Source organism: Dendrobates tinctorius, unplaced genomic scaffold (genome assembly GCF_039654945.1).
Source record: "Dendrobates tinctorius isolate UK_male_01 unplaced genomic scaffold, ASM3965494v1 ptg000117l, whole genome shotgun sequence".
Classification (NCBI taxonomy): Eukaryota; Metazoa; Chordata; class Amphibia; order Anura; family Dendrobatidae; genus Dendrobates; species Dendrobates tinctorius.
The window spans coordinates 6,617,501-6,729,607 of record NW_027361785.1 but is presented as its reverse complement, the minus strand read 5'-3'; the positions used below and the strand labels follow the sequence as shown (position 1 = coordinate 6,729,607).

Here is a 112,107-nt window from a genome sequence, read left to right as displayed (position 1 = left end):
CAGGGTCACAGGAAGTAGTGTCACTGCTGGTGGAAGCCGGCAGCAGCAGGAGTGGGGCGATGCTGTGTGCTTTTGGTTTGGAGGAAGGGGAAAAGATACGAAGTAACAGTAGTTTATGATTATAATCTACTATGACATTTCGCCTTCAATGACCGCAACAGGTAAATGTCTGAATGGCGATGGCTGTTTACTACAATTATTCCAATCTTAAAGGACTTGTTTGCAATAAATGAAAATGCAAATGACTTTTCTTTGAGTGTGGAATTGAACCTGCCTGTAATTAGTTCTGGATTATAGTTATTTTATTTAAGTAGCTTTTTCAATTCTTTAACCTCTTAAGAATATGGACATTTTTTTCCTTTTGGGCTTTCATTTTTTTTAAATTAGTTCAAGAGCCATAAACTTTTTTTTATGGGTGGAAGAAATTGTAGCTTTGATCAACACCATTAATTTTACCCTACAATGTACTGGAAAACTGAAACAAAAATTACAAGTGAGCTTAAATGGTGAAAACATCGTAACGCCACCATTGTGTTTCAGATTTCATTTGTATTGTGTTCATAACGAGTCAGGGATGGACGATAGTACCTTGGGGTTCCTGTGCAAAAAATGTGTCTGGATCCTTCTCCTTTTATGACAACAAAGCAACAGATTTAAAACTGAAGAAATGTTCTGGCACACCTGTGGGTATACAACAATATGTAAGCGCATATTCACACTGTAGCCTTTACCAGACAAAACTTAGGATGAAATCAATGAGCAATTGGATTCAGGTTCTCTCTGCCTACGTCATACTACTCCCACGTGAGGTAGAAAAAAAATGCTGACAGATTCCCTTTAAGGCCGGGGTCACACTTGCGAATGTGATGCGAGAAACTCACATGAGTCTCTCGCATCAATACCCGGGTCTGCCGCCGGCACTCGGACTGGAGTGTGCGGCTGCAGTGCCGGGTATTGATGTGCGAGTTTCTCGCATCACACTCGCAAGTGTGACCCCAGAGATCATATTTACTGAAAAAGGAAGCAAAATGGGTGTCAGAGCAGCAAAATTGCCCTGCAAACAAATGTCGATAGAAAAATGACTTAAAATAGTATATAATAAAAAAAAAAAAATAGCCAGAAGGTGGAGGTCCAAGTGGAGGAGTTGAGCAGTGCTTTGTGTGTCTCTTTTACTGTACTTGTTAAATATATAAATGAAAAAAAAATGACACAGGGTTGCCCCTATTTTTAATAACCAGCCAAGGGAAACCAAGGGAAAGCAGACAGCTGTGAGATGGTCTTATAATACTGGGAAGGAGCCAATATCCATGGACCTTTCGAGCCTATTATTATCAGCCACCCAGCTGTCTGCTTTGCCTTTGCTGGTTATTAAAAATGGGTGGACCCCAAAAAGCATAAAAGGCACACAAGAAAAAAAAGTTTATTTTAATAGACTCCCCCACACATTCCTTTTTTCACCAATCTATTAATAAAAAAGAATCCCCGTTACTCCGACGCAATCCTCAGTATTCCCACGACAACCAACAATTCTCTGGTGCAACCTATGGAACGTTTCTGAGAATGACGCTCCATAGGTCACTCTCATTCATGTCTAACAGGTGATGACGTCAGTAACGTTTATATCTTAACTTCTCTGTTTTTAAATTTTTCAGGTTCCCATTTTTGGACTACTTTGGATTCGGACGACTACGTCGGATGTTCATGTTTTTAAAATTAAATTGGTGAACGAGGTGTGGGAGAGAGTTTTTAAAAATAAACAATTTTTTCTGTGTATTTTTATTTTTGATTACTGGGTTAGTAATGGAGCCGACTGATAGATACCTCTCCATTACTAACCCCTTGATGCTAGTGGACATTACACAACTGATATCAACCCGAAAAAGTATTATCCCGATTTCCACCACACCAGAGCAACCAGAAAAAGCCAAGGCTAAGTGCCAGAATTGGTGCAACTAATAGATATGACATTACTGGGGTGGTTGAGGGACAGTGCCAATATCCTTGGACCCAAGATAATTTTTTGGGGGTCCCCCCAATAACCAGCAAAGACAAAGCAGATAGCTTGGGGCTAATATTAATAGTCTGGGAAGGTCCACAGATATTGTCCTTTTCCCAGAATAATAAGACCAGCTCACAGCTGTTTGCTTTCCCTTGGCTGGTTAACAAATAGGGTGACCCCATATCATTTTTTTAGGGTACCCCCATTTTAAATAACCAGCAAAGACAAAGTAGACAGCTGTGTGCTGATATTAATAGGCTGGGACGCTCCATGGTTATTGGGAGTTTCCCAGTATAATAAGACTGGCTCATAGCCAATAGAAGCCAATGGGGGGCCCCAAACTTTTGCACTATAAAATTGGGGTAGTTAGGGGTAGGGGGCTGCAAAAGGAAGCAAAATGGGGGTAAAAGCAAGACAATTGCTATGCAAACAAATGTGCATAGGGAAATTATTCAAAATAACAGAGAATAAAAAACAAATAATAATAATCTTGAACCCAGAGGTGGAGGTCCAAGCGGAGGAAGAGGAAAGGACTTAAAAGAAGGTAGAATAAAAAAATAAAAAATAACAAGAATCATTAGGCAGAGGTGCAAGTGAAGGAGGTGGAGGTGGACATGGCAGTGTAGGTGGAAGAGCCAGGGGAGGAGGTATCCAACATGTTTTTTTTATAAGTGAAATTACTTAAAAGAACATAGAAGAAAAATAAAAAATAATCTAGAACCAGAAGACTCCATGTAGAGGAGTAGGTGGAAGAGGTGGACGTGGCTGTGTAGGTAGAAGAGGCAGAGGAGCTAGAGGAGGTAGCCAACACTGTTTTTGCTATTAGTTTTTTTTATTATTTTATTTGGGGAGGCTAGGTGCAGCTGGTATAGTTGTCTAGTCAGCCAAAGGTATGGACAAGTCCTGTGGCATCCACATCTAGTTCTTTTTAAGGAATGCTAGCTTCCACACGTTGGCTGTCGACAGGCAAATGCACTTGTCTGTCATCACACAACCTGTCGTGCTAAACACACACGTTCCTACAATACACTTGCTGCAGGCCAGGACAGCACCTCCAAAGGCATAAAGGGCCAGCTCACGCTGTGTAAAAATTTGGAGACACAGAAGTTAAATGGACACATACTCTTCCACCATGTTGCTGTAATGCTGCCTCCTACTAATATGGATCATATCAGATTGTGGTGGTGGATGTTGGGGCATGCTGAGGAAGGTTTTCTACATTTTGGCCATGCTAAACTTGGTTTCTGAGGCGGTGTCGGTGTCCCAGCTGCATTGGCAACTTCCCATCCTCTGCCTTATTCTTCCATTTAGCCCCCGCTGTCAGGTGGGAATGCCGCTAGTAGTGCCTCTTCCAGCATGTGCTTGTATTCACGCAGGGGAAGAGTCTTGAGGAGATCATTTGCATATTCCCAGTGCCTTCTGGGATAAGTGAAGAGTCTCCGCGAGCTCAACGATCACTGGGTTTTGGCCGTTGCAGCTGAAAAGAGGAAATCGGAAAAACCGCGCGCCGACATTTTGGCTCATCTTTCATCGTTTTTAAGAAATCTCAAGATGGAAGAGGCCAGGAGCCATTTGGTGAGCTGCATTTCTTGCTACATGTTCACAGATTTACCAGTGGAAAAGCCAAACTTCACATGCCACAAATGCAAGCTTGTGTCCCTGTTCGAGGAAAAGTTGCAAAATCTCGAAGAGAGGTTAGCTACGTTGAAGATCATTAAGGAAGGTGAAGAGTTCTTGGACAGAGCAGAATTATCTCTTCATGTTACAGAAAGAGAAGAAATTCGAAGTGCACCTGAAGAAACAGAGGAATGGAGACATGTGACCCAGAGAAGCAGGAGGATCAGGAGGCAGTCAGCACCCATACTGCTCAGAAACCAGTACCAGGCTCTCACGCAGGAAAACGATGAAGAAATACATCAGGATAAGACTTTGCCAACAAACAGCAACTTTGTACGCCTTCAGAGTCCTCCTGGATGGAGAAAGAAAAATGATGTGAAGAAGAAACGGAGAGTGGTGGTCATGGGGGATTCCCTGTTGAGAGGAACAGAGGCCGCTATCTGCAGACCGGATATAACTTCAAGAGAAATGTGCTGTCTTCCAGGTGCAAAAATTAAAGATGTGTCTGACAGGATATCAGGATTCTTCAGACCTACAGATGACTACCCATTCCTGCTACTACATGTGGGGACAAATGACACCGCAAGAAACGACCTGGAAACCATCTGCAGAGACTTTGAAGACTTAGGCAAGAAAGTGAAAGAACTGGGAGCGCAGGTGGTCTTCTCTTCCATCCTCCCAGTGGATGGCCATGGAACAAGGAGGTGGAATAAGATTCTGCAGATGAACAACTGGCTACGTCGATGGTGCCGTCAGCAACGATTTGGATTTCTGGATCACGGAGTGAACTACTTATACGATGGACTACTTGCTAGAGATGGGGTGCACCTTACGAAGACTGGAAAGCATGTATTTGGAAGTCGCCTTGCTACACTTGTAAGGAGAGCTTTAAACTAGAACAACATGGGAAGGGAAGCAAAAGACCAGAAAAAGCCATACACCTGACAAATGCTATTGAGAACTCTGCTATTAGAAGTGGAAAGGAAGAACAAAGACGAAGGAATCTAATTAATAAAAATATTGGAGAAAGAGAAACCAATCACAAACTAAAATGTTTCTATACTAATGCACAAAGCATGGGCAACAAACAAGGAGAATTGGAACTACTAACACAGGAAAAGAAATATGATGTCATTGGAATCACTGAAACTTGGTGGGACAATACACATGATTGGAATACAAGACTAGAAGGATACAACTTATTTGCAAGAAACAGACTTGATAAACGAGGAGGGGGTGTCGCATTGTATGTTAGAAACACGTATATCTGCACAGAGATTGAAGCTTCAGAGACTGGGAGTTCTGTGGAAACTGTTTGGGTAAGAATACAAGGACAGAACAATGGAAAGGACACCATTGTAGGCATTTACTACAGGCCGCCTGTGCAAGCTGAAGATATGGATGAACTCTTTATGCATCAAATGGCCAAGTTCTCCAAAAAATCTGACATAGTTGTCATGGGAGATTTCAACTATCCAGACATTTGTTGGGAATCTCTCTCAGGCAAAACTAACAGGTCAAGGAAATTCTTATCCTCTCTTGCTGACAACTTTATCTTGCAAAAGGTAAGGGAGAAAACAAGGGGAACTGCTACCTTGGATCTAATCCTTATAAACAGGGAGGAAATGGTTGAGGAGGTAAAAGTGGCTGGGACCCTAGGAGGTAGCGACCATGCTATTTTAGAATTTTGGATAACTAGAGGCGGAAGACCTGTAAAGACTCAGACGTCAAGGTTAGATTTCAGAAAGGCAGATTTTAAGGGATTCAGAAAGAGAATTGGAGGGATCCAATGGCTGGATATCCTTAAAGACAAAAATGTCCAGGAAGGATGGGAAATCTTGAAAAATGAAATTATCAAAGCACAATTGTTAACAATTCCGAAAAGAGGGAAGAATAGGAAGCATTTAAGGAAACCAGGATGGATGAACACAGAACTTAAGCACATGCTAAAAAGGAAGAAAAAAATGTTTATAAAATGGAAAGAGGGAGGCATATCTAAAGAAGAATATAATGCTGTCTGCAGAACCTGCAGGGCACAAATCAGATTATCTAAAGCTGAAAATGAATTGAGGCTTGCAAGAGATGTCAAAAGCAATAATAAAGGATTTTGGGGATATGTCAAAAGTAAAAGAAAAGTCAAAGATGCTATAGGATTTTTACAGGATGAAAATGATGAAATGGTAAGACAGGATATTGAGAAGGCTGAACTTTTAAATTCCTATTTTGCATCTGTTTTCTCTCAGAAAGGAAATGTAACATCAACTGTTATTCACTGTCCTATTAAGGGAATAGAAGAATCCAGGATATCTGTAAACAGAAAGATAGTGAGGAAACACTTAGCTAACCTAAATGAAATCAAGTCTCCAGGTCCAGATGAATTACACCCCAGAGTACTGAAGGAGATAGCAGAAGAAATTTTTGAACCCCTCTCCATAATCTTTGAAAATTCTTGGAGAACAGGAGAAGTGCCAGAAGACTGGAGAAGAGCAAATGTTGTTCCTATCTTCAAAAAGGGGAAGAAGGTGGACCCAGGCAACTATAGGCCGGTGAGTCTGACTTCTATACCAGGAAAGATCTTTGAACAAATTATTAAACAACATGTATGTCAATACCTGGATAAGAATGAAGTGATTAAACAGAGTCAGCATGGGTTTGTAACTAATAAGTCATGTCAGACTAACTTAATTTCCTTCTATGACGGTATCACTGATTGGGTGGATCAAGGAAATGCTGTAGATATAGTATATCTTGACTTCAGCAAAGCATTTGACAAAGTCTCTCATACAATCCTTATTGCAAAAATGACTAAGTATGGAATGGACAAGGCAACTGTTAGGTGGATTCATAACTGGCTTAGTGATCGGACCCAAAGAGTGGTCGTAAATGGCTGCACATCCAGTTGGAAGAATGTCTCAAGTGGGGTACCACAGGGCTCTGTCCTGGGCCCTGTATTGTTCAACATCTTTATCAACGATTTAGATGAAGGAATTGAGGGTAAACTGATTAAATTTGCTGATGACACAAAGCTAGGAGGGATAGCTAATACTAGAGAAGAGAGAGAGGATTCAAAAAGATTTAAATAAACTGGAGAAGTGGGCAGCAACTAACAGAATGTTTTTTAACAGGGAGAAATGCAAAGTACTACATCTGGGCAATAAAAATGAAAAAAGCATATATAGAATGGGAGGAATAGGGCTAAGTGACAGCACATGTGAAAAAGACTTGGGTATACTAATAGATCACAGACTGAATATGAGTCAACAGTGTGATGCAGCAGCAAAAAAGGCAAATGCAATTCTAGGATGTATTAACAGAAGCATACAGTCTAGATCACGTGAAGTCATTATTTCCCTCTACTCCTCTTTGGTCAGACCTCATCTGGAATATTGTGTCCAGTTTTGGGCACCACATTTTAAAAAAGACATCAACAAACTGGAGCAAGTTCAGAAAAGAGCGACCAGAATGGTGACCGGTCTGCAAACCCTGTCTTATGAGGAAGGGTTGCAGGATTTTGGAATGTTTAGTTTGCAAAAGAGAAGACTGAGAGGAGACTTAATAGCTGTCTACAAATATCTAAAGGGCTGTCACATTGTAGAAGGATCAACTTTATTCTCATTTGCACAAGGAAAGACTAGAAGCAATGGGATGAAACTGAATGGGAGGAGACACAAATTAGATATTAGAAAAAACTTTTTGACAGTTAGAGTGATCAATGAGTGGAACAGGCTGCCACGAGAAGTGGTGAGTTCTCCTTCAATGGAAGTCTTCAAACAGAGGCTGGACAGACATCTGACTGGGATGATTTAGCGAATCCTGCTTTGAGCAGGGGGTTGGACCAGATGGCCCAGGAGGTCCCTTCCAACTCTACGATTCTATGATTCTGTACAACCTCCTCATCCATCATCTACTTAAGTGTTTTTTTTTTCAAAAAGGTATAGAAGTGTTATAGAAACACTCATGATGGTGTCATCAGCGCTGGCCATATTGGTGGCGTATTTGAAGCAGCGCAACACGGTACACATGTCCCCCATGGAGACCCACTCACTGGTGGTGAAGTGTGTTGAAACTCCACTGTTGCCTGCTGCTGCTCACAGTCTAGTATATGCAGGGTGGAGTTCCACCTTGTTGGCATGTTGCATATGAAGTGGTGAGGGAAAGCAGAAGTGATGCTGCAGCGCTGACAGGCAAGCAGTAGCAGGGTGAGAACGCCGAAAGTACACACGGCCCGCACTTTGAGCAGCTCTAACACGTATGGATAATTTTGAAGGAAGCTCTGCACCACCAAATTCAGCACATTCACCAGGCAAGGAGTGTGCGTCAAACCAGCTGACCCCAGTGCTGCTACGAGATTTCGCCTCTTATCGCAGATCACTAGGTCGGGCTTGAGGTTCACGGGTTCCAACCACTCATCGGTCTGCTGTTTGATCTCCATCAACAGCTCCTGCGCAGTGTGGGATTTGTTCCCCAAAAAGATGAGCTTTGAAACAGGTTGCTTTCGTTTTCCCTCGGCTGTGCTGAAGTTGGTGGTGCAGGTCTTATTAAGGAAACAGGGAAGGAAGCCCAGTAGGGGGAGGAAGCTGCATAGACAGAGAAATGTCCAGCAATCCTTGGTGGTGGTAGGACATGAGCTAGAACACTGTCTGTCTCTGTCCCAGCCACCACATTTACCAAGTGGGCAGTTAGGGCTGTGTAATGTCCCTGGCCGTGTTTATTGGTCCAAGGTGGTTTAGACCTTGTCACTGATGGTGCTGCACAATGCACAAAAGATTTGTTCCGCAACGTGTATGTGCAGGGCAGGGATGGCCCATCTGTAAAATCAATGGCAGCTGGGAAACACAATTTGGGACAGGCATCATTTTTTTTTTTAAACTGTCCATCTCCAAAAGCCAGAATGGCAGCATTTCAAAGGCCAGGAATCTTGAAATGCTGTTATTCTAGACCATGGCTCATGGGTGGGTAGGGGGTATTCCCCTTTCTCTCAATGATTTGGGAAACAGAGAGCTGAACACTTCTATGGGATGGAGTGGAGATGCCAGGTAACACTGCTGGTGGTAGCGGTCACATAATCTCTTTGCGGGGAGGCAAGTGCTCCTGTTGATCGTGAGCAGGAGCAAGAAGCTGAGACCGCAGCAGAAGGTCCAGATCTGTCATGCTTTTTAAGGCGTGTACTCCACTGCACCTTGTGCTTGAAATTCAGATGCCTAGTTAAGCAGGTGGTGCTCAGGATTAGATTTATGCCTTGCTTCAGGCACTGACAGCACAGCATGCAAACCACCTGTGAGCTGGATTGGTTTGCTCATTTCCTCAGCGTGGTGGGCAGTAGCAGTCAACATACTGGCTAGAGGCTGGCAGCTGCGTTCCCTCTTTTGCTGTGCTGCTGGGTCAACCTGACCACCTATTCTTCCTCCAAACGTCTCTAAGATGGCCTTCACTCCATGTAGGGTCTAGGACCTCATCATCCCCAGGATCATCTTCTACTTACTCCTCACCCCTGCCCTCGTAGCCAGTCTGTATATTGCAGAAAGATGTAGCAGTTGGCACCTGTGTCGTCATCTTCTGAGATGTGCTGTGGTGGTCTGCTGTGTACATTAGCCCTCCCTCTTACTCATCCTTCAACATGACAAGAGGTTGGGCATCAGTGCACTCAGTCTCTTCCACTCATTGGGCGGGACCAGGTGGATGGGAAATGGAACCACAGTCAGCGGAGTCATCAAAAACAGATGAGACTTCTGCATGACTTTGGGCTCAGACTGCTTTGTAAGGGACTGAGGTGGAGTAAAAATGGCCATGGTCCTCAGGTGCCAACGCTACTCTTTATGCAGGGGACTGGGTGGAAGATGTTAAGGAACTGGAGGCACTCTCAGCCATCCAATTAACTCCACCTCAACATGTTGGGGCCTCAAAATTCAGCCACTGGTACTTGGGCCTACAAAATGATGCAGAACGTCCTGTCGCCTGCGTGCACCTAAGAAAGGTGTTCCACTTTGACACGTGACAAGCACAGATTGACCACGTCCTGTCCCTGCAGCAGCTACACTATCACCACCACGGCCATGCCCACATCCCCTATTTGATACTCTCATATTTTTCCCCTTAAAAAAAAAATCCCAATAGAGAAAAGACTGCATTAGGGCACTCTGCACCAGGCTGTTAGGGCAGCACGCATAAGACTGTATTACGGAAATGCTGCAACAGGCTGTTATAGCACTCTGCAACAGGCTGGTAAGCCACCAAGCTTTAAAGTCAGAATGGCAACACAATAAATCATCTGGCCTTTATACAGGCCGGGTCACATTGTGAGCTGGCTAATCACAGCCATGCCTATACTTGGCATGGCTGTGATGGAGCTGGAAGTATCCACAACCTTGCCGCTTATTGATTTGCTGCACTGCAGCCTTTTAACAAGATTTGGCTTGTGAACCCAAACAGTAACACAGACTTCCATTTAGAAGTCCATGTTTGGGGTTTGGTTTGGTACGAACCATGAACTTTACCGTTCGGGTTCGTTCATCCCAACTTCCCACCTCTCAGATATTTTGCTTGATACTCCAAAGGTTATCAATTAGTTTGAGGTCAGGGGAAGATGGTGGCCACATTATGAGTTTCTCTCCTTCTATGGCCATAGCAGTCAATGGCTCAGAGGTATTCTTTGCAGCATGAAATGGTGCATTGTTATTCATGAAGATGATTTTCCACGGATGGCATGGTTCTTTTTGTACCATGAAGGAAATTGGTCAGAAACTGTATATACTTTGCCGATATCATTCTCACACCTTCAGAGATTCTAAAGGGACCTGCCAGCTCTCTCCCCATGATTCTGGCTCAAAACAAGACTCATTACCTCACTGCTGACGTTATAGTCTTGTAAGACACGGTGGCCATCCACTACTTCATCCATCCGGACCATCCAGGGTTGCACAGACCTCAGCAATAGCGGTTTTAAACTTAGTCTTCATGCATGTCTGGGTCCAATACAACCGTTTCTGCTTGTAAACACTGTTTAGAGGTAGCCGAATAGTAGGTTTATACACAACTGCAAGCCTCTGGAGGATCCTACACCTTGAGGATTGCAGGACTCCAGGGGCACCAGCAGCTTCAAATACCTGCATGCTGCTTTGCAATGGCATTTTAGCAGTTGTTCTTTTGATCTAGTAAACGTGTCTGGTAGAAACATTCCTCATTATGCCTTTATGTGCATTAACCCATATGTGCTATGTATCAGCCACACATATCTTCGCAGTACATATTTCACATTTAACTTTTGCATTATTTCTTTCTCATACTGCTTGAAACCTGTGGCCTGCTTATGTGGACCAAATTCTTAAATAGTTTTCCTTTAACTGGTCTCACATGACAAACTACGGCAATTATCACAGATGTTTGAGACTGATTCAGTGATCCAAACAGCTCTGAGACACAATACCATCCATGATTTTATTTGAAAAACAAAAAATTTAATCTTTCTGACACTTAAAACCAATTTGCATAATAATTTGGAACCCGGTGTATAATTCAACCCTGCCCAGCTGGCATGGGACCCCCTCCACATCCAGGGCCCTGTGCAGTCAAATCCAAGCCAATGACATAAGTTTTTGTTTAATTTTGAAAAATTACTTTAGTGGATTATATAAAATTCAGAATTTTTTTTCCCCCATCGATGAAGCTTTGTGATGGCTTTTGTGTGTGCTGAGTTGAAGTTTTTATTCACACCATTTTGATGTACTGTACATGCAATGTTTTGATCACTTTTTTATTGCATATTTTGAGGAGGAAGTACCGCAATCACAAAATAACTCTTACAAATAAATGATAACGAATCTGCTTCTTATAATTTTGTTATTTTGAAAAGGCATAGCGAATGGAATAATGTTTTTAATATTTATTTATTTTTTTTTAAGTTTTTACTATACAAGCTGCAATTGTTTCGTCATTTGTTGCAGTACATAATAAAAATCACAGCCTCAGAGTCCAGTTTCTGGTTGAACTTGAAAGAAGTTCTAAAGATAGCAGCTTTCAGTAGCTTCCTGTCTGCCAAGGCAACCCATGGGCACCCAACATGAACGGGCAGGCGCTTGAAAGGATGCCAAAGTAGGACTACACTACTTAAATGCCATTGCCAAAGACTGTCAGCAGAATATAAAGGGGAAATCCCACAATAAAATTAATCTATTCTGTGTAGAACATTTTTGGAAAAAAAAAAAATGAATTTTAAAATATCTTTTTCTATTTCAGACTTCCCTATATAGCCTGATAGCTACACCTAGAACGAATAGTGAGCACTTCCGTGATGGTGACAGCTGGCTTGTGCTGCGAATGCCCCGATCAGACAGCATTGCGCTATATAGCGGTTTCGTTTTGTAGTGCAAAATCAAAGCCAAAGGACAGTGTTTGCCAATCTGTATGGACACAGCACCTCATAGGGAAGACAAAAAATAATCAACCAACACAAAACAGGTTTACTTTTAAGTAACATTTTAAAACCAAGAAAAGACATCACTTCGCTGTACATGACATCAAATATCAATATAGTGGATTAGATTGAATGGAATTTATTTGTTCCATCAAAAGCTTAAAGAGGGAGTTTCAACTTTCACAAATGTGGTGCCCAAACACTTGCAAACATGTAAGGCATAAATAGTAATCACCACCCTCCCTGGATCTCGTGCTGCGTCCTCCACTCCTGCCTATTATTCAGCTGCAATGGTGATGTCCCAACTACAGCAAACATCACCACTGCAGCCAATCATTGAGCTCTGTGTCGGTACTGATATTAGTGGAGTGAGATGCTGGGCTCAATGATTAACTGCAGAGGTGTTGTCCACTACTGATGTGGCGTGACTGCTGCAGCCAATACACAGAAGCTGGAGGAATGGCGAAGAGCCTGAGCAGAACCCAGGAGGGCGGGCGAGTGCTGTGTTACTATTTATGTTTGCATCCTACTTCTAGGCATTGTTTTTATTCTAAGTTATAGTTATTCTTTGTTATTTTACACATTTGTGCTCGATTGACACCATTTTTCTGGAAGTGGAAAATCCTTTAAAGAAACTAAAAACATTTCTAAGTACACAACATTATTGCACAAGTGCAGAAGTTCTCCGGTAAACAGGACAATATACTGCAGTAAATATATTTTCCACAATGTATACAGCAGCACACCGACATTTCACATCACTATGATATACACATTCTTCCAGGAAAAAAAGGAGCTCAACACCCTTCATTTCAGCAATAGTCAATGATCAATGCTGGCTGCAGGTGATACAGCTTTTGTCTTTGCAAAACCCAAGTGGAAGAGGATGGAGTTTAGGTTAATGACGAGGAAGGCGTGATCTGGGTTCGCTGTCCTTTGTAACTCCTGGATCACTTGAGGAATGCTGAAAATTTCAAACAATTTCTTATTACTCCTGAAATTGAAAGAAAAAAAAAATCATTAAATATGTAGATGGCCCATTGGGTAGTGTTCTTTTGGTGTCATTGAGTTTGGGTGATGTAGCAGAAGAAAACATAGCAGGTGAACAGGGCAGATTCAGAGATTAGGATCGGCTTCTTTTGTTACTTGAAAACTATATTTACAAACCACTTTTTATGCTGGAAAAACAGGATTTTTTGGGTTGCTTACCGTAAAATCTGTTTCTCGGAGCCTTCATTGGGGGACACAGAGACCATGGGTGTATGCTGCTGCCACTAGGAGGCTGACACTATGCACAAAAAAAGGTTAGCCCCTCCTCCGCCGTATACACCCCACCGACCGGCAGGAAGTTCCTCAGTTAGTCAGAAAGCAGTAGGAGAAGTACCAGAATAGATTGAGAACAGAACAAACAACTCAACTGTAACAAACCGACAAACATAAGAACAGGAGTTGTAGAACATGGGAGGGTGCTGTGTCCCCCAATGAAGGCTCCGAGAAACAGATTTTACGGTAAGCAACCCAAAAAATCCTGTTTTCTCGTTCGCCTTATTGGGGGACACAGAGACCATGGGACGTCCCAAAGCAGTCCCTGGGGTGGGAAACAAACTTCCATCAGGCCAGTGGACTCGCCACCGCAGCCTGCAGAATCCTTCTACCTAGGCTGGCGTCCGCCGAAGCGTAGGTGTGGACCCTGTAGAATTTCACAAAGGTGTGAACCGATGACCACGTTGCAGCCTTGCAAAGCTGCAGCGCGGAAGCTCTGTGGCGCACCGCCCAGGAGGCACCCACCGCCCGGGTAGAGTGCGCTCTGACCCCTGGAGGGGCCACTCGATGCTTGACCCGGTATGCCTCCAAAATTGCCGATCTGATCCAGCGCGCAATAGTGGCCTTTGAGGCTGGGTGACCTTTCCTCGCCCCGTCAGGAATGATGAACAGAGAGTCTGACTTCCGCAAGGAAGTCGTCCGGGCTAGATAGACTCTCAATGCCCTGACTAGGTCCAGCTTGTTCAAGGACCGCTCCCGAGGGTGAGCTGGGCTCGGGCAGAAGGATGGCAGAACAATGTCCTCATTGAGGTGAAACGAAGATACCACCTTCGGAAGAAAAGAGGGCGGAGGCCGCAGAACTACCTTGTCCTGATGAAGGACCAAAAAAGGAGAGCGGCAAGAAAGTACCGCTAATTCCGACACGCGCCGGATGGAGGTAATGGCCACCAGAAAGGCCACTTTCCAAGAAAGGAGGGAAAGGGAAACGTCCCTGAGAGGTTCAAAAGGAGGACCCTGCAGAACCTGAAGAACCAAATTAAGATCCCAAGGATCCACGGGCGCTTGGTACGGAGGAACCGTGTGAGCCACACCCTGGAGGAAGGTTTTGACCTGGGGCCGGGAGGCCAGCGTTTTCTGAAATAAAATGGACAGTGCCGAAACTTGACCCTTCAAGGAACTGAGAGCAAGCCCCGCATCCAGCCCTGCCTGCAGAAACGCCAGAATAGAAGGGAGCGAAAAAACCAAGGGCGCGATGTCATTGGTCTCACACCAGGAGAAATAGGCTTTCCAAGTACGGTAATAGATCTTCGAAGAAGAAGGCTTTCTGGCGCGGATCATGGTATGAATCACCCGATCAGAGAATCCTGCCCGTCTCAAAACCTCGGTCTCAACAGCCACGCCGTTAAATTGAGCGACCGAGAATTGGGGTGGCAAATCGGGCCTTGAGACAACAGATCTGCCCTGTCGGGAAGCTTCCAGGGAGCGTCCGCGAGAAGGTTGACAATGTCCGCGAACCAAGACCTTCTGGGCCAATTCGGGGCGATGAGGATGACTGGAATCCCCTCTGCTTTGATTTTCTTCAACAACTTGGGAAGAAGAGGCAGAGGAGGGAACAGGTAGGGGAGCTCGAACTGTGACCAAGGGACGGCCAGAGCGTCGGCGCCCACTGCCAGAGGGTCCCGAGACCTGGACACGAATTGTGGGACTTTCCTGTTGAGGCGAGATGCCATGAGGTCTACATCCGGAGTTCCCCACCGACGGCAGAGCAGATGAAACACCTCCGGATGTAGGGACCATTCCCCTGCCGCGAGACCCTCGCGGCTGAGGAAATCGGCGGCCCAGTTGTCCACGCCGGGAATGTGAACCGCGGAAATCGTTGGAACAAAAGGTCTCTGCCCATTGAAGAATTCTGGACACTTCCGCCAGAGCTGAGACACTCCGTGTCCCCCCTTGGCGGTTGATATACGCCACCGCTGTGGCATTGTCTGTCTGAATCCTGACAGGCAGGCCCTTGAGGCGCCTTTCCCAGTGGACGAGAGCTAGATGGATCGCTCGTATCTCTAGGACATTGATCTGCAGAGCTGATTCCTGAGTCGACCATCGACCCTGAACAGTGTGATTGCGGAACACTGCACCCCAGCCGATGAGGCTGGCGTCCGTAGTGACAATCTGCCAGTGAACGGGAAGAAAAGACCACCCCAAGAGAATGAGGGGAGACGTCAACCACCAGTTGAGAGACCGCTTGATCCGGCATGAAAGACGAACCGGACGATCCAGAGATAGAGCCGACCTGTTCCACCTGGACAAAATGGCCTGCTGGAGTGGCCTGGCGTGAAATTGGGCAAAGGGAACTGCCTCTATCGCCGCCACCATCTTCCCCAGGACCCTCATGGCTGTCCTGAGGGATGGAAATCGTGTGATCTGTAATGATCGCACGCCCTGCTGCAGGGAAAGGATCTTGTCTTGTGGGAGAAATACCCTTGACCGACAAGTGTCGAACAGAAGGCCCAGAAACACAAGGCGTTGAGTAGGGACCAGACAGGACTTTTTCCGGTTGACGATCCACCCAAAACTGGACAGGGTGTCTAGAACGATCGCCACACTTAGGCGGGCCTGTTGAAAGGAGGGATATCGTCGAGGTACGGAAAAAGAACGAGACCTCTGATCCTCAACAAGGCCATCAACGCCGCCATAATCTTCGTGAAGACTCTGGGAGCGGTGGCGAGCCCGAAAGGAAGCACGACGAACTGGTAATGTTCGTGGTGAATCGCAAACCGCAGGAACTTCTGATGTCCGGGAAATATGGGCACATGCAGATAGGCATCTTGGATGTCTATGGAACCCATGAATTCCTGCTCCTCCATGGAAGCAATTACCGAGCGTACAGACTCCATCCGGAAGTGGCGAAGGCGAACTCTCTTGTTGAGTAACTTGAGATCCAAAATGGGCCGAACTGCCCCGTCCTTTTTCGGCACCACAAACAGGTTTGAATAAAACCCTGTGAAGCGTTCCGATTCGGGAACGGGCACAATCACCCCGGAACTGAGAAGAGAGGCGATGGCCGAACAGAACCCCGGGACCAAGGCCGGATCCCTCGGCGGACGGGATTGGAAGAAGCGATCCCGTGGAAGAGAAATGAACTCTATTTTGTATCCTGTTGATACAACCTCTCTGACCCAAGCGTCCTCTACTGAGGCGAGCCAGACGTCGCTGAAGAAAAGAAGTCGACCTCCCAATTGGAAGGGACCCCCGGGAGACCGATGGCAGTCATGCGGATGTAGACCGTCCAGATCTAGATCTGGACGGTCTTCCCTAGGAAGAGTGGGACCGCCAGGACGGAGTGGGCCTGAAGGAAACCTTCTTTCTTTCCTGACGTGCCTGTGGCCTTTGCTGGTTGGAAGGGTTTTCCGCCGTATTGAAACGGCGGAAAGTCCGAAAGGAACGAAACTGACGCCTTGGAGGAGGTCTGCGAGGCTTGGAGGGGAGAAGAGAACTCGTACCTCCGGTAGCGTCCTTAATAATCTGATCCAATTGTGATCCGAAGAGACGCACTCCATGAAAAGGTAGATTGGTCAGAGACTTTTTAGAGGACAAGTCCGCCTGCCAGGCCTTGAGCCAAATTGTACGTCGGATTGCCACGATGTTACTTGACGCGTGAACTGCGTAAGATGCGGCATCCAGGGAGGCAGAAAGCAGATAATCCCCCGCATGGGAAATCTGATTGGCGAGATCGGCCAAATGCTCTGGTCGTGCCTTATCCAGAATGCCCTGCCGAAGGTCGTCTGCCCAAGTGGATATGGCCTTTGCTGCCCAAGAAGAAGCAAAGACTGGACATACCGCTGACGATGCCGCTTCGAAGGCAGATTTTGCTAGAGATTCTATGATCCTATCATTAGAATCTTTTAGAGACGCCACACCTGACAGCGGAAGGACCGTATTATTAGAAAGTCTGGACACGGGAGGGTCCACCGAGGGAGAAGCGGCCCAGTTGTCCGTGAGCTCTTTAGCAAACGGGTACAGTACGCCGAGACGCTTTCCTCTTTGAAAGCGTCTGGTCGGATCTACTCTCTCCCTTGTAAAAATCTTTCCAAACTCAGAATGGAAGGGAAACACCCTGGATGGTGTTTCCGCCCGTCTGAACGAAACCTCCTGATCTGAGGATTTCGCAGGGGCGTCAGCGATGTCAAAGGTATGGTGAATCGCAGCAATGAGGTTTTGCACCGTAACCTTCATGTTCGCATCCTGGTCCGAATCCAGCTCTAAGACCCCTTCCGATTCCGAAAGCGCTTCGCCTGACTCGGGAGAGGAGGCCCGAGAGGGAGACTGCTGGGGACTATGGGGTGAGGTAGGACGAGGGGAGGACTCCGCCTGGAGGTCCTGCCTGGGCCTCTTGCGACTGCCGCTGGCTGGCTCAGATGGGACGTCCTGAGACGTGCTGGGTCCCGCCGGAGCTCCCAAGGGCAACTTGTCCAGAACGGCTACTAGGGACTGAGACACCTTGGTGAGGTCTGCCACTGACTGTGATAGAGAGGAGGCCCAGCCCGGCATGGGGGGCTCACTCACCACTGGGGCTATGGATGGCTCCTGAGCGGCGTCGGGCTGGATTGGATTGCTACAGTCCAGGCAGAGGGGAGTGGACTGACCTGAGGGAAGTTTGCGATTGCAAGAAGAGCACGCAAAGTACTTGACTAAGGTGCCAGAGGAGGCAGGGGGACGAGCGCGGTCAGACTTAGAATTAGACATACTGACGGACAGTCACTGAAGCCTTGCCGGAAGGTTGGGGGACAGGAGGCAGAGGAGGGTGTCAGTCTGCAGTATGCAGAGCTACTCACGGTCCGGTGTCCTATCGCAGCTTCCAATAAATGGAGATGCACGGTTCGTCCGGCTTGCAGGGGCACGGCTGAGGGAACAGCGTCCGGCTGACAGGCTGTGAAAATGGCGGCAGCCAGAGAGGAGCCGAGCAGGAAGCGCGCGCTTTCCTGCAGATGCAGAGGAGGGAGGTAGGCGGGGCTAGGCGCCGATGATAAAAATGGTGCCGCCCGCTAAGATGGTAGGTGGGAGGGACGGCGCCGCCTCCGGGACGCTCAACCTGAGGGGAGAAGGCCGTGGGCGGGCTTAGAGCGGGCGGGAGGCCCGCCCGAGGATGGAGGCGGGGGGCGTGGCCGCGACGCCGGACAAGGCCCCAGATGAAGCCGGGGCCTGGATTAGAAGAGGCGGCCGCCTGTCAGCACAGGGCGGCGCGGAGGCGTCGCAGAACCGCCGCGGTGGCCGCTACTGAGGACAGCTAGGGCCCGGCAGAGGGGGGGGAAGAGCTGTCCGATAACCAGCCAGGGCCCAAATAGCTGCAGCGGCCGCCTGGAGACGACGCGGAGGCGTCGCAGCACTGTCACAGCAACCGCTGCCGAAGAATCCATGGAATGGCCTGGCGTGGAATCCGCAGGGGAGAATGGGACTCAGGTCTCATACTTACCCTCCTGATCTGTTTCATCCAGCGTACTGTTTCAAGGAGAGTATCCTGCGCCTCAACCGACCAACCGGCTCTGGTAGGCGAGTGGGTGGGAGACAGGGAGCGAGGACCATCTGGAACGCCACATCCATGTTAGGGGTCTTGGTCCTGCTGTAGACTTATGAGGATACGGGGTGGCAGTACACGCCGTACTCATAGTCTCTTTGTGGGACTACAGATGTGACTATTCACACTGTATCCCTCCGGAAAAACCTGAAAAGAAACGACCCACATCGAGGTAGATATGGGTCTAATCAAAGACCCGTGTCCACCTCCTACTGACACTAAGCTAAACTGGGGAACTTCCTGCCGGTCGGTGGGGTGTATACGGCGGAGGAGGGGCTAACCTTTTTTTGTGCATAGTGTCAGCCTCCTAGTGGCAGCAGCATACACCCATGGTCTCTGTGTCCCCCAATAAGGCGAACGAGAAAAGGGCTTTAAATACTTAACGTCCATCAGACAGGCCCTCTGACAACTTACCTGACTTTGGAGAGCTTCTGCAAAACAATGCTTAGTTTTTCAAGTATTTGCACATCAACTTTGGGATCTTTAAGCAACGCGGCACAAGTGCAAAAAAAAGATTCAGTGCTACAAGACTCTAGGAATGGCTGCAGAAATCCTGCAATATACAAAAGAGATCCTGTACAAGAATGTAAAATTGAAAACAATATTGAGAACAGTGGATACTAACCCATACGCATCAAAAGTGGCGACTTTTAGCCAATGTCCTTTGGAATGTGTTGTGGAACTGACTACAACAAAATGGTGACTGCATGTGCATGCCTTGACAACATTGTTACTAGATACACTCCTGCCATTACCATCACATTGCCTAACCTATAAAGCTTTGTGTACCCCTTAATCTGTGTGGAATTGGGATGCAACTTCCATTATAATTCACTTTTTACAAAGTCCCACTTCATAAATGTGTAGGAATCCCAAACAAGGTAGTAAACTACATCCCTCGATCATGGCGCAACTGAATCTGGTGCAAGGTTACTATATGTTGAATACATGTTAAGAATAGAATGCACAATGACTATTCGAAAAGTTAAAAATATGGTGAGAAACATAATACTCTCTAAAATATAACACCTCTAATCAGAGGTTGGTTAGCTACAAGACATTCGCCAGCACCGACAGAAAATATATTTCATATCCTCATGGAAATATCAAAAATAAAAAGTTACACTATCAGGAGACATTTCAGAAAAAGCTCTCTTATATGTACACTTATTCTAACGCATCAGGTATTCTAGAATATGTACGTAGTTAATTTATGAAGATTTAGGAATAATGCAATGAATACACAGGATTTTCCAGGTAAAGTCGCCAGGTGCGACCAATCAGAAAAGAATGGTTCAAATCCCGCGGCAATTCGCAGGCAGACTGCAACTGTTGCTGATTGGTCGCGCCCGGCCGGGCGCGACCAATCAGGCTAGCGCCGCTGAACTTCGTGCGGCATGAGTTGACCCGCAGCAACCGTCGGGAGATCAGTGGCTAGTTCTGCAGATCTCCCGACGATAGGAGTGGCGTGCTTTGTTTGAATTCCGCGCCAATTCGCAGCCGGACTGCGCCTGTCGCTAATTGGTTGTGCCCGGCCAGGCGCGACCAATCAGCGACGCGGGATTTCCGTTACAAACAGACAGACAGAATTATACGATTATATAGTAGATGGGTACACTACATCACCCCCAAATGAACTAGGGTCGGAAAGTGCTTTGAGGTCCAAGGTGGAGCCGATGTGGTGACACATTCTATTATTTTTGGGTATGTCCAATTATAATGCATCTTTATCTCTTCAATATTGATTTTATTTTTGTGCATTACATTGTACCAAATCTCTAACATCTAACTTGTAGAACTTTATGGTATATGTGTGTATGCATACCTGTTATCGCTCCTTTGTAGTATTCTGCCATCTGGTGGCTTGCCTTTTTACGGTTTTCATATTTTCACTATTTTGTGTCTCTCATAGGCCTTCCCTTGGCTTTCATTGTTTCTTGTTTTTACTATTAACTTTTAAATATTTATTGTGTAGTCATATTTGATATGCATACATTTGTCTGATTTAACTAGCGCACATATGATATTTTAGGCTTTTTCTGCGTGCTTTAATCTATAATGGAATTACTTTTTTAACTATAGGCTTCTTTCCATTTTAGAATTGTAACCTGCATTTTGTCAAAGGATGGAAGGAAAGGATTGTTAATGGTTTCTGCACTTGCCAACAGTTAATGAGACGTATATCCCAGGATATAAAACAAAATTGTGGTTTATTATTCGCGTTCCAAAGCAGAAGTGACTTCTTCATCAGGAAAGGCTGCAAGTATATAGGTATAACCATCCACAACCGCAGAAACCATCCACAAACCTTTCCTCCCATCCTTTGATGTCTTATGGTCAATTGCTGACCCGTGAATCTGCTGCAGCTGAAATTCCGTTTGACATGCTTTTTGAATATGTCTAGAAGGCGAGTGTAATCTGATTTTACCACCTGTCATAGCTCTAGGATAAGACCCTATTTTTGCACTGATCTCTGTGATTAACCTGCATTTTGTAGCAGTTTTTCCCTTTGCAGTTTTCAGTTATAAGTTAGGTGTTTTTTCTGAGCCAGAAGCATGAAACTTCTATATACTGCACAGAGAACAGTTAATTTTACCCCCCATTTGTAACATACCCTCAGAAGCATAAACATCAAAGAAGAAATTACACAGTAGTACTGAGGACTGGAGTAAATCTGGCACTAAAGTGAGATAAAACACTTACTAGAAAAAGTGGCATAAGTGTATGTGCCTATGCCTTTCTGTCACTGCAGTTTCTTCCTCCTTTCTCACTTCTCTCTATAAAATTTTATAGTCAGCAGCCTAAATTTGATCCCTCAGTGAAGTTAACAATCTGCCACTATGAAGACATATTTTAGCAGTGAACTCAAAGTAATCAGTACAATACAGCACCACTGGTGCGTTTCTCTGTCAATCTTAAATTGCTTCCTTCGCCTTTCATCTTTACAGACTTTATCAGTAGCAGTTGTAACTTGACGCCTCAGTGAAGGTAAAATCAGTGTCTAATCACAGGAATTAGCAGTGAATTCAAGATAAGTGTCCAGTAAAGGAGGCAGGGGAGAGAAGGAAAGGAGGCAAGGACAGAATGAAGCATTTTTCTATTTCAAGATTTAATACAAAGTGGTTTTTATTTCCGCTTGCGCTAAAAATTTTGAGATTTTTTTTTTGTGATTAGAGGTGCACTTTAGGCCAAGAAAAGTGGACATAACTGGCCAGCTATTGCTGTCATAACCATATACACACTATATACTAGCAAACGCTTCTCTCTACTCAAGTAAAAAATATTTATTTCATTCATCAAAGTAGACCTTGTAAAATGTGATTCAGATTTTGTCAGATGGTACATCAGGTCATTTTGTAAGCGGAAACATTTGTTGCTTGGGCCACTGAATTGTCCAGATGTGTGAACAGATCAGGAACAAATGTGACTGTAAAACATCAGAGAATGGTGCAGGAAATCTTTTTTGATGACCCATTGAAAATCCTGCCTTAGTGGGAACAATTAATAAAGGTAGAGAAAGGAGATCTCCTCCTACACGCATTACATTTTAGACATTTTCACTGCCCACTGTAAACCAGTCCTCATGAGGCGATCATTATTGGGCCCTTTTACACTCAGAGTCCATACGTTTTCTATATATGCATTGCCATTAATATTCTACTGGCAGCAGATCACACAAATGATGGAAAATAAAGTGGAAAAAAAAAATTCTACCTAAAACTAATGATACGCAATTACAAAAGTCACGATGAGTTAAATCTTCTGTAACCATTAATCTTAAGTTGATAAAAGCTATCAAGTAAGAGAGAAGGTAAAGAGAAAGTTGGCATTTCAGCAGATGTCCGCGCTACACACTTCAAAAGAATCCCATGTTTGTTCTTAAAATAGTCATTTTTTTATACAAAATTAAGATTCAGAATTTATCATAAAACTATTTCCATGGACTTGTGAACCGTTTCATGCTCTTACGTATTGTATCTCCTACTTAACTGTCAAAAGCTGCTCATTACAATAACGATGGAGAAAAATGAAAGGGGCAAGAATTAAATAAAAGCAACTTACTGTCCAAGTTAAGAAGAATAACTGAGGGTAAAGCAATGTTATTCCCACACTTACAAGTAACCGATATAGGCTCCCTGAAATGCTTAACGTCTTCTAGGAAGAATTTATTTCAGTTGTTATTTTCACACATCTATCATTTTAGACCTGGTTCTATTTTCTCATTTAAACCTCTCCTGTTGATTTTCCTCCATTGATGCCTATGATGTGTCGTTGATTTTCCCGGATTGATGCCTATGATGTGTCGTTGATTTTCCCGGATTGATGCCTATGATGTGTCGTTGATTTTCCCGGATTGATGCCTATGATGTGTCTGTAATACCTTGACCAAAGCCCCCTGTTCACACCCGATTGGTGATTTTTACTTACTAGTCTCCATGGAAAGCTGAAGTAAAATATCAAGAACGCTGGAAATAAGTCCCCTGTTTGAGACGTGTAAAAGATCGACAACAATGGGCACTGCCCGGTACTCCAAGAACAGAGTTCTTCCCTCATCACTTTTCAGATCCATGCAAAGCGAATCCAATGCCTGGGCAAGGTAGTCAACTAGAATGAATGGGACAATGTAGATTTAATTGGGAAAAGATAATAGTATATTTTATAGAGAATTGATTGTGTACACAAAATGATTGGCAGAACCAAGGAGAGAAATTGGGAAATTATTTTTCATTGTACAATAACTGTGAACAGATGTAGAATAGGGCCTCTAAATCTTCTCCTACTGGGCCCCAGCAGTAAGAACATGGTAATAGCTGGTCCTCACCAGTAGTCGAATTCCGGAGTCCTATCAAAAAGTTTGGATTGGAGTGAGTCTGAGTGCCAAAGCCCACCATAATCGCTAAAACTAATTAGCAGAAGAGATCAATTGAGAGCTGCTCTCCTCCAACACAGAAGGCGGACTTGATAGAATTTCTACGGCCCCAATTCATTAAGACTTGCACTGTGTATGTTGTGTTGCATTCGGGAAAAAGATGTGCCAAATCCAATAAGAGGCCACTTAATGAATTCAGAACATGTTTTTCGTGGCTTTCGCCTCCATGGGCCTCGCAAGAAATGACATGTCAGGTACTGGAGTAACATTTCCAATGTGAGAAACAACAGACACTTGTAATGAATTTAATGAGCGGATGGAGCCACACCCCATCCTGACTCCTCCCCAGCTCCGCCCATTTCGGTGGAGCAGTTTCTAACTGGCGTGAAAACACCAAAAGCTGCATAAATTTAACACAACTTTGCATTGCACAAAAATTTAGACATGTTTTAAAATGTTTTACGCACTTTTTCCGGTGAATCTCTCGCTATCTGCCTGTCTTCAGCATCAGGAAAAAAAGCGGCCCTCAACTAAGCAATACTACTACTTCCTCAGTGTCAATCTCAGTGCCTTAACCGCCAGCAAACAAAACTGACGTTTCAACGACAAGTCAAAAAAGTTTTGTGAAGGTGAAGTTACACTAAGGAAATACCGACTCAGGTGTAACGAGCCTTACCTTGTGTAACAGTTTTAAGTATGACTAGAGTTGAGATAAATCTCAGTGGAAAATTGTTGCTTTTAAAGAAGGCCACTGATCTAGGCTTATCTTCCATCACACTTTCTTCACCAGGGTGATAAGCTACGCCTTTAAATGTTTCCTCACCAAGGCGCCTAATGGTTGAGGTCAAAGTAGACTATGGTAATGGAAAAAAAGAAAAGAAATTAACTGTAATTGATTTGGGCAATTGTCAAAGAATTCCTATGCACTAACATTAGTCAGTATATACATAAACCAGTACAAAAAGAAAATAATAAATTGGCTCACAACAATAAAAATATAATATAAACTATAATTCCTAACCTGTGTTCGGTTTTCAAGTTGCCTCAATGTCCAATATGAGAACCTCATGAAAGAAAAATGCAGCTTACTATTGACCAATGGCATCCACTGAAACTGCTCAACAAGAGCAGGCAAAACCTAGAAAAGAAAACACGAGACCTTTACCTTGAAGGTGGCACCAAAAATGTACATAAATGAGTTTTCAAAAAGCATTAGGTGATGGCATGTTGCTGTGATGTGCTTTCCCTGAGTGATTAGGTTGGATCCAGCAGCTGGGACCATGACTAATATCTGAAAAAAGGAGCAGCAATTCTAGTGAACCGATGCTACTTCACAGCAACGGGTGGGATCCAGACACATGAATGGAGCTTTGTTGCAGTTCCCTGCACAGTAGTTGGCAAGTCACTGCACATGGAGGTAAATGGGCCTTAGAGTCATTGTTTTAGTGACTGAAGTGAGTCCCTGAAGTCATACCAAATTGAGGTGTTGCAAATGTCATTACACCTGCAAAACTAAAAATACAAACAGATACATAGTAGTTTTGGGCCTCTAAATTGAAAACAATCAATGAAAACAAAATGCCTTGCTAACAATTTCCGCTTTAGTCCTCTATTGTCCTATGACACGAAACATGTTAATGGTAGTTACTAGCTACAGCAACAACATCACTGAAGATGCCTGGTCAGTGATCACTGAGGTATGACATGTGAGGGAGTCCAAAGGGCCATATTCCTTGGACACACCTTACTTTAAAATGAACCCTAGGTATAGACAGCATAAAATAGGAAAATAACTACTAATTAAAACTTCCCTGGAGATGTCAAAAGTGTGGGGGGTCAATATCACTAATTTTAATGCACTAGGATAGTATAGGGAGGTAACATCTATTGTTAGCATTTCTCTGCAGCATGTTCATTATCATCAAAGCTTTTACAACGAAAATTACATCTACAGAATGGGAGGTATAGAACTTGGCAACAGCAGATGTGAAAAAGACGGGTATATTAATAGATCACAGACTGCACGAGTCAACAGTGTAGTGCAGCAGCAAAAAGGAAAACAGTTCTGGCATGTATTAACAGAAGCATAGAGTCTAGACTACGTGAAGTAATTATCCTGGTCTACTCCTCCTTGGTCAGCTCTCATCTGGAATACTGTGTCCAGTTCTGGGTACCACATTTTGAAAAAACGTAGAAAAACTGCAAGTTAAGAGACGAGTGACAAGGATGGTGAGTGGACTGCAAAAAAAAAGGAGATTTTTGTGTACTCACCGTAAAATCTTTCTCTTAGCCTCTAATTGGGGGACACAGAACCATGGGTGTTATGCTGCTGTCCACTAGGAGGCGACACTATGCATAATCTAAAAAAGATTAACTTTGGCTCCTCCTCTGCAGTATACACCGCTGGACAGTGTCAGCCGTCTCCAGTTCTGTGCAAAAGCATTAGGAGGAACGTAACAGAAATAACATAACCATGCCTGTAAGAAGGCTACTATGTACGAGCTCAAAGAACAATATTTGAACGCAACCGTAAACAACGGCCCGTAAGGGCAACAGGGTGGTAGCTGTGTCCCCCCAATTAGAGGCTAAGAGAAAGATTTTACGGTGAGTACACAAAAATCTCCTTTACTCTGTCGCCTCATTGGGGGACACAGAACCATGGGACGTCCCAAAGCAGTCCCTGGGTGGGAAGCAATGGACGAATATTGTGCTAGCAGGTCCCTAAACTTGGGGCACTGCCGCCTGCAGAACCGTCTACCCAAGTTCGCATCCTCTGAGGACTGGGTATGAACACTGTAGTGTTTCGTAAATGTGTGTAGGCTAGTCCATGTGGCCCCGCCTTACACACTTGTGCCGAAGCCTGGTGCCGAATGGCCCAGGAGGCCCCTACCGCCCACGTAGAGTGTGCCGTGATACCGGCCGGAAGAGGAGAATTGTTAAGTCGGTAAGCCTCTTGTATGGTGGACTTGATCCACCTGGCAAGGGTAACTGTTGTGAACTCATTTTCTGGTTTACCTCTGGCTTCTGGTGAGGGTGGTGGAGCTGGCTGTGTTCACAGAGGAGTTGTGAGTTCTCCATCTGGGCTCCCTCTAGTGGTGACAGTAGGTAATGAAGCTGATCTAAATGGCAGAGACCTGCCACCTGAGCAGGACTGTGAGTGGACATCAGGAGTCTGACTAGATTTAAGACAGCCGACTCCCTAATTTTGTGCTGGTGATTTTTTCCTGCCCTGAGGTTCTGGTTTCCAGTTCTGTTCCTGCCTTCTCAAGCTAAGTGTGGTCTGCTATTTTTTCACATGACATTTGGTCTGGTTTACTCAGTTTTTGAGGTCAGCCAGCCCCTGCTGGGGCTGCGCTGAATTTCCATTCTTATGTCTGTTTATGCCAGTTTGCTTTTTGTCCCTGATCAGATTGGCCTCTTTTTGCCATGTCTTCAGAATATACCAGAGTGCTGATATAGTGGGAGAAGTCTAGTGACTTCAGGGTTTTTGTTATCAGAAAGTATTGGACAATTTTTGGCAGGGTTTTGTGCGTGATGGCAGACAGCATCTTTCCTTTCCTGTCCTTCCTAGTTAGTGTGGGCCCCATCGTTTGCTCAGCCTATTTATCTGTGTTTGTGTTTTCATCTTGTCTCACCGACAATACATGTTTGGGGGCTGTATTGCTTTGGGGTCTGCTCTGGGACAGTTTAGATATCCCCTTTTCTTGTTTTAGGCTTATTTAGTTCTCCAGCTGTGACGAGGCATCTAGGATCATCGTAGGTACGCTCAACGGCTACTGCTAGTTGTGTGGATAGGATCAGGGGTCTGCAATCCGCGTAGTTACCAACCTCTCTGGTTTTCTGTGGCTTAGCTTGTTTTTCCTCCTCGGTGACTCATTCATAACAGGTAGCTTTGGAAGCCGGCAGACCCTTGCGAATGCCCTCCGCAAGAAGGAAAATGGAATGAGACTTCCGGAAGGGTTCAGTCCTATAGACGTATATACGCAATGCCCTGACTAGGTCAAGCGTATGCAGAGCCTTCTCCACTCTATGAACCGGAACCGGGCAAAGGGATGGCAGTGAAATTTCTTTATTGAGGTGGAAGGTGGACACAACCTTCGGAACGAAGGATGGTACTGTACAAAGGACCACCTTGTCCTGGTGAAAAGCTAGGAAAGGCCGTCTGCAGGAGAGTGCTGACAATTCAGACACCTTGCGCAGCGAGGTGATTGCCACCAGAAAAAACACTTTCTGAGACAGGATGCGGAGTGGAACTTCCTTAAGGGGTTCGAAAGGTGGTGCCTGTAATGCTGTCAGCACCAGGTTGAGATCCCACGTTCCCAGTGGGCGTCTGTAGGGGGGAAGCAATCGGGAAACCCCCTGGAGAAAAGTCCTTACTTGCGGCTTGTTAGCAATACGCCTTTGGAAAAGCACTGAAAGCGCTGACACCTGGCTCTTAAGTGAGCCTAGGGATAGCCTGGCATCCAGGCCCGATTGAAGAAAACCCAGCACCTTTGACAGGGAATAAGGGAGTGGGACATGTCCACGGGATTCGCACCAGGTAAAGAAAGCTCTCCAGGTACGATAAATTTTGGCGGAGGCTGGCTTTCTTGCTCTGATCATGGTTGTGATGACGTCTGGTGAGAGCCCTGCTTGTGTTAGAACCCAGGTTTCAAGGTCCACGACGTCAAATTGAGAGCCCCTGAGTTCAGATGGTAGAACGGACCTTGTGACAGAAGGTCGTGACGGTTGGGGAGACGCCAGGGGGCGTCTGCTGTAAGTTGCACGACGTCGGCGTACCATGTACGTCTGGGCCAGTCCGGCACGATCAGGATGGTTGGAACTCCCTCTTGTTTGATCTTCCTCACGACTCTGGAGATCAGGGGGATGGGTGGAAAAATGTACAGAAGCTGGAACTGGGTCCAGTCCTGCACCAGGGCATCCGCTCCGATCGACCGCGGGTCGCGTGTCCTGGCCATGAAATTGGAGACCTTGGCATTGAAATGGGATGCCATTAGGTCCACATCCGGGGTACCCCAGCGATGGCAGATCTGGTGAAAAATTTTGGGATGGAGAGACCACTCCCCCGCGTCCATTCCTTGTCTGCTGAGGAAGTCGGCTTCCCAGTTGTCCACACCCAGAATGTGGACCACTGAGAGTACCGACCTCGTCTCTTCCGCCCAGTGGAGGCTATGTGCCACTTCTCTCATCGCCTGGGCACTGCGGGTCCCGCCTTGGTGAATCACATATGCCACCGCCGTGGCATTGTCCGACTGTATCCTTATGTGAGAGGCTGCCAGCAAGCGAGGAAAGGCTCTCAGTGCCAGGAACATGGCCCGAATTTCCAGAATATTGATGGGCAAAGTCATTTCCACTGGTGACCACTTGCCTTGTGTCCTGTGATGTAGGTGCACCGCACCCCAACCTGTCAGGCTTGCATCGGTGGTCAGGACCTTCCAGTGACCTGAGAGAAAAGATTTTCCTCTTGCAAGCTAAGTTGGCTTGAGCCACCAGTGTAGGGACCTCCTGGTTGACGATGTCAACCGGAATTCCCTGTCGAGGGAGAAGGGATTCCTGTCCCAAGACTTGAGGATGGCAAGTTGAAGAGGCCTGAGGTGAGACTGGGCAAATGGTACCGCCTCCATTGCTGCTGCCATCCTGCCGAGTACTGTCATGGCAAACCGGAGGGATCGAGGAGGATTGCGGAGGAGTATGCGAACTCCCAGACAGAGAGCAAGTGTCTTGTCCCTGGGTAGGAGCACCAGACCCCTGGAAGTGTTGAATAGCATCCCCAGGAAGGTCAGGGCCTGACTCGGGGAAGTCGATGACTTTTGTAGGTTGACTAACCAGCCCAGGCGACTCAGAGTGTCGATTGTGATTGAGACACTGTCCTCGCAGTCCTTGAAGGTGGAAGCCTTGAAGAGAAGGTCGTCCAGGTATGGAACAACTACAATGCCTCTGGAGTGTAGAACGTCCATGGTAGCTGCCATGACATTGGTAAACGTTCTTGGAGCCGTGGCAAGCCCGAAAAGGAGAGCCACGAACTGGTAGTGGTCCTGGTTGATCGCGAACCTGAGAAACCATTGATGGGCGGAAGCAATTGGTATGTGCAGGTATGTATCTTGTATATCTATGGAGGCGAGATGATATTCTCCCTGCTCCATGGACGCAATGATGGACCGAAGGGACTCCATGCGAAAATGACAAACCTGTACATATTTGTTGAGCTGTTTTAGGACTAATATGGACCGGACGCTGCCTCCTTTCTTGGGGACTACGAATAGATTGGAGTAGAACCCTCGGAAACGTTCATTCACAGGAACCGGTACTACGACCCCTGCTTGAAGGAGAGAGGAGACCGTTTGGTGGAAGGCACGAGCCTTGTCTGGCGGCTTTGGTGGAACAGAGAGGAAGAACCGGTTCGGTGGACTGGAAGTGAACTCTATCTTGTATCCGGAAGACACTATTTCCCTGACCCACCTGTCTTCTGTAATAGGCAGCCAGACTTGCTGAAAGAGTAGAAGTCGCCCGCCTACTGGTGGTGTGTCTTCCGGAGTTCGCGAGTCATGATGAAGCGAAGTTCTGAGGTTTTCCTCCCTTGGGTTTCGCTTGGCCTGCTTTCGACTGCCAGGTCCTGTCCGGCCTCTGCACTGCCCATGGGTTGTCCCTGCGTGGAGAGCGGTTACGATTTTGTACTGGTCGCGAGACGGACCAGCCCGAAGAATTCCGAAAGGATCGGAATCATGTTTGGTTACGTCGTTTGAACGTGCGTCTAGGTTTCAGCTGAGGGAGAGAGGTACTCTTACCCCCAGTGGCGTTGGATATCATTGCGTCCAACTTTTCACCAAAAAGTCGTCCACTAAGGTACGGGAGATGCGTGAGGGACTTTTTTTGAGGCCGCATCCGCTTTCCTTTCCCACAGCCAGAGGATACGCCGGATCGTGATGGCGTTTGCTGCTATCCCCGCTACACCTCTTGCAGAGTCCAGTGCTGCATGAAGCATGTAATCTGCTACAACTGCTATTTGAACCACTTGGTCCGAAAGCCCGGGATTTGAAGCTTGAAGACCCTCTTGCAATGCTTTGGCCCAGGCCAGAATGGCCTTGGCCGCCCAAACTGAAGCGAACGCGGGGGGCCAGGGAGGCCCCTGTCGCTTCGAAAACTGAACAGGCCATGCGTTCTACCTGCCGGTCTGCTGCGTCCCTGAGGGTTGAGCTATCTGGCAGTGAGAGTAGGGTCTGTGCTGCTAGCCTAGAGACTGGGGGGTCCACTTCGGGTGGGTCTGTCCACCCCTTGGTGTCCTTCTCTGGGAAGGGGTACCTTGCTTCCAAATATTTGCGATTGGCAAATTTCTTCTCAGGGTGCGAGAACTGCTTAGTAATTATCGTCTGAAACTCTGGGTGATTAGGGAAGACCTTAAGGGTGGTTTCAGGACACTTTCAAAGCAAATTTTGTGTTCTGGGGCTTCCGGGGTTGGATCAGAAATTTCCAGCACCCGGTGGATGGAAGAGACTATGTCCTCAAATAGCGCTGTAGTGCTAGGGGGACAAGGTACCGCAGACCTCTCCGTTTCGTTGTCTGAGTCGGAGTCACAGATGCCTTCTGAATCCTGCGTGTCACTAAGGCGTTCCCTGGTGGGCAAAGTGAAGTGGAAGTCTGCTGTGGTCAGAGATCGCTGTGGGAATCTGCGTTGTCTGTCTCTGGTAGGGGACGGTCTAGGTGACCTGGAATCACGGTGTCTCTCCCTGGAGGGAGATGACCGTGTGCTATGGGATGACGCAGATGTCCGCGACCTGTGGGTTCGCTTACGTCTGTGAGTGTCGGAAACGGCATGTTCCCGAGACAAGTTATCCTTTTGCTGGGTAACGTTCATAGCCGAGACATGCCCCTGCAGAGCCTGCAGCAGTGTGGAGGTTAGATTATCTATGGACTGTGTCATAGACTGCGACATCTGAGCAGCCCATTCCGGCGTGGTAGTCAACGCTGAAGAATTAGTAGGGGCTTCCTGGGGTTCTGACCCAGTGTTTTGGATGCAATCCCGGCAATGCGGGTACGTGCTACCACTGGGGAGAGTGGCTTTGTAGGCTGAGCAGAATGCATAAAAAACAGTCCTCCCTGGTTCTCTTTCTCAAGCCCGGCATAGTGCACAGAGGCTGGCTATTAGGGACCCTACAGGGGTGGCTGCGCAGAGGAGCTTATAGGAGAGCCTTATAGGAGATATGGATTCACAGCTGAGTAAAGAGAACCCAGCTATGATCTTATCCCACCAGTGTGCCCCTAGGTCCAGCGCCAACAAATCACAGTCCTGTGCCCCCCAGAGACTGCTGACGCTGCTGTGGGCTTCCTGTCAGAGATGGCTGTGGCAAAGATGGCCACCGGGACGCTGAGGAGAAGAAGGGGGCGGAGAGCTGAAAAGGGCGCGCAGGGCTATGTAAAAACGCGCCCTTTCTGACTCGATCCACCCCTTCTATGACACTATAGAGTGTCATAATCGTCATCCAGGGGGGCGGGCCGGGGAGAAGGCGGCGGCTTCAACTAGGCCGAAGCCGCGGTCTAAATTAGAAGCCTGATGCCCAGGAGGGCTCCAGGCCGGCACGGATGTCCGGGAGGGGGTCGGATCTGAGCCAGACCCCCCTGGATTGAGAGACAGAGTAGCGGTGGAGCCAGCAGCGATAGCGGTGTCCGTATGGGGGGTCCCCCTGAGGCGCTATGGAGCCGGTGTTGCCGCAGAGGCAGGGGCGCAGGGAGCCCTGTCTGTATGTGCCATGTCCGTCTGCACTCTTCCCCGGCTCCAACAGGAGCCCGCAGCGAGGCTGGGGTCCGCGGCTGTTTAAGGCTAGTTTCACATTTGCGCTTCAGGGGGCAGCGACGGCCTGCGCATGGCCGCCGCTAAGCCCCGCCCCCTGCAGAGCCTCCGCTGGTAGCTCCGCCTCCGGGCGCATGACGCTGCATGCGTCATGCATCCACTATCTTTATCACTGAGGACGCAGGCCGTGCGCAGTATGCGTTTGGCGGCGCCTGCGTCCTTTTGACGGTGCGCCGAGAGCAACCAAATTGCAACAGGTTGCGTTTGGCGCTGGTCGGCGCACCGTCAAAAGGATGCAGGCGCCGCAAAAACACATACTGCGCACGGCCTGCGTCCTCAGTGCTAAAGATAGGGGACGCATGACGCGTCATGCGCCCGGAGGCGGAGCTACCGGCGGAGGCGCGGCAGGGCTTAGCAGCGGCCGTGCGCAGGCCGTCGCTGCGCCCTGAAGCGCAAATGTGAAACCGGCCTAAGCTGCAGAATGCTGCCTTATATAGACCGTACCTGTGGTGTCTCAACTTAAAACCCCAGAGGGGGATTAAGGAGGGTGCGTCTGTCACCATCAGGGGTCTTCATCCTCGCCTCGACCTCAACCCAGACCCCAAAGAGGTTGGGGAAGGAGGGGGGATCTCGACTTCAAACCAGTACCCGAGGGACTGGGGAAGGAGCGACATGGGGAATAGCCACCTCAACTTCAACCGGGCACCCTATAACAGGGGCCGAGGAAGGAGCCATGCCGGGGGTCTCGCAGGAGACCCACTTTTCTTCATCTGTAATCCGTCAGGAAAAAAACAGAAAAAAAAAAATCTTTAGGTGTGCCTCCTATGCGACACTAAGCAAAAACTGGTGAAGGCTGACGCCGTCCAGGGGTGTATACTGCAGAGGAGGAGCCAAAGTTAATCTTTTTTAGATTATGCATAGTGTCGCCTCCTAGTGGACAGCAGCATAACACCCATGGTTCTGTGTCCGCCAATGAGGCGACAGAGTAATGTCCTATGTGGAATTGGGTAAAGGATCTGGGAATGTTCAGCTTGCAGAAAAGAAGGCCAAGAGGAGACTTACCCTCTTCACAACCTATAGGTATGTCAAAGGTTGTGTATCCCCTTTGATGTGGGTTCCGACTCTAAGCTCTCATCTTTTCCGGCACATGACAGCTGATCAAATCAGCTGACATGTGCTTCTAACAGTTGCGGGTGGAAACGCAGATGATGATATTTGCTACATATGGCAGGGCTGAAGCCCTGCTATGTGTAGCACAAGTGATCAGAAGATCCTAAGGAGACTATTGAAGCAACTAAAAAGTAGGAAAAAAAAATGTTTTTAAAAATATTTTTTTAAAAATCACCCCCCCTTTTGCCCCATTTAAAATAAAACATTAAAAAAAAAAAAAAAAAAAAAAAAAATTATATATAAATATATATATATACACACGTATGCAGCATTGTTGCATTCAGAAACGTCCAATCTAACAATATGTAAAAATAATTAAGCCGATCGGTAAATGGTGTAACGAGAAAAAAAATAAAAAAAATGACAGAATTACATTTTTGTTGGTTGCCACAACATTATAATAAAGTGCAATAACAGATGATCAAAACATTGTATCTACCCCAAAATTATATCAATAAAAACCATCATCTAGGCGTTCAAAAATTAAGCCCTCACCCAGCCCCAGATCCCGAAAAATGGGGCTGTGCTATGGTTCTAGGAAAATACTGCCGTTGGTTTGCTTTTACAAATTTTGGATTTTTCTTTCACCATTTAAAAAATATATATATATATATACCGTATTTTCGGACTGTAAGACGCACCGGTCCATAAGACGCGCCCCACTTTTCAGAAGGAAAATAGGGAAAAAAATAATAATGTGTCAAATGGGGGTCCGTCTTACAGTCCAAACTCAGCTTACCTGGGAAGGGATCTGGCACAGGTGGAGGAGTGGTCATAGGGGTCATTCAGTGGTCCAGGCTGGTGCGGTGCAGGTGGGCTGTGCTGGGGCTGGTTGGTTGTGCTGGGGCAGGTGGGCTGTGTTGGGGCAGATGGGCTGTGCTGGGGCAGGTGGGCTCTGTGGGGGCAGGGTGGTGGCGGGCTGTGCTCCGATGCAGGGGCAGCGGCTCCGCCGGCATTTCCTCGAAGCCCGGAGGCCCCCGCACATCCGTTGCTGGCTGCTGCCATGTTGCGGTGGCCTCCGGGAACATGGACGCCGGGAAGATGGCCGCCGGTCCGGGGACGGCGCATGCGCAGGTTCAGATCTCGTCCCGAGATCTCGGGGGACGAGATCTCTTTGCCGAGATTTGAATCTCGTCTCCCGAGATCTCGGGATGAGATCTGAACCTGCGCCGTCCCCGGATCGGCAGCCATCTTTCCGGCGTCTATGCTCCCGGAGGCCACCACAACATGGCAGCAGCCAGCAACGGATGTGCGGGGGCCTCCGGGCTTCGAGGAATTGCCGACGGAGCCCCCACGGAGAACAGAGAGCCGCTACCCCTGCACCGGAGCACATCCCGCTGCAACCACCGCACCACAGAGCCCCGTGGCACCCGCACCAGCCATGGACGGATGTAAGTATATTGCGACCATAAGACGCACCCCCACTTTCCCAAAAAATATTTTTGGGAAAAAGTGCGCCTTATTGTCCGAAAAATACGGTACATGTTTGGTAACTGTGAACTCGTAATAACCTGGAGAATTATAATTAAAGGTCAATTTAAGCATTTAGTGAACATGGTAAGAAAAAAAAAAAAAAGTTTTTGAATAGCACTTTTTTTTGCAATATCACCACATTTGGAATTTTTTCCCCCCATTTTCCAGTGCACTATATGATAAAATCAATGGTGTCGTTCAAAAGTACTACTCATCCTGCAAAAAAACAAGGCTATGACTCTGGAAAGAAAGGAAGCCAAAAACGGAAAATCACAAGGTCGTGAAGGGGGTTTAATAGCGGTCTACAAATATCTGAAGGGATGTGACAATAGAGGGATCATCCTAATTTTCATTTGCACAGTGAAAAGAGAGAAGCAATGGAATGAAAACTGAAAGGGAGAATGAAACTGAAAGGGAGAATATACAGGTTGACATTAGAAAAAAAACTTTTTGACAGTGAGGGTGATCAATGAGTGGAACAGGCTGACGAGAGGTGGCAAGTTCTCCATTTTTCTCATAAGCTTATATATTGGACTTGAAAAACGCCAGTAAAACTGCAGGTCACAAAAGTAATGAATAGAAAAAACACCATCATAAATATTAAAATTAGTGATCAGCACAAGTGCTTGTTACTCGAGTTTGCCTAGGGTGCTCGGGTATGCTTTGAGTATCAAAGGTGCTCAAGCGACATGTTTGAGTCCTGCGGCTGCATGTGTAATGACACAGCATTTAATCTTAATTATTTAGACATCTATTTTCAGTAAGCCAGGAGGCATTGACTTATCTTTATGTTGACTCTTTTTATAGGTCGAATTGATATTTGTAAATTGATGAATGATATTTACCTCTTATATCAGCTCCTACAGTTTATCGTACTATGCAAAACAGGGATGCAGGGTCACTGAACAATGAGGTTTGCTGATATGTTCATTACACATTATACCAGGCCATGCAGTTTGTTGACTTGCAAGCATTGAAGGATAAACCATAATCAAACAATGCGAGTTAACCTCATCACTCCTTTCCCTAGACCTATGAATAATGGCTTGAAGGACAACAATTGCGAACTATAAAAAGGGATATGCCTCTGCAACAAGTCATCCACTTATTCAAATGATCCAGAGATCCAAAGTCTCTTTACAAATCTATAGCCATGAACACTCTACAGGACAGCTGCCAGATCATGGCTTCATCACAAGGGACAAAAATTTGACATTCTACAGATGTCAGCTTAGGGGACCACAGCCCCGGCTAAAAGAATACAGATCTGCTCTACTGATCATCACTGAACCCATTGATACGTTTGGGGTAGTCAATATTTGGACCCACCGGTCACCTGGCTCCATGGAGATGTTTGGCGTAGCCAGGTTGTGACCCTCCGGTCACCTGGCCTTGTACCTTAATGAACTATCAGTTTCCTAAGCTTTATGGTTCAATAAAGTATTTGCCACACTATTACCCTCACCCTGTGTTGTCTGAGTAGTATTATTCCCATGGCAAAAAGCAGAGCAGGTGTTCGGTGGGATGATACACACACACCCCCCCCCCCCCCCCCCCCATGTCTCCACAGCATGTTTTACTGCTAGCCACAAAACATGCAGGGATTGTCTGACAAACCCACAGCCGCTAAACATGTGTCTGCAGGGACTCGAACATGTCACTTGAGCACCCAAGGTACTCTGAGCATACCCAAGCACCCTAGGCAAACTCGAGTAATAAGCACTTGAGCTCATCACTAATTATAATATATTTTTACAAGAGAAACTGATGCATGGCTACAACCTAGCTGATGAATGTAAGAGAAATATCTAGTATATACACTTAAAAGGGTATTCCAGAAGTAAAGTAAAACTTATTCATAGAGTAGGTGCTAACTTCTAGATAAGTGGGGATCTGACCACTAAAACTTCCCACTAAATCGCCAGAACAATGCACTTTTGCCCCCTGTAAGAACAGAATGGCAGTTTGCATACCCGACCACTGTTCCATTCATCCTTTATGGGATTCCCCGAGAAAGTTGAGCACTATACTAGAAGATAAATGGAGCAGAGGTAGATCATGCACACTGCCGCTCTATTCTGTTGGGAGGCAAATGTGCCCTATTCTGGCTATCAATGGAAATCTTAGAGTACTGTAACTAGAATACCCCTTTTTAAGCAGGACATACAAATTAGATATACAATGGCCAAACTCGCTGATTTCGATATGATAGCTAGACCATCTAATTTGTGTGATGGCCTTCTGACTCACCTTCCAAAGGCAGATTCTGGTTAAATTCTTACTACCCGATTCTTTTGTTTTAGGAAAGATAAGCCGCTGCCTGAGGAGTGTTACAGCGTCTCATGTCCCCTCTTGCTACTATGTCCGGATGCTCGGCAGAGCAAAATGTGTATGGGGGAATCATAAGATAAAGCTGACAACAGCCTTTGTGACTCGCACCCTATTTGACATGGAGACCCAGCTAAACATCCTCATATGTTGGCAGCGCAAAGCAATTGAAAATTAGCTAACATGAATGTTAGGAACGTGTAAAAGCCTTATAGGGTACAGGACTCCGTTAGACTGCACTTAACTAAAAGGTCTGGAGTAGAACCATGCATTATGTTGTAACACACATACCTTGGCACACTTTTCCTGAAAACAGTTGGTGGGTAATTTATCCATGGATAATGATTTGTCTCGGCCTCCGTTCCCATCAGATTCAGAAAGCCAATCCATGAGAATAGTTACGAGCTTGTACACTTGCGTATTGTTAAGAACCTGTGGGACAGCCGGATTGTTATGGGTTTCATCTGTGTTCTTTGCACATCAAAAGGGTAAATTAGGCAAATTTATAAATCTGATGTACGCATGTTTTCATACAAGGATATGAAGAGTTGAAACTTGTTTAGGTACGCTGATTTAAAGTGAAATCTTGCCAAAAGATTGCACGGCACAAAGCTGGCAAGGAACACGATCCTTTAATTCATCACAATATAAATTCCTGATTAAACTTTCAGAAGTTGGTTATGGAGATGATGGATTATCATACACAAAGTGCCATAACACAAATCAGAAACGGACTTTAGCTAGTCTAACTGCTAAAATTGGACACCTTTGTTTTTTTAATTTTCCTTAAAGCGTAGGTCCAGCACCTAAAATGTCCTTTCATCATAAAAACTAGAATCCCCTACACAACCACATCTAAACTCCTTTCTAAATATCTATCTTTGCACTCTAATCACTTTTGTAGTTACCATAGATTTATTGCACAATACCCTACACTACTTTCTATCTAGCTAATCTCAATGTGAACATCAGCCCAGGACTGGCATGAGCCCTAAAGCAGAAAGAAGTGAACTAACCAATGAATAAAATTCATCAATCTACATATATATATAAAACTGAATGTATGTATGCGTGTATCACCAACCAATCACTAAGCATCTCTCATTTCACCAGAGCAGTTCAAAAGAAGCTGAGCTGTGATTGGTTGCTATGAGCAAGTTTTCCCACTTGACAACAGACACTGACATGGTGGGAGAAATCTAGCATCCCCAGGGAACATAAGCTCCCAGCCATTGTCTGCCCCACAGAAAGGAGCACAGAGCACTTTGGTTTTGACCCCAGGCCTCTCTTAAAGGTATGGAAGTTAGGGCAAATCCACTCTGAGCTCTGGTACTGACCCCAGGCCTTTCTTAAAGGGATCTCCGGTATGGAAGTCAGGGCAAATCCATCCAGCGCTTTGGTTCTGACCCCAGGCCTCTCATAAAGGGATCCCCGGTATGGAAGTCAGGGAAATTGCCTTCAAATGCTCTGGTACTGACCCCATGCTCTCTTAAAGGGATCTCCTGTATGCAAATCCACTCAGCACTCTGGTTCTGATCCCAGGCTCTCTTAAAGGGATCTCCGGTATGGAAGTTAGGGTAAATCCCTCAGCGCTCTGGTTCTCACCCCAGGCCTCTCTTAAAGGAATCCCTGGTATGGAAGTTAGGACCGTTCCACTCAGTGCTCTGGTTCTGACTCCAGGCTGACGGGATGATGTGGGATATTAGGGGTAGTAGTCCGGTGGCTCTGGCTGATCTGGGATATTATGGGGAGTAGTCTGATGACTCTGGCTGACGGGATCATGTGGGATATTAGGGGTAGTAGTCTGGTGGCTTTGACGGGATGATGTGGGATATTATAGTGAATGTGGCTATGCGGAGTGGGCGGGGCTATACACATTATATATACCTCAAGATGAAAGCAGCACACCAAAAGAAATCCTGTCAAAATGCTATTTATTAGCCCATCTGGCTAGTTGCCCATACAGCGACGTTTCGGTCCTGGGAGTTGTGGACCTTTCTCAAGCTTGAGAAAGGTCCACAATTCCCAGGACCGAAACGTCGCTGTATGGGCAACTAGCCAGATGGGCTAATAAAACAGGATTTTTTGGGTTGCTTACCGTAAAATCTGTTTCTCGGAGCCTTCATTGGGGGACACAGAGACCATGGGTGTATGCTGCTGCCACTAGGAGGCTGACACTATGCACAAAAAAAGGTTAGCCCCTCCTCCGCAGTGTACACCTCACCGACCGGCAGGAAGTTCCTCAGTTAGTGAGAAAGCAGTAGGAGAAGTAACAGAATAGATTGAAAGCAGAACAAAAAACTTAACTGTAACAAACCGACAAACATAAGAACAGGAGTTGTAGAACATGGGAGGGTGCTGTGTCCCCCAATGAAGGCTCCGAGAAACAGATTTTACGGTAAGCAACCCAAAAAATCCTGTTTTCTCGTTCGCCTTATTGGGGGACACAGACCATGGGACGTCCCAAAGCAGTCCCTGGGGTGGGAAACAAACTTCCATCAGGCCAGTGGACTCGCCACCGCAGCCTGCAGAATCCTTCTACCTAGGCTGGCGTCCGCCGAAGCGTAGGTGTGGACCCTGTAGAATTTCACAAAGGTGTGAACCGATGACCACGTTGCAGCATTGCAAAGCTGCAGCGTGGAAGCTCTGTGGCGCACCGCCCAGGAGGCACCCACCACCCGAGTAGAGTGCGCTCTGATCCCTGGAGGGGCCACTCGATGCTTGACCCGGTATGCCTCCAAAATTGCCGATCTGATCCAGCGCGCAATAGTGGCCTTTGAGGCTGGGTGATGAACAGAGAGTCTGACTTTCGCAAGGAAGTCGTCCGGGCTAGATAGACTCTCAATGCCCTGACTAGGTCCAGCTTGTCCAAAGACCGCTCCCGAGGGTGAGCTGGGCTCGGGCAGAAGGATGGCAGAACAATGTCCTCATTGAGGTGAAACGAAGATACCACCTTCGGAAGAAAAGAGGGCGGAGGCCGCAGAACTACCTTGTCCTGATGAAGGACCAAAAAAGGAGAGCGGCAAGAAAGTACCGCTAATTCCGACACGCGCCGGATGGAGGTAATGGCCACCAGAAAGGCCACTTTCCAAGAAAGGAGGGAAAGGGAAACGTCCCTGAGAGGTTCAAAAGGAGGACCCTGCAGAACCTGAAGAACCAAATTAAGATCCCAAGGATCCACGGGAGCTCGGTACGGAGGAACCGTGTGAGCCACACCCTGGAGGAAGGTTTTGACCTGGGGCCGGGAGGCCAGCGTTTTCTGAAATAAAATGGACAGTGCCGAAACTTGACCCTTCAAGGAACTGAGAGCAAGCCCCGCATCCAGCCCTGCCTGAAGAAACACCAGAATAGAAGGGAGCGAAAAAACCAAGGGCGCGATGTCATTGGCCTCACACCAGGAGAAATAGGCTTTCCAAGTACGGTAATAGATCTTCGAAGAAGGCGGCTTTCTGGCGCGGATCATGGTATGAATTACCCGATCAGAGAATCCTGCCCGTCTCAAAACCTCGGTCTCAACAGCCACGCCGTTAAATTGAGCGACCGAGAATTGGGGTGGCAAATCGGGCCTTGAGACAGCAGATCTGCCCGTCGGGAAGCTTCCAGGGGGCGTCCGCGAGAAGGTTGACAATGTCTGCGAATCAAGACCTTCTGGGCCAATTCGGGGCGATGAGGATGACTGGAATCCCCCTCTGCTTTGATTTTCTTCAACAACTTGGGAAGAAGAGGCAGAGGAGGGAACAGGTAGGGGAGCATGAACTGTGACCAAGGGACGGCCAGAGCGTCGGCGCCCACTGCCAGAGGGTCCCGAGACCTGGACACGAATTGTGGGACTTTCCTGTTGAGGCGAGATGCCATGAGGTCTACATCCGGGGTTCCCCACCGACGGCAGAGCAGATGAAACACCTCCGGATGTAGGGACCATTACCCTGCCGCGAGACCCTCGCGGCTGAGGAAATCGGCGGCCCAGTTGTCCACGCCGGGAATGTGAACCGCGGAAATCGTTGGAACAAAGGTCTCTGCCCATTGAAGAATTCTGGACACTTCCGCCAGGGCTGAGACACTCTGTGTCCCCCCTTGGTGGTTGATATACGCCACCGCTGTGGCATTGTCTGTCTGAATCCTGACAGGCAGGCCCTTGAGGCGCCTTTCCCAGTGGACGAGAGCTAGATGGATCGCCCGTATCTCTAGGACATTGATCTGCAGAGCTGATTCCTGAGTCGACCATCGACCCTGAACAGTGTGATTGCAGAACACTGCACCCCAGCCGATGAGGCTGGCGTCCGTAGTGACAATCTGCCAGTGAACGGGAAGAAAAGACCGCCCCAAGAGAATGAGGGGAGACGTCAACCACCAGTTGAGAGACCGCCTGATCCGGCAGGAAAGGCGAACCGGACGATCCAGAGACAGAGCCGACCTGTTCCACCTGGACAAAATGGCCTGCTGGAGTGGCCTGGCGTGAAATTGGGCAAAGGGAACTGCCTCTATCGCCGCCACCATCTTCCCCAGGACCCTCATGGCTGTCCTGAGGATGGAAATCGTGTGATCTGTAATGATCGCACGCCCTGCTGCAGGGAAAGGATCTTGTCTTGTGGGAGAAATACCCTTGACCGACAAGTGTCGAACAGAAGGCCCAGAAACACAAGGCATTGAGTAGGGACCAGACAGGACTTTTCCCGGTTGACGATCCACCCAAAACTGGACAGGGTGTCTAGAACGATCGCCACACTTAGGCGGGCCTGTTGAAAGGAGGGGGCCTTGATCAGGATTACGTCGAGGTACGGAAAAAGAACGAGACCTCTGATCCTCAACAAGGCCATCAACGCCGCCATAATCTTCGTGAAGACTCTGGGAGCGGTGGCGAGCCCGAAAGGAAGCGCGACGAACTGGTAATGTTCGTGAAGAATCGCAAACCGCAGGAACTTCTGATGTCCGGGAAATATGGGCACATGTAGATAGGCATCTTGGATGTCTATGGAACCCATGAATTCCTGCTCCTCCATGGAAGCAATTACCGAGCGAACTGACTCCATCCGGAAGTGGCGAAGGCGAACTCTCTTGTTGAGTAACTTGAGATCCAAGATGGGTCGAACTGTCCCGTCCTTTTTCGGCACCACAAACAGGTTTGAATAAAACCCTGTGAAGCGTTCCGATTCGGGAACGGGCACAATCACCCCGGAACTGAGAAGAGAGGCGATGGCCGAACCGAACCCCGGGTCGGATCCCTCGGCGGACGGGATTGTAAGAAACGATCCCGTGGAAGAGAAATGAACTCTATTTTGTATCCTGTTGATACAACCTCTCTGACCCAAGCGTCCTCTACTGAGGCGAGCCAGACGTCGCTGAAGAAGAGAAGTCGACCTCCCAATTGGAAGGGACCCACGGGAGACCGATGGTAGTCATGCGGACGTAGACCGTCCAGATCTAGATCTGGACGGTCTTCCCTGGGAAGAGTGGGACCACCAGGACGGAGTGGGCCTGAAGGAAACCTTCTTTCTTTCCTGACGTGCCTGTGGCCTTTGCTGGTTGGAAGGGTTTTCCGCCGTATTGAAACGGCGGAAAGTCCGACAGGGACGAAACTGACGCCTTGGAGGAGGTCTGCGAGGCTTGGAGGGGAGAAGAGAACTCGTACCTCCGGTAGCGTCCTTAATAATCTGATCCAATTGTAATCCGAAGAGACGCACTCCCTGAAAAGGCAGATTGGTCAGAGACTTTTTAGAGGACAAGTCCGCCTGCCAGGCCTTGAGCCAAATTGTACGTCGGATTGCCACGATGTTACTTGACGCCTGAACTGCGCAAGATGCGGCATCCAAGGAGGCAGAAAGCAGATAATCCCCCGCATGGGAAATCTGATTGGCGAGATCGGCCAAATGCTCTGGTCGTGCCTTATCCAGAATGCCCTGCCGAAGGTCATCTGCCCAAGTGGATATGGCCTTTGCTGCCCAAGAAGAAACAAAGACTGGACATACCGCTGCTGATGCCGCTTCAAAGGCAGATTTTGCTAGAGATTCTATGATCCCATCATTAGAATCTTTTAGCGACGCCACACCTGACAGCGGAAGGACCGTATTATTAGAAAGTCTGGACACGGGAGGGTCCACCGAGGGAGAAGCGGCCCAGTTGTCCGTGAGCTCTTTAGCAAACGGGTACAGCACGCCGAGACGCTTTCCTCTTTGAAAGCGTCTGGTCGGATCTTCTCTCTCCTTTGTAAAAATCTTTCCAAACTCAGAATGGAAGGGAAACACCCTGGATGGTGTTTCCGCCCGTCTGGACGAAACCTCCTGATCTGAGGATTTCGCAGGGGCGTCAGCGATGTCAAAGGTATGGTGAATCGCGGCAATGAGGTTTTGCACCGTAACCTTCATGTTCGCATCCTGGTCCGAATCCAGCTCTAAGACCCCTTCCGATTCCGAAAGCGCTTCGCCTGACTCGGGGGAGGAGGCCCGAGAGGGAGACTGCTGGGGACTATGGGGTGAGGTAGGACGAGGGGAGGACTCCGCCTGGAGGTCCTGCCTGGGCCTCTTGCGACTGCCGCTGGCTGGCTCAGATGGGATGTCCTGAGACGTGCTGGGTCCCGCCGAAGCTCCCAAGGGCAACTTGTCCAGAACGGCTACTAGGGACTGAGACACCTTGATGAGGTCTGCCACTGACTGTGATTGAGAGGAGGCCCAACCCGGCATGGGGGGCTCACTCGCCCCTGGGGTTATGGATGGCTCCTGAGCGGCGTCGGGCTGGACGCAGAGCGGGTACGATCAGACTTAGCGTTGGACATAGTGAAAAGAGAGGCCGTGCCGGCCGGTTGGCGGACAGAAGGCAGAGAAGGGTGTCAGTCTGCAGGTGCAGAGCTACTCACGGTCCGGTGTCCCCAAGGGCGACGCTCTCTGATCTGGCTGCAGGATGAGGCCAGGCCAATCCGGCTGAAAAAAGGCCCAGCGACCGAAATCCGGCAGGGAATGAGGTCTGGCTGGCAGGCTGAGAAGATGGCGACCACCAGGGAAAGGGCGCGCTGCCAGAGGGAGAAGAAGGGCGGAGCTCGCCGCAGAGATCCCCTTAGCACCGCCCGCTGTCCAATAGCAGGCTGGTGTGAGTCAAGGGGGCTGGGAAGGCCTAGGACGGGCGGGAGAGAAGCCCGCTTAGAAGAAAGGGGCAGGGGGCGTGGCCGCGACGCAGCGGTAGGCCCGAGATGAAGCCGGGGCCTAAATTAATAGCGCCGGCCGCCTGTCAGCAGGGGGTCGGCGCGGAAGACGCGTCGCAACACCGGGCCGCAGGGGGGGGGCGCAGAACAAGGCCCGAAAGAACAGGGGCCTTCATGGATGTGGCGACCGTGGGGAGAAGCGGGCGCGCAGGCCCTACCGTGGTCCCCTGGCGACCGCCTTAGGATGAAAACGCCGGGGGACCGCTAGACCGCATACTCACCCAGGCCGGGGGCCACAATAAAGGTACCTGAGAATCCCACGCTGTCTGTCGTCTTTATGGAATCCACGCCTCGTCCAACCGTCAGGCTCTGGTAGGCGAGATGGTGGGAGGCGGGGGGCAAGGACCGTCGGTATAGCTGTCACGCACCTGTGCGAGGCTCCTGGTCCTGCCGCGGAGACCTATGAGGATACGGGGTGGCAGTACACGCCGTACTCATAGTCTCTTTGTGGGAGTACGGATGTGACTGTTCACTCCGTATCCCTCCGAAACCTGTAAAGGAACGACGCACGACGAGGTAGATAGGGGTCTAATAAAAGACCCGTGTCCACCTCCTACTGACACTAAGCTAAACTGAGGAACTTCCTGCCGGTCGGTGGGGTGTACACTGCGGAGGAGGAGCTAACCTTTTTTTGTGCATAGTGTCAGCCTCCTAGTGGCAGCAGCATACACCCATGGTCTCTGTGTCCCCCAATAAGGCGAACGAGAAATAGCATTTTGACAGGATTTCTTTTGGTGTGCTGCTTTCATCTTGAGGACTATTTTTGAGGTTTGGTATATGCCTGGAAGGCTTGCACCCGCATTGTCTGTTTAATTTTAGTGCTGCTTATTCTTTTTCTCATATATACATCAGTGATGTGGGCAGGCTTACAAATCTATAGTGTACACAGGAAGGTGCCAATCAGTGGTGTGGGCGGGCTTACAAATCTATAGTGTACACAGGAAGCTGCCAATCAGTGATGTGGGCTTACAAATATATAGTGTACACAGGAAGGTGCCAGTGATGTGGGCCGGCTTACAAGTCTATAGTGTACACAGGAAGGGGCCAATCAGTGGTGTAGGCGGGCTTACAAATATATAGTGTACACAGGAAGGTGCCAATCAGTGATGTGGGCAGGCTTACATATCTATAGTGTACACAGGAAGCTTCCAATCAGTGATGTGGGCGGGCTTACAAATCTATAGTGTACACAGGAAGGTGCCAGTGATGTGGGCGGGCTTACAAATCTATAGTGTACACAGGAAGGTGCCAATCAGTGATGTGGGCGGGCTTACAAGTCTATAGTGTACACAGGAAGGGGCCAATCAGTGGTGTGGGCGGGCTTACAAATCTATAGTGTACACAGGAAGCTGCCAATCAGTGATGTAGGCTTACAAATATATAGTGTACACAGGAAGGTGCAAATCAGTGATGTGGGCGGGCTTACAAATCTATAGTATACACAGGAAGGTGCCAATGAGTGGTGTGGGCGGGTTATACACAGCTCAGCATTCTGTGAACTGCTATATTTACAACAGAAAAGGGGGAGACAGGGCGCTTCCAATGCGTAGGTCTGTATGGAAAGTAGATGAGTGCACAGCAAGTGTTAGGCTCACCTGATAGGGTTGTGAGAGTCACAACACCTATAATCGCATAAAACAGCTGCAGCAGTCTGCACGAGGTCCACGGACTTGGTACAAAGAGAAGGCTGGTAGTGCAATAAGAGACTGCGCTGCTGTGGTAGAATTCAAGATATCTTTATTGCCAACGCGTTTCCTGAGCCAGTCCCAGCTCACTTCATCAGGGCATTTTTTTTTTTTTTTTTTTGTATATATACCCCTGCAATGATCTTCTGTAACATGCCCTGATGAAGTGAGCTGGGACTGGCTCAGGAAATGCGTTGGCAATAAAGATATCTTGAATTCTTATTGCACTACCAGCCTTCTCTTTATATTTACAGCAGAGAAGGCAAGGATTCTAACAAAACTGCACCAAGCAGTCCAGTAAGTGATATATCATTGGGATCGGGGATGATGCAGAACTGTGTGTGTACTGGGCTGCAGCACAGAACACTGTTCGTTACCCTTTTGCCGAATGCATGATAATAAAGATTTTTATTCAATAATAAAAAAAAAAAAAAAAAAATCACTGAGATCAGACTCTTGGCCACTACATTTGGCTGCTCTCAGATAACATAACAAAACCTGGCTGATTTCCCTTTAAACATCACTAGGAAGAATTACAGATGAATAATAAAACAGTTTTAAGAAGAAATGTTCCATATTTTAAATTAATGGAAAATACAGAAAGACATGTTTGATGTCAGGAAAGAAAATCAAACAGTGATCTATTAATAAAGCTAAGGAGGCTGATGTTGGGTGGGGAAGCCACCTTGGAATGTTTGGGAAGTTTTCTCATGCCCAGAGCACTTAACACCTCATTTGTATATGAAGTAATGCAGCAACAGATATAAAGGTCTCATTGGATTTAGCTCTTATAGACCCACTTGCTCATGTATGCAGTTTGGGATTAGGGAGGTGGTTGATCCTACTTACAGACTCCCATTAACAGCTAGCTTCCTATATTGTTTGAATGATATACCAGAATTCTGCAACATATCAGATCTCATTAAAGGGAACCTGTCAGGTCCCCTGTGCCCTCCAAGTGTGATTAAACACCCTCCCTAATCATCACGGTATAACATAATTCAGTTAATCTGCGCAGGAGCGCCGCTCATTTCAGCAGCGTCACTGAAACCAGGTGTACGCTTCCCGGTTTCAGAGGAGTGAACTGTGCGTGACCAGAAGCCATCTTCTGAACTTCCAGACATGCGCAGTGCGCCTCTGAAGCTGGGTGTACGCTTCCTATCTTCAGAGGCGCGCATTACGCAAGTTTAGAAGATAGCTTCCGGTCATGCACAGTGGGCACCGCTGAAGCAGAGATGCGTACACCTTGCTTCAGAGAGGCAGTGACGCTACCATAATGAGCGGCGCGTCTGCACAGATTTGCATGAGTGGCGATGACCCCGCTAGAGCAAATTATGTTATCACGCCCAGATAGGCGTGATAAAATGGAAAGAGGGCTGACTAGTCTGGGGCAACTAAAGGTAGTCAAAGCCCTCATTAGCATAGGGATAGCGGAGGTTACAAATGCTTTATTAAAGCATTTATTTAACTGAATTATGTTATACAGGGATGATTAGGGAGGGTGTTTAATCACACATAGCGGAATGCTGCTGTCTTGGAGAGCACAGGGGACCTGACAGGTTCCCTTTAAACAATATAATGCCAGCATATAAAAATAAAACCTGCAGACTAATCACAAGAGTGGACTTCTAGACATTCTGGAAATCATACCTTAGGCTTTACAGCAGGTTTCTTCTCAACATTTTGTGGTTTCGGTAACTGCACAGTTTGGTACATATCTTTGCTTTTCTGGACTGTAAGGAAGGAGTGCTTTCTCTAGAAAATGTATAATTCTAGTTAGCAAACTTCAAATCACCAATAAACAGAAATAAAAACAACATGTAACTCACTTGTAGGTTTTCTAGACGAGACTGAACTTTCTTAGCTTGAGTTTCCAGTTTCTTATTTTGTACACTTACTTCATTTAGCTGAAGAAAACAGAAACAAAAGTATATAGAGTCAGGATCACTAGACGTTCCACATGCATCAGCTGTTTCTAGTATGCCACCCCAATAACATGTCACTGCTACGCAAGAAAAGACCTAAAATAGGAAGAAATTCAACGAATCAAACTAACTCAAGATGGCTGTAGCCATGGTCTCGGGCATGGGGAGCAGTGAGCGAGTATTTCGGCAGCTGTCCCTGGCTTGTAAGCAGCTCATGACGCTGCTTACAAGCATAAAACTGCTGCTGGTATCAGAACACCATGCTGCGAGGGAGCACAGGGAAGGCAAGTAGAATGTTTTAAGGTTTTTTTCTTATGTTTTTCGGATGGGGCCATTTACACCAGAATGGGGATGAGGGGGCATGTATACCAAGACGATGATGAGGGAACGAGCCATGAATACCAGGATGGGGATGAGGGGGCCATGTATACCTGGATTTGGGATAATATTATATATATCTACTATATAATCGTCTAATTCTGTCTGTCACAGAAATACGGCGGCGCTCAATCAGCGCGCAAGAGAGATATTCTAGAATACCTGATGCGTTAGAATCGGGCCACCATCGTGTGTGTGTGTATATATATATATATATATATATATATATATATATATATATACACACACCAGAATGAGGGGTATTGGGGGACATTACCTCTGTAGCAGTGTCAGCAGCACGTTCCTCACCAATAACTTAGGTGTGTCTTATACTCCAAAAAATACAGTAAGTGGTGGAAAAGATATTCATAAAAGGAAAAAATAAACCCACACTAGATTTTTGTTGCCATTTTCCGAGACCCGCAGACCATTTTGGGTAGATAGGATGTTTTGATCACTTGTTGCAAATTTTTTTGGAGTGTGGCGGAGACCAAGAAAAAAAATAGAAGTTTAGATTTTTTTTCTGATTTTGCCATTTATACATCAGGCTAATTCATTTTTTTTATAGATTAGACTTCTACAGGTGTAGTGATACCATATTTCTTTATTTTTAATGGGAGAAAGAGAGGGCAATATTAACTTTTATATTTTTGTTCATATTTTTAAAGAACATCTCTTTTCCCCTCACTTTCTACTATATTTGTTAGTCTCCTTAGGGGACTTGAACCCAAGATCATCCAATCTTGCTCTGTATAGCGAAAATCACGGTCTCTTATGAAGGTCAACCATGGCAACCCATCATGGCACGCATAAGCACCTTGCAATCGTGTCATGTACATGCCTATAGGCATATAGAATGACAAACCCCTCTGTCGGTGTGAGGTCTGTCAAAGAATGAGAACACCATTTGAGAGGGTAACATACTAATAGGGAATTTAGATTGTGAGCCCTATCAGGGACAGTGATGATAATGTGTGAAAACTGTAAAATCGTAAGTTGGTTACCAGTCAGTGATTTAAACCAGTCTTAATGCTTTGAACAGGTGTGAGTGTACAACCTTGAGTAACAAAATGTGGTTTGACTGCTTTTATTCAGAAAATAACAGCTAGCTGCCCCCTCAGCTTCAGTTGAGAGCTTGTTTCTGTGAGGAGTGGTTTAGTGTACTTTTTCTCTCAGTGTGATTCGTGCCTGTAAAAATGGATGTTACTCCACGGAAGAGGGCTAGAATTATTACTCTTAATGAACAAACAAGTCTGACTAAGAGAAATCGCTTCCACCGTTGGTATTGGAAAATCTACCGTTTCAAGAATTCGCAGACACAATGAAACTGGATTGTTTTCTCCAAAATCAAAAGGGAAACGTGGAAGAAAAAGGAAAACGACACCAAGAACTGATAAAACACTTATCAGAAATAGTAAAATTAATGCAAGAAAAACAAGTAAAGACCTCCAAAGAGACTTGTTTGCTGCAAGTATTGCTATTAGCGATTCGACTGTACGGCGCAGGCTTCTGGAAGTTGGTCGGAGGGCAACAAAGCCAGGAAAAAAACAACTTCTGACATCTCCAATGAAGGCAAAACGACTCGCATGGGCAAAAAAGTATAAATCTTGGACAACTAGCCAGTGGAAAAAGGTAATTTTCAGTGATGAAACCCATCTTTTTGTTCAAGGGTACAGAGCAAGTGTTGTTAGAAGAAGCAAAAATGAACCACTGCGAGCTGATCACATTCAACAAACTGTAAAACGCCCTCAAAAACAGATGTTTTGGGGCTTTTTTTTTTTTACAGCTGATGGTACAGGGAGCTTATCTCCTGTCGATGGTATGATGAATTCATCCAAATACATAGTCGTTTTAAAACGTTTTATTGTGCCATTCATGCGTAAGTTTAAAGGGACATTCCAACAAGATTTGGCTCCATGCCACAATTCCACGTGTGTGAAGAAATTCCTGGAAGAAAATAAAGTAAAAGTGCTGCACTGGCCTGGCAATTCACCAGACTTAAATCCTATAGAAAATTTGAGGAGCACTGTGAAGCGACGTCTTGGCAAAATGGACTGTACAAACAAAGAACGCATGATAAACAGTGCCATACAAGTGTGGTTCCATGATGAAGAATTTATGCAAAAGCTTGGTAGAATCAATGCCAAAACGCATTGAAAATCTCACATCTGCTAAAGGAGGACATATTTCTTACTAAAATTATTATGTAACAGTGCATTATAACATTTTATTATTAAAATATTCAAAAATATGTGTTTTTTTGCTTTGTCCCAATTAATTTGCACAAAACTATATGTGAGTAAGAGGTTACTTATGTACATTCCTTTAAAAAAGGAATCCTGTCAGCAAAAAAAAAAAAATAATGATATTTGCCTTTTGCCATCAAGGTAATCTGAAGGTAAATACCGTTTTGTATATGCACGAGGGGTGTTCATTAATGATTTCCCCTGACCCACGTCTATTTATCACAGGACGCAGAAACTGCACGTGTAATGATGTAAGTCTCTATAGGTTACATGCCAATTTACAACTCAGAACTGAGAACGGTCTTGATTTTACAGGTGCAGAAATGGTGTGAGGTTTGATAATAGAACCAGTGGACTCCAGAGCAGCCATTAAGCTCCTTTACTTGAAAGGCCACACACTAAAGGAGATAGTCGATGAGATGAAAGAGGTTTATAGTGATGATTCCCCATCATATTAATGTAGTCATGAACTGGCATCATCAATTCAAATGTGGTCAGACTTCGGGGGAAACAACTCCAATTCCAGGGCGACCCCACCCGCCACCTAGACCAAAATGTCAAGATTAGTGTGTGGGTCCGTGGAAAAAAATCATCCAAGATCATCTTCACATGCTTACGTTATCCACTCGCTGGGTTCCCTGGCTGCTCACGCCTTTCCAGAAGCAGGAATGAGTCAAATGCTCACAGGCTCTATTGACGTTGTGCCATGGAAACCAGGAGGACTTTTTCAACAGATGGACCCAGCTTTCATCCTGTGATCAATCACTATGATCCTGAGACTAAAGTCCAGTCGATGCAATGGAAGCATCATGACTCACTGCCTCCAAAGAAGGCATGTGCCCAACCCTCGGCAGGTACGGTCGACTCATGATCACAGTATTTTAGGAGCAGCATAGAGTAGTATTGATGGATTTCCTAGCAAAGGGTACCATGCTCACTGAGGCATACTATAAATCACTAAATAAAACTAAGATGTGGCATGCTCAAAGGCGTCCGCCTTCTGCAAGACAATGCACCAGTTCACAACTCACATGTTGCCCATAAGGAAGCATGCTCCTGTGGCTTTGAAATTCTACCGCATCCCCCTTACTCAACTGACCTCAAACCATCGGACTTAAACCTCTTTGCCCTTATTTTTTGAAGGGCAAGCATTTTCCAGATGAGACTCTGATGTCTGAAGTCACAAGGTGGCTTTTGCAGCAACCTGTCGATTCCTACAGGGGGGCGTTTACAGTTGGTTAAAAAGTTGGGAGAAGTGTGTGTCCCTAGGTGGCACCTATGTAGAGAAGGACTAATAACTGTGCCAAGTTTTATTGCTCTCAGTCCAAAGGAAGCGGGTCAGGGAAAATCTTTAATGAATGCCCCTCATTAGCCTAATTGCAAGCGCGGCTGCACTGAGAAAACAAAACTATATTCTCCCTGCAGCCACTTGATTCCAGTTATCAGGAAGCACCACGGCAGAGAAAAGTCAGAGTTCACTACAAAGTGAGCACATAGTAATCATGCCCACTGCTCCTTGACTGACGTCCTATACTGTACCACTACAGCAGCAGCTTAATACTATTTTTCTTTTCTAACAGGTTTATTTTAAGTTCTGAACATCCTTTACATGGGTCTACAGGACAACATTACCTAGTGTATTCACAGAACAAAGGATTCATTTATGATTACTAAAGGACATACGTCAGAGACGCAACCAATCATGGGAATGGAAGGTCAGATGAAAGAAGAGGCATAGGGCTTGTTCCCACTTGCGAATAAAAACAGATTGCGTTTGTACTAGTTTAATCCTATGCTTGTGTTCTCAGTGGTGGTTTTCGTTCCTGCTCCGATCGGACAGGGTGGGGGGGGGAGAATACAAAAATAAAATCGCAGCATGCTGGAATTACATGCCAAATCCTGATCTCATGCACCCATATACAGGTGCATCTCACAAAAACAGGATTTTTGGGTTGCTTACCGTAAAATCTGTTTCTCTGAGCCTTCATTGGGGGACACAGGAACCATGGGTGTATGCTGCTGCCACTAGGAGGCTGACACTATGTAAATAAAAAAGTTAGCTCCTCCTCCGCAGACTACACCCCACCGACAGGAAGTAAGATATCCAGTTAGTGAGAAAGAAGTAGGAGAAGCAACAGAATAGAGAACAGACAACTCAACTGTAACCATAATAATAAATTTTATTTCTATAGCGCCGACATATTCCGCAGCACTTTACATTTCAGAGGGGATTTGTACAGACAATAGACATTACAGCATAACAATAATCACACAGATCATAACAGATACCAAGAGGAATGAGGGCCCTGCTCGCAAGCTTACAGTCTATGAGGAAAGAGGTAGACACGAAAGGTGGGTGGTAACAGTTGCCCTGATTGTATGGACCAGCCATAATGTTAAGTGTGTAACAGTACAGACACAGAGGGCTAATGGATGCATAAAGCATGTGGGAACATGATGCGGGGAACCTGGTTATGGTAAAACTTTTGGCTGTGCCACACAGGGATAGATTAGCTTAATGTGTTGAGGCAGTAGGCCAGTCTAAATAAATGCGTTTTCAGGGCACGCTTAAAATTGTGGGGATTGGGGACTAATCATATTGACCTGGGAAGTGCATTCCAAAGAATTGGCACAGCACATGAAAAGTCTTGGAGACGGGAGTGGGAGGTTCTGATTATTGAGGATGCTAACCTCAGGTCATCAGCAGAGCGAAGGGCACGGGTAGGGTGGTATACTGAAACAAGGGAGGAGATGTACGGTGGTGCTGAGCCATGGAGGGCTTTGTGGGTGAGGGTAATAAGTTTATACTGAATTCTGGAGTGGATGGGTAGCCAGTGTAATGACTGGCACAAGGTAGAGGCATCGGTATAACGATTGGTGAGGAATATGATCCTGGCTGCAGCATTCAAGACAGATTGGAGAGGGGAGAGTTTGGTAAGAGGAAGACCGATTAGAAGAGAGTTACAATAGTCGAGACGAGCATGAATAAGAGAAACAGTAAGTTTTTGCAGAGTCAAAAGTAAGAAAAGGTCGAATTCTAGAGATGTTTTTGAGGTGCAGATGACAAGAGCGAGCCAGTGAGCGAATGTGGGGGGCGAAGGAAAGCTCGGAGTCAAGTATGACCCCAAGACAGCAGGCATGTTGCTGGGGAGTAATAGTGGAACCACACACAGAAATGGCAATGTCGGGTATAGGTACATTTGTAGAGGGAGGAAAAACAAGGAGTTCAGTCTTTGACAGGTTCAGTTTCAGATATAGTAAGGAAATGATGTTGGACACAGCGTTTAGACAACTGCCGGAGTTTTCTAGAAAGGCTGGCGTGATGCCAGAAGGATGGTACTGGAAACCAAATCTACTGATTGTTTGACCAATAGGGGCAGTGTACAAGGAGAAGAGGAGGGGACCTAGAACCGATCCTTGAGGAACCCCAACAGTAAGGGGAAGGTGAGAGGAGGAGGAGCCAGCAAAAGATACCGTAAAGGAGCGGTCAGAGAGATAGGAGGAGAACCAGGAGAGAACGGTGTCCTTGAGGCCAATGGAACGGAGCATAGTGAGGAGGAGCTGATGATCCACAGTGTCGAATGCTGCAGAGAGATCCAAGAGAATTAGCATGGAGTAATGACCATTTGATTTAGCTGTTAGTAGATCATTAGAGACTTTAGTGAGGGCAGTTTTAGTAGAGTGTAAAGAGCAGAAACCGGATTGAAGAGGGTCGAGAAGAGAGTTATCAAAGAGAAAGCGGGTAAGACGGGAGTGGACCAGGCGTTCCAGGAGTTTAGAGATGAAGGGAAGATTAGAGACAGGTCTGTAGTTAGCGGCACAGTTTTGGTCGAGGGATGGTTTTTTTAAGTAGTGGATGTATGATGGCATGCTTAAATGAGGAGGGAAAGATACCAGAAGAGAGAGAGAGTTAAATATTTTAGTTAGGTGAGGGGTGACAGCAGGGGAAAGGGACTGGAGGAGATGTGGCGGAAATGGGTCACTGGTGCAAGTGGTTGGGCGAGAAGATGCAAGGAGCCTGCTTACTTCTTCTTCTGTGACTGGTTCAAAGTCAGAGAGTGAGCTAGATGCAGTGGGGGAGGGAGGACCGTGCATGGTATCAGGTGATTGGGAGATAATTTCCTGTCGAATCTGATCAATTTTTTCTTTGAAGTAATTGGCCAGATCGTCAGCTCGGAGCTCCGTGGTTGGGGCCTGTACTCTTGGGTTGAGTAGAGAATGAAAAGTGTCAAAGAGACGTTTCGGGTTATTAGACAGTGAGGTGATGAGGGTGTTGAAATAGGCTTGTTTGGAGAGGTGAAGGGCAGTGTTGTATGTTCGAAGCATAAACTTATAATGGATGAAATCTTCGGGTAGATTGGATTTTCTCCACAGACATTCGGCGCACCTGGAGCACCGCTGCAGGAAACATGTTTGCAGGGTGTGCCAGGGTTGTCGCCGTCTGTGTTGTGGTGTTCTATTTATAGGGGGTGCAAAGTCATCCAGGGCACTTTGAAGTGTTTCATTGTAATGCTTCAATGCAGAATCAGGACATAAGACACAGAACAAATAACAGGAGTTGTAACACATGGGAGGGTGCCGTGTCCCCCTATGAAGGCTCCGAGAAACAGATTTTATGGTAAGCAACCCAAAAATCCTGTTTTCTCCATCGCTTCATTGGGGGACACAGGAACCATGGGACGTCCCAAAGCAGTCCCTGGGGAGGGAAAAGCAAACTTCCATTAGGTCGGCGAACTCACCATCACCGCCTGCAAGATCCTTCTGCCTAGGCTGGCATCCGCCGAAGTGTAGGTGTGGACCCTGTAGAATTTCGCAAACGTGTGGACAGAAGACCAGGTTGCAGCCTTGGAAATCTGCAGCGTGGAAGCCCTGTGGTGCACTGCCCAGGAGGCTACCACTGTCTGGATGGAGTGAGCATTAACCCCAGGAGGGGCACTCTGTTATTGACCCAGTAAGTCTCCAGGATTACCGATCTGATCCAGCGAGCAATAGTCGGCTTGGAGGCCGGCAGGCCTTTTCGTGCCCCATTTGGAATGACGAAAAAACAGGAGTCTGTCTACCGGAACAAAGCAAATCTAGCCAAATAAACCCACGTTGCCTTGACCAGGTCTAGCTGGTTGCAGGAGCTTTCCCAGGGATGAATTGGAGCCGGGCAAAAGGAAGGTAGAACGACGTCTTCATCTAGGTGGAAAGCGGACACCACCTTGGGAAGGAAGGCGGAAGCCGCAGGACCATTTAATCTTGGTGATTCACCAAGAAAGGAGGGCGACAAGACAGGGCCGCCAACTCCAAGACGCGCCGGATGGAAGTGATGGCCACGAAAAAAAGGCCACTTTCCATGAGAGAAAGGATAGGGAAACTTCCTTGAGAGGCTCAAAGGGGGGACCTTGTGGGGCCTCTAGGACTAGATTGAGATCCCAGGGATATATGGGAGCCCGATACGGCGGTGCTGCATGAGCTGCCCCCTGCAGAAAAGTTTTTGACCTGCGGACGAGAGGATAACGTCTTCTGGAAGAGAATGGAAAGCGCCGATACTTGGCCCTTTAGAAGACTAAGGGCAAGACCAGCGTCCAGGCCCACCTGGAGGAAAGCCAGAACAGAAGGGAGCGAAAAAAGGACAGGCAGGATGTGATTGGATTCGCACTAACCAAAATAGGCCTTCCACGTTCGATAGTATAATCTGGAAGACGATGGCTTCCTAGCCCGGATCATGATGTGAATTACCCGATCTCAAAAAACCCGACCCCTTCAGAACCGCGATCTCAACGGCCACGCCGTCAAATTGAGCGACCGAGAATTGGGGTGGTAGATTGGACCCTTAGGCAGCAGATCTGATCTGTCTGGAAGCCTCCAGGGAGCGTCCGCGAGAAGGTTGACGATGTCCGCTAACCAAGACCTTCTGGGCCAATCCGACGCGATGAGGATGACTGACACCCCTTCTGCCTTGAACTTCTTCAACCGCTTGGGGAGACAAGGAAGGGGAGGGAACAGATAGGGAAGCGCGAACTGTGACCAAGGAATGGTCAGAGCATCAGCGCCCACTGCGAGAGGGTCGCGGGCCCTGGAAACGAACCGTGGAATTTTCCTGTTCAGATGGGACGCCATGAGGTCCACATCCAGGGTCTCCCCATCGAAGGTAAATTTGATGGAAGACCTCCTGATGCAGGGACCATAACCCTGCCGCGAGGCGCTCGCGGCTGAGAAAGTCGGCGGCCCCATTGTCCACGCTGGGAATGTGTATTGCGGATATCGCTGGAACTGACACCTCAGCCCAATGAAGGATTTGGAGATTTCGGCCAACGCCAAAGAACTTAGGAGTTCCTCCCTGGTGGTTGACGTATGCCACCGCTGCGGCCTTGTCCGTCTAGATACGAATTGGTCGACCCTTGAGCAGTTTGCCCCAATGAAGTAGGGACAGAAAATTTGCCCGTATCTCTAGGACGTTGATCGGCAGAGCAGCCTCCTGCGCTGACCAACAACCCTGGACGGTCAGATGGCGAAACACCGCGCCCCACCCAAGAAGGCTGGCGTCCGTCGACCCCACTTGCCAGTGTACCAGAAGGAAGGACCGGCCCTGGGAGATGAGAGGTCATAACAGCCACCAATTGAGGGACAGTTTGACCCAAAACGAGAGTCGAATTGGACGATCCAGGGAGGAGGCAGACCTGTTCCCTTGCGACAGAATGGCCTGCTGAAGCGGTCTTGAGTGGGATTGGGCGAAAGGAATCGCTTCCGACGTCGCCACCATCCTCCCTAGGACCCTCATGGCTGATCGGAGGGAAGTGAGCCGGGGACCCTGAAGCGAGTGAACATCCCGCCGAAGAGTTACTCTCTTTCCTCGGGGAGGAAGACCCTTTCCTGACAGGTGTCGAAAAATATGCCTAGAAACACAAGATGTTGTGTTGGAACAAGTCAGGACTCTTTCCTGTTGATGATCCACCCGAATCTGTAAAGGGTGTCGAGGACGATGGACAGACTTTCGTGAGCCTGGGGCAAGGACAGAGCTTTGATGAGGGTGCAGTTGAGGTACGGAAAGAGCACGAGACCTCTGATCCTCAAGATGGCCATTAATACTGCCATGATTTTGTAAAAAACCCTGGGAGCAGAGGCGAGACCAAACGGCAGGGCGACAAACTGGAAATGCTCCTGATGTATCGCGAAGCCCAGGACTTTCTGATGTCCCGGGAAGATGGGGACATGTAGATAGGCGTCCTGAATGTCTATGGAGCACAAGAATTCCTGCGCCTCAATGGAAGCGACTACTGAACGAAGGGACTCCATCCTGAAATGTCGCAGACTGACCCTTTTGTTCAGTAGTTTCAGATGCAGAATTGACTGAATCGTACCGCCTTTTTTCGGCACTACAAACAGGTTTGAGTAGAAACCTGTGAAGCGTTCTTTTTCTGGTATGGGAACAATCACCCTCGAACTGAGGAGAGAGGCGATGAATGTAAAGAAACCCCGGACCAAGGCGGGGTCTCTCGGGGGTCGGGATTCGAAGAATCGATCCCGAGAGCAGGAAACAAATTCTACCTTGTATCCTGAGGATACCACTTTCCTGACCCCAGCTTCTTCCACCGAGGCGAGCCAAACGTCCCTGAAGGCCAGAAGGCGGCCGCCCAACTGGGGGGATGCACCGCGATGGGGTTTGGACTGGGGGAGAGGCTGGGGCCCCCAGTGGCGTCCTTAATAATCTGGTCCAGCCTGGCGCCGAAGAGGCGCGATCCCTGACAAGGTAGGCTGGTCAGGAACCTTTTCGATGATAAGTCCGCCTGCCAGGCCTTAAGCCAAACTGTGTGCCAAATGTAACAACATTGCTAGATGCACAAGACGCGGCATCCAGAGAGGCAGAGACCAAATACTCGCTTGCGTGAGAAATCTAGTTGGCGAGCTCTGCCAGCTGCTCTGGCTGGGCTCCAGACAGAATGCCTTCGCAGAGATCCTTAGCCCATTTGGCTATGGCCTTTGAAACCCAAGTGGAAGCAAAGGCCAGACTTAGAGCAGATGCAGCCGCTTCGAAAGCAGACTTGGCAAGAGATTCTATATCTCTCAAAGATGCTCCACCGGAAATCGTAAGGACCGTGCTGTTAGATAGTCTAGAGGTTGATGGGTCCACGGAGGGAGAAGCTGACCAGTCGGCGGTGAGCTCTGAAGAAAAGGAATATAACACGCCAAGGCGCTTTCCTCTTTGAAAGCGCCTGGTCGGATCCTACCTTTCCCTGGTCAGAATCTTCTGGAACTCAGAATGGGGAGCGAAGACCTTGGAAGGTGGTTTAGACCATCTGAACGAAACCCCTGATCTGCGGGTTCCGAAGGAGTATCTTTGATGTCAAAGGTCTCGTTGATCGCTCCAATGAGGATCTGGACCATATCCCTCATGTCAGCAATTTGGTCCGAATCCAGCTCCAAAGTATCCTCAGAGGGCGCATCCGAGAAAACCTTGCCTTCCTCAGGAGAGGAGGACCGGGCAGAAGGAGGTCCCAGGGGGCGAGAGGGAACGGGGGCGAGGATTCAGTCTGGTGTTCCTATCTTTGCGGCTAATGTTGGCAGGCTCAGATGGAGCTTCTTGTGACCTGTTGTTTCCTGCGGAAGTCTGCAGGGGCAATTTATGAAGTACGGACACCAGAGTCTGAGACACTCTGGTGAGATCTGCCACAGATTGTGACAGAGAGGAAGCCCACCCTGGGATAGGGGTCTCACTCTCACTTGGGTCAACCGGGGGGCTCCTGGGTGGTAGGTTCAATGGGGTTGCTGCAGTCCTGACAGAGGGGAGAGGACTGACCTGATTGAAATTTGCGTTTACAAGATAAACATGCAAAGGACTTAGAATTAGGCATGATGAACAACCCCACTAAGCTGTGCCAGGAGGATAGGGAACAGGGGAGGTGTGAGTCTGCAGTGCAGAGCTACTCACGGCAGATGTCCTGTAGGTGACTACCAGGCTCTACAGGCTGCGCAGATCAGTGGGGCAGGCAGATAGGTCCCACAGAAGGAATCAGCTCCAGGATATAGATGAAGAGAGTGGGCGGCAAAGAACCAGGAAGCCGGCTCTCAGGGCAGGGAGGAGTGGGCGGAGCAAGGCTCACACACCCGGAGGAGGAAGATGCCGCCGACGACAACGTCATCCTGTACTGAGGGAGGGAACAGTAGGCAGAGCCATGCGCCAGGAAAAAGACGGGCGGAGTTAAACCTAGGGTCTGGAGGAGCAATATGGCTGCGGCTCCAGCACAAAGTGGAGTCCTGAGTAGTGGGCGGAGCCACGCGCCGCACCAGGAAGAGAGACGGGCAGGAGAAAAGCCCGCCCGGAAAGGCAGAGGAAGGGGGCGGAGCCAACGCTGTAACAAGGCCCGATATGGAGCCGGGGCCTAAATTACAGGCGGAATCCTCCGAAGCAGGGGGGAAAGGGGAGAGTGACGCCGGGCCACTGAAGCGGCGCTAAATGCCCCCACAGCGACAGAGAGCTTCCTGCGACATCGCAAAAACACGCCAGGAAGAAAAAAAAAGGGGGGCCCCGAGTGAAGAGGCCCCAGAACTCCTGAGGGACCCTGGATCCCGTGCCTCGTGGAGCGCCGCCGACCTCCAACGCCGCAAAAACAAGGTATGCCCGTGAAATAAGGGGGGGAAATAGTCTCAAAATGGTCTTTTTTTTCCCCCACCTCTCTCTCTCTTCTGGCTCCAGCCGCCATGTTCTCCGGTCTTCCATTCTTCTTTCTGGGCTAGGGAAGGAAGAACATACCTTCTAATACCTTGAAGGTCGGACGTCCAGGATCCGCCTGAGGGACCTCCGTGCGACATCCACGTCTCCTCACACCGACAGGCTCTGGTGGGCGAGTGGGTAGGGGGACGAAAGGCAGGACTGGATCCGGGCCGCCTGAACACTCTTCTGTGTTAGGGTGCTTGGTCCTGCCGGCTAGACGTATGAGGATATGGGGTGGCAGTACACGCAGTACTCACAGTCTCTTTGTGGGAGTACAGTTGTGACTATTCACACTGTATCCCTCCGGAAACCTGAAAGGGAACGACGCACACTGAGGTAGATAAGGGTCTAATGAAAGACCCGTGTCCACCTCCTACTGACACTAAGCTAAACTGGATATCTTACTGCCTGTCGGTGGAGTGTAGACTGCAGAGGAGGAGCTAACTTTATTTACATAGTGTCAGCCTCCTAGTGGCAGCAGCATACACCCATGGATCCCGTGTCCCCCAATGAAGCGATAGAGAAATTAGAATATCATCAAAAAGTTACTTCATTTCTGTTCTTCAACGGAAAAGTGGAACTCAAATATTACATAGTCATTACAAACAGAGTGATCTATTTCAAGTGTTTATTTATGTTAATGTTGATGATTATGGCTTACAGCCAATGAAAACCCAACTCTGTAAATTAGAATACTTTATAGCACCAGCTTGAAACAATGATTGTAAAATCCAAAATGTTGGCCTACTGAAATGGATTGTCTCTCTCCACTCTTCCTCCAGACTCTGGGACCTTGATTTCCAAGGTCTAGTGTGAAGTTCCACAATCAGTGATGGTTTGGGGAGCCATATCATCTGCTGGTGTAAGTACACTGTGTTTTATCAAGACAAAAGTCAGAGCAGCCGTCTATCAGGAAATTTTAGAGCTTTTCATGCTTCCCTCTGCCGACAAGATTTTTGGAGATGGAGACTTAATTCTCCAACAGGACTTGGTACCTGTCCACACTGCCAAAAGTACCAATACCTGGTATAGAAACCACAGTATCACTGTGCTTGATTGGCCAGCAAACGCACCTGACCTTAACCCCATAATGAATCTATGCGGTATGGTCAAGAGGAAGATGAGAAACACCAGACCCAACAATGCAACAAGCTGAAGGCTGCTATCAAAGTAACCTGGGCTTCCATAACACCTCAGCAGTGCCACAGACTGATCACCTCCATGGCACACCGCATTGATGCAGTAATTGATGCAAAAATAGACCTGACCAAGTATTGAGTACATTTACTGAACATACTTTACCGTAGGCCAACATTTCGGATTTTAAAATCATTTTTTCAAGCTGGAGTTATAAAGTATTCTAATTTACTGAGATAATGACTTTTGGGTTTTCACTGGCTGTAAGCCATAATCATCAACATTAACAGAAATAAACACTTGAAATAGATCACTCTGTTTGTAATGACTATGTAATAAAGGAGTTACACTTTTTGTACTGAAGAACTAAATATAAATTAACTGTTTGTTGATATTCTAATTTTGTGAGATGCACCTGTTGGTCTAAGGATGCGTGTGAAACATTGCACTGCAGTCGGATATCACTGGAGTGCAGTGCGATTCGTCAGCAGAGGAGATGGAGAATTTATCCATCTCATCCGCACCTGTGTTGTGATTCTCTCATGTGAGAGGATCAGAGCACTCACACTCGCACCAGAGAAGGAGCCGAGTGTCATTAGCACATCACATTCGATGTGATAGGCTGGTGGGACCCCGGCTATACTGTCAATTTCTGCAGGATGACTCTCCCCATCTCAAGCATATGGCTGTTTGCTGACATTCAACTGACAGCAGATATTGGGGTAAATAAGGGTCAAGAATGTTGGATTTCAATAAGGCGAAACCATTGTTTCCACAGAAGATAAGCTGAGTCAAAGCAGTATTTTCCTGATTCAGTGTAAAATCCCAGTGCAGACATCTATGGCAATATCTGGAATTGCAGCTCAGCCCTATTCACTTGAATGGGACTGGGCTGCAACCTCCTCACTTATTCACTTCACACAAGAATAAACCTCTAGAAGTCCGCAAATAGCTATTGTGATCAAAGGAAGTCATGTGTATAGCTTTCCTAACATAAATTATCACTATAACTGTCTGAGTGCAGGGGGTCCTGCAGATGTACAAGTGTGTAATGAGAAATATCAATCTTGCCTGCTTTTTAAGGGTGTCATTCATTTCCTTTAAGGTATCAAAAGAAGATTTCAACCTTTTGTTCTCCTTGATCTTTTCTTTGAGGGTGTCTGACAGCTGTTTTACCTCCATATCGTGCTGCTGCAAAGAAAACAATACACAGTGAGAAAATATTGGTTATATTACAGAAAAATTTACAAGTATCCACATAAACGAATCACAAAACTCTGGCAACTAGGTTAAAAATAAGATTGCCTACCCATGCAACAACAATGAACAATAACAATATTAGTCTATGAAAAATACAGTTATCAAAGAAAGACAATTCAGCACTGATGATGGGCAAACATCCCACGTGTCTGGGTTGGCTTCTTATCCAAAGAGATTTGGTAAGGCTCTTTATTGACTAATATGTCAATATCGACCCTTACTCCTTATATTCAGTCTAATGGTATCTCTGTAATATGAATGTGCAATGATTGGCCAACTTTTTACACTTTTAAACTTATTTTTTTTAAAACTTTCAGAACCGTAGTAAACATTTACAAGCATGTCTACTATATGATGCTTGTCTTTCACTGGTTGCTAATCCCCCCTCCATAACTGGCATCTTTATTTTAATCATAGACTGAATTGGGCAGACTGGCACAACTGTTCATGTGACTCCCATTGTAATTTGGCTATATGCACATACATCGCTTTCCGTTTTAACTTTTTCATCCACTGGCATTTAGCAATTGGGAAGTTAAAAAATAATGAAAAATTTATGTAAAAATGGATGTCTTCTGTTTTAGGCCAGGTGCACACGGTCAGTAATTAGCAGCGATTTGGACGCAGCACATGTCCACTGCATTCGAAGTGCTGCCAGCTACTGAACGCAGGTGAATCCGCATGGGTTCATTGAACTGTGCGGATTCACCGCGTCCAATAGATTGTACAGGTGAAATAGACTTGCTGCGGTCTGGAAAGACGCGGGTATCGGTGCACGCATAGTGAGCATGGGATTTCATGAAATCCCATCCACTATGCTGCAACATCTGGAAGTTGCAGGTTGGACACTGCACAAGTACGCAGCGCTCAACCCACAGCGTATACTGACCGTGTGCCCATACCCTTATAGATCCACCTACAGTTGTGGCCAAAGGTTTTCAGCCTGACACAGATATTCACCAAGATTTCTGCTTCACTGTTTTAGCTCTTTTAGTCAGATGTTTCTATGATTACTAAGATACACTTATAAGCATTTGATAAGTTTTACACTTTTATTTATAAATATATCAAACATAGGCAGAGTCAATGTAGGGGGTAAATCTACAGTCCTACAGTGTCTATTCATATTTTTTTATTATTATAAATTAAATCGATAAACAAGGCCTGGTTAAATGGCAGTAACAGTGACCTTACCCAGATGTAGTATTTCTTTTAGGGCGTTATCCAAGATTAGGCATATTCAAGAAAACCATGCATAGTTGATAGTAGGATTATAATTGAAGTATTATTTAAACCATATTACTACTTCTGCACCCCTCTGCACTTACAATGCTGACCATTATTTTCAAAGGCTTCTGCAATTTGCCTTGGCATGGTGAATATCAGCTTCGGCACCAAATCCTGACTGATGACAGCCCATTCTTGTCTAATCGGTGCTTGGAGTTTATCATAATGCCTGTGATTTTGTTTGTCCATCACCTTTTTGAGGACTGAACACAGGTTCTCAGTGATTGAGATCTGGAAATTTTCCTGGCCATGGACCAAACATTTGCATGTTTTATTCTTTGAGCCACTTATTTATCGCTATTGCCTTGAGACATGGTGGAAAAAGCATTCTTCATCAGCAAATTGCTCCTTTATAGTTGGGGAAGTTGTTCTTGAAGGATGTTTAGATATCATTCTTTATTCATGCAGTTAATGTAGCCTTTCTCCTCTTGGGTCTTCAAAATTGCTGCTGATGGAGACGCATGTGACCAGAACTGGAGATGCAGGTGACCAGAACTGTCCCTCAGCTACTGAAAAACAATTCACATGGAAAACCGTTTTGCAATTGGTGAAGGCCAATGTCAGGTCTGGTCACATGCTCCTCCATCAGAAGCAATTTTGAAAAGTTGATAGCTCTGCCATACCTGAAGAAGCCTGTACTAACAAGTACAGGAGCAGAACCTGTAATACTTATATATTTGAAAGTAACCAAATAGTTTTTCCAACACATTTGATAAAGGGATTGAGCACTATATATTTAATTCAAGACAACTACATATAAATTAGCAAAGACTTACCGTAGTTTAACCAGCATGTTAATTGGCAAGTTTTAATAGTGTTAAAATTAAGCAATAGCAACCAGAAATGGGAAGAATTTATCAAAATTATTCCAAGGGTAAAGTGGAGACTTTTTGTGGGTGATCATTTTGACCAATTTCCTGGCCACGTGGCACCATTAAAGTTCAGTTCTAAGGTCCATTGGACAACAGTCTATTGGACTAGAGAATAACTGGACTACAGATCATTTTGGGTAAAGGACATCTGACCATGTAAGATCCTAGAAGAATCAGAACCACTGAGAAGCTTTGAAGGTCAGTGCATTTACAGGACAAAGACACTGCTCTAAAACTTTTTTCTTTTAGTGACGCAAGTGAACATAGTTGGCCCAGAAGATGCTGTGCACTGCACAAAATCATCAGCTAATAATACACACGTCCTAAGCCTAATGGACCAATGTGGAACTGGTTAAAGATCTGTACCGCTTGATTTATATTCCAAATTGGTTCAGTCTGTTTGAACTAGAAAATGACATACCTTATTTTGGGACATGTGGTATTAGAATGTTGTTTGATGTGCCCTGCATGAGATGTGTTACTCAAGTTGTTAGTCACACTATGGAAACTATGTCATGTTCAAAGAAATCTATTAGATTATAAAAATCGATGAACACATGAAAACAAAACTAGAAACATGAGAAACGCTTAGATTACATAACACAGGACAAAATGCTTTGATTAACCACAGTGCTGACGATGTTGCCGGTGGGTACAAGTGTGGCTGGCCAAGCATACTACAGGTTTCTGTAATAGCCATGCACATAGCTAATTCAGACTACATTCCCAAAGCCATTTACACGCTTAAAGAAATGGACAAATACATAGATAGCATTTTACATGCTCAAGTTAATCGTGTTGTAGCTGAGATGCGGTGTCGCAAAAGGACAAAGTTTATTATGCAGTTCAAGACTGGTCTATTTACCCACCGCTCCTGACCAAGCACAATTTTTGGGTTTACAATACATGCGGTTTAAAAGTTTTTAAAAAAATGTCCTTGTTAAGATATTCAAGAAGATCTTGTGTCTTTTTTTCGTGATGCTGTCATAGTCTTCTTTTTTTGCTGATATTGGGTGATCTTGGTGGAAAATTAAGGTGAATACGAGTCTGTTTTTTCCCAATTTTTGTTATCACCAGACAGCACCACTAAAATAAAAAATAAAAAAATATTATGGGGGCAGGCCTAGTAACAGTAATTTGGATTGATAGTGGCTTATTTTTATTGATCTTTTCTTTTACCTTTATTATTTGTTTCTCATTTATTTTACACATTGTGTCCCCCCATAAAGTCATAAAGACCCTTGGTTTAATAGTGAAATATTTTTATATTCATCTGTTTTCCCTTATAACTGGGGCTGGCATATTAGCCCCAGTTACAGGAAAAATGTTACCTCCTGACTACATAGCAGAGCTGTCCGAGTCTCCTACCAACTACTGCTTCCTCCCTATAGACAGCAATCACATGACTGCAAGGTATGGAACTTCTTTAGTACGGTGTATGCAGTAATAGATAAGGCACAGATGATAATAAACCATCTAAGCCTTCTCTATGGGGAGTCCAGCTGTCTCTGACTGCTGGATCAGCGCTTTCGCAGGGACATGATTGTGTGTAGCCTGTGCTCCTTTGCAGTAAGGTTTTAGAACATCACTGCTGAAAAGACGTTTAAAGTCCAAGGGCGGTCTGAAAGTGGTTAATCTGCTGTTGATCTGTAAAACTGTGTGGCCATTATCAATCAAGGTGGCTGCACATTTTACAGCTGCCCAGTGGCATCTAGCTCTTTATGTGGCAGACGATATTAGCGCTGTGTAGATATCTAGCTATACATCACCTCCTTTTATATGTATAGATTAAAACAGAGGGGACTGACATTGGTAAACCAACTGCAACAGTTGTGGCCAAAAGTATTGACACCCCTGCAATTCTGTCAGATAATACTCAGTTTCTTCCTGAAAATGATTGCAAACACAAATTCTTTGTTATTATTATCTTCATTTAATTTGTCTTAAATGAAAAAACACAAAAAGAATGGACAAAAGTATTGGCACTGTTCGAAAAATCATGTGATGCTTCTCTAATTTGTGTAATTAACAGCACCTGTAACTTACCTGTGGCACCTAACAGGTGTTGGGAATAACTAAATCACACTTGCAGCCAGTTGACATGGATTAAAGTTGACTCAACCTCTGTCCTGTGTCCTTGTGTGTACCACATTGAGCATGGAGAAAAGAAAGAAGACCAAAGAACTGTCTAAGGACTTGAGAAACCAAATTGTGAGGAAGCATGAGCAATCTCAAGGCTACAAGTCCATCTCCAAAGACCTGAATGTTCCTGTGTCTACCGTGCGCAGTGTCATCAAGAAGTTTAAAGCCCATGGCACTGTGGCTAACCTCCCTAGATGTGGACGGAAAAGAAAAATTGACAAGAGATTTCAACGCAAGATTGTTGGATAAAGAACCTCGATTAACATCCAAACAAGTTCAAGCTGCCCTGCAGTCCGAGGGTACAACAGTGTCAACCCGTACTATCCGTCGGCGTCTGAATGAAAAGGGACTGTATGGTAGGAGACCCAGGAAAGACCCCACTTCTTACCCTGAGACATAAAAAAGCCAGGCTGGAGTTTGCCAAAACTTACCTGAAAAAGCCTAAAACGTTTTGGAAGAATGTTCTCTGGTCAGATGAGACAAAAGTAGAGCTTTTTGGGCAAAGGCATCAACAGAGTTTACAGAAGAAAAAAAAAAGAGGCAATGAAAAAAAAAACAAAAAAAAACACGGTCCCTACAGTCAAACATGACGGAGGTTCCCTGATGTTTTGGGGTTGCTTTGCTGCCTCTGGCACTGGACTGCTTGACCGTGTGCATGGCATTATGAAGTCTGAAGACTACCAACAAATTTTGCAGCATAATGTAGGGCCCAGTGTGAGAAAGCTGGGTCTCCCTCAGAGGTCATGGGTCTTCCAGCAGGACTAGAAAATGGTTTGAGAGAAAGCACTGGAGACTTCTAAGGTGGCCAGCAATGAGTCCAGACCTGAATCGCATAGTACACCTGTGGAGAGATCTAAAAATGGCAGTTTGGAGAAGGCACCCTTCTAATATCAGGGACCTGGAGCAGTTTGCCAAAGAAGAATGGTTTAAAATTCCAGCAGAGCATTGTAAGAATCTCATTGATGGTTACCGGAAGCAGTTGGTCGCAGTTATTTTGGCTAAAGGTTGTGCAACCAAGTATTAGGCTGAGGGTGCCAATACTTTTGTCTGGCCCATTTTTGGAGTTTGTGTGAAATGATCAATGTTTTGCTTCATTCTCTTTTGTGTTTTTTCATTTAAGACAAATTAAATGAAGATAATGCCAAAGAATTTGTGATTGCAATCATTTTCAGGAAGAAACTGAGTATTATCTGACAAAATTGCAGGGGTGTCAATACTTTTGGCCACAACTGTATGTGGGATCCCAAAACCAAAGTTAGAACAGTAAATTACCTCTTTCATTATTTGGAATTTCTGGTGCACGATCTCTTCCACATCCTTTATCTTGCTCAGTGTGGCCTGGTGTTTTAGAAGCATCTCCTCCTTTTCTAATAAGCTCTGCTCTCGTCTTTTCAACTGAAGGGAATATTCTTGCTGTGAAGTTCTCTCTTGCTATACAAAGCACACGTGGATGTTAGTCTGTGGCTCTAGGATGTTTAGTACAGTCCTAGTTATCATTCTACTTTTAGTTCCTACCTGCAGTTTGTGATAGATTTCTGATAGCTCTTCATATATAGCATGGATCTCAGAAGGCAAAACATTTGGGCTCTTTAATAAAGTGTTTTGTGGCTTCCTTGTATTCTGCTTAGAGCCAGCATGCCTGCTCATTAGAAAGGATGGCTCCGTACACGTGTTGGCCATCAAGTGAGACGGCAAAGTAACGTCTGGAAGAAAATAAATCAGAGCCTCTGGAAGGGGCACAATAAATCAAATTATTAGTGTCCAATGTGCATTGCTAGTTCTGATTACCTGTTTCTGTATACAGGTGGGTACTGAAATCAGGAACCAGGCACACTTCATCATCTATGTGTTCATCTGTGACCTCTAGTTGGCTAAAATCATACAAATTATCAGATATCAGAATGGAAAGATACATACTGCATAGTCTTATAGTTTAAATGTGGCACTGGTTATATAACATTATATACTCCATACTCAAGTGCTTTTATTCACTATTTCTCTAGAATGATATGAATACAAGTTTACTTACCTGGTACGAGTATGACCAACCACAGATATATTTATTTGCACATAGCCAGAAAAAAAAAAAAAAAAAAATAATCAGATCGCTTATCAGTGTACTAGTATAGTCTTGACACGAATGTAGTCCTTTATTCCATATCTGGTTTATTGGTCCAACATTCTCATGGGAAGAGGACGGGGAAAAAAATCTTAAAGAGGACGGGGAGAAGCAGCCTGGGATCCACCCTTTTGACTAGTCACTAGAATCATAGAATCGTAGGGTTGGAAGGGACCTCCTGGGCCATCTGGTCCAACCCCCTGCTCAAAGCAGGATTCACTAAATCATCCCAGATATCTGTCCTGCCTCTGTTTGAAGACTTCGATTGAAGGAGAACTCACCGCCTCTCGTGGCAGACTGTTCCACTCATTGATCACCCTCACGGTCAAAAAGTTTTTTCTGATATCTAATCTGTGTCTCCTTCCATTCAGTTTCATCCCATTGCTTCTAGTCTTTCCTTGTGCAAATGAGAATAAAGATGATGACTAGTGTGGATTGGTACCCTGACAGCTTCTAAAGTATGGTTTTCTCGAAAACGATGCAGCATTTCAGTTAAGGATACAAAGCCGAGATAATACAACCAGCATCTGGTACATGCTGCCCATGGTTTGGGTTAATGGGGATCTGAGTCCTGAGACCCTTCATAATCAGTCAAAAAGCCGCCCTTAAAACACTCAGCTTTTGCCTTAGTGCGTGTGCACAAAGCAGTGTACGGTCTCAACAGAAAGTCTATGAGCCTGCACACAGTGACGTACAGGTTCACAGATTTCCAAGCTGCTGTAAAAAAACATTTTCCCTTCTGATCCAGAGTGTATGGCAGGTTGAATGGATAAACATTCAGAACAAGAAGTTTTTACATTTGCATGTGAATTAATGAATTAAAACAACTGCTTTTTGTTTTTTTAAAACATATATTTTTCTAAATTGAAATATTATAATATATATTACATTTTGGATCCAGCACTGGTCAGTGAGGGTGTAACGCAAATATACATTGTTCTGCCCTCTGAATATAGGGCAAATATGTTTGCATTATGTGCTGGTTTAGTTAGCACCATCTAGTGGTGGCTGAATTTATAGCAGTGTCTTAAATAGCATTTACAGCCTGTGTCTTTAACAGAAGTGTTGCACTGTGGGATTGAAGCAATGCATGGTAGGAATGAAGCAACGTATTCTGGGACGAGGGAGATGCCATTTTCTTCTGTGTATTTCATAAGGACACATGTGTATCTGTCCTCCTGTAACTCCCCTACTTGAGTTCGTTATCCGGGTAAAGCATATCTGGTAAGATTAATATCTTTCTTGCAATGCAGTTTTGGTCAAAGATGTTATTAACTGAAGAGCAGCCAGCGCACAGTAGATGTAATTATACACCTGTGTATTCCATGTAAAGTTTGCATCACACTGTATATTTCCTGTAATTGTGTTAGCTGTGTGATCATCTGCCCAATACTTACTCATGTCGTTTGTATGCTTTAGTTTCACCGCATGTTCTATATTCTTCACCAATAAACAAGTTAGACTACAGAGAACAGTCTGCTTATTTTGGAAGATAGAAGGTGATTTATGCTGTCTGCTAGAGTGTGAAGGCAGAACATCGATACCAAATCGATTGGGTACGCAGGCCGTGCGCAGGTATGCTTTTGCCGCCACATGCGTCCTTTTGACGGTGCGGCGACCGGCACCAAACGCACCGTGTTGCATTTTGGTGCTGCCGCTGCACCGTCAAAAGGACACATGCGGCGGCAAAAGCATACCTGCGCACGGCCTGCGTACCCAATGCTAAAGATAAGGTACGCAGGTCAGATGCAGCGTCATGCGCCCATAGGCGGAGCTGACCTGAGGAGGCGCGGCAGGGGGCGGAGATTCACGGCGACCGTCCGCTACGCCTCCAAACGCTGGTGTGAATCTAGCCTAAGATAGGTTCACACTGAGCAGATTCCACATGAAAAAGGGCCCCATAAAGTGAACATGTTGCTCAGCAATGTCAAAGCGACATTGCTGTGAACGTGTCCTGTCTTATGCCATGACTTTTAACCACTTCAAGCTTAAGAAACCCTGAAGCAGTTAAAAAAAAGCTCATCCTTCGGACTAGGAAGCCGCCTGCTCCTTATACTTGAAAGTATAGAGTAAAAGATATTGCAAAAATGAAGGCAAAACCGCTAATTAAGCAGTTTCAGGAAAACAACCACTGCCGTGTTCCTGAAGCGGCTTTGCCTGGGGAAACCTGGCAGTGGTGTAGTGTTTAAAAGAGGCTGTGAGGGGTGATGGAAGAGTTTTTCATTTTTGAAGGTTTCCTGAAGCAGTTTTTTTTTTTTTTTTTTTTTTTTTTTTAGACTTTTTGCAGTTTTTTTTTTTTATATACTTTTTGATAGTTTATTGCAGCTTTTCATTGGACTGTGCCTAATTTGTAGCGTTTTCCGTTATAAGCCACTTCAAAGTAGTGACATCTACTTGCTTTTCTCCACCAGGCATAAAAACAGCAAGTCTTCTTTCCATAGAAATGAACAGGAAGATTATTTTAAGCGCTTTGTGTGAGCATTTTCTGAAGTTTTTAAGAGCAGACTGTCAATCGTTACATGTTTCACATTGGCAACGTCCCCTTCTATTTAAAATAAGCTCTGGAGACTCTCTGAAGAAGTGGCATGAAACGCGCGTCGAGTAGAGAGACAGGACAGGACTGCACGCTTTTCCCTGCAATTGACATCCTGGTAAATATATTAATAACACGAGCTGAACTTCTATCTTTGAATGTGAATGTATATCTACGATAGCTACTGATGTGAATACTTTTCTGCCCAATGATGACAAAAGTATTCTAGGATTGATACCTTTATTGGCTAAATTTATCACTCTGAGAATACTTTTGTCATCAATGGGCAAAAAAATATTCACATCGATTTTTATGGCTAACACCGTACCACAATATAATTTGTTATACTACATTATGATAGCTACTATACGACTAGGAGGCATCATCCGGTTGTTGTGATTACATTTCAACTTTAGCATGTGCATATGGATTATGTACAGATCGTGTCCTTCTCTGCTGAGGTACCTAATTTTATCAGGAATTTTTTAATCTATTTCAATAAAAAATTATATTTGATTATTAATTGCGGTTTTCAATCTAAATATCTAGCCAGTAACCTTGGGTTGAGATATTTTTTTGATATTAACAAAAATGTAGCTTTCTCGAGAATAAGACTTCGGAACGTACTGTAGATATAAAGGAATCATTTTATTCCACTTTATATGACCTGCGGTTCCATGCAAACGACTTAGGAAGAGGGTTGATCCTACTGACAGATTCCTTTTCAGTTTATTTAATAAAACTTAAACTTTAAGTCTGACATTTTTAAAGGGAATCTTTCACCCCATTTTTAGCCTATAAGCTGCGGCCACAGCCAGCAGGGGCTTATCTACAGCACACATCTTTGGTTCTACAACAGATGATTGAGCGAGATAGGCAGAAATTCCCTGCACTTCAGCAGCAAGCTGCTCAATACGAGCGGAGAATTGCTTAGTCTCCATTAAAGAAAAAATCCTCCGACGGCCCCAGAGAAAAAAAATATAGAACAAAATTCGGACACTTTTTTTTTTACAATTCTTTCCTTCTTTAGTGTACCCTAGAATCTACAGTTTTGGCTGGTGATTCTGTTATAAACAGGTCACCGAGGAGGATGGCAGGAATAGGCTAGGCCACCAGGAAACCAGAAAGGTGGGTAACTTAGCGGATCGCAGACCCCTAATCCTAACAACACAATGAGCAGTAGCCGTGGGGTGTACCTACGATTCCCTAAACACCTCGGCACAGCCGGAGTTCTAACTAACTAAGCCTAAAGCAAGAAAGGTTAAATCTAAACTGCCCCAGAGTAGAACCCCAAAGAAATAGATAGCCCCCAAACATATATTGCCGGTGAGACAAGATGAGGCAAAAACACAGGCAGAAAATAGACTGAGCAAATGATGGGGCCCAAACTGTCTAGATAGGATAGGAAAGACACTGCCTGCAATCACACAAAAACCCTAAAAAATCCAACAGGTCTTATGTACAAAAAACACCGAGGTCTCACGACCTCTCCCCCACTCTATCAGCATTCTGGTGTGAACTGGCAGCAAAGCAAAAGAGGCTAATATAACAGGGGACTGAACAAACTGACACAAGTTGTAACATATGGAGCGGGGTCCAGCACTGCCCCAGCAGGGAGCACGCTGAACCCTAACAGCAAAGCAGAAAGAGGCAAAACCAGATCAGATGCAAAGGACTAGCAAATGAACAACTTAACTGAAAAATGCAGGATCAGGCAGGAGACAGCAGACCTCAAAATGCACAGGTAGAAACCAATCACCAGCATCAACTGAGGGAAGACTGCTCACTTATATCTTCCCAGTCAGTAACCCCTGACTTCCAATCATCGTCGTCAGGTGGCAGACTTCTGTCAAGCCGGCCAGCTCCACTACCCGCAGTAACCACCAGAGGGAGCCCCGACTCAGAAGTCAGATAAAGAGAATTCACAACAGGAGCCACCGGACCGTGACACCCACCAGACCGGATCCCCGGTGAGTATAATCTAAAATGTTTTTCTCATCTTTCAGGTTTCATCGGGGGCTTATCAACAGCATTACAGAATGCTGTAGATAAGCCCCTGATGGTGGTGGCCACAGCTTATAGGGCTAAAATGGGGTGACAGATTCCCTTTAAATCCTAAATGCATTAGGAAGGAAATTCAATATCACGTTACAGCATTCAATGCATGGGTAAAACTGGAAAGGGTGTAGTACCAACTTAAGGAGTGGATGGATGTCATGGGAATCTTACTTGTTACCATAAAACGTGATATGGCTGTAGTGTTTGTATCATATGCTTTACCTATTGGAATCACGAATCCTCCTCAGTAAATCCCGAAGTGCTTTATTATAATGCTTCTTGTCAAGGAGTGTTACAGAAGGGGACACTGATGGCAGAGACATTCTGGAGTCTGCCTTCTAGTAATCAAAGATGAACTGTAAAAAAAAAAAAAAACAGTAGTAAGAGTAACAAATAAGAATGTACATATTGTATTTTAAAGTGGATATCCTTTTAAAACGTAGCACCTAAAGTTGAGAGCAGCAACAAATAAACAAAGCCTCTAATTGTTTTAGCAAATCAGCTGTGCGCCTTTTAAAAGTACTAATGCTGGGGTACAGCACCATACACGTTTCCGTAACTGGGTACAAGGACTAAGCAGCTGCCAAAAAAGAATTAGACATTGCTACAGGGGTTGTCCAGTTACAAGATAGTGATGACCTATCTGTAAGGTCCAAGGGTTCCACATTATGGGGCTTGATTAGTTGGCCTGGCGTAATGTGTGCAGTGCACAGGTGACGTCTCACCACCAAACTAATGATAAGACAACCCTGACATTCCGGAGGGTAGGAAGAATCACACAGGTCCTATCCAAACCCAGAGGGCACGAGCACTAACCTGGACCGTGGCCTGGGGGTAGCACGAAGCGATCTGCTCACCTCTAGTCATCTATACCAGATCGGTGGCGGCTCATCACCCAACCCAACACTGATCAGCTGTTATTAGCTCCAACTAGATGTTAACAAATTGAATGGGGGAGGAATATGCGGCTGCATTCAATGTGTGGCATCCTCTCTTTTGGCTACTGTACAACTACTCTGCAGAATCAGGCAGTGGTGGCCACATTAGTCATATGCCATACTACTGGCATCGTTACTATAGTGTAATGAGATATATATTTTAACTCAACTCGCCGTGTTTGGAGAAAGAGAAATGCTGCCTATGACCCAAAGAACACCATCCCCACTATCAAGCATGGAGGTGGAAACATTGTGTTTTGGGGGTGTTTCTCTGCTAAGGGCACAGGACTACTTTACCGCATCAATGGGAGAAAAAAAAAAAAAAAAAATTTATATATATATATATATATATATATACACACACACACTCTTTGCAGCCGTTCACTGCCAGACATCTGAGCTGTGGAAGTCCGGCGGGATACTATGGAGAGAATAGCCCTGATATGGCAGCATATGATGGTGACAATGGTGCTGCTGTGGCAGTATATGATGGTGATACTATGGGAAAAAATGGTGATGCAAATGGTGTTTCTATGGTGGTATACGATGGCAATGCTGTGGCGGTATATGCTTGCGCTGCTATGGGGGTATATGATGGTGAGAATAGTGCTGCTGTGGCGGTATATGATGGCGCTGCTGTGGCAGTATATGATAGTGATACTATAGGGGTATATGATGGTGAGAATAGTGCTGCGGCGGCAGTATATGATGGTGATGCCATGGGGGTATATGATGGCGAAGCTGTGGCGGTATATGATAGTGATGCTATGGGGGTATATGATGGTGAGAATAGTGCTGCGGCAGTATATGATAGTGATACTATAGGGGTATATGATGGTGAGAATAGTGCTGCTGTGGCAGTATATGATGGCGATGCTGTGGCGGTATATGATAGTGATGCTGTGGCGGTATATGACAGTGATGCTATGGGGGTATATGATGGCCATGCTGTGGCCGTATATGATAGTGATGCTATGGGGGTATATGATAGTGAGAATAGTGCTGCTGTGGCGGTATATGATGGCGCTGCTGTGGCAGTATATGATGGCGCTGCTGTGGCGGTATATGATGGCGCTGCTGTGGTGGTATATGATGGCGCTGCTGTGGCGGTATATGATAGTGATGCTATGGGGGTATATGATGGCGATGCTGTGGCGGTATATGATAGTGATGCTATAGGGGTATATGATGGTGAGAATAGTGCTGCTGTGGCGGTATATGATGGCGATGCTGTGGCGGTATATGATAGTGATGCTATAGGGGTATATGGTGAGAATAGTGCTGCTGTGGCGGTATATGATAGTGATGCTATGGGGGTATACGATAGCGCTGCTGTGGCGGTATATGATAGTGATGCTATGGGGGTATATGATGGCGATGCTGTGGCGGTATATGATAGTGATGCTATGGGGGTATAAGATAGTGATGCTGTGGGGGTATATGATGGTGATGCTATGGGGGTATATGATGGCGATGCTGTGGCGGTATATGATAGTGATGCTATAGGGGTATATGGTGAGAATAGTGCTGCTGTGGCGGTATATGATAGTGATGCTATGGGGGTATATGATGGCGATGCTGTGGCTGTATATGATGGCGATGCTGTGGCTGTATATGATGGCGCTGCTGTGGCTGTATATGATAGTGATGCTATGGGGGTATATGATAGTGATGCTATGGGGGTATATGATGGCGATGCTGTGGCGGTATATGATAGTGATGCTATGCGGGTATAAGATAGTGATGCTGTGGGGGTATATGATGGCGATGCTGTGGCGGTATATGATAGTGATGCTATAGGGGCATATGGTGAGAATAGTGCTGCTGCGGCGGTATATGATAGTGATGCTATGGGGGTATATGATGGTGATGCTATGGGGGTATATGATGGTGATGCTATGGGGGTATATGATGGCGATGCTATGGGGGTATATGATGGCGATGCTATAGGGGTATATGATGGCGATGCTGTGGCGGTATATGATAGTGACGCTGTGGTGGTATATGATAGTGATGCTATGGGGGTATATGATGGCGCTGCTGTGGCGGTATATGATAGTGATGCTATGGGGGTATATAATGACGATGCTGTGGCGGTATATGATAGTGATGCTATGGGGGTATATGGTGAGAATAGTGATGCTATGGGGGTATAAGATAGTGATGCGGTGGGGGTATATGATGGCGCTGCTATGGGGGTATATGATAGTGATGCTGTGGGGGTATATGATAGTGATGCTGTGGGGGTATATGATGGTGCTACTGTGGTGGTATATGATAGTGATGCTATGGGGGTATATGATGGTGATGCTGTGGCGGTATATGATAGTGATGCTATGGGGGTATATGGTGAGAATAGTGCTGCTGTGGCGGTATATGATAGTGATGCTATGGGGGTATATGATAGCGCTGCTGTGGTTGTATATGATGGCGCTGCTGTGGCGGTATATGATAGTGATGCTATGGGGGTATATGATGGCGATGCTGTGGCGGTATATGATAGTGATGCTATGGGGGTAGAAGATAGTGATGCTGTGGGGGTATATGATGGTGATGCTATGGGGGTATATGATGGCGATGCTGTGGCGGTATATGATAGTGATGCTATAGGGGTATATGGTGAGAATAGTGCTGCTGTGGCGGTATACGATAGTGATGCTATGGGGGTATATGATGGCGATGCTGTGGCTGTATATGATGGCGCTGCTGTGGCGGTATATGATAGTGATGCTATGGGGGTATAAGATAGTGATGCTGTGGGGGTATAAGATAGTGATGCTATGGGGGTATATGATGGCGATGCTGTGGCGGTATATGATAGTGATGCTATAGGGGCATATGGTGAGAATAGTGCTGCTGCGGCGGTATATGATAGTGATGCTATGGGGGTATATAATGGTGATGCTATGGGGGTATATGATGGTGATGCTATGGGGGTATATGATGGCGATGCTGTGGCGGTATATGATAGCGATGCTATAGGGGTATATGATGGCGATGCTGTGGCGGTATATGATAGTGATGTTGTGGTGGTATATGATAGTGATGCTATGGGGGTATATGATAGTGATGCTGTGGTGGTATATGATAGTGATGCTGTGGTGGTATATGATAGTGATGCTATGGGGGTATATGATGACGATGCTGTGGCGGTATATGATAGTGATGCTATGGGGGTATATGGTGAGAATAGTGATGCTATGGGGGTATAAGATAGTGATGCGGTGGGGGTATATGATGGCGCTGCTATGGGGGTATATGATAGTGATGCTGTGGGGGTATATGATAGTGATGCTGTGGGGGTATATGATGGCGCTGCTGTGGCGGTATATGATAGTGATGCTATGGGGGTATATGATGGCAATGCTGTGGCGGTATATGATAGTGATGCTATGGGGGTATATGATGGTGATGCTGTGGCGGTATATGATAGTGATGCTATGGGGGTATATGATGGTGATGCTGTGGCGGTATATGATAGTGATGCTATGGGGGTATATGATGGCGCTGCTGTGGCGGTATATGATAGTGATGCTATGGGGGTATATGATGGCGCTGCTGTGGCGGTATATGATAGTGATGCTATGAGGGTATATGATGGTGATGCTGTGGCGGTATATGATAGTGATGCTGTGGCGGTATATGATAGTGATGCTATAGGGGCATATGGTGAGAATAGTGCTGCTGCGGCGGTATATGATAGTGATGCTATGGGGGTATATGATGGTGATGCCATGGGGGTATATGATGGCGATGCTGTGGGGGTATATGATAGCGATGCTATAGGGGTATATGATGGCGATGCTGTGGCGGTATATGATAGTGATGTTGTGGTGGTATATGATAGTGATGTTGTGGTGGTATATGATAGTGATGCTATGGGGGTATATGATAGTGATGCTGTGGTGGTATATGATAGTGATGCTATGGGGGTATATGATGACGATGCTGTGGTGGTATATGATAGTGATGCTGTGGGGGTATATGATGGCGCTGCTGTGGCGGTATATGATAGTGATGCTATGGGGGTATATGATGGCAATGCTGTGGCGGTATATGATAGTGATGCTATGGGGGTATATGATGGTGATGCTGTGGCGGTATATGATAGTGATGCTATGGGGGTATATGATAGTGATGCTATGGGGGTATATGATGGTGATGCTGTGGCGGTATATGATGGTGATGCTATGGGGGTATATGATGGCGCTGCTGTGGCGGTATATGATAGTGATGCTATGGGGGTATATGATAGTGATGCTGTGGGGGTATATGATAGTGATGCTATGGGGGTATATGATGGCGCTGCTGTGGCGGTATATGATAGTGATGCTATGGGGGTATATGATGGTGATGCTGTGGCGGTATATGATAGTGATGCTATGGGGGTATATGATGGCGCTGCTGTGGCGGTATATGATAGTGATGCTATGGGGGTATATGATGGCGCTGCTGTGGCGGTATATGATAGTGATGCTATGGGGGTATATGATGGTGATGCTGTGGCGGTATATGATAGTGATGCTGTGGCGGTATATGATAGTGATGCTATGGGGGTATATGATAGTGATGCTATGGGGGTATATGATGGCGCTGCTGTGGCGGTATATGATAGTGATGCTATGGGGGTATATGATGGTGATGCTGTGGCGGTATATGATGGCGCTGCTGTGGCGGTATATGATGGTGATGCTGTGGCGGTATATGATAGTGATGCTATGGGGGTATATGATGGCGCTGCTGTGGCGGTATATGATAGTGATGCTATGGGGGTATATGATGGCGATGCTGTGGCGGTATATGATAGTGATGCTATGGGGGTATATGATGGCGATGCTGTGGCGGTATATGATAGTGATGCTATGGGGGTATATGATGGTGATGCTGTGGCGGTATATGATAGTGATGCTATGGGGGTATATGATGGTGATGCTGTGGCGGTATATGATAGTGATGCTATGGGGGTATATGATGGTGATGCTGTGGCGGTATATGATAGTGATGCTATGGGGGTATATGATGGCGATGCTGTGGCGGTATATGATAGTGATGCTATGGGGTATAAGATGGCACTGCTATGGCTGTCCATATGGTGATGAGTGGGCGCCAGGTGTGACTGGCACAGGTGGGTGATGGGGATTGGGGCATACACCGGTCAGCAATGCCCCTCTCCTCTTCCACCATAATGCCATCACACCACACTGCTCCCAGTGCCGCATTACCAGTCTGCTGATCGGTCACTCCCTCCTCACGGAAGACATGGAATAACAGGCAGAAGCCTCCGGCCACCATGACAGAGGCGCTCACGGAGAAGCAGGGCCGGTCCGGTGCACGTCGCTCCGCCGCCTGCCCGTTACACGCTGTACTTTACCAGCCTCCACGTCCCCCTCATCTGCTCGGGTATGTACCGTACACACGTGACGTCATCAGCACGTCTCCCAGCGGCGGGAAGTGCTGCGGGCAGCGCCGCCCAGCCGCCGGTGGCTATGGCAACTAACTGCCTGGTGAGGCGACGCTGGGTGTGTGGGCAGCGGGGATAACTGGAGGCCAGGAGATAAAAAGGAAATGGCGGGCTCCCCGTGCGTTGTCTGCCGTGGCTGTGACACAGTGTGGGTGGCGGCTGAGCTGCCCATTCTACTGCGACAAGTGTGAGGTGTATGGTGGGGCAGCCGCCGCACAGCGGGCTCATGTGTCAGATTACGGGGTCCCCTGTAACTTATAGTGGCCGTGGTCATAAAGCCCCACTCCGGCGCTGTGGTGGGGCCACTAATGTCAGTTCCCTGCTCCTAGTCCTACACTTCACAGCCGCCGTCTTCAGCTCTTGCCAGAGACGCTCCGGTCCCGATCCGCCAACTTGTGACATCAGCGTCACTGCCTGGATCTTACATGCTCTGGGCCAGAACCTGCCCAGTGGGCGTGGCCTTATTCTATACACTTGTATGGAGCGACTCCGCCCCTCTAATTGGCCACGCCCACCGGACGACTGCGTCACTGTGTGGAAGAACTGCTGTTTCGTCACAAGGCGGGGGAGCCGTTATTTATTCTTCAGGCGGCCGCATCGTCACCAGCCGGAGGAGCCGCTCATCCTGTTTCACACTTCCGTTTTTTCAAATCCGTCAAAATCCGTTGTTTTCCGTAAAAAACGGATCCGCCATTTTTGCAGGATCCGTTTTTTTTGTCCCATAGACTTTCATTACAGTTACCGCGGATCCGTCAAAAAAACGGATCCGTTTTTAAAAACCCGGATCCGTTTGCATCAGTTTCCGTCAAAAAAACGGAAACGGATCCGTTTGGCGGACACAAAAACGGAAGTGTGAACCAGGCGGGAGAGCCGCTCGTCGTACCAGGCGGGAGATCCGCCCGTCGTACCAGGCGGGAGATCCGCCCGTCGTACCAGGCGGGAGACCCGCCGCGCCCAACCAGGCGGGAGAGCCGCCCGTCGTACCAGGCGGGAGATCCGCCGCGTCGAACCAGGCGGGAGATCCGCCCGTCGTACCAGGCGGGAGATCCGCCGCGCCGAACCAGGCGGGAGATCCGCCCGTCGTACCAGGCGGGAGATCCGCCGCGTCGAACCAGGCGGGAGATCCGCCCGTCGTACCAGGCGGGAGATCCGCCGCGTCGAACCAGGCGGGAGATCCGCCGCGTCGAACCAGGCGGGAGATCCGCCCGTCGTACCAGGCGGGAGATCCGCCGCGCCGAACCAGGCGGGAGAGCCGCCCGTCGTACCAGGCGGGAGATCCGCCCGTCGAACCAGGCGGGAGATCCGCCCGTCGTACCAGGCGGGAGATCCGCCGCGCCGAACCAGGCGGGAGATCCGCCGCGTCGAACCAGGCGGGAGATCCGCCCGTCGTACCAGGCGGGAGATCCGCCGCGTCGAACCAGGCCGGAGATCCGCCCGTCGTACCAGGCGGGAGATCCGCCCGTCGTACCAGGCGGGAGATCCGCCGCGTCGAACCAGGCGGGAGACCCGCCGCGTCGAACCAGGCGGGAGATCCGCCGCGTCGAACCAGGCGGGAGATCCGCCCGTCGTACCAGGCGGGAGAGCCGCCGCGTCGAACCAGGCGGGAGAGCCGCCGCGTCGAACCAGGCGGGAGAGCCGCCGCGTCGAACCAGGCGGGAGATCCGCCCGTCGTACCAGGCGGGAGATCCGCCGCGTCGTACCAGGCGGGAGATCCGCCCGTCGTACCAGGCGGGAGATCCGCCCGTCGTACCAGGCGAGAGAGCCGCCTCGCTGTATATATAAGGTTTATGACAATAAAAAAACAAAATGTCCTTGAAGTTATGAGGCTGAAGTTGGTTTCTTATTTGTCAATTTTGTATTCTGCAATCTTTTCATTTGTTTTTTTATAGGTTTATCAACAAAAATAACATACAATGCAGTGAGGTGCCCGGACGTGAATACACTTAAAAACAGCTCCAAAAATGATAAAACGCCCAAATTTGGGCATCAAAGTGGGCACCAAAGGGCGTTAATGAAAGGGTTAAATGACTTTGGGCCACTGATTTCACACTAAGAGTACATAGATAGTGATGCCCCACATCAAACCCAGGACCCTCCAGCCTGGCCCAAATAGGTTCTGGGCATCAGAATTGGCATCAAAGTGGGCAAACAGCCAATTTTCCCAGATTTGGAGAAGTATCTGATGTTTTTAAGGGGTTAAATGACTTTGGGGCTCTGATCTCACAATAAGGGCTCATGCCCACTTGCAATTAAATTGGATGAACTCAATTCGATAAAAAATTGGATTGAATTCGTACCAATATTAATCTATCATTGTGTCTTCAGCTGGGTTTTTTTTTTTTTCAGATCACGATTGGACTGGAAAAAAAATCGCAGCATGCTGCGAGACTCGCCAATGCAAGTCAATGGATGCGAGAAAAAATGCATAACACACACCATGCGTGTGCTGTGCGTTTTTTACGCACCAGTATCCTTAGAAAAGCCGGCATTTCATATGCGGCTGCTGTAAAGTCACACTGACATGGTTAAAAAAAGAATACATGTATACACATAGAATAGGTGTATTTATATTTGTTAGAGATATATATAGCAAAATAGCCGTTAATTCAATTGTCGGGTTCTGTAAAATAATTGCTGAACCCGACAGGATATGGCACATGGTTTACATATAGTAAACCATGTCATATCAAAATGATTTATATATGTCAGTGTTTATTAAATTGTTTAGTGTGTGCTAGGAAAAAATTGGAACTCTAGGGGTTACATTAAAGGCTATAATCACGGTAAAAAAATTGTGTGGGCTCCCGCGCAATTTTCACCGCCAGAGAAAGAAAGCCAGTGACTGAGGGCAGATATTAATAGCCTAGACGGGGACCATGGTTATTGGCTCTCCCCTGGCTAAAACCATCTGCCCCCCAGCCACCTCAGAAAGGGCGCATCTATAAGATGCACCTTTTCTGGTACTTAACTTCACTATTCCCATAGCCCTGTTGCGGTGGCATATAGGGGTAGTAAGGGGTTAATGTCACCTTACTATTGGAAGGTGACATTAAGTCGGGTTAATAATGGAAAGGTGTCAATAAGACACCTATCTATTATTAACCCTAGAATAGTAAAGGGTTCAAAAATACATACATTAAAAAATAAAATACACCAAGTTTTTGACCAAATGTATTATTCAGCCAATCCATCACAAGCCCTTGATCACCTGTAAAAAAAAAAAAACAACAATATCCATACCTCTCCGTAGTTCAGTCAGGTCCTCTGCAGCAATCCATCTCAGGGTTAACTAGTTTACAGCCGGGAGCTGTGCTAATGCTACTACCCCGGCTGTAAACCACTGCCGAATGAATGAATTCATCTCTGCGCAGCCTATCTGGCTGACCAGAGATGAACTCATAAGCGTGGAAAAGTTTCTGAACTTTTTCCCACGTTTCTGAGTTCACCTCAGGTCAGCCGAGGACTCCGCGCAGCCTCTGTGACGTCAGCGGTAAAATGAATTTACGGCTAATCTATCTACATTGTATTGTTTAGTGTTCCCTTTATTTTTTTGAGCAGTTATATATTATATATAATTATATATTTACATTACAGATATATATGTATATATTTGTGTGAGTTTTGAATTTTATTTCGTTTTAAAGCGATGTGTAAATGATATAGAAGTGCTCTATGTAAAAGCTCATGTTAAAATCGCATTGCAGTCTGATCGTAATCGCACTGCATTCTGATGTAAATCAGATGCTATGTGTGACAAATTGGATTGTACTGGCACAAAAAACGCATGACACTCGCCTAACAATTGCATTACACTAGTCCGACTCTCCTGCACCAAAATCGGACCATTTTTTTAATCGCTAGTGTGTCTCTGCCCTAAGAATACATAAATAGTCCTTACAGCCTGGCCCAAATGGGTTCTGGGCATCTGAATTGGCATCAAAGTGGGCAAACAGCCAATTTTCCCAGATTTGAATAAGTAACTGATGTTTTTAAGGGGTTAAATGACTTAGGGCCACTGATCTCACACTAAGAATACACAGATAGTGATGCCCTGCATCAAACCCAGGTCCCTCTAGCCTGGCCCAAATGGGTTCTGGGCATCAGAATATGGCATCAAAGTAGGCAAACAGCCGATTTTCAACAATTTGAAAGAGTAACTGATGTTTTTAAGGGGGTTAAATAACTTTGGGCCACTGATCTCACACTAAGAATACATAGATGATGCCCCACATCAAAATCGGGTCCCTCCAGCCTGACCCAAATGGGTTTTGTTCATCAGAATAGGCATCAAAGTGGTCTAACAGCCAATTTTCATACATTTGAATAAGTAAATGATTTTTTAAAGGGTTAAATGACTTTGGGCCACTGATATTACATTAAGAATACACAGATAGTGATGCCCCGCATCAAACCCATGACCCTCCAGCCTGTCCCCAATGGATTCTAGGCATCAGAATTGGCATCAAAGTAGGCAAATGTTGTGAACTCTCTTGATCTGACTTCTGAGTCGGGGCTCCCTCTGGTGGTTGATGCGGGTAGTGGAGCTGCTCGTGTTGACAGAAGTCTATCACCTGAAGATGATGACTGGAAGTCAGGGGTTACAGACTGGGAGGATTTAAGTGAGCAAGCTTCCTTCAGTTGCTGCTGGTGATTTGGTTTCTCTTCCTGTGCATTGTGAAGTCTGCTTTTTCCCCTTCTTGGTCTTGCATCATTCAGATAAGTTATTTGTTTGCTGGAATCTTTTGCATTTGACATAGTTTTTGCCTTTCTCTGCTTTCTGCTTTGCTGTGTGGTTTCAGCATTATTCCCTGCTGGGATTTGTGCTGGACCCCGCTGATATGCCACAGCTTGTGTCATTCTGTTCAGTATTGCTAGTTCCCTGTTATATCAGTATCTTTTGTTTTGCTTCCAGTTCACAGCAGAATTCTGATCTAGTGGGGGAGAGGTCGTGTGGCCTCAGTGTTTTTGTATATCAGACGTGTTGGATTTTTTAGGGTTTTTGTGTGATTGCAGACAGTATCTTTTCTGTCCTGTCCTATCTAGACAGTTTGGGCCCCATCATTTGCTCACTCTATTTTCTGCCTGCGTTTGTGCCTCATCTTGCCTCACTGACAATTTGTTTGAGGGCTATCTATTCCTTTGGGGTTCTACTCCGGGGCAGTTTAGCTTTCCCCTTTCTTGCTTTAGGCTTAGTTAACTCTTTGGCTTTGTCGAGGCGTCTAGGGCATCGTAGGCACGTTCCACAGCTAATGGTAGTTGTGTTGTTAGGATTAGGGGTCTGCAATCCGCTAAGTTGCCAACCTTTCTGGTTTCCTCGTTGCTTAGCTGATTCCGCGGTAATCCTCCTCGGTGACAGAATCATAACAGGCAAACAGCCAATTTTCACAGATTTAAAGAAGTACCTGATATTTTTATGGGGTTAAATGACTTTGGGTCACTGATCTCACTCTTAAAAAATGCAGATACTGATCCCCCGCATCAAACCCAGGTCCTTACATCCTGGCCCAAATGGGTTCTGGGCTTCAGAATTGGCATCAAAGTGGGCAAACAGCCAATTTTCACAGATTTGAATAAGTAACTGATGTTTTTAAGGGATTAAATTACTTTGGGACGCTGATCTCACTCTTAAAATACAAAGATACTGATCCCCCGCATCAAACCCAGGTCCTTACTGCCTGGCCCAAATTGGCTCTGGGCATCAGAATTGGCATCAAAGTGGGCACACAGCCAATTTTGACAGATTTAAATAAGTAACTGATGTTTTTAAGGGCTTGAATGACTTTGGGCCACTGATCTCATGTAACAGCATGTCCCTCCCCTAGCCTGTGTCCCTGGACTGCAATGTAATCAGGCCCGAGTCAACAACCAGTGGGGGAATCTGTGTTTGTTCTCCTGAGCATAGGACTTATCCAATACAAGCTTGTAGCTTCTGGAAACTTCTTAAGTTAGCCAGATAGTCAAAAGTAGGTGGGAGCCCTTTCCCATGGAGGGTTGGATCCCAGGACATAGAACAATAAACACATGTTTGGCCCAGGCAGTTGTTTGTTGACGAGCTAGGGGCTGGGCCTTATGCTGAGGTGAGATCCTATTGCCCGCGTGTGGAGAGTTAAAAGCTGCCACACTCTGCCTAAACAGTTCAAATTAGGGGCAGACACCAGGAAAAGTGGCATCAATTGACCCAGAGTACAAATATAATTGTGCTGCGTGGATGCATGGGACAGGGCTTAGACCAGCATTTCTAGCTTAAATACTGATGATCAGTAACCAGTGGAAGAGTGACAGGTGTAGGACTGGTGCTCTCAGAGCCCTGCTAAACACCGGCAACCTAAATTAAGAAGACCCAACTTGGAGTCCAAACATTTCCAAAGATTAGTGTCAGACACCAGGAAAGGTGGCATCAATTGATCCTCAGTAGAAATTTTATAATGGCACAGCAGCAGTCAGGCATGGCCCATGCATGAGCCAGGATCTTTCCCAGCATTTACAGCTTTGAATTTATTTTTACATTAAGACGAGGTTAAGATTAAGACGCTGCGAAAACATTTAAAAATCTTGTACATGACGCCCCCCATGCATTCCTATGGCATTCCGCACATGCTGTGCTAATGCTGCGCTTTTTTCTGCGGCGGAATCGCATCGCGGAAAAAATCTCAGCATGATCATTCTTTTGTGCGGAATCGCAAAGAATTGCCGCGATTCCGCACCCATAGGAATGCATGAGAATTGCTTACTTCCCGCATGTGGCTATGCCCACCATGGGGGAAGTTAAGCGTCTCATGTGCGGTTGGTACCCACGGTGTGGAGGAGAGGAGACTGTCCTCCAGGCCCTGGGCACCATACCCCTGTAAAAAAAGAATAAAAAATCAGGGTATATTTACCTTCCGGCGTCACGCGCTGCCTCAGCTTTCCCAGCGATGCCTTGCGGCAAGGTCCTGTGATGACGTGGTCTCGCGTGACTCTAGCGGTCTCGCGTGACTCTAGCGGTCTCGCGAGATCGCTATAGCAACGCGAGACCAACGTCATCACAGGTCTCGCAAGGCATCGCTGGGAAAGCTGAGGCCCGGGAATGCAGCACGGGACGTCAGAAGGTAAATATACCCCGATTTTTTATTTTTTTTTCTCATTTTTAACATTTTATCTTTTACTATTGAGGCCGCATAGGCGGCCTCAATAGTAAGAAGCTGGTCACACTTGTCAAACACTATGTTTGACGAGTGCGACCAACCTGTCAATCACTTTCAAATCACTTGGAAAGTGCTTGAGAAAATCGCGGCAAAATCGCGAACAGAATCGCAGTGAAATCGCGCGAAAAAAACGCGCGATTTTCGGGAAGAAGTCCGGTTTTCATTGTGCGTTTTAAAACGCTACGTGGGCCCATAGCCTTAAGGATAGTAACACAGGTTGGCGACTGAAAGTAAGTGCAGGCTTGCTGGTCTGGGAGGCCTACTGCTACAGGCGACACACATGAAGGAGACCCAACTTGGAATCTCCACATCTCCAAAAATTATTTCCATACACCACTAAAGTGGCATCAATTTCCCCAGAGTAGAAAAAGTATAATGGGGCTTTGACACACCTTCCACTACATGCAACCCACCAGATGGAGACCCAATTTTGGTTCACTGATATGGACTTAGGCTACTTGATTTGCCTGGCAAACCCGAAGAGGAAACAGGACATACATTAAAAAGTCTATATTCGGGGTTTGGTAACGGACACTAGGTATCCGGTACGGATTCCAAACTTTACCCTTTGAGTCGCTCATCCCTATTCTCAATATGATTTTTTTAGAAGACAAAATCCTGGCACTTTAACAGAAGTGTGTAAACTTTTCATATCCTGTGTAGATACAGGGGCAGAACCAAGCTTACTACATAGTTATGAGCACAAACAGAACCAAACGTACTAAGATTCTGTACCAGAACCAAGCTTATTACATAGATATGAGAGCAGAAGCAAACTTGTTACATAGATACAAGAACATTACCAAGCTTCCTACTTAGATATGAGAACAGAACCAAGCTTGCTACATAGACAAGGAAGAACAACCAAGCTTACTAAATAGACATGGGAACAGAATTACGCTTACTACTTAGATGTGGGAACAGAATCAAGCTTACAACATAGATATGGGAATGGAACCAAGCTTATTACATAGATAGGAGACCAGAACCACAGCTACAAAATAGATATGGGAACAGAACCAAGCTTACTGCATAGATAGGGGAATAGAACCAAGCCTATTACATACAGTGCCTTGCGAAAGTATTCGGCCCCCTGGAACTTTTTAAACTTTTCCCACATATCATGCTTCAAACATAAAGATACCAAATGTAAAATCTGGTGAAGAATCAACAACAAGTGGGACACAATTGTGAAGTTGAACAAAATGTATTGGTTATTTTAAATTTTTATGAAAATTCAAAAACTGAAAAGTGGGGTGTGCAATATTATTCGGCGCCTTTACTTTCAGTGCAGCAAACTCACTCCAGAAGTTCATTGTGGATCTCTGAATGATCCAATGTTGTCCTAAATGACTAATGATGATAAATATAATCCACCTGTGTGTAATCAAGTCTCCGTATAAATGCACCTGCTCTGTGACAGACTCGGGGTTCTGTTTGATGCACAGAGAGTATCATGAAGACCAAGAAACAAAACAGGCAAGTCCGTGATACTGTTGTGAAGTTTAACGCCGGATTTGGATACAAAATGATTTCCAAAACTTTAAACATCCTAATGAATACTGTGCAAGCGATCATATTGAAATGGAAGGAGTATCATACCACTGCAAATCTACCAAGACCCGGCCGTCCCTCTAAACTTTCATCTCAAACAAGGAGAAGACTGATCAGAGATGCAGCCAAGAGGCCCATGATCACTCTGGATGAACTGCAGGGATCTACAGCTGAGGTGGGACAGTCTGTCCATAGGACAACAATCAGTCGTACACTGCACAAATCTGGCCTTTATGGAAGAGTGGCAAGAAGAAAGCCATTTCTCAAAGATATCCATAAAAAGTGTTGTTTAATGTTGGCAACAAGCCACCTGGGAGACACACCAAACATGTGGAAGAAGGTACCCTGGTCAGATGAAACCAAAATCAAACTTTTTGGCAACAATGCCAAACAATATGTTTGGCGTAAAGGCAGCACAGCTCATCACCCTGAACACACCATCCCCACTGTCAAACATGGTGGTGGCAACATCATGGTTTGGGCCTGCTTTTCTTCAGCAGGGACAGGGAAGATGATTAAAATTGATGGGGAGATGGATGGAGCCAAATACAGGACAATTCTTGAAGAAAACCTGTTGGAGTCTGTAAAAGACCTGAGACTGGGATGGAGATTTGTCTTCCAGCAAGAGAATGATCCCAAACATACAGCAAAATCTCCAATGGAATACGTCACAAATAAACATATCCAGGTGTCAGAATGGCCAAGTCAAAGTCCAGACCTGAATCCAATCGAAAATCCGTGGAAAGAGCTGAAAACTGCTGTTCACAAACGATCTCTATCAAACCTCACTGAGCTCGCGCTGTTTGCCAAGGAAGAATGGGCAAAAATGTCAGTCTCTGAATGTACAAAACTGATAGAGACATACCCCAAGCGACTTGCAGCTGTAATCGCAGAAAAAGGTGGCGCAACAAAGTATTAAGTTAAAGGGGCTGAATAATATTGCACGCCCCACTTTTCAGTTTTTGAATTTCCACAAAAATGTAAAATAACCAATAAATTTCATTAAACTTCACAATTGTGTCCTATTTGTTGTTGATTCTTCACCAAAAATTTACATTTGGTATCTTTATGTTTGAAGCATATGTGGGAAAAGGTTGAAAAGTTCCACAGAGCTGAATACTTTCGCAAGGCACTGTAGATATGGGAACAGAACTAAGATAGTTGTCAAGAACACCGCACGGTACCTACATGATGCGTCCGTGCGCGTGTCCTGCAGGGACGGAAGAGCTTGCAGTATAGAGATAGATGGTGCATACTACAGAGATGCATCATGCAACAGGTACAGGACCTGGAGCACGTGACCACCAAAGGAGTGGTCAGGGAGGGGGTGGAGCCTAACCCTGAAGCCCCGGGGAGCAAAGCACCGATGGTGAGTGCAGAACAGGTTGCAGGAACACACGGGTGCAAACGGAGAGGTATGAGATACCAAAGGGGCGCGCTAGGGACATAGTCAGTTACAGGCCGTCAGAACCGGAGAGAGCTGCGCAGTACAGAGAGGGAGTAAGCAGACGGAAGGTCAGAGACAGAGCCAAGAGTCAAACCAGGAGATAAACTGAAGGTACAGAATCAGATAGCCAAGCAAGGAACATGGACGGACCAACTCAAAGACAGGCAACACAAACACTAGCAAACTGTATCCATAGACACACGGGGTCAGAACTCAGCCGAAGACCAAAGTATAACCGACAGAGAATCCAGGTTCAGTGTGAGTATAAATAACCCTCGCAGATACAAAGGGAGGCTACAACCATTAACCCTGCGAAGGCAGGGCATGAACCCAGTCCATTCCATGACAATAGTTATGTATATTAAAAAACACAACTCTAAGATTACTACATTGATTTGTGAACAGAACTGAGTTAACTATATAGATACAGGAACACATGCAAACTTAACATATATGTTCAGAAACAAAACTAAGAGTTGTACATAGATCCAGAAACAGAACCGGATGTCAGAAGAAAAGTTTATGGCTTGGAAATAGCATATCATCCTGATAGTTTGACTTAATTTAACTAACATGTTGAGCTGACAAAAACTGAAAACTACTAAAGTTACACAGGAAGACCATTTTGCCCACCACCTTTTAAAAAATATTTGTAGACTTCTTTTTCTCCCAAAAAATAGATTCTGATGTAGTGTTAGGATATTAAAAAATCCAAAGATGTCCAAGGTGCCAGAAAGGATTCAGTTAGGAAGCTGCTAGGAGGTGTGTTTTCACACTCTCTGCACTTGTCTACAGTCAGCTTGTGATCCTCGGTATTCAAATTGCGTATCAAGCAGACACAAGATGAGTGCCATTGGAGCGCCCGCCAGGGCAGTGTCACATCGGCGGTGACTCGGTCCGTGGCCCTGGGCGTCCAATAAAAGGTGAAATATTTACAGGGGAAAAATAGTTTGTAAAGTGTTCGTGACGCCACCTGTGGTTTCTGGTCAGAGGTGACCAGTGCTGCAGGGCAGATCCTCTGGGACTGATGGTGTGATGCAGCAGAGTTGAAATAGCTCTCCACAGGCAGAGCTGTTGTCCCAGGGCAGTTGTTGTGATGCAAAAGATGTTGTATTTGCTGATGATTGATGAAAATAGATGTAGTAGTGCTGAGTGAGTATTGCAGAAAGAATTCAGAGGACACAGCTGGGTGCAGTTCCAAAGCTTTACTCACAGTTCTGGTGCGCACAGATGCCCGCTTGGTACTGTGTCCTTCAGGTGAGGGGCTCAGTCAACTCCCAGGCAGATGGAGAACACCCTTCCAGCACTCCCTTCAGTATGTGCCTTTTCTGGCCATCTCATTGTGCTGGCTTTTCTACTCCTCTTCCTTCCCAACACCTCACAGCCAGTGTCCCAGGCCAGCAGCCACGGACCTTGTCGGATAACGTACTCTCTGCGTTTCCTTGTTCCCTTATGGCTGCCTTTCCGGAGAAGATAGCTGTGGCTTGTAGCTAAGGTCCCTAAAGGTGCCTCAACCTTCGGCTTACTAGCTGAGTCCGTTGTTCACTCCACTAGGCTAGGGGACAAATACCCCTCTGCAACCTGATCCCTCCACCTGACGTCCGTCAGCATGGAACGAGTCGCACGGGCAGTATGGTCGCTGATCCGTGCCTTTAGGACCCTTTCCCTCCAACGGGAGCTTCCTTCACTCTTTTTCCTTCCAGCAGCTCCTCCAGACCAGGAGCTGCTCCACACACATCTGTTCCCTTCTTCCCCTACGGGAAAACTGTCTGCACACGTCCTTCCACTTCTTCTCCTACAGGAAGACTGTTCTAACTCCCACTCTATTCTCCTGCTCTCTTCCTACTAGCTCCATCCACCTCCCAACACCCTTTACTACCCGGCACGGCTGGTTGAGATCCTACTCCCTTGGGGTCCATCCAGGGTGCCCTGCTGCTATAGGGTGTGAGTTGGGTGCAAGTGTTAGAGTGCTGTTAAGTGCCCCCACTTACCTGGGTAGTGGGATACCACACCTCTGGTTGAGGTGCAGTACCTCTGTGGCGACTGAACCCTCAGGGGCACCACACCATGAGTGTGAAAACATCCAAATTCTAACATTACGTTACACAATGTTAGGATTCCACATAATAGAGTCAGTGTGAACTCCTACAGAGGTCCCAGAAAACCAATTTAAGAGCTTACATTGCGCAGTTAGAAGAAAAATATTGCCACAGGCATAGTAAAACAGAACACAAACAAATCCATGTAAAAAAAGCGCATGATTCATATTAATGCATACCATTGTTTGTTGAAAACCTGAAACATATAAAGACATTGTACAAATCTAGAATAAAGGGTTCTCTACATAACAATATCGACATCAGCCAAGTGAATAAGTAAATATACAGGTGTATCTCACAAAATTAGAATATCATCAAAAAGTTCATTTATTTCAGTTCTTCAATACAAAAAGTAAAACTCCTATATTATATAGAGTAATTGCAAACAGAGCGATGTATTTCAAGTGTTTATTTCTGTTAATGTTCATGATTATGGCTTACAGCCAATGAAAACCCTAAAGTCATTATCTCAGAAAATTAGACTATTTTATAACACCAGCTTGAGAAAATGATTTTAAAATCCGAAATATTGGCTTACTGAAATGTATATTCAGTAAATGCACTCAATATTGGGTCAGGGCTCCTGTGGCATCAATTACTCCATCAATGCGGTGTGGCATGGAGCTGATCAGCCTGTGGCACTGCTGAGGTGTTCTGGAAACCAAGGTTGCTTTGATAGCAGCATTCAGCTTGTCTGCATTGTTGGGTCAAGTGTCTCTCATCTTCTTCTCGACAATACCCCATAGATTCACTATGGGGTTAAGGTCAGGTGAGTTTGTTGGCCAATCAAGCACAGTGATACTGTTGTTTTTAAACCAGGTATTGGTATTTTTGACAGTGTGGACAGGTGCCAAGTTCTGCTGGAAAATAAAATTTCCATCTCCAAAAAGCTTGTCGGCAGAGGGAAGCTCTAAAATTTCCTGGCAGATGGCTGCACTGACTTTGGTCTTGATAAAACACAGTGTACCTATACCAAAAGATGACATAGCCCCCCCAAACCATCACAGATTGTGGAAAATGTGCACATTTAGCCCTGGCACACTGTGATCAAACAAGATCGCTGTGTACCGGGGGCATAGGGAAGCATCGCGCAGGGATGGGGCTCCCTGCGTGCTTCCTTGAGCCCCTCGAAGAGCGCGATGTGATCGCGCTGTTCCAAGGGCCTCCTCCCTGCAGGCCCCTGGATGCAATATGGCCACGGGGGGCCTTTGGGGTCCTGCAGGGAGGTGGCTTTCTCAGTGCCTGCTGAGAGCAGGCGCTGAGAAAGCCTCCTCCGTGCCTGTCAGATCGCTGATCTGACACAGTGCACTGCAAAGTGTCAGATCAGCGATCTGACACTATACAGTGATGTCCCCACCTGGGACAATATAATAAAGAGTAAAAAATAAAATCGTGTAAAAATAATTAAAAAAAAAATCCTAAATAATTAAATAAAAAAAAAATTCCCTAATAAATTCTTTTTTTTTTGGAAATAAAAAAGCAAAACAATAAAATTACACATTTAGTTTTGCTGCGTCCGTAACGACCCGCCCTATAAAACTGTCCCACTAGTTAACCCCTTAAAAAAACAAGTAAAAAAACAATGCTTTATCGTCATACCGCCGAACAAAAAGTGCAATAACACGCGATCAAAAAGACGTATATAAATAAACATGGAACCGCTGAAAACGTCATCTTGTCCCGCAAAAAACGAGCCACCATACAGTGTCATCAGCGAAAAATTTAAAAAGTTATAGCTCGTAGAATAAAGCGATGCAAAGATAATTATTTTTTATATAAAATAGTTTTAATTGCATAAAAGCACAAAAACATAAAAAAGATATAAATGAGGTATTGCTGTAATTGTACTGACCCAAAAAAATAAAACTGCTTTATCAATTTTACCACACGTGGAACGGTGTAAACGCCCCCCCAAACGAAATTCATGAAACGCTGGTTTTTGTTCATTCTGTGTCCCAAAAATCGGAATAAAAAGCGATCAAAAAATGTCATGTGACCAAAAATGGTACCAATAAAAACGTCAACTCGTCCCACAAAAAATACGACCTCGCATGACTCTGTGGGTCAAAATATGGAAACATTATAGCTCTCAAAATGTGGTGATGCAAAAACTATTTTTACAATAAAAAGCGTCTTTTAGCGTGAGAGCTGCCAAACATAAAAACCGCCACAAATAGTAACTCAAACCCCCATTTATCACCCCCTTAGTTAGGGAAAAATAATAAAATTAAAAAAATGTATTTATTTCCATTTTCCCATTAGGGTTAGGGCTGAGATTAGGGTTAGGGGTGTGTTGGGGTAAGGGTTGGAGTTAGAATTGGGGGGTTTCCACTGTTTAGACACATCAGGGGCTCTCCAAACACAATAAACGCAATATGGAATCGGATCTCAATTCCAGCTAATTCTGCGTTGAAAAAGTCAAACGGTGCTCCTTCCCTTCCAAGCTCTGCCATGTGCACAAACAGTGGTTCCCCCCACATATGGGGTATCAGCCTACTCAGGACAAATTGCACAACAACTTTTGGGGTCCAATTTCTCCTGTTACCCTTGGGAAAATAAAAAATTGGGGGCAAATATCATTTTTGTGGAAAAAATATGATTTTGTTTTATTTTTATGGCTCTAGGGGTTCAAAGTGCTCACCACACATCTAGATAAGTTCATTAGGGGGTCTAGTTTCCAAAATGGGGCACTTGTGGGGGGTTTCCTGTTATAATTAGGTCACCGAGGAGGATAGCCGGGGAATAAACTAGGCAACCAGAAAACCAGAAAGGTTGGTATCTTAGCCGATAGCAGACCCCTAAAACTAACAACACTAGAATTAGCCGTGGGACGTACCTACGATGCTCTAGACGCCTCAGCACAGCCAAAGAGTTAACTAATCCTAAAGCAAGAAAGGGGAAAGCTAAACTGCCCCGAAGTAGAACCCCAAAGGAATAGATAGCACCCAAACATATATTGCTGGTGAGACAAGATGAGGCACAGACACAGGCAGAAAATAGAATAAGCAAAAGATGGGGGCCAAACTGTCTAGATAGAATGGGACAGGAAAGATACTGTCTGCAATCACACAAAAAGCCCTAAGAAAAATCCAACACGTCTGATATGCAAAAATACTGAGGCCACACGACCTCTCCCCCACTAGATCAGAATTCTGGTGTGAACTGGAAGCAAAACAAAAGATACTGATATAACAGGGGACTAGCAATACTGAACAGACTGACATAAGCTGTGGATATGGAACAGGGTCCAGCACAGGTCCCAGCAGGGAACAATGCTGAACCCACACAGCAAAGCAGAAAGCAAAGAAAGGCAAAAACTAGATCAAATGCAAAAAGATTCCAGCAAACAAGTAACTTATCTGAATGATGCAGGAACAAGCAGGGGGCAAGCAGACTTCAAAATGCACAGGAAGAAAACCAAATCACCAGCAACTGAGGGAAGCCTGCTCACTTAAATCTTCTCAGTCTGTAACACCTGACCTCCAATCATACTCTTCAGGTGATTGACTTCTGTCAACTCGACCAGCTCCATTACCCGCAGCAACCAGCAGAGGGAGCCCAAACTCAGAAGTCAGGTCACAAGTGTTCACAACAGTTTCCTCTGTTTAGGCACATCATGGGCTCTCCAAACGGAACATAGCGTCAGATCTCAACTTCAGCCAATTTTAGGTTGAAAAAGTCAAACGGTGCTCTTTTCCTTCCGAGCCCTCCCGTGTGCCCATACAGTAGTTTTCTCCCACATATGGGGTATCAGTGTACTCAGGACAAATTGGAAAACAACATTTGGGGTCCAATTTCTCATGTTACCCTTGCGAAAATAAAAAATTGGGGACTAAAAGATCATGTTTGGAAAAAATGATTTTTTTATTTTCATTCATGGGGTTATAAACTTCTGTGAAGCACTCGGGGGTTCAAAGTGCTCACTACACCTCTACAGTCATGGCCAAAAGTTTTGAGAATGACACAAATATTAATTTTTACAAAGTCTACTGCTTCATTTTTTTTAATGGCAATTTGCATATACTCCAGAATGTTATAGAGTGATCAGCTTAACAGCAATTACTTGCAAAGTCAATATTTGCCTAGAAAATGAACTTTATCCCCCAAAACACATTTCAACATCATTGCAGACTTAAAAGGACCAGCTAACATCGTTTCATTGATTGCTCCATTAACACAGGTGTGGGTGTTGATGAGGACAGGGCTGGAGATCATTCTGTCATGATTAAGTAAGAATGACACCACTGGACACTTTAAAAGGAGGCTGGTGCTTGGCATCATTGTTTCTCTTCTGTTAACAATGGTTATCTCAAAAGAAACAAGTGCAGTCATCACTGCACTGCACAAAAATGGCCTAACAGGGAAGAGTATCACAGCTAGAAAGATTGCACCTCAGTCAACAATCTATCGCATCATCAAGAACTTCAAGGAGAGAGGTTCCCTTGTTGCCAAAAAGGCTCCAGGGTGCCCAAGAAAGACCAGCAAGCACCAGGACCGTCTCTTAAAAGTGTTTCAGCTGCGGGATCGGGCTACCAGCAGTGCAGAGCTTGCTCAGGAATGGCAGCAGGCAGGTGTGAGTGCATCTGCACGCACTGTGAGGCGGACACTCTTGGAGCAAGGCCTGGTCTCAAGGAGGGCAGCAAAGAAGCCACTTCTCTTCAGGAAAAACATCATGGACAGACTGATATTCTGCAAGAGGTACAGGGAGTGGACTGCTGAGGACTGGGGTAAAGTCATTTTCTCTGATAAATCCCCTTTTCGATTGTTTGGGACATCTGGAAAACGGCTTATTCGGAGACCAGGTGAGCGCTACCACCAGTCTTGTCTCATGCCAACTGTCAAGCATCCTGAAACCATTCATGTGTGGGGTTGCTTCTCAGCCAAGGGAATGGGCTCTCTCTCAGTCTTTCCTAAAAACACAGCCATGAATAAAGAATGGTACCAGAATGTCCTCCAAGAGCAACTTCTCCCAACCGTCCAAGAGCAGTTTGGCGATCAACAATGCCTTTTTCAACATGATGGAGCACCTTGCCATAAAGCAAAGGTGATAACTAAATGGCTCAGGGAACAAAACATAGAGATTTTGGGACCATGGCCTGGAAACTCCCCAGATCTTAATCCCATTGAGAACTTGTGGTCAATCATCAAGAGACGGGTGGACAAACAAAAACCTTCAAATTCAGACAAAATAAAAGCATTGATTTTGCAAGAATGGACTGCTTTCAGTCAGGATTTGATCCAGAAGTTGATTGAGAGCATGCCAGGGAGAATTGCTGAGGTCCTGAAGAAGAAGGGTGAACACTGCAAATATTGACTTGATGCATTAACTCATTCTAACTGTCAATATAACCTTTTGCTACTCATAATATGATTGCAATTATATTTCTGTATGTGATAAAAACATCTGACAAACACACATAAAAACCAGAGGCCAGCAGATCATGTGAAAATATATTTGTGTCATTCTCAAAACTTTTGGCCATGACTGTAGATAAGTTCATTGAGGGGTCTAGGTTCCAAAATGGGTTCACCTGTGGGTGGTTTCCACAGTTTAGGCACATCAGGGGCTCTCCAAACACAACATGGCGCCCGATCTTAATTCCAGCCAATTTTGCATCAAACGGCACTCCTTCCCTTCGAAGCTCTGCCATGCACCCAAACACCTTGAGGCTGGGCCAGTACCAGAATGGGAGACCTGCTTGAAATCCCTGGTCCTGTCCATGTCTTTTGCCAAACTTTCCCTTCCCATAGGTCAGGGTTTCCCAACTCCAGTCCTCAAGGCACACCAACAGATCCTGTTTTCAGGATTTCCTTTGTATTGCACAGGTGAAGCAATTATCACCTGAGCAATACTAAGGAAATCCTGAAAACATGATCTGTTGGTGTGCCTTGAGGACTGGAGTTGGGAAACCCTGCCATAGGTGCTAAGCTTGTAATACTGGCCCTTCTAGGCTGAAGGTGACTGCTGCTGGCAGCTACTAAGCATCTTGAGGCTGGGCCAGTACCAGAATGAGAGACCTGATGGAAATCCCTGGTCCTGTCCATGTTTTTTGCCAAACTTTCCCTTCTGAGATTATGCCTCTTGAAAAGACCCCCTGAGGTATTGAGCTTGTGTCACCAGCCCTTCTAGACAGAAAGTGATTGCTTTTGTCAGGTGGCAGTCAATAAGCAGCTTGAGGACAGGCCAGTACCAGAATGGGAGACCTGCTGGAAATCCCTTGTCCCATTCATGTTTTTTGCCAAACTTTCCCTTCCACGTTTATACCTCTTGAAAAGACTCCCGGAGGTGCTGAGCTTGTATCACTGTCCCTTCTAGGCTGAAGGTGACTGCTCTCATCAGGTGGCAGCTGTTAAACAGTTTGAGGTTGGGTTAGTACCAGAATGGGAGACTTGATGGAAATCCCTGATCCACCAATGTTTTTTGCCAAACTTTCCCTTCCGAGTTTATGCCTCTTGAAAAGACTCCAGGAAGTGCTGAGCTTGTGTCACCACCTCTTCTAGGCTGAAGGTAACTGCTCTCTTCAGATGGCATGTGCTAAGCAGCTTGAGGCTGTGCCAGTACCAGAATGGGAGACCTGCTGGAAATACATGGTCTCATCTGTGTATTTTTGTCAAACTTTCCCTTCCGAGTTTATGTCTCTTGAAAAGACCCCCGGAGGTGCTGCACTTGTGTCACTGGCCTTTCCAGGCTCAAGTTGACTGCTCTTGTCAGGTTGTAGCTAATAAGCAGCTTGTGGCTGAGCCAGTACTAGTATGGAAGACCTGCTGGAAATCCCTGGTCCCATCCATGTTTTTTGCCAAACTTTCCCTTCCAAGTTTATGCCTCTTGAACAGACCCCCAGAGGTACTGAGTGTATTACTGGCCCTTCTAGGCGGAAAGTGACTGCTCTCAGCAGGTGGTGGCTGCTAAGCAGCTTGAGGCCAGTCCAGTACCAGAATGTGTGACCTGCTGGAAATTCCTGGTCCCGTCCATGGATTTTGCCAAATTTTCCCTTCCAAGTTTATGCCTCTTGAAAAGATCCCCGATGGTGGTGAGCTTGTGTCACCGACCCTTGAAGGTTGAAGATGACTGCTCTCATCAGGTGGAAGCCACTAAGCAGCTTGTCACCGCTCCAGGACCAGAATGGAAGACCAGCTGGATATCTGTGGTCTGCTCCATGTTTTTTGCCAAACTTTCCCTTCTGAGTTTATGCCTCTTGAAAAGACTCCTGGAGGTGCTGGACTAGCGTCATCGGCGCTTCTAGGCTGAAGGTGACTGATCTCGTCAGATGGCAGCCACTAAGCAGCTTGCGGCCAGGCCAGTACCAGAATCGGAGACCTGATTGAAATCCCTGGTCTCGTCCCTGTTCTTTGCCAAACTTTCCCTTCCGTGTTTATGCCTCTTGAAAAGAACCCCGGAGGTGCTGAGCTTGTGTCACCTGCCCTTCTAGGCTGAAGATGTCTATTCTCTTCAGATGGTATCCACTAAGCAGCTTGAGGCCGGGCCAGTACCAGAATAGGAGACCTACTGGAACTCCATGGTCCCGTCCATGTTTTTTGCCAAACTTTCCCTTCCCAGTTTACGTCTCTTGAAAAGACCCCCGGAGGTGCTGTGTTTGCATCACCAGCCTTTCTAGGCTCAAGTTGACTGCTCTCTTCAGGTGGTAGCTGCTAAGCAGCTTGTGGCTGTGCCAGTACCACAATGGGAGACCTGCTGGAAATCCCTGGCTAAACGTTCCCTTTTGAGTTTTTCCTTCTTGAAAAGACCCACGGCGGTGCTGAGCTTGGGTACACAGCCTTCATAGGCTGAAGGTATCTGCTCTCATCAGGTGGAAGCTGCTAAGCAGCTTGAGGTTGGGCCAGTACCAAAATTGAAGACCTGCTGGAAATTTCTGGTCCTGTCCTTGTTCTTTGCCAAACTTTCCCTTCCGCGTTTATTCCTCTTGAAAAGACCCCCAGAAGTGCTGAGCTTCTGTTACTGGCCATTCTAGGCTGAAGGTGACTGCTCTCGTCCAATGGCAGCCACTAAGCAGCTTGTAGGCAAGACCAGTACCATAATGGGAAATCCTTGGTCCTTTCAATGTTTTTTGCCAAACCCCAGAATTGGAGACCTGCTGGAAATCTTTGGTCCTGTCCATGTTTTTTGCCAAACTTAATCTTCCGACTTTATGCCTCTTGAAAAGACCCCAAGAGTTGCTGAGCTTGTGTCTTTGGCCCTTTTAGACTGAAAGCGACTGCTCTCGTCAGGTGGCAGCCGCTAAGCAGCATGAGGCTGGCCCAGTACCAGAATAAGAGACCTGCTGGAATACCCTAGTCCCATCCATTTTTTAGCCAAACTTTCCCTTCCGTGTTTATGCCTCTTAAAAAGACCCCCGGCGGTGCTGAGCTTGTGTCACTGGCCCTTCTAGGCTGAAGGTGTCTGCTCTTATCAGGTGGAATCTGCAAAGCAGCTTGTGGTTGGGCCAGTACCAGAACGGGAGACCTGCTGGAAAACCCTGGTCCCATCCAGGTTTTTGCGAAACGTTCCCTTCCACGTTTATTCCTCTTGAAAAGACCCCCAGAGGTGCTGAGCTTCTGTTACTGGCCATTCTAGGCTGAAGGTGACTGTTCTCATCAGATGGCAGCAGCTTGTAGGCAAGAACAGTACCATAATGGAAAATCCCTGGTCCTATCAATGTTTTTTGCCAAACTTTCCCTTCTGAGTTTATTCCTCTTGAAAAGCCCCCAAGAGATTCAGAACTTCTGTCACCGGCCATTCTAGGCTGAAGGTGTCTGCTTGTGGCAGCTGCTAAGCAGCTTGATGCCTAGCCAGTCACCGAAGGGGAGACCAGCTGGAAATCACTTTTCCCGTCTGTTTTTTGCCAAACTTTCCCTTCCGAGTTTATGCCTCTTAAAAAGACGCCCAGAGGTGATGCACTTGTGTCACTGGACCTTCTAGGCTGAAGGTGCCAATTCTTGCCAGGTGGCAGCTGCTAAGCAGTTTGAGGCTGGGCCAGCACCAGAATGGGAGAATTGCTGGAAATCCCTGGTCCCATCCATGGTTTTTGCCAAACTTTCCCTTCCAAGTTTATGCCTCTTGAAAAGATCGCCGGAGGTGCAAAGCTTGTGTCACTGGCCCTTTTAGGCTGAAGATTTCTGCTCTTCTCAGGTGGCAGCAGCTTGTGGCTGAGACAGTACCAGAATTAGAGGCCTCCTGGAAATCCCTGATCTTGTCCACGGCTTTTGACAAACTTTCTCTTCCGAGTTTATGCCTCTTGAAAAGACCCCCGGAGGTGCTGACCTTGTGTCACCGGTCCTTCTAGGCTGAAGGTGACTACACTTGTCAGGTGGCAACGTCTAAGCAGCTTGATACCAGGCCAATGCCAGAATGGGAGACCTGCTGGAAATCCCTGGTCCCATCTGTGTTTTTTGCCAAACTTTCCCTTCCGAGTTTATGCCTCTTGAAAAGACCCCTGGAGGTGCTGCACTTGTGTCAGCAGCTCTTCTAGGTTGAATGTGACTGCTCTCATCAGGTGGCAGCAGCAAAGCAGCTTGAGGCGGGGCCAGTACCAGAATGTGATACCTGCTGGAAGTTCCTGGTCTCGTCCATGTTTTTTGCCAATCTTTCCCAAGTTTATGCCTCTTGAAAAGACCCCCGGAGGTGCTGAACTTCTGTCACAGCCCTTCTAGGCTGATGGTGACTGCTCTCGTCTGGTGGCAGCTGCTAAACAGCTTGAGGCTGAGTCAGTACCAGAATGGGAAACCTCCAGGAAATCCCTGGTCCCATCCATGTTTTTGCAAAACTTTCCCTTACGAGTTTTTGACTTTTGAAAAGACCCCATAGGTGCTGAGTTTGTGTCACCAGTCCTTCTAGGCTGAATGTGACTGCTCTCGTCAGGTGGCAGCAGCTTGAGGCAGGGCCAGTACCACAATGGGAGAACAGCTGGAAATCCCTTGTCCTCTCCATGTTTTTTGCCAAACTTTCCCTTCCGAGTTTATTCCTCTTGAAACGACCCCCAGAGGTGCCGAGCTTCTGTCAATGGCCATTCTAGGCTGAAGGTGTCTGCTCGTGTCAGGTGGAATCCGCAAAGCAGCTCGCGGCTGGGCCAGTACCAGAATGAGAAACCTACTGGAAATCCCTGGCCCCATTCACGTTTTTTGCAAAACATTCCCTTCCGTTTTATTGCCTCTTGAAAAGACCCCCGGAGGTGCTGAGCATGTGGCACCGGCCTTTCTAGGTTGAAGGTGACTGCTCTCATCAGGTGGCAGGTACTAAAGAGCTTGAGGCTGGGCCAGTACCAGAATGGGAGACCTGCTGGAAATCTCTGGTCCTGTCCATGTTCTCTGCCAAACCTTCCCTTCTGAGTTTATGCCTCATACCCCAAAGAAACTCTGAACTTCTGTCCCCAGCCATTCTATGCTGAAGGTAGCAGCTGGAAATTCCTGGTCCAGTCAATGCTTTTTACTTTTCCTTCCGAGTTTATTCCTTTTGAAAAGACCCCCAGAGGTGCTGCAATTCTGATACCAGCGATTCTAGGCTAAAGGTGACTGCTCTTGTTAGGTGGCAGCTGCTAAGCAGCTTGAGGTCGGCCCAGTACCAGAATAGGAAACCAGCTGGAAATACCAGGTCCTGTCCATGTTTTTGGCCAAACTTTCTCTTCCAAGTTTATTTCTCTTGAAAAGACCCCCAGAGGTGCTGAGCTTCTGTCACCGGCCATTCTAGGCTGAAGGTGACTGATCTCATCAGTACCAGAATGGGAGACAAGCTGGAAATCCATGGTACTGTCCATGTTTTTTTACTAACTTTTCCTTCCGAGTTTATTCCTCTTGAAAAGACCCCCAGAGGTGCTGTGCTTCCATCACTGTCCATTCTAGGCTGAAGGTGACTGCTCTCATCAGATGGCAGACGCTACGCATATAGAAGACGTGCCAGTATCAGAATGGGAAACCAGCTGAAAATCCCTGTTCCCATTCAGGTTTTTTGCCAAATTTTCCCTTCCAAGTTCATTCCTCTTGAAAAGACCCCAAGAGGTGCAGGGCTTCTGTTACCGGCCATTCTAGGCTGAAGGTGACTGGTTTTGTCATGTGGCAGCTGCTTAGCAGCTTGAGGCCAGGCCAGTACCAGTAATGGGAAACAAGCTGGAAATCCATGGTTTTTGCCAAACTTTCCCTTCCGAGTTTATTCCTCTTGAAAAGACCCCCAGAGGTGCTGAGCTTGACACTGGCCATTCTAGGCTGAAGGTGACTGCTCTCGGCAGCTGGTATCTGCTAAGCAGCTTGAGGCAGGGCCAGTACCAAAATGGGAGAGCAGCTGTAAATCCCTGGTCCCGTCCATGTTTTTTGCCAAACTTTCCCTTCCAAGTTTATTCCTCTTGAAAAGACCCCCAGAGGTGTGAGCTTCTGTCACTGGCCATTCTAGACTGAAGAAAACTGTTCTTGTCAGGTGGAATCCGCTAAGCAGCTTGAAGCTGTCCCAGGACCACAATGGGAGACTACCTGTGAATCCCTGGTCTCGTCCATGTATTGTCAAATTTTCCCTTCTGAGTTTATTTCTCTTGAAAAGACCCCCAGAGGTGCTGAGCTTCTATCACTGGCCATTCTAGGATGAAGTTGACTGCTCTTGTCAGGTGGCAGCCGGTAAGCAGTTTGAGGCCAGGTCAGTACCAGCATAGGAGACCAGCTGGAAATCCCTGGTCCCGTCCATGTATTTTGCCAAATTTTCCCTTCCGAGTTTATTCCTCTTGAAAAGACCCCCAGAGGTGCTGAGGTTCTGTCACTGGCAGTTCTAGGTTGAAGATCACTGCTCTCGTCAGGTGGCAGCTGCTAAGCAGCTTGAGGTTGGGTCAGTACCAGAATGGGAGATCTACTGGAAATCCTTGGTGCAGACCATATTTTTTGCCAAACTTACCATTCCAAGTTTATTCCTCTTGAAAAGACCCCCAGAGGTGCTGAGTTTCTGATACTGGCCATTCTAGGCTGAAGGTGACTGCTCTCATCAGGTGGCAGCCGATAAGTAGCTTGATGCTGGGCCAGTACCACAATGAGAGACCAGATGTGAGTTCTGAGTCTCGTCCATGTTTTATGCTAAACTTTCCCTTCCGAGATTATTCCTCTAGAAAAGACCCCCAGAGGTGCTGAGCTTCTGTCACAGGCCATTCTAGGCTGAAGGTGACTGCTGTTGGCAGTCGTTAAGCAACTTGAGGCCAAGCCAGTACCAGAATGGAAGACCAGCTGGAAATCCCTGTTCCAGTCCATGTTTTTAGCCAAACTTTCTCTTTCGAGTTTATTCCTCTTGAAAAGACCCTCAGAATTGCTGAGCTTCTGTCACTAGATATTCTAGGCTGAAGGTGACTGATCACATCAGGTGGCAGAGGTCGGGCCAGTAACAGAATGGGAGACCAGCTGGAAATCCATGGTACCGTCCATGTCTTTTTGACAAACTTTTCCTTCCGAGTTTATTCTTCTTGAAAAGACCCCAAGAGGTGCTGAGCTTCCGTCAATGTCCATTCTAGGCTGAAGGTGACTGCTCTCGTCAGATGGCAGCCACTAAGCATCTAGAAGCCGGGCCAGTACCAGAATAGGAAACCAGCTGAAAATGCCTTTTCCCGTCTATGTTTTTAGCCAAACTTTCCCTTTCGAGTTTATCACTCTTGAAAAGACCCTCAGAATTGCTCAGCTTCTGTCACTGGATATTCTAGGCTGAAGGTGACTGATATTGTCAGGTGGCAGAGGCCGGGCCAGTACCAGAATGGGAGACCAGCTGAAAACCAATGGTATCGTCCATCTTTTTTGACAAACTTTTCCTTCTGCGTTTATTCCTCTTGAAAAGACCCCAGAGGTGCAGAGCTTCTGTCAATGTTAATTCTAGGCTGAAGGTGACTGCTCTTGTCAGATGGCAGCCGCTGAGCATCTAGAAGCCGGGCCAGTACCAGAATGGGAAACCAGCTGAAATTGCCTGTTCCTTTTTAATGTTTTTTGCCAAATTTTCCTTTCCGAGTTCATTCCTCTTGAAAAGACCCCCAGAGGTGCAGTGCTCCTGTCACTGGCCAGTCTCGGCTGAAGGTGACTGCTCTCGTCAGGTGGCAGCCGCTAAGCAGCTTGAGGCCGAGCTGGTACCAGAATGGGCAACAAGCTGGAAATCCCTGGTCCTGTCCATGTTTTTTGCCAAACTTTCCCTTCCAAGTTTATTTCTCTTGAAAAGACTCCCAGAAGTGTGAGGCTCTGTCACTGGCCATTCTAGACTGAAGGAGACTGCTCTCGTCAGATGGCAGCCGCTAAATAGCTTGAAGCTGGGCTGGGACAATGGGCGACCAGCTGGAAATCCCTGGTCCTGTCCATGTTTTCTGCCAAATTTTCCCTTCTGAGTTTATTCCTCTTGAAAAGACCCCCAGAGGTGCCAAGCTTCTGTCACTGGCCGTTCTAGGCTGAACTTGACTGCTCTTGTCTAAGTGGCAGCCGCTAAGCACTTTGAGGCATAGCCATTAGCAGAATGGGAGACCAGCTGGAAATCCCTGCTCCCTTCCATGCATTTTGTCAAATTTTCCCTTCCGAGTTTATTCCTCTTGAAAAGACCCCCAGAGGTGCTGAGCTTCGATCACTGGCCCTTCTAGGCTGAAGTTGACTGCTATCATCAGGTGGCAGCTTGCGGCTGGGCCAGGACCAAATGTTTTTTGCCAAACTTACCTTTCCGAGTTTATTCCTCTTGAGAAGACCCCCAAAGGTGCTAAGCTGCTGTCACCAGCCACTCTACACTGAAAGTGACTGCTCTAGTCAGGTGGCACAATAAATCACTTTATTGGCATCTGGCACTCCCTCCCTTCTTTATTCCTCCACATACAGCTCTGGCAAAAATTAATAGACCACTTTCAAATGTTCAGTTTGTCTGATTTCTATCTTTAAAGGAATATTTTTGAGTAAAATGTAAATTGTTCTTTTAGTCTATAAACTTCTGACGTCTCCGAATTTCCAAGCAATACATTTTGCATTTTTTTCTGACAAAGAAAAATGATCAAAATTAAAAAAAAAAAAATCCAGTGCTTTCAGACCTCAAATAATACAAAGAAAACAAGTTCATAATCATTTAGAAACAACAATACTAATGTTTTAACTCAGAAAGAGTTCAGAAATCATTATTTTGTGGAATAACCATGATTTTTAATCACAGCTTTCATGAATCTTGGCATGCTTGCTACCAGTCTTTCACACTGCTTCTGGCGCAAAAATGTAAGCAGTTTGTTTGATGCCTTGTGACTATCCATCATCCTCTTGATTACATTCCAGAGATTTTCAATGAGGTTCATGTCTGGAGAATGGGCTACCCATGACAGGGTTTTGATGTGGTGGTCTCTTAATTTTTTCCAGAGGGGTGTGTGTGTGTGTGTGTGTACGTGAGCCCTATTTTGCCTATATGAGACAGGTGGGATATGCAGGTATATATACATTAACAGGTATATGTTTTTACTCCCTAATTGGATGATTATTGAATTGTTCACACCCATAAAATTTGCAGCACATTTTTTAATTGATTGTAGTCCATGCTCTTCAAAATTAATCACTTTATTCATTCACATTAATTATATTTTTCTTTATCTCTTTAGCTCACTACCACATATTCCCCACTATTCCTTTTAATTTTTTAGTTAACAATATAATTTGCCAGAATCACAACTCTGTCATTATGACTTACTGTATATTTCCACTTATGATTAAAATGTCCTTCTTACATATGCACATATTTGCATCCTAGGGGGTATTTATCCCCCCCCCCATTCTTTCACAGCATTTTCTTCCATCCCTGTAGCCATATCATCCCATCGTATTGACAAAGCCTTTGGCTACCGCATCCACCATCCACCGGCTGGATTTTCTCATCACTGCAAGTGCTGGGTCTGGTCTCCCCTCTGACTTCCGGAAGTGCTCTACCATGTGACCGCAGTGCGCTCCACTGAGTTCCATTGAGCACAATTCCAGAAGTCCCCTTGGCTACAGGGGGTGGTGTCCGGGGAACACAGGCTGCAATGGGATCGGGAGAAGCTCCACCACCTATAGACATGAAATATTTAATGAGCTCTCCTCACATGACCCCAAAAGAAGCGAGCAGCAAAACAGTGCCTGGCGGGCGTAGGGGAGGCACAGGCTACCACCGGGACCTTCTGTACCTACCCCATACTCAGCACAGCACCTGTATGGGCTATTATTTCACTCTACTCCCAGGTAACGGCATTACATTTATTATTATTTATGAGAATATTCTTAACTGACCCTGGGATACAATCATAAGGGTCTGGTCTGAACCCATTATATTTATACAGTAGTGCTACATTCTGTGGGTTCACTATTAGCACACATGCTTGAATAATACAGAGGGGAAAAAAGTATTTAGTCAGCCACCAATTATGCAAGTTCTCCCACTTAAAAAGATGAGCGAGGCCTGTAATTGACATCATAGGTAGACCACAGCTATGAGAGCTTCTCCATGCGAGTGGCGGTGGTGTATCGTCCTCCCGGCCCCTCCCATCAGTTCCTGGATCATTTTGCCACTTGGTTTCCACATTTTCTCTCCTGTGACATCCCTACCCTCATCATGGGAGATTTCAACATCCCCATTGCTCTTCCCCTCTCCCCATCTGCTACTCACCTTTTATCTCTAACCTCCTCATTTGGCCTTTCGCAGCTTACTAATTCTCCAACGCATGAAGACGGAAACTCCCTCGACTTGGTCTTCTCTCGGCTTTGTGCAGTGGATGATTTTGCAAACTCCCCTCTCCCGCTCTCTGACCACAATCTTCTTTCATTCTCTATAAAGAACTGCCAGGCTGCTCAGGTCACCCCCACTGTCCAGACTTATAGAAACATACAGGCCATTAACACCCAGAAACTTCTGAAGAACTTGCAGTCTTCATTGGCCCCTATCTCCTCCCTCTCATGTCCTGATTCTGCATTGAAGCATTACAATGAAACACTTCAAACTGCCCTGGATGAATTTGCACCCCCTATAAATAGAACACCACAACGCAGATGGCGACAACCCTGGCACACGGTGCAAACACGTTTCCTGCAGCGGTGCTCAAGGTGCGCCGAACATCTGTGGAGAAAATCCAGTCTACACGAAGATTTCATCCATTTTAAGTTTATGCTTAGAACATACAACACTGCCCTTCACCTCTCCAAACAAACCTATTTCAACACCCTCATCATCTCACTGTCCAATAACCCGAAACGTCTCTTTGACACTTTTCATTCTCTACTCAATCCAAGAGTACAGGCCCCAACCACGGAGCTCCGAGCTGACGATCTGGCCAATTACTTCAAAGAAAAAATTGACCAGATCCGACAGGAAATTATCTCCAAATCCCCTCATACCATGCACTGTCCTCCCTCCCCCACTGCATCTAACTCACTCTCTGATTTTGAACCAGTCACAGAAGAAGAAGTAAGCAGGCTCCTTGCATCTTCTCGCCCAACTACTTGCACCAGTGACCCATTTCCGTCACATCTCCTCCAGTCCCTTTCCCCTGCTGTCACCCCTCACCTAACTAAAATATTTAACCTCTCTCTCTCTTCTGGTATTTTTCCCTCCTCATTTAAGCATGCCATCATACATCCACTACTTAAAAAACCATCCCTCGACCAAAACTGTGCCGCTAACTATAGACCTGTCTCTAATCTTCCCTTCATCTCTAAACTCCTGGAACGCCTGGTCCACTCCCGTCTTATCCGCTATCTCTCAGAAAACTCTGTTCTCGACCCTCTCCAATCCGGTTTCCGCTCTTTACACTCCACTGAAACTGCCCTCACTAAAGTCTCTAATGATCTGCTAACAGCTAAATCAAATGGTCATTACTCCATGCTAATTCTCTTGGATCTCTCTGCAGCATTCGACACTGTGGATCATCAGCTCCTCCTCACTATGCTCCATTCCATTGGCCTCAAGGACACCGTTCTCTCCTGGTTCTCCTCCTATCTCTCCGACCGCTCCTTTACTGTTTCTTTTGCCGGTTCCTCCTCTCACCTTCCCCTTACTGTTGGGGTTCCTCAAGGATCGGTTCTAGGCCCCCTCCTCTTCTCCTTGTACACTGCCCCTATTGGTCAAACAATCAGTAGATTTGGTTTCCATTACCATCTCTATGCTGATGACACCCAATTATACGCTTCTTCTCCTGACATCACGCCAGCCTTTCTAGAAAACACTGGCGATTGTCTAAACGCTGTGTCTAATATCATGTCCTCACTATATCTGAAACTGAACCTGTCAAAGACTGAACTCCTTGTGTTTCCTCCCGCTACTAATGTACCTACACCCGACATTGCCATTTCCGTCTGTGGTTCCACTATTACTCCCCAGCAACATGCCCGCTGTCTTGGGGTCATACTTGATTCCGAGCTTTCCTTTGCCCCCCACATTCGATCACTGGCTCGCTCTTGTCATCTGCACCTCAAAAACATTTCTAGAATTCGACCTTTTCTTACTTTTGACTCTGCAAAAACTCTTACTGTTTCTCTTATTCATTCTCGTCTCGACTATTGTAACTCTCTTCTAATCGGTCTCCCTCTTACAAAACTCTCCCCTCTCCAATCTGTCTTGAATGCTGCAGCCAGGATCATATTCCTCACCAATCGTTACACCGATGCCTCTACCTTGTGCCAGTCATTACACTGGCTACCCATCCACGCCAGAATTCAGTATAAACTTATTACCCTCACCCACAAAGCCCTCCATGGCTCAGCACCACCCTACATCTCCTCCCTTGTTTCAGTATACCACCCTACCCGCGCCCTCCGTTCTGCTGATGACCTGAGGTTAGTATCCTCAATAGTCAGAACCTCCCACTCCCGTCTCCAAGACTTTACAGGTGCCGCGCCAATTCTTTGGAATGCACTTCCCAGGTCAATACGATTAGTCCCCAATCCCCACAATTTTAAGCGTGTCCTGAAAACGCATTTATTCAGACTGGCCTATCGCCTCAACACATTAACCTAACCTATGCCTGTGTGGCAGAGCCAAAAGTTTTACCATAACCAGGTTCCCAGCATCATGTTCCCACATGCTTTATGCATCCATTAGCCCTCTGTGTCTGTACTGTTACACACTTAACATTATGGCTGGTCCATACAATCAGGGCAACTGTTACCACCCACCTTTCGTGTCTACCTCTTTCCTCATAGACTGTAAGCTTGCGAGCAGGGCCCTCACTCCTCTTGGTATTTGTTATAATCTACTGTATGTGATTATTGTTATGCTGTAATGTCTATTGTCTGTACAAATCCCCTCTGAAATGTAAAGTGCTGCGGAATATGTCGGCGCTATAAAAATAAAATTTATTATTATTATTATGAGAGTCAAAATGAGAAAACAAATCCAAAAATCACCTTGTCTGATTTGGCAAGATTTATTTTGCACTCCTTCGTTGCCCTGGCGGTGTGCTTGGGATCATTATCATGCTGAAAGACCCATCCACGTTTCATCATCAATGCCCGTGCTCGCAATGCATGGCCCCATTTATTCTATCATGTACATGGTCCCCTTGCAGAGAAACAGCCCCAAAGCATGAAGCTGCCACCCCCATGTTTCACAGTAGGTATGTTCTTTGCATGCAACTCAGCATTCTGTCTCCTCCAAACACAAGCATGACGCTGCATGCGATCAGCATACCCTATAGTTAGCGTTGGGTACGCTGGCCGTGCACTGGTATGATTTTGTTGGCGAGGCGCCAAACGCTCAAAAATTCAACACGGTGTGTTTGGCGCACGTGCCGGCAAAATCATACCAGCGCACAGCCAGAGTACCCAACACTAAATATAGGGTACGCTGATCGCATGCAGCGTCATGCGCCCATAGGAGCTGACCGGAGGAGTGGCAAGGGGCAGAGCTTAGCGGCGGTCCTGCTCTGCGCCTCCTAACGCAAGTCTGAAAGTAGCCTTAGTATTGCTCCCACAGTTGATTTCATCACACCAAGCTGCTTGCCTACTGCAGATTCAGTCTCCAAGCCTGGTGCAGGGCTACAATTTTGTTTCTAGTGTCCTTTGACAGCTCTTTGGTCAACACCATTGTGGAGTTTGGAATGTGACTGAGGTTGTGGACAGGTGTCTTTTATACTGATAAGTTGAAACAGGTGCCATTACTACAGGTATTGTGTGGAGGACAGAGGGGCCTCTTAAAGAAGAAGTTACAGATCTGTGAGAGCCAGAAATCTTGCATGTTCTTAGGTGATCAAATACTTATTTTCCATCATAATTTGCAAAATAAATCTTGCCAAATTGAAACAAGGTGATTTTCTGGATTTGTTTTCTCATTTTGACCCTCATGGCTGTGGTCTACCTATGATACTAATTACAGGACACGCTCATCTTTTTAAGTGGAAGAACTTGCACGATTGGTGGCTGACTAAATACGTTTTTTCCCCACTGTATATCCATACTACCCCGCCCCTGCATTTTGTATGTTTTCC

At 46.3% G+C, this 112,107-nt stretch overlaps 1 protein-coding gene across 4 annotated transcripts; it reads right to left on the bottom strand.

Annotated features, from left to right (window-relative positions):
- Positions 1 to 12,071: 12,071 nt before the first annotated feature.
- On the bottom strand, positions 12,072 to 80,861 carry CCDC138 (coiled-coil domain containing 138). Of its 4 annotated transcripts, none has more exons than XM_073590497.1 (14): positions 80,753 to 80,861; positions 74,241 to 74,374; positions 69,097 to 69,179; positions 68,824 to 69,011; positions 68,581 to 68,739; positions 62,819 to 62,938; positions 48,194 to 48,271; positions 48,015 to 48,119; positions 37,779 to 37,919; positions 24,753 to 24,869; positions 24,408 to 24,585; positions 23,290 to 23,466; positions 19,276 to 19,435; positions 12,072 to 13,020 (listed from the first exon to the last, which is right to left on the bottom strand). In XM_073590497.1, the coding sequence occupies exons 2-14, from the start codon at positions 74,339 to 74,341 to the stop codon at positions 12,849 to 12,851; spliced, it is 1,779 nt and encodes a 592-aa protein (XP_073446598.1). In that variant the 5' UTR covers positions 74,342 to 74,374; positions 80,753 to 80,861; the 3' UTR covers positions 12,072 to 12,848. The 4 variants fall into 4 exon arrangements, with proteins under 4 accessions (XP_073446598.1, XP_073446599.1, XP_073446597.1 ...); XM_073590498.1 differs by lacking the exon at positions 80,753 to 80,861 and adding an exon at positions 80,365 to 80,670; XM_073590496.1 differs by lacking the exon at positions 80,753 to 80,861 and adding an exon at positions 80,179 to 80,358.
- Positions 80,862 to 112,107: the final 31,246 nt, after the last annotated feature.

Coding starts and splice junctions, on each gene's coding strand:
- CCDC138 (XM_073590497.1), bottom strand. CDS start 74,341: ATGTCTCTGCCATCAGTGTCCCCTTCTGTAACACTCCTTGACAAGAAG. Junction 69,012..69,096: donor CCACCTGTATACAGAAACAG/GTAATCAGAACT, acceptor ATTTTCTTCCAG/ACGTTACTTTGCCGTCTCAC. Junction 13,021..19,275: donor CAGAAGCTCTCCAAAGTCAG/GTAAGTTGTCAG, acceptor TTTCAATTTCAG/GAGTAATAAGAAATTGTTTG.